The sequence below is a fragment of the Cupressus sempervirens genome, chromosome 3 (genome assembly GCF_028749045.1).
Source record: "Cupressus sempervirens isolate cs-2001-9-10 chromosome 3, ASM2874904v1, whole genome shotgun sequence".
Lineage (NCBI taxonomy): Eukaryota > Viridiplantae > Streptophyta > Pinopsida > Cupressales > Cupressaceae > Cupressus > Cupressus sempervirens.
In genome coordinates, this window is record NC_143120.1 from 1,011,076,404 (window position 1) to 1,011,220,582 (window position 144,179).

At 34.7% G+C, this 144,179-nt stretch overlaps 1 protein-coding gene across 1 annotated transcript; it reads left to right on the plus strand.

The window, feature by feature from the left end:
• The first annotated feature begins 44,456 nt into the window (after window positions 1-44,456).
• LOC149570160 (uncharacterized) lies at window positions 44,457-89,109 on the plus strand. Its single transcript, XM_089822821.1, has 2 exons — window positions 44,457-44,871; window positions 88,666-89,109. Exons 1-2 carry the CDS (start codon window positions 44,527-44,529, stop codon window positions 89,014-89,016), a joined length of 696 nt encoding a protein of 231 aa, XP_089678947.1. The 5' UTR covers window positions 44,457-44,526; the 3' UTR covers window positions 89,017-89,109.
• The last annotated feature ends 55,070 nt before the right edge of the window (window positions 89,110-144,179 follow it).

Here is a 144,179-nt window from a genome sequence, read left to right on the forward strand (position 1 = left end):
GGATGTTGAAATGGACCAGCCAAATCACTGTAAACTAACTCTAGTATCTATGAAGCTCTCCATGCCTTACTTTTGTCAAACTTTTCCTTAGGATTCTTACCAAGAATGCAACCTTGGCAAACACCTCCTGAGAATTGAACCGAAGGCAACCCTGTGACCATGCTCTGCTGGTTGAGCTGATGCAAATAGCAAAAGTTAAGATGGCCAAATTGCTCATGCCATAATTTACTCACATCATTAGAGTGAGTGAGCAAAATAGATGAAGGAGGATCAAGAACAAAGTGACAAAATAGATAGAGTCGTGACTGATGATCTGCTCTCCCAACTGCAACTACAGAATCACTATGCAACTCACATATCTCCACTAAATCAGGAGTGAACTCAACCTTCTTCCCTGAACTTGTGTGAGTGATCTGGTATATTGATAGGAGATTAGTTGATAATGAGGGTACACAGAGAACATCATGGAATGTTCCATCCCCCACATCAACAGACCCTTTCCCACACACCTCAACAGGAGTGTCATCACCCATCAAAATAGAAGGCATAGTACATGGCTCCAAGGATGCAAGTTCTTCCTTAGATGAAGCCATGTGGTGCGAAGCACCCAAATCAAGAACCCAAGTGGATGGTGAGGAAGCAACTGCAACAAGAGCCTTTCCCTTTCCTTTCCCCTTGTTGTTTTCTTTTGCCTTGTTAGACCCTTCATTAGAACTTTGTTTGATAGACTCAAGAACACTAATATTATTCTTCTCAAGAATGTACGTCAAGGGATCAATTTGTTTCTTCAAAAATGTATGTTCATCATGACTGGGTCCTTTACAATAGGCGCATTTAACCTTTTCTTTCTTAGGCTTATCGCTCTTAGAGGATGAGGTATCAATAGTTGCTTTTGAAGCAATTGGTATTTGATCCTTCTTTTCCTCACTATTATTTTGTTTCTAATCCTTACTATTGTTGTTACTACTTTTTCCTTTTTGTTCTTTTGTGCCTTGGTTGGCAACTAAGGCATGTGACTTAGAGGACTTAAGAGTGCCCATCTAGATTAGCTTGTCTTGTTCTCGAGTGAGATTGATAGCAAAATCATCTAGAGATGGCATGGTGAATTGAGTACCAAGTGCACCCTTAGTAGCATAGAAGGTAGAGACAAACACAAAATATTTTGAACTTATCTTAGAGAGAATACTAAGAATTAGTTGTTCATCTTTCTTTTCAATTCTACATTGTTTTAACTGCAGCCTTAGTGATTTTAATTTGGTGAAGAAATCTTGGATTGTGTTGAAATTGCCTAGACTTAAACTAATTATTTCATTTTCCAATATATGACCCCTCATTGAATCTTGTGTGCTAAATAGTGTTTCTAGCTTTGTTCATATTTCATTTGGTGTATCCAAAGATTCAATGTGAAATAGCAAGTCAGGAGAAAAAGACAAACACAGTGTTCCATATGCCTCATCACATTTGTTAAACCACTTAGCCTTATCTTCATCTTTATCAGGTTCAGTTTCAATTCCCATAGTTATCCTATTTAATCCAGCTTTCCTTAAGTGAATTGATATGCGTGATTTCCACTCAAAGCAATTGTATGGAGTTAGGATGGGCATATTTGTTTGATCCATGTTGAAGAAATGCTAAAAAGAAGAGAACCTAGCCATGACAATGCCCCCCCACCTTTTTGCTCAATCAAAGAACCCCCCCCCCCCCCCCCCCCAAAAAAAAAAAAAAAGAAATATGATTTGGCACTTTATTTTAGTGTGTTTACAACTACCACTAGAAAGAAATACTTAGTGGTCTTGATTTCAATGCATTACAAACCTTCATGAAGAGCATATGCTGAAAGTGAAACTTAGGCACAATAATCAAGGAAACAAATAGCACCACTATGATCTACTCAAAAAATATGCACTTTCAAAAAAGAATCACCTTGATACGAGGTCGTATGAGAAAGTTATGATCCTCCGAAGTTTCCAAAACAAGAACTGTGCACAGTCACGATCGAGAATCTACAATTTCTGAAGAATTTATGCATGAAAATCAAAAAACAACTCTACTAGTGGATAGAGCACAAAAAAATAGCCAAGGTCATAATAAGAATCATCAAAATTGGATTTCGTATGAGCAAGAATGAGACATTTGAAAACTGCATTCAAATATGCGACTGCCAATGTAGAGGGGTATGGTTGTAGCTTTCTGTGCTTGATTCTACAAAATATATAGCTTGCATGCAAAAACTAAAAGATACCTAGATAGTTTTTATGTGCTGCAAACAAAACCTAGAAAGCATTTTTTTTGTTGATGTACAGAAGATGTTGCTATAGTGTAAATCAAACGCCTTTAATAGTAAAAAAATGGCTCTAAAAATTAAGAAACGACCCCAACAACCAAAATATGACTTGCAAATGTTGGATTAGCTTCCTAAGTCCATCAATGGCATGCTAGAACCTACAATATTGATCGAAAACTCCAAATATGCACGTTGGTTGTCAGATTTGAGATTGAAACCCCAGAGAAAAACCGTTTTTGTCAAAACTTTTATGATTCTCAAGATCATCCAAAGATGCAAGAGAAGAGCATACTTCATTTTTCAAAAAACTACAATAAAATTTATTAGCCCCCCCCCCCCCCCCCCCCCGCCCCCCCAAATATCTCAAATAAGGAAATTAAAATCTACTCTTGCACATAGAAAAGCTCTGATACCATGTTAGAATCTGAAAAGATTAATAACCCAGAGAACTAGTGCAAAGAATAAATTTCTAAACTATGAATGCAAATGATACAAAATCAAAATAGCAACACACAGTTAGTCTCCAAGAGAGTAATGCAAATGCTAGAAGCAAAATAACATTAAGAGGATGCAAAAACAAGAGATGCAAATACAAGCTAGGTAGCATGCTTATATAGGCTAGGAAGAGGGAGGAGGTGGCAACACCAACCAATGAGGAGCAACCATCTATCGAACCAAAGATAGAAAAGTATCTTCCCAAGATAGCTAATGGATGCTCACATGTAGGAAGGTGACACCTCACAACCATTCACCTAATAAGACATGCTTTATTAACCTAAGCGAGATTATTAAAAGTGTAGGAAAAACCTAGCAATATAGGAAAAATAAAAAACTACACTAACACCTTTTACATTCAAGGAGTTCAAGTATTCAAGTTTTTCAAGCATTCAAGAAAGGAGATTTCTATCTAGAATTGAAGAATCCTTTTTTATAATTTGATCGTCAAGATCTAGCTTATTTTTGGTCATTAAGGGAGGAGATCTAAATTTAAATATTCATTATCTTTTTCATTGATGCACTTCTATATCTTTGGCACCATGATGGGATTATGGTAGATCCATTGTAAAGAGTGGAGATGTCCTACATTCCTAATTCAAGATCTCCATTACACTTACATTCATACAAACAAGGTGAATCCTAACATTTATCTTTTACATTTGCATTTCTCAATTACAGTTAATTCCTTAACCTAGGGCTTGACCAAGGAAATCCCTCATCAAACCCAAATCCCCAAACCTTTCTTTTTGTGTTGATTTGTAGGTTGGGAGCGAAAAGGATTACTGGTCTAGAACCTACAATTCACAAGATTTTTGGAGTCATTAGTTGCAGGTCATCAGACTACGTCAACCTAGTTATAAGATGTCTTCCCAAGTCAACCTAACCCTTCAATCTCAGATTTTGGGGAAATTTTTGGATTTTTTTCATTCTATCATTTTATTTTAATATTAGTGGACCTATATTCAGATACAGTTCAGATTAGTGAGTTTTGGAGAAAAATACATCTTCCTCTAGAAATTTAAAGGTGAGTCTTTCATATTTAATCTCCTTTCATATCCTTACGCTAGATTTGCATCTTGATTGGGCTAATTATTTTAATATAACATCTAGATTTATATTATTTAAGAAATTAGTTCAATTCCACATTCACATTATCCTATTAAGGACCTATGAGAATATATTTCCTTGTATTGCATTCCTCTTTATAATTCAAATTTAGTAATAGCTCCCTTATTCCTTTGGGTCTTAACTAATCTAATTTGGATCATAAGTGAAATTATACTTATAAATTTCCCTCTTTATCTCAAGCACATATTTGAATGGCTTAGTGATCCTGCAACGTGCAAGTCTACATCTTATTTAGAGTGCTTCCATTTTACCACTAAATAGGGTCAACCTAGTATAATGTATAATTTGTTTTGGGCTGACCTTATGTAATAAATATATAAATAATAATTGGTCAAGGGTTTGGGCTAAATGTCTAGAATCTTCTCATATGGTGGAAAATTGTCTATATAAGGAAGCCCCATAGTGTTATTTAGGGCAGGTCTGGGTGGTAGTTTGTGGCTCTATCTTGGAGAATATTATAAAGAAAGAACTCATGTGGCTCTAAATATTGTATTTCTAAAAATCTATAATTTCATACTTGTAGAGATAATAAGATGCCCATTGTATGCGCTTCCAAAAATTAGGTTATTTCTCTATTTTTGTTGTGTATTTTTGGTAGTAAAGGAAGTGCCCTTCATATATTGGTATCAGAGAAGGAGTTCCTGAGTGTATAGATAGATCACCGACTATCAGGTAGTTTGTATTGGGACCATGGTTTGGGTTGAGTGTGTAGGCAGATCACTGACTATGAGGCAATTTGCACTAGTACAGTGGTTTGGCTAAGTGTATAGGCATATCATCTTTGTGAAGCAATTTGTACTTAGAAAATTTGTGAAATTGTCCATGAAGGGAACATAGTGGAAGAGTCAAAGGTGTGACACTTGAAGGTTTTAGAGCCCTTTAAAAACAACTACAAGCATTGCAAGAATAGTTGAATAGAGGGATGAAATTTATCATAAAAGATGAAAGTGGGGATGAAAGAGAAGAAGGAAATGTTGATCAAGAAGAAGAAGAGGGAGTTTTGAACCCAAATGAATAAAGGTTGTTTAGGGCCATCTTCAAGACTGGGAAAAGACCTAAGTTTGAGGTTCCCATATTTTAAATAAATCTTAACCCAAAGGAATTGATCATTTGGATCAATGAATTAAAATTATATTTTGAGTATAAAGATATCGAGGATCCTGATAGGATCAAGTTTGTAAGGGCCAAACTGAAGGGTCATGCAAAGATTTGGTGGCAGAAGATTCAATTGGAACAAAATAAAAGAGGGAAGGAGAAAATAACAAGATGAGATCAAGAGATAGATAAATTGAAGTGATAAATCACTTATATTGATTATAAACTTGATTTGTTGAAGAGAATGCAAGGGTTGAAGCAAGTGGGGAGATCTATTAAGGAGTATACACAAGAGTTCTACCAAGTTCTCACTAGAATAGGCCATGCAAAAGTTAACAAGGAGAAAGTTGTATGTTATCTTAATGGGTTGAGGCGATGCATTGGGGAGGAGCCAAGTCTAGTCTAAATGAACATTATTGAAGATGCATACCAATTTTCCCTAAGAGTAGAGGAAAAGATGAAAATGAAGTTTGAGAGAAAGCAAAGTGAAAGAGATCATGGTGGACAATCTTATGGAGGGAAAAATGGAGATCATAAGAAGAAGGACGAGGCTAGTAGTAGCACTCAAAACTAGAGGGGAAACAATTTCAATCATTTCTATGATCAAAATAATAGAGATCAGAGAGGAAAAGGAAGAGGGAAAGGATCAAGAAGAGGAGGCTTGTGCAAAACATGTTTTTACTATGGAGAAGAAGGTCACAGAGCACTTGAATGTCCTCAATGACAAGGAATAGTAAATCAATAGTAGTATTGGTAAATCACCATTCTAGATTGTAGATGGAAATAATCCCAGAAATGCTTCTGAGTTGAGTAAGTTTTATAAAGGAAAGATAAGTAGTATTGAAGCTAAGGATTTTTTCAACATGTAAAGAACATCAATGAGGAGGTGAGAAAGCATATTACCAAGATGAATACATAATACATGGCTAAGGAAAATGAGAAAAGGAAGCATAAGGAATTTCAAGTTGGAGATGAAGTCATTGTTTATTTTAGGAAGGAGAGATTTCTAGTAGGTACATATAACAAGTTGAAAATGAAGAAGTTTGGACCATGCAAGATATTGAAGAAACATGATTCAGGAAACGCCTATGAAGTAGAGTTGATTGTTAAACTAAATATTTCACTAGTATATAATATTTTAGATCTGATAGAGTATCATGAAGGAGGTATTTCAAATGAGGTCATAGAGGCACAATGGAGTATTTTGACAACTACTTCAGTTACAAAGGAGATTGGGGAGATATTGGACAGTCATGTTGGCAAAAGCACAAGGAACAAAACCTATGAAGAATATTTGGTCAAATAGAAAGGAAGACCAGTAGCAAATTTTCCATGGTTGAAAAGGGAGGAGATTGACCATCTTGGTTTTCCTTTGAGCACCTAAGACATGACAAGATCATTTCTCAAATTACCTCGGGTGTCTGATGCAGAAGCATCGTGGGTATAAGGGCAATCTTCCATTACCTAAAAAATTATTTATGTTTATGTCCTTTCAATAAGGGATATTTCTATGCAAAGTTACTATTTGTGGAAATTTACTATTTTTAGTAAGTGGGTCATACAAGCACAAAATTTTTCTAATATCACAGGTGGAGGTTCATCTTAGTTATTTCAATCTGCTAGAGGAGCTAGATTGTCATACCATATGTATTGTATAAGTTTTTGAGTTTTTTGGGTACAAAACCTTTGAGCTCAAGTTTGAAGGCCTAAATGGCTCCAAAATGAGGTCAAACCTTAGTTAATGGACACCTGCACAATCAACGATTGTAGACTAAGAGTTGTCATTTTCAAAAATTACTTATAGTTAAAAATTGGAGCTCACATGCAAAAGTTGTGGTCTCCGGTAGTTCGGCCACCTAAAAGTATAATTCATAATTTATTTTGGGCCAACCTTATGCAATAAATATGAAAATAATAATTGGTCAAGGGTTTGGGATAAATGTCTAGAACCTCCTGAGCAATGAAAAATTACCTATATAAGGAAGGCATGTAGTGTTGTCTAGGGAAGTTATCGGTGGTAGTTAGTGGCCCCATCTTGGAGAATATTGTAAAGAAAGCATCGACATGGGTCTAGACGTTATATTTTTGAAAATATGTAATTCCATACTTGTGGAGATAATAAGAAGCCCCATTTTTTATTCTTACAAAAATTATGTTATTTTAATATTTATGTTGTGTGTTTGTGGTATTGAGGAGAGCACCCTTCATCAATATGTGAAAGGTTCCTAGTGTGTGCAAAATTTCCTATATAAGGAAGGCTTGTAGTATTGTCTAGGGCAATTATCAATGGTATTTAGTGGCTCTATCTTGGAGAATATTGTAAAGAAAGCATTGATGTGGCTATGAATGTTGTATTTGTGAAAATATGTAATTCCATATTTGTGGAGATAATAAGAAACCAATTTTTTGTTCTAGCAAAAGTTATCTTATTTCTCTATTTATGTTGTGTGTTTGTGGCATTGAGGAGAACATCCTTCATGAATATGTGAAAGGTTTTGAAAGAGATAAAATAAGATTTGAGAGTGAAAATATTTGTGTCAATAGAGGAATTTTCTTTGGAGGATATAGATGTTATAGATGAGTGCAAAGGTTCATTATTCATTAAAGAACTTGATGAAAAGTAATTTTTCATGAGGAAGAGGGTTTTGACAAGTCAATATTTGATCAAGGACTGAAAGAGGACAATGTGTTATTGGATAAGAGATTGAGAAGATTTAAGTGATATTCATGATGATAGTAGATGTATCTAATCAACATAAGGATGTAAAAAATGTAGTGATGGGAAAAGAATAAAATATTACAGTAATAGAGGTCAAGGAAGATGTGTTTGTAGTGCTGTCCAATATGAAGAGCCTAAATATGATGAAGATGAGAAGATTGTAGTAGTAACAGATCATAAGGTAAATCTTGATGAGTTTATTTTTCCTTTCTTAAATGTAGGAGAAGACACAGTTCCATAATTTTTTGTGACAATTGGTTGGGTGCATATAGAACATGTGGAGGGGATTTCCATGCATTCATTGAGCATAATGTATCTTAGTTATGAAACTTAGAAGGCTATTGAAGAACCATGTGTGAAACTAATGAATTGGTTAAAGATTTTTTATGAGATCAAGGCTTATGAGAAAAAGGAGAAGGCAAGGTATGCTATTTTTAAGTTCTTTCTCTAAAATTGAATTAACAAAACTATATATTTAGAAACAACTCATGAAGTTTGGAATACATTAGGAAGTTCTTTTGAAGGAGTCAATATGGTTGAACAAGCTTAGTTATAATATACTAAGTCTAATATGAATGCTTATAAATGGAAGAAGATGATACTATAACAAGTTGTTAATAGAAGATAGATGGTGTTGTGAATGAGATTAAAGTCTTGGTGGTGATTTGAAATAAAATGGCCTTTTGCAAAAGGTGTTATGAAGTCTTATTAAACCCTTTAGTTCTAGGTTTTTTCTATAAAGAAACTCAAAATTTTAATGTGTATACCAAACAATAGATGTAAGGCACCTTATTTTCTTTTGAGATAAGTGAATTTCCCATAATACTAGTGCAAGGATATAAACAACATTTAAAAGGCTTTTTATGTTACATAATATGCTAATATTTCTAATGATGAATGTGACTATGAATAAGATGATGAATTATTATTATTATTGTTTGTTAAGGAATAATCTTTCTATGTTAACCCTAAAAAAATTGTGAAGGGGACATTCTTTAGGAAGTATTAAAATTGTAGATATTGTGGCTTTTTCTTTTCATGTTAGAAATAACAAGGATGAATGAATTATTGACAAAAAAAATTCAAATCAAATGAATGGTAAAAAAGTAGATTTGTGGAGATTTAAATGAATGATAGATGTGTTATTATATTTGGAGATGATAAAATTGCTAAGATAGTTGGAATAGGTTCAACTAGTTTTGATGCCAAGCATAACACTGACAATGCTTACTATGTTGAAGGCTCAAAGTATAATCTTTTGAGTGTTGGAAAACTATGTGGGAATTTTTTAGGATGATTGTTGTGGGATTAAGAAAAAAATTTAAAATGTGATTGTTGTTAGAAAGAAGACAGATGTAAATGTTTATTAGCTAAAGATTGCTGGTGGATATATATATATATATATATATATTGATGCTTTATATTAATGAGAGTTGGTTATGACATAAAATAATGTGTCACATTAATTTTGATAATTTGATAAGGATAGTTCAATTTAATTTGTGAGAGGCACGTTGAAGATTAAAGATCCTACGAATAATGTTAGCAAAGAATGTCTAATTGGAGGGGTTCACCCCATACTGCAACGGTAAGTTGCAAGCCCATGTTTATATGATCTTGAGTTTGATTCCTTCCCCTACTATTAAAAATAGTGGTTTCATCTCATGCTAGAATGAGTGCCACACTATGCATAGCCATGATAGATCATTCATAACCTGTGGTTATTTGTGCCCATAATGTTCGATGTTGATGATTGGTGGTTGGTTTTCCCCTGTCACTAAGGTTGTCATGTCTTTCTTGTTCCTAGTTGTCTAGAGTGGTTGGTTCCTCCTTTGACATGTGTTTGTCATGAGATGGAATTGGTTAGTCATCCCTTTCCCATGAACCAAGCCCTTGGTCTATCAACCACTTCTACAACATGCTTCAAGTTTCTTCTAGAAACACCTTGTACCTCGAGAGCAGTTGTTCATCATCTGGAAAGATAGAGTGGAGTGATAAGGTGTTGGGGCAATAAGGAGGTGGAGTGATAAGGAATTTTATTCGAGGGATAAGAAGATGAAATTTTTTTGGTTGTTGTTGGACTATGATTGGTTGTTTAATAGGTCCATATCTTGAGCTAGCTAATCTTAAGGAATGCTTGTTCATGCAGTCAGATTCTAGATATATAATAATAGGTGTTAATTCCTAACTACTATAATAAAAATGTATGCATGTATGATCCACCTATGGGACAAGAACCCACAAATGTGTTCCCACTAGTTAAAAGCTACAGTCAAAAGCGATTACTAATTAAAAAAACAAAAAGAATGCCTAATTGGGGGGGGGGGGGGGGGGGGGGGAAGGAGAACTTTAAATGTTTAAAGAGTAGTCTTCTACTACATTGTTTCAATTAGTGAGTACTAATATTTGTGGTCCAACTATTTTCTATTAGGTCACCTCTCTTTGGAAATTTTTTGGATAGTTCTTATTTTTGTCTTGCTTCCCCTATTTTCATTTTGTAGGGTTAGGGCTTCTTGTAGTTAGTATTAGTCTATATTTTTTCAACCTATGTAGATGAGTGTTTGGCTCTTCAAGCTATCTAGATTATAACTCTAGTTTGTACAGAATGTACATGTTCATATAGTAATACAAACATTTTATATTACATTATGTCTATTTTATATCTTCTTGGTATAAATCAAGGACTTGTTTCTCCTAAGAAAAACTCATTAATCTTGCTCTTTTTTCTATCCATTAAAGAGTTTCATTCTAACTATAATTTCCAATGGAAAAGTAGTTAGAAAGATAAATGTCTGGTGATTTGGAATAAGCTTAAATTCAATCGTATTCAAAGTATTATTACAAGTTTGAAAGAGGTAGCATAACCAATTATCATACAAATTTAGGATTAATTTAGACCAAAGAAAATTTCACTAAAACAATAAATTACATACTCTGATTAAGATGTAAACTAGTTAGTATCTTAAAAATTGGAAAGATGATCATATAAAATTAACAAGAAAAAGATACACACTAGTAAACATTCAAGGCCGCAACTAGGAAATTAAAAATAGAAAAATCCTCTAATGATATATTTCCCCCAAATCCTACTACATTCAAGTTCAAAAATTAGAAAAGAAAAGCAAATTTTGATATTGCTATTAGAAAAGTAAAGCAAACTAAAAAGGAGTGTTGAAGCTAGTAATTTAATTAAAGATTATAGATTGAAATTCAAAATAGATTGTATCAAATTATTTCAGAATTGTATTGAGAATGATACTATATATTCTCAGACTTAACTCGAAACCCAAAAAGATGCCAAATCCTATTTGTAAAAACTATTAGTACTAATAAGTATTTTCTCTTTTAACTCAACAAGATGGTTAATAGCAACCCTTTCCTCTAATTAAATTTCATAGTAATTTGAAATCCTCTTAACTCATGAGAGGAGTCTATGGCTCCTCATCTTCCATAGATTCTTTAGAATCTAAGACAAGAAGCTCCAACATATCAAGGGTCAAGAGTTTATTAGTCTTCCATGTATCCAAATGATCTTCCTTTAGGTACTCATCCATCCAGTCGAGTCTAGATGCGGGCTGGACATGAAAATAAATTAGTAGGAAAGTAACCAATTAATGAGTGTGACAGTGTCCAATGTTGATACCAACAGATAGAGGGGAGCCAGTTGTCAACTATCTGAGGGTAGACCATAATGACAAGATCAAGAGATGTACATATCATTTTGAATATTGACAAAAACCTTATCAATTTTTCCTAGATACTCAACCTTAAAGAGGCATTTGTAGACAATTCTTAGACTAGACTTGTTGGATTTGGATAGGTTGACCATGGCTATGAACATTGAAGGAATATTACTGGGAACTCCTTACCACTTAGTATTATTTATGAATTCCTTTCCCAAAATTTGATAACTAACCCTTAAAGAGATGTGGGCTGGAAATGGGATCATCATAGGCCATTTGGGGAACCAATCCCTGTAACTTTATGACAATGTTCATGTTCAAAGTGCTACTATTACTTAGTCTCATCTATAAAAATCCCAACTAGTAAAAGCATGTCAATACCATGAACAATGGAAGCCTAAAAATTCAAGTTGGCAAATGTCAAAATAAATAACAACCAACGATAATTAGGGCATACATTTGCAAAGAAGGAAGATGAAAGCATGAAAATATTTGAATTCCCCTAGGAAATCCCTCAAATTCTAGATCTTTGATTTGTAATTAGTATTTCCATCTTCCTTCACTACTCCCTATCTTCCCACCACTTTTTTGAATGTTTTTATTCTTCTGGGATCTATTAAGATAGATCAAGTCAATATTTTAGTTTAAGCTTAGTCAGGAAATTCAAACACAATATACCTAGAGAATCTATTTAGGAAAGAATGTAATAAATCTCTCATGGCCTCTAACCTCAAAGATAGATTCTAGAAACTTTCAAGAGTTATTATACTAATCTTTATCTAACAATTTTTTTGAGTATTGAATGATTACTAGCTTGTAGAAAATAAAGAGAGAAGGAGATCATTACGAATCGCTCCAGTAAATACCATTACAACAATGATAGATGTAGAAGGGAGAAGACAGAACAACCTAAAACCTAATGAATTCCTAAAAGACAACAAAAGAAGGAACACCCTTTTAAATTCAATAGAAAAGTTCTACTGAATTATCTCCCATCAATCATATATGACAATAATGTAATAAATGTAATATTAAAAGATGTCCCTTTAAATTTATAAATTTATAAATTGTATAGGACCAATGTCCGGAGCAAGACTAGAAGTTTTCTTCTCCATTCTTTCTTACTAGTGCCTGTTTTAACGGAGATTGATGTAAAAAGTAGGAATTATAATTGATTTACTTGGCCTTAGCCTATTACCAATAAAAATAATAATCATGGTCCAACTATAATAAGAATCAACTAGGTGATAGGTAATATATTCTTGTAATCAATTATTACTTTGCAATGGCATGGGTTACTTTCTTGAAAGAAAAAATATAAACTCTAGACTTATTTTAAGATATCCAAGGCTATGGTTGAGAATAAGATATATAGAAGAATAAAATTTTAAAGCTTTAATAGAGGGGGGAATTTATTTTTTAAGAGTTCAAAAGTTTTCATGAGAATCATGGGATAAGTAAGCACTTTTATGCTCCTAGAATGCCATAGCAGAATGACGTGGCTCAAAGAAAGAACAATGTTTTTTAGGAAGACACTACAAAAATGATAAAAGAAAAAAGTATACTATAAAACTAATGGAAAGAAGCAATACAAATATAATATACATACTTGACATAAGTTCATATCAGTAGAAACTTTAGAAATACATCATACAAGTTATGGTATGGAAGTACCCATTCTATGAAATATTCAACTATTTTGAAGTAGGTGTTATATTAAAAGAGATGAAGAAAATCTACATAATATAATACAAAAGATGATGAAGGCATATCCCTTGGCTACTCTACAATAACAAAAGCTTACATATCCTACAACAAGAGATTGAGAAGAATACTAGAAAGAACACATGTGAAGGTTGATGAAGACACTCCAATGATACGAAAATATAAACTAGATAAGATTTGAATGAGTCAATCAACAAAAAAAAACACAAGAAGACATAAGAAAAATGGTGTAGAATGATACACAAGATACTATAGAAATTGCTCCTAAAATACTTAGGAATGTGCAAAAGAATCAATCATCTAATATTATTAGCAAAGGTAAGAATAGAGGTGTCATCACAAGAAGTAAAGCTACTCAAGGATAGGTTAACACATGCTTAATTTTAGAAATATACCCTAATATTTTGAAAGAAGCTTGTGGTAATTATAATTGGATGAAATCTATGAAATAAAAAATAGATTAGATCAAGAAGAAATAGACTTGGAACCTAGTCCTAGGATTGGCTGATAAGAATGCAATTGAAATGAAATGGGCATTCTAAACCAAATTAGATGGAGATGAACACATTATGAGTAAGGAAAAAATTGTATGTAAAAGTTATACATTGGTGAAATGAATTGATTTTTATGAGACATGCACTCATATAGAAATAGTGGCTTGCCAATCAAAATGTTGTTTGTGTTAACATATAAGAACTTCAAGGTTTATTATATGGATGTAAAATATACAATCCTAAACAAAGAGCTAAAAGAAGAAGTGTGCACAAAAAAAATTAAAAGGGTTCAAGTTATCAAATGATTTGAATATGGTCTACAAATTGAAGAAGAGACTATGTGGAATGACGCAAAGATTTAAAGAAGGTACAATTGATAGTGATCATTATTTTAAGGTTAAGGATTTATATCTTGATTGTAGTTTGTATGGGGATGATATAATCTTTGGAGAAAATGATAGCATGTACAAGAATTTTGATGATGATATGAAAGAAGAGTTTAAAATGTTTATGATCAGGGAAACAATTTTCTTTCTTAGTTTGCAAGCCAATCTGAAAAGTGAAGGTATCATTGCCTCATAATAAAAGCATGTGAAATAAATGTTGAGGAAGTTTCAAATAGAAAATGTTAAACTTATATGTAATGGTCACTAGTTGTAAGTTAAGTAAATATGTTGAATCTCCTAAGGATGATGGAAAAAAAATATAGACCAATGATTGGAGGATTATACCTAACTATTACTACACCAAGTATTATTCATATTGTTGGTTTTGTAGCTAGATTTTAATAAGATCCTAGAGAAATACATTGTTCTACCGTGAAAATGATTTTTAGATATTTGAAAGGCACAAAATACTTTGGACATGTTATCCGAGAAAATTTGTCTTTATCTTGGCTACTTATGATTATTGACATTTTAGTCAAGTTTGTCTATTAGTGACACACACACTTAATCAAACCACCAACAGCTACTGAGCTTACTGTACAATTAACCATGTTAACCAAGTAATTCGGGCTCTATCAAGTTCTACGGTTGCTATTGAGTACTAGGAATAGTATTTAATCTACATTGAATAAATACTAGCAAGTTGGTGATTATCAATGTAAATTGAGTTTCTTAGTGCAAACTGAGTTATTCAATGGTTACTACATTCATAGTTTTAGTGATGTGAATCTAGTGTTGACCGAGCTACACAGTGTCAACCAAGTGATTCAGTTTATATTGAGCTCGTAGTGATAGTGTTGACTAAGCTATGTAGTATGAACCAAGTGATTTAGTTTATATGCTAAGTTTCACAATGTTCACTGAGTCACCAGTGTAGACCAAGTTCAAACTACTTGGAAGTGATTAGTATGAGCTGAGCTTCTTCATATACCAAGTGCATGATGATGCCAAGCATTGACAATAGTTACCGAGCATCAGAAGCTCGCCGAGTTTGTCTCCAGAACTTGAGTACCTACAGTTGGGCCAAATTTGGGTATTTTGGTGAAACTTGTATTATAGTTGACTCTACTGATTTGTAAATTAGATTGGTATATATGTAATACATCCAAAAGAGGAATCAATCATCGAAGTATAAAAGTATAGAAGTGCAAAGCAGAAGGCTACAATAGTATAAGGAGCAGCAATGATTTATCTATCATAGCAAGGTGATCATTACACTTCAAAGAAATCTCATTAATCAAAACAAGTTGCAGATAAGAGATTAACCACTAGTTCATCCTAACAGGTGGAATAGTTAAATCCTTTCACAAGGTAGACTTAACAATCTTTTGTAAATCTCTTTACTGAGTGCATACTTCATTGTATGTTTGTAAATCCTTTTGCAAGGTGGACCTAGCAGTCCTTATTGCTCCTAATAGGGCAAATCATCAGAAGTGATCATTATAAGCCTTAACAGGCCAACTTTATATTGCAGTACTAAAGCTTGTGGGTATCATCCCCACCCCAATTTTACTTTATATTTGGTAGGTTTTTGGGTCACCATATTGTGTGTCAGAGTGTTATGAATGTTTTTAATGCTTTTAGGTTTTTTATGCATGCAATTAGATCAGAACATTCATAAAGGATTAATTATTGAATTAAGATTGAGTTTTAAAAGTTATTGATTCACCCCTCCCCTATTAGTAACTTAGCCTATCATATATTTCCAACAATTGGTATCAGAGCTTTGTGGTTCTCAGAGAAATTTTTTAACAATTTGAGCAAAGATCAAAGGCTATGGAGGTATTCAAACTTGATAAGGCTATTGACAATGAAAAGCTATATTTGGAATTGGCTATTGGGCAACTCAAGAAGGCAAAGGAGCAACTCTGTCTATCCTTGAAAAGGAGAAAAGATCTTGCATTACAAATGAATGACCAACTCTACATTCAAGAAATAATTAAAGACATCCATTAGAAAGTAATTCAGATGAAGCTAATGAGGCAATCAAAGAACTATTAGAAAATAATGGTACACTTCAAGAAGAAGTAAGAAAGCTGAAAAGAGAACAAGAAATTCAGTCAGTAAGATTGTGTGAAGTCATGGAAGAGAAAAATAAGATAAAAGAAGAGTTAGAAGGAAAGAATAATGAAATTTGACATCTATCCCTGCAGCAGGCAGACTTCATTGATCAGCTTACCACTACAAATGAAGAAATCATGAATCTGAGATCAGAGAATGAAAGATTGTAGAACGATCTAAACACTGAAAGGAAAACCAATGAGAGGATGATGAAATTTATGGTAGACATGAATCAGTTGAATGATCGAATCCAATATAGACAAAAGGGAAAAGCAAGAATTGGATATACAAAAGAAGGTGAATCATCCAAGCAAAGAGCTCAAAAGAATCAAAGACCTACTTGCAGTCACTGTGGTAAGGTAGGTCATACATCAAACAAATGTTGGAGCAATGGTAAATCTAAATTCAATGGAAAATGTTACAATTGCAATATGCATGGTCATGGAGCCAATGAATGTAAGGAGAAACCTAAATTTGAGGGCAAATGTCACAAATGTAAGAAGCATGGGCACAAATCTTTAGAATGTAAAACTAAGATATTGAATCCAGTAGAACAGATTATAAAAGCTATATTTGGTTGGGACCACAACACATGGTGTACATGTCATTACTATGGAAAATTTGGACACATTGGAATAAATTGTGTAAAACATCACATGAGAACAAGAGACACCACTAGAAGATGTTTCATTTGTACAAAACTTGGTCATCTTGCCAAGAACTATATCGATACTAGAAGAATTGAAGATGAAAAGAAAGCCAAGGCTAATAACATCAGAAAGTAGATGAGACAACAATGGATTCCAAAGACTTCTAAGAATTCTAGTCCAAAAAATGAAGCAAATGTCACTCAAGAATTGGGTGACTCAAGTATTTCTACTTGATCTCCCACAAGGATAACTGGAACTAAGATTCTAAAGTAGACATCCTACATCAGTTCTAGTTAGTAGAAAAGAAAGATCCATATCATCATTCAAGATGCAAAGGGATCACCAAGTGTCTGAAGGAATTATGAACATTACCGAGACAGGTCGAGTTGCAAGACTCTACTGAGCAAGGTCGAGAGTAACTAAGTTGTTATGTGGACACTGAGTCATGAATGTTCCTATCGAGCATTTAATTCAAGCCAGGTGGAAGATAGACTATCATCAACCAAGCAATCATACCAAGCATTTATGGCGATTGAAAGATGAAATTTGTTAAAAAGAGCAAAATCAAATTCATTTATCATCATGAATTTTCAAGAGCTATTATGAAGAGCAATCTCTGTGCATTCGAGTGATGGCATCGTCCAGTAGAAAGACAAAGAAAGGGTATGAGATGTTAGTCTAAGGAGTCGAATGGAAAGCACCTGATTTCAAGCTTAGTCCTATTGTTGCAGAAACCCTTGATTCCACTGAAGTACAATATCAAATTCCATCCAAGGTACTTCTGATAAATGATATTTTCTCACATTTTTGATGTTCTATCCAAGACATAGGAACCCTAGAAATGGATGAAACTTTGGAGAAACTATTTGTGAATAGTGTGTTAAAACTCAAACATCAATACCTTGAAGTGAAGGGTTTGACACAGATTCCACACATGCCCTCAGATATTTAGATAAAATGGATAAGGTTTATCCTCAACCATGTGCAATATGGGCAATTATGGTTGGAACAACCTATTTTGATAACAAAGAAAATGATTCATCAAATCATAGGGCTTCCAATGTTGACAAAGGAAAAAATCACCAAAACCCTAAGTCAGGTGGAACTAGATAAGAAAACTCTTGCCAAATGGGACGAAAGAGGTATGAAGATCATTTGTGTTACTAATATTGAGCTGAAATTTAGAATACATATAATTGCATATAAGATCTATAGATCCAATCAACTTGATAGTGTATCATGTGAAGCTGTGGATCTCACTTTCAAAGTGCTCAAGAACAACATGTCATTTGACCTTGCCGAGTTGATGTTGAACTAGTTCAAAAAAAATATGGAAAACATGAGGACATCAAAGAATAACCCTTGTAAGTTTGGTTCACTCTTAACCTACTTATTTTTCTTTGTGCAAAAGTTTTTCCTATCAAAAGGTACAATTGTATGGAGAATAGATGTAGTTATTCTTTATCAAATCAATGAGTATATAGTAGAAAAGGGAGAAAACTATGTCAGTATCATGGGCAACTATTTTGATGAATTTAAAGACAAGATGAATAATAGATTCAGGATACCAAAGAAACTTGTAGAAGACTACAAGGATGATATTTGTTTTATGGCGAATTGTGACAAAGTGTATAAACAAGCAGTCAAACCAAGAATTGTATGGGTCAAGCCTCTAGGTTATGAGGTTAATATAGATGACACCAGGGATAATATTGAAGCATTGATAAATGATTTTGTTGAAATTAAGGCTGCATATTTTGGAACATATGAGGAAGCCAAAGCCATAATTGAATTAGAAATAAAACTTTCTCAAGATATCAACAAAGGTAAGAAGAGGATAGCAAAATTGAAACAAACCATCTCTACTCTTCTATTGACAGTGTAGTGTCTACCCCTAGTTCACATTTTTGTTATTGTTGCCAAACTCTTTTAGGTCAGTTTTATGCTTGATGTTTAGTAGCATTATCTTGAGATTATTAGATATTGTTTTACATTCAGTTGATTAAATGATGAGATTAGTTAGTACTCTATATTTCATGTATGCATGATGATTATTTAGTAATTTCAGTTATTGATGATGATTAGTTAGATGGTTTATTATCCTATGTGTTTTCTTATGAATACTTACCCCATACTTGCATGTGTATGGTGTGCATGTTTTTTTCCTTTATGTATGGCATTTCTGATGTCTTTAAGGAAGGGAGTCATAGTCACCTGCTAGTCGGGATCCACACGATGCACCACTTCTTGCCATTGCCTTTTGAGCTTAGAATATTGTGTTTGTACATGCATAGATTTTATGCAGGTTGCAAGTACCGAGTATCAACTTCCCTAAATTGTCAGGATGAGCGTACCCTATTGCATTATCTCAATGGTAAGAGAGGGGAGATAAACTTTCAAGTCCAAATTCTAAACCCTTAAGCCATTTGTCCTAATTGATAATTAGGACAAGTATCCGAGTTGAGTACCCTCTAAATGCGTTGAATGACGTTAATTCCAATATTTTGATTTTGTATTTGTTCTTCTATGATGGGTTTTCGTATGTTGTTTTAAGAGTCCTTGATGATTTTCTATTAATTAAGTCTAATTAAGAGATTAAATTAATGATTTAATTTAATGGAAAATTATTATGATATTTTAATATTTAATTATATTTAATTAATTAATTAATTAATTATTTAAAAAGAATTAAATTGGAAGATAAAAGTTATAGTATAAATTTTAGAACGTGATAATATTTATTTAATTTAATAATAATATATTTAGAGTTCATTTTAAAATAAATGCTAAATATTATTATTATTTAAGTTAATAAATATTTTATCAATTAATTTTCGAAAATGAATTTAAAAAGTGAAAAACATATTAATTTAATTAAAAGTTTTAAGATCACATGATTTATGCATGAGATTAAAATATAAGAAATTAATTAAAAAGATAAAACCAGTGAACTTAATAAAGATATTTTAATTTGCATAAAGTGTGCATGAGATTAAATTTAATAAATTAATTAAAAGTGGAGTCAAGTAGAAATTAAATAAAGTAATTTATTAATTCATTTAACTTGCATGAGAAAAGATTAAGAAAAGTTAATTATGAGTTAAAGGTTGTGAGCAAGGAGTTCTCCCGGGTGAACGCACAATTAGTGCCTCGATTTAAAGAGAGAACTCTTTATCACAATTAGGGGGTTCATTTTTTAGAGGGAGCAATTTTGGGGAGCAAAGTTGGAGAGCAAAATTTTGGAAGAGGAAGGAATTTTCGAAAAAAGGGAAAGTTCTATGAGGAGGGATTTCTCTTCAATTTTTGGGTGGTTGCGTATTAACATTAGGTTCAGGTGGGGTCTTGTGTTTTGATCACTAATTATTACGCAAATTTTCCTTCCTTGTCTTCTTCGTGCCTGTGGAATGTGAATTTGAATTTCTCTGTAATGAATACTTAAACATTTCAATATTGTAAATTGTTAAATGTGAAAGGTTGAAAATAAAAAGAAAATTTTATATTAGAAATTTGTGTGGTTGAACTTATTTTTCCTATTAGACTAATATTGTAATATATATATATATATATATATATATATATATATATATATATATATATATATATATATATATATATATATTTATTTATTTATTTATTTATTTTTTTTTTTTTTTTTTTTTAATTTTTTTTTTGTGGGGGCGCGGGCCTTTAAATAAACATTGTAAGTTTTTTTTTTTTTTTAAGTTTTGTTATAATTTTTATTTTTTATTAATATTTTAATAAAAGTTTTAAGTTATATTAAATTTATTTATTAATATATATTAATTAATGTTAATTGTATTATATGTTATTTAATGTATATTAAATGCCATTTAATATATATTAAATATTAAAAAAAAATTAATTTATGAAATTTCAATAAATAGTTTTAGAAATTATATTAAACTAATAAGTTGTTTAGTAATAATTTAAATTATATATTTAAATAAAAAATTATTATTAATGATTTAATTGACGTAAATTTCAATAATGTTTAATTAAGTTATAATTAATTTATTATTAAAATGATTTGGGAACTTAGATTGCGAATTATATATCTTATTAATTAATTTAATTTAATTTGATTTAATTAAGATTAATTAATAAGGGAAGTTATTTAATTAAGTTTAAAACTTATTAAATTATTATAATACTAATTTTAATAAAAATGTAGATTATTATATTTAGAGATCAACAAGTATTATTAATAATTTAATTATTACCCTTGGATCGTTTAGGACTTTGACTTGAAATCAATTAGGAGTAATTGTGTGTTTCATTTAGACATAGGAACGAGATAATTTGTATGGGTAAACTATGGGTTTTATCTGTTTAAATCATATGTTCAACTGGAAATGGAAACCTCACGTTAACTCAATAAACCTTGTTGTTTAACTCAAAACTTTGTGTTTTCAAAATCAAACGAAACTGTGAGACTATTATGTTTTTCTATATGTTGTCTATGCTTTGGGGGTTTGGGGTTTGTCCTAGAGGGTTGACTAGTTTGGGTTGTTACCAGAGGCTCAAGGGTTGTGAGATTGTGATGTTATGTTGTTTGATCTCGATCTTTTTAAAACCCAACCATGGTAATGTGATGGTATGCTCTATGATATGGTTGTATTTATTGTTGTTATTGCTTTCTAGTCTTCTTGTGTGAAGCTGGGGTGTATGTTTATGGGATACTTGACTTAACCATTTTTAAGTCATCGATCAGTTATATTTGATTTGCTTTTCAGTCGCTTTGAGAGGGCTCAGATGTTTTGGATGATTTGTTCTTGATGATGTCATATTGTGACATGTTTGACTTGACCATTTTGGAGTCTTCGATCAGTATTATTTTGGGATGCTTTCTGGTTGCTTGTTGAGAACCAATGGACATTGTGGGATACTTTCTAGTTGCTCATTGGAGAACTGATGGATATTGTGATTTATCATTTGATGCTATTCAATTTCTCGTGAAGAATTGATGTGATTATTATGATTATCTTTATGATGCTTTCCAGTCGCTTGTATAGGACTGAGGTGATTTTTATATGATTATGGATTTGTGATTTTATGAGCCTAGGGTAGGTTATCTACTTGTACTGTCGAGAAGTGGCTTGCAATGGGGGTCGGGGCCCTAAGTGGTTGCCAGGTAACTCATTGTAAGTTGTTTTAATAAGTGAAAACATTACACTAAATGAGAGTAAAATGAACCTAATAAGATAATTGTATGTTCTCGTCCATGCCTTGAGTGCTAGTACAGACTAGGATGGGAGTAGAGAGAATGCTTGGCTGCAACCTTGCATTCCATAGTATGCCTTGTTAGTATGAGAGGATACTAGTGGCCACGTAAAAATTAGTAGGGACCCTGGAGTCCTAAGCTAACTGCCAAGGTAACTTCTACATGATTCATGCGATGACACTTGCCTGCTTAAAGAGTAGGTTTTCTACATGTCTTGTGTGCCTCTGGGAATTAGATAGCATTCTTTATTAGGACCTTTGAGTTAGATTACTTGTAGGATTTCCTAGACTTAGAGAGTATTTGTGATATGTGATTTGATATCTTATTTGGGACTTGAGACTATCTCCTCAGCGTGGTGGGAGTGGACCATTTAGGTTCCACATAGTCGGGTGGTAGTGCTTTTTACTCTTACCATTGAGATCTGTCCATAGTCACCGTGGCTAGAGCTTATTGGGATGCTTGTTTATCATGACTAGGTGATGTTATTTACCAATGCATTTCCTCATATTGATGATTAGCATGTGATAGGTGATGTTATCTGCTTGTAGGATCATCTTATGTTGTATTCTTGTATGTTAGATTTCCTTATGCTTATGTTGTAGTATGTTTAGGAGTGACGTCTCTATTACTATAATACCAATATCTTATCGATGACTTGGGATGTTACGCATGGGGGATAGCTAGGGCCCATGATGGTCTAATGATGCTATTGATGGTTGGGAGGAATTGCCCACTTAGTTAGTTATGTTGTATGATGGATAGTTGTATTTCATGTTGGATGCTTACATCTGTTATGATGGATGGATGTATCATGTGCGGTGGATGGTTTCATTTATTTTACTATAGTTTGTATCATGGATTCATGGAGGATTATGTATCTTTATTTCCATTTCTACATGTGTATCTTCTTTTAGCCTTTCATACCTTGTGACATTTACAGTGGATGATTGAGCATTTCGAATTAATTTGCCAAGAGACATTAAGAACAAATGTATAATATGGACTTTGGACTTTTCATTATTCTTTCATATGGTTGTGGTAGTTCTTAGACTTAGTATTAGATTAGATTTAAATGTAATTCAATGTCATGGTATCCTTAAGGAATGTAACCCGTTATCTATGTTTTTAATTGATTGTATGTTATTGCTTCTACTACTATGTGTTTGTTATCTTTCTTACTTCAAAAAAAAATGTTGACAAACTTAGTAAAACTTTAGGTCATTTCTTTTGGGTCACTTGGTGGGGCATTATAGACAAAAGGTAAAGGAGATGACATAGAAGAGGATGAAGTAGAAGATGAAGAAAAATTAGAAGAAGAAGAGCCAGTCAAGAAGAAAGGTAAGGTTATTATAACTAAACCTGCCAAGTCATCTACTACAGTGTTTACAAAGAGAGCATCTAGAAAGAAACTTGGTAAAGAAGGAGGAGATGTTATTTTCGAACGACCTCCACCCACATTCCAAGAGAAATTGAAAGAAATTGATTGTGGAGCCAGCATGGATAACTTTAAATCATCGATATACAAAACCAGAACAACAAAAGAAAAGAAACAAGTTGAAGACATGGTTATGTCTAAAATAGGAAAATGGAAATATTCACCAGATCAACTTGTACAATAGATTCCCAATGAATTGATGGAGAAAATCAAGCCAAGATGGGAACTGTAGAACCAGAATCAATGTGCAAAGAACATTAACAAATAAAGTAAACATTCACAAACCAAAAACTAAATTCACATATATGCTTAGACAAAGAAAGAGAACAAGAAGTGCAAACCTCACAAGAGAAAACACTCCATGCTTTCTTGATTCTGTAGATGTGTCCTTTTGCTGTGGATGTATGCTCAAGATGCTCAAAAGCTGCTTCAATGGAGATGGGTAATGGCAAATTGGTAGCTTTGTGAGCTCTCAATTTGGCATTATAAGGGTAATATTGATGGCTTTGGTTCTCAAAATAGCATGGTAACTTTAGCTCAAAGATTGTTGATGAAATGGCTTGGGATGGGATTCAATTTATAGGCTAAGGGGTAGAGGGATGGAGGGCTTAGATGCAAGGATGGATGAAGGCTTAAGGAGGGCTAAGATGCACTCAAAGGGGAGCACATGGATTGTGCTTGTTTAGCACCAATGGGAAGGTGACACTTGTCACAAGGAGGATGAGTGTGAGAGGGTAGGGTAAAGGGTTGGTTAAAGTCATGATGAGTGGGGTTGAGTATGTAAGAGGGATGTAAGAGGAATGAGTGTGGAAGAGGGAAGAGTGTGGAAGATGGGTGTAAGAGTCATGAGTGGGCTTGTAAGAGTCTTTATGTTTTGTAAGAGCACTCATGACTTAGTGGTTGGGTTTTTTTGAGGGGAGACTTTGGTTTGGATTAGGAAAGTCTTAAACTTGTTTTAAGGAATGTGACAACATTAGGGGGTGGATTAGGCTTGGGTTTAGGATTAGATTAGGGATGTTAGAGATGTGCAAGTGGATGGCATTAATGAGGGTGGGTGAGTTAGTGGCTAAGCTTGGTTAGTATGGGTGGATGGGGTGGATTAGGCTAAATGGAGGATTAGAGATAGGTTAGGGGTTTTTGAATTTGAGGATTTCATTTATCAAATAGATTTATTTAATAAATGGGGATTTTTGGAATTAGATAGAAGAATAGGATTTAATTGATAAATAATAGATTATTTGATTTATCAATTAGGACTATAGATGATTAATTAAATTAATCAACTAGGGGATGACAAAGGATTAATTAAATAGAAATTTAATTAATAATGCCTTTTTAGATAACTAAATAGGATTACTAAAATAGTGTAATCAAATTTAGGTGTCTACAGGAACATGCAAAGAAAACAGCATCAAACATATATGAGAAGACCCTAAGGCAACTCATGTCGAGCTTGAGTGACAAAGAAGTGAAAGAATCCATCAAGCAAAATGAAGAGAAACTCACCTTGAAGTTTAACACTTGCCTAATATTGATCAATGACATTGAATATGTGGTAAGGAATGCCACTAACACATGCAAGAATATTTTCAATCTTCATAAGTAGAGTAATTTTTTAGTTCATGTCAATGACAAGGATGATGATGAAGAAGAGGACAAGGAAGAGGACAAAGATGATGATGAAGAAACCAATGATGAGAATAAAGATGATGAGGAACAAGAACAAGAAGCTACCAAGGAGAATCTCCCTGAGATTTTGAGCATTGAGGAGACCAAACCTAAGAAGATTGCAACAACAATTATAGCCTCACTTCATCACTTTTTGAGCAAAGCTTCAAAGCCATCTAGCTTAGAGAAAGCTACTATCGAGTTGGTTGTATCACACATTGCAAATGCAAGCACTCGACCAATCTTTGCACCTATTCAGCTTAGTACTTCATTAACTGAAGTGACCAGTACTTCATCTACCGAGCAATCAGTGATTCCTCCCTCATTAATTTTGGTCACTCAAAATCAAGGTATTCCTTCAATAAGTGTTATATCTACTTTTACTGCCAGTCCTTCTATTTCCACCATTTTTTCTATTCCAAGCATGCAAATAATAAGTACTAGGGTAGTTAAGACCAAGCCTCAACTAAGTACAAAAGTTTCAAGCAAAGGCAAAGACAAGGAAGAAGACATTGATCTTGATGAGGATATAGTTATCCTAAATTGGGATATCTCTAATATAAATCTTGATCAAATGCATATAATAAGAGAACTTCTACAAAAGAAAGCTAAGTAACAAAGGCTTAAAGAAGAAAGGAATAGAGAATTTTAAGTGCTTGAAGATACAAAGAATATTCTTGCAGAAGCACTCAGCACTGAGGTTGACACTTCTCAACCTATTTTGGCATAGCTAGTAGAAGTGGTCCAAAAATTCAATGAAGATTTGAATGGACAAGAGAAATTGTTGCAAAGAGCAGAGAAGAAATTTGAAAATAAGTATTAGAGATTATTGCACAAAAGAATGCCATATACCAAGTAGACTTGTCTACTATTCTAAGCTCACTAGAAACCTTTGCCAACAATGTAACTTTTCTATTCGATAAACTCTATGATACATCCATCTTCACTCAGGAAATAAAAGATAAAATCTCCATGATTGACAAAGATCTAAAGACAAGTGCACATTAGTTGTCACTTGACCCGAGTTACATCTCTGCTCACTATACAAAGATCAGATTTCTAACTGATATGCAAAAAGAATTGCTAAGAGAAGAAGCTAAGATAAGAGCTACACTTGTAGATTTACAAGGTATGATTCTCCCAAACAAAGATGCATTACAGAAACATATTGCACATGCTAAAATGCTCATCCATGATAACAACTTCTCCATTGCTGATCGCATGATAGAATTATTAGTAGAAGTGCATATTGCATTGCATACAAGTAAGGTGTTGCAAGAAAACTAGGACAAGATAATGTCATTGATTCTAAAGGCACATTCTAATTTCTTGTCACAGTTTGAAATAACCATTTAAAATACACCTTTGACATTTATGTCAAATGGGGGGAGAAGTGTTGGAAATGATTGAAAAGCTCATGAATGAAGAGTAATGGAATTGGTAAAGAATGTTTTCAATCATTGTTTTGTCATTGATGCCAAACTTGCTACTTGCAGTAATGACAATTGCTTTAGTGATCCAAATAGTATAAGTTGGTTGATTGACAAGGAGGTGGCAATCAATAAGATATAACTAGAGTACCTAGACAAAGGTTGAAGTTATGATGTTGTAATGAAGTGTAAGGATTAGCTAAGCCATTGATGAAATAGTGTATTGATGACATACTCTAAGACACAGAGGATAGACACACCAAGACATATCAAAGATGTAAGGTTTAGCTAAGTCATTTGTATAGCCTAACTAAGTTCATAAGAGAGTGTCGAGCAAGCTAGTTAGTGTTGAACAGATTCTTAGTTGAAGCTGAGAAAGTTCACCTTTAGAGTGTGCCAAGTGATCTTCAAGTGCCGAGTAAATATCAAGTGCGAGCGAAGATCATATGCCGAGCAGAATACAGGAGCTGAGTAATACAGAGGGTGTCAAGCATCAGTAAACCAATAGATGTTGAGCAGAATACAAGAGCTGAGTAATACAGAGGGTGTCGAGCATTAGTAAACCAATAGTGCCAAGGTGTTGCATTATTTTGAAAATCAAAGATTTGCCAGATCTAAGCTGACATGGTAGTTATCTAGAATTATGTGAACCAAATAGAAGATAAGAATGATGAACTGGTGGCACAGAACACTATGTAAACTATTTTTGGCAAATACAATTGGATTCTAAACAAAGTTTCTAGATAAGAGCAAAATATGGGATAGATACATTGTATATTACCTAATCTATTGGAACCCTAAAGTTGGAAAGGGAGAATTGAGCGGGAAAGGTATTCCAGATTTCTATTTAAGGAATCATAAGGTCACGAAGCAAAGTGTGGTGTGGTGGTCAAGCATGAAATTATGAAATGTTGAAGAAAGTGATAAGGTGGAAAAGAGCACAGATACTCTACTTTGATAGGTGACCATAGATATGATTGCATTGGTGTTATGAGTAAGAAGACTCAAGATGACAAAGCTTGAGATGACAAGCTTTTAGAGCTACAACGATTAAAGCCAAGCAAAGGATTGAACTGAAGTGTGATCTGTAATCTGCAAGATATGTTATAAGTTGTATAAGATCAAAAGTCATTATTGTTACTCTCTAGCAATTGTAATAGTTAAGATAAACCCTATGGACTTAGGTTGGTTTAATAGCCATGTTGTAAATCCTTTAGTAGGGTGACATTCCAAGTGAATGTTCCAAAGTCCTTTAACCAAGACCATTCCTAACAATATGGAGAAATCCTCTAACAAGGTCACATTTTACAATGTGTTGTAGCCTTTAACGGGGCAGGCCTTTAATAGGGCAGACCATCAGAAGTGGTTGAAATCAATTGCGCAGTTATTTTGTGGGTATCATCCCCACCCTAGTTTTACCTTCTTATTCTTGGAGGGTTTCAGGGTTATCAAATTCTTAGTGTTATGGTGTGATGCATGTCTACTTTTCATAGTTGTTTAAATGTTCAAATTACATGCATGATAGTTTTAGTTATGTGCTATTGAGGATTGAGAGAAAAAGTGGCATTGGACCTTGAATAAATGATTCACCCCCCCTCTCAATTATTCTAAAGAATTATAACAAGAAGATGTAATATATAATGATACAATAAAAGGGGAGAAGATGAGAAGATGTATATAATGTCTATTGAATATATATGTATGGGGGAGCATTATTTAGATAATTATCTCTTACAAAAGAAATTTTGAAAAATCTCAAAAATAGAGTATGTTACCAAGTTACAGACACAAGATAAAGACTAAAGATTTTTTTTTAATCTTTTTGAGAATTCAATTTTGATTGATAATAATTTTTGTCACTAATGCCAAAGGGGGAGATTTTTGACATTTTAGTCAAGTTTGTTTATTAGTGACACACACAGTTAATCAGATAGCCAATAGTTACCGAGCTTATTGTATAGTTAACCATGTTAACCAAGTAATTTAGGCTCTACTTAGTTCTACAGTTGCTACTGAGTACCAAGAATAATATTCAATTTGCGCTGGGAAAATACTACCAAGTTGGTGATTATCAGTGAAAACTGAGTTTCTTAGTGCAAACTGAGTTATTTAGTGTTTACCGAGTTCATAGTTTCAGTGATGTGAATCGAGTGTTGACCAAGCTACATAGTGTCAACTAGGTGATTCAGTTTATACCGAGCTCATAGTGATAGTGTTGACCGAGCTATGCAGTATGAACCAAGTGATTTAGTTTTTATGTCAAGTTTCATAGTGTTCACTAAGTCACTAGTGCAGACCAATTTCAGACTACTTGGAAGTGATTAGTAAGAGCTAAGATTCTATGTCTACTAAGTGCATGATGATGTCGAGTGCTGACAATGGTTGTCGAGTATTAGAACCTCATCGAGTTTGTCTTCAGAACCTGAGTTCCTACAATTGGGTTGACTTTGTATATTTTGGTAAAACTTGTATTATAGCCGACTCTACTAATTTTTAAATTGGATTGTTATATATGTAATACATCCAAAAGAGGAATCAATCATTGAAGTATAAAAGTATAGTAGTGCAAAGTAAAAGGCTACAACAATATAAGGAGCATCAAAGATTTATCTATCACAACAAGGTGATCATTACACTTAAAAGGAATTTTATTCAACAAATTAAGTTACAGATAAGAGATCAACCAGTGGTTCATCCTAATAGATGGAACAATTAAATCCTTTCAGAAGGTAGACTTAACAGTCTTTTGTAAATCTATTTACCGAGTGCATACTTCATTGTATGTTTGTAAATCCTTTTGCAAGGTGGACCCAGTAGTCCTTATTGCTCCTAACAGGGCAAATCATCAGAAGTGATCATTGTAAGCCTTAACAAGCCAACTTTATACTACAGTACTAAAGCTTGTGGGTATCATCCCCACCCCAATTTTACTTTCTATTTGGAAGGTTTTTGGGTCATTGTGTGTCAAAGTGTTATGAATGTTTTAATACTTTCAGTTTTTTCATGCATGCAATTAGATTAGAGCATTCATAAAGGATTAATTAGTGAATTAAGATTAAGTTTTAAAAGTTACTAATTCACTCCTCCCGTCTTAGTAACTTAGCCTATCATATATTTCCAACAATGACAACACAAATTAGGTCGAAAATGTGAATGATATGAAAAGTACAAGTGGGTATGCATTTTTTCTTAGACCCTAGTTAGTTTCTTGGTCATATAAGAAACACAATCAAGATTAAATATAATTTTCTACTAGTATATTTTTGTACTATTGAAGCTAAATATATTATTTCTTTTGATTAAGTAAAATGAGTTTTGAAGGGCCCCTAAAACCCTATACAAAAGAACTAAAGATTTACTACATTACAATCCATATATTAAAGCCTAACAAAGAAGAATAGGGCTAGCCAACAAACAAAAGACCAACCATGAAAGGACAACAAAAAATAGATAGAACCGCAAGACTCAAAACCAACAAACAAACACAAAGGAAAATAGGACCAGAGAGTGACCCTATCCCATATTCTTGAGGAGCTCCACAATCTACAACTCCAGTTGATCCATCTTCTTAGTTGCCTTCTTCATTTGCTTTATCTTGTGGATGCTAAAGTGGCCAAAGTTTTGGTGCTAGCCTTGGTTCTTTTTCCAAGCCCATATTGACTATCCACAAGACCCCCTTGATCATCTGAAACTTTGATAATGGCCTTGTCCCTCGTTGAGCTCTCAGGCTTTCTAATGAGAATGTTTAGGTATTCTTTTGACATCTTAAGAATATTAAAACTCTGAAACTCTGATAAGATATACCTCTCAAAGTATTCTCAATCTTAGCAACCTTGTTGTCCATCTCCAACACCTTGGCTTCAATCTTGTAAAATGTTTCCATATCAAATAAGGACCCCGCCACCATACCTTGCTTATCAACATTCACCGAGTCCTTTTGATTGCCATTTTTTCCTTGAAAGGCAGTCATCCTTCCATTAATGTCATTAATTTCATGGTAAAGCCATTTGATGGACCTAAAATTGTCCAAAATGTTATTCTTGGCATTTTTCAAAACATCTATCTTAGGATCTTTGTTGGAGTCGCTAAGAATCAACATGGAAGGATCAATCAACTCCCTAAGATCAATCTTGCCCATCTCCTCACCACCAACCATCAAGTCAATTTTCTTCCAAACAATACCCAACTACAATGTGTTCATATCTAGATTTTTCCACATAGTCTTTCTCATCCTAGGCGGAGTACCTTTTGCAGGGGAATAAACAAGGATATCACCTAAGGCTATATGAGATTTCTTCATAGGAGAGTCATTGATATCCAAATTATCCTTTCCCACTAGGGAATCATCCCTGTATTGGTCTTGAATGAGCTTTAGGGAAGAGTCATAAGCCCTCTTTTTGCCTTCACTACCTATAATCCTCTTTTTGTTTTTTCTTGAAAAATTTACTATGTTTCTTCTTGTTGGTTCCTCCCTCCTCATTATTAGTATCCATATCCTCCTCCTCCTTGTTATACTCTTTATAAGAGGAAATAACCACCTTAGCATGTCTTTTGGTCGAGAAACTCTTGGAATCTTTCCTAACATATCTCACAAGGGCTTTGGAAGAAGAACCCTTCCCCTTACCTATAGTATTGATGATATATAGGTCCTCTAGGTGTATTCAATCACTATCTTTAGTTTCCTAAAAGTCTTGTAATGATTCAAACTCCTCATCATCTTCCTCTGAAACACCCTCCTCCTCAATAAATTTTCCAATAAAATGATCCTTAATATACTCATAAATAAGTAGCATAAGGTCATTATGCAGGGGCAATTTAGTAAGCACCTTTATACCATTAATACTGGAATTAAAAGAAGTATACAGGCAGTAAGGAATAGAAATTTTAATTCCACACTTGAAGTGGTTTAGAAGAACAAAGTGGTAGGAACAAACATGAGTGAACCTGTCATCCAGGGTAATGTAATACACAATAGCACACAAGACAAATCTCTAGAGCTTTTTAATACACTTAGAATGGTAATAAGTTTTGCCATCTTTAATTAGGGATTCCCTTTTTCCTAGCACCTTCGAGAATTCCTCAATGGTGGTGTCCATAAGTTTCCTATCCATGTAGAATTTCATCCCCACAATGGAATAATTATCACCTTGGAAATGAGGTCCTCCATGATAATAACACTTCAACCACCCACATTTAAGGTTCCTTTAAACTAGCTTCTCAAAAACATATTCATAACTTTAGGATGATGCCCATGTAATCTCTCAATGAATGGAGTCAAGCTGCCCTTTTGGAAAATCTTCCACGCCTTAGTATGCCTTCTCCATTTATCACAATTTGGGGGCTCCCTTTTCCTATGTTGCCCACCTGTATTTCTTCTTTGTAACTCACTCACCAAGGGTCTCGCACAAAAAAGGAAAAGTTTAACACATACAACCAAGTGATGGTGAGTAGTAATAAAAACCAAGGTGCTCGAAAACACCCACAAAATGTGTAGCTAAAAGGTGAAATTATAACTACACCCTTCCTTACATTCTCGTAGGTACCTTGTAAGCATAAAACCATCCCATCTAATTACCAAATCATCGTAATCATTTATAAAGACCTCCTTGTCATTTATTAAATCACAATTAGTGCTCAACATGACCTCCCCAAGGAGAGCCACATCACCCTGCCAAATCATCTTTTGGTTGATCTTTGCTGCCACGTTAGCCACTAAGTCAACAGTCATATTAGACCCCTAATACACATGCAAAATGTGATATTTGTCCATAGTTCTTAGCAAATATAAGGTCTCTTTGATAATATTTTCAATTTTCCATGAGGGTTAAGATATCCCCTTCAAACAAATAATAATGTTATTTGAGTCTCCCTCCAACCAAAGTTTAGTGATGCCCATGTCTCTAGCTAACTTAGTAACTTGAAGGGAAGCCACCACCTCTACATAGTGGTTGTTCTACTTTTCCAAGGGAAGTACCACTGCAACTAGGCATTAGCCAAAGCTAAATATATTATTGTTGCATCATGTATGTACAAATATTATGGATGAAACCAACTTTGAAAGATATTGGGATACTATTTGATGATCTCATTACTACCTTATGTGTTAATACTAGCGCAATAAATATTTCAAACAATATGGTACTACATTTAAGGAAAAAAATACATATCAATTTGAAGTCACTTCTTGAGAGAAATTTTTCTGGGGAATGAGAAAACTTGAATAAGTACCTAAAAAGAACATATTTTTTATATCTTTACCAAGGAAATTTCCAAGGATACCTATCGAGTATTTGCAAGTTAAATCGGGGGTTATTGCTTGGCCTAAATTGGAGCTATATGTATATGGAGGTGTATTAATCTAGTTAGCCTTATAAATTTTCTTGAATTTGGACTAATGAAGGTGTCTTTCTTTTTAGGAGGAGTTGAGAGCAATTGTGAGTTGATATGTATGTCTCAAGGGGAGCTGAGAAAATTGGTTTTTGTATTTGGCCATTATTATTGATGCCAAAGGGGGAAAGTTAGTGATATTTGGAGGAGAATTTTGGAACGAGAGAGTGTTTCCATTGATGAAAAAGGAGAATATTTTTGCAGGTTTCAACATAATGAGCTGATGGTTGAGTTAGAATGGTTTTCATTGATGTCAACATGTTGTTGTTTTCATTTCTGAATATTTCTTGTGCATTAATGTTGAGATTTTTTATCCATAGAATCTTTGTATTTCAAATATTCTAATGACGTTTTGGTATATTGGTGTATAATATATGAAAAATTTAATTGATTTTTTTGTTCTTTAGATATCAAGTAAATGGAATCAGTGTTCATCTAAGGGTGGAGATAATTCATAGTGTTTCTTGCATAAAATGCACTTTCCATAGTTCTTTGCATGATGGATTTTTATGTTTTTGTTTTGGAATTGAGTTTCTAATGCCATTAGCTTCATTTAGTTCACTTGATTTTGAGTTTCAAACACATTGTTTTAAATTTTGGTTCTGTTCTTGCTATAGGTTTGGCCAACCTTGAGTACTTCCACTTTAATTAATTATCTTGGTGAATGTAAGATGGGATGTACCATGTCTGATGACATTTATTGTCCTGGTTAAGGAGTGTTATAGTCTCACTCCTTTCCACTGTAGGAATGGTTAATGTTAATCTAATTCAAATTGTGCTCAATTGAGATGCTTAGCTAATAGGGGAAGATTTTGTAAATGAAAGAATGGTGTAATTAAAGGATGGATATTGAAGAAAATGTGTGGCATGTATTTATAATTGTGTGAGTTCTATGCAAGTTTGTTTGTGTATGAGATGATGATGTGTGAAAGAGGATCCATCTCCTTATATGGATGAAGTGGTGTAAAGTGTTGTGTTGAGCATTGTGAACTTTCATGTGTTAGCTATCAAATGCAACGAGTCTTGTTTATCTACAGATCATTCAAATAATTTGTAGAAGTGCATTACTAATGGATCTATTCTCTTTTAGCCTTCTTCACTTAGGGAGTTAGCCTCTAAAAATGAGCCTTATATCTTTAGGAAGTGATTGTTTGGTAGCTAGTCTTTCTTTGTAAAAATCACCTTAATCAATGTCACCATAATAGGTACTCATATATATTTAATAATTAATGTTCTCTATTATTTTTATCTTAAGAGGTTTTTCTATGAAAATTTGTTGTTCTAAGTATATGGTGGTTTATATATTCTTTTATGTTTATATCTTTCTATTGTTAAAGAACTAAGGATAAGTTTTTGTGGATTTATTTTAAGAAAAGGTTTTGAAGGTTTTATTAACAATTGATTCACCTCTTCCACTTAGTTGTCATGTGCATTTAACAAATCATACATTGTGGGTATGTGAGTTATCCCATTTTGGTCAGCATGAGCCTAAAGTTCCATTGATTGGTTTTATCTCACATGTTCCTAGAGAGGATAGGATATCTAAGGAGAGGTTTAGTCACTTGAATCTATCCATGCTTAATTCATTCACCATGTTTCTTAAGACATATGGTGTTCTTCCTCCTCCATCCCCTACTTCTTTTAGATATTAATTCACTTCAACAAGTTGTTTGTTCCCTCCCACTTTCAATAGTGTTCCAAGATGAATATTTGTCCGATGTTGCAACAATTTTTAATACATCAAAAACTCTAGACATTTAAACATGAATGAGAATAATCTATAATGTTTGATGACAACTTCAACATTTCAACCATCCCTTACTTATTTCCTTTATAGGTTTTTCATTGAGTATCTTCACAATTGTTTGCATTTGCTTCATTTTAATATTTTGCATCTTGTGATTTAGACATATGAATAGTTGTGTAGTATTTCATGTCATACATCATGAGACTATTTCTTTTGACCCCTTTCATGAACCTTTGTTTCTTCCCAATGGAAGGAACATAGTTTTTTGCTCTAGGATCTCCATTAATGATCATCTCCAACCTTAAAACTTTAGCATTTAAGCTTCTCACTTATAGGGGGAATACATTGTCTCTTCATTTTCTCTCATTTAGGGGATCTTGACTATACTTATGTGACTAATTAAAAAGTTGGGCAGACATATTCAGTCCTTCGTTGTGGTCATGTGCACTCTTTTGTATTTCTTTGTCTCTCTTTTAGATAGAGGCTTTCTCCCACTAGGTTTTTCCTCTTTTCTTTGTTTATGATAATTGCATTAGTTTGTTCATGGGTACCTAATCAAACCTTGTTGTAGAGACTTATTTATGCTTGCATTTTGCAGTCATCATTAACTTTTTAGTTACTCCATAAGTTAATCTTAGAGGGGGGTGTTGGAGTAACTAGGAAAGTATTTAAGTTTTAGATAATTAGACCTTGGAATTAGTTTATTGACTTAAGCTGTGATTTAGAGTTTTTTTTTTAGTCTTTTATTAAATTAGGCTAATAATAGCTTAAATCATCTAATTCGTTATGACAGTGATACTTGATGTATGATATTCTAATATTGCATTAATGTTTATATCTAGGTTTCCATTTATCTTATCAGAAGAACTCATTTTATAATTTCTAATATATCTTTTTGTGCAATCAATACATAATTCTTAGGTTAAGTTAGGCAAATCACTTGATTTCTCTATGTGACAAGTTATTTTCTTACAAAGATCTCTTGGCTTGGGAGATTGAAATCACCAACTTCTATACTAGAAACTCTACAAGATACTTTAGATGGAGCCTTAATAGAGAGGGATTCTTTTAAAAAGTATATATAAGGATTATAAGTTGTGTGAATGACATTAGAGAAAAGAGGGATTTGCCATTCCAAAGTGAAGCTATGTTAGGGTTGAGAGGGATGATCTACAAACATCATAAGATGCACATATATAGAGAGGTCCAAACATACAATTTAAGAGACATTGAGATATGAGAGGGATTCAACATACAAGTTTGAGAGGAATGGAGTAGAAGTAGAGATGAAGGAATTTGTGTAACTAATATCAAGGAGTGGGTTGTTAATGTAGAACAATTATTGGTTAATAAGGACTAGGGAATTCATCTATGTTACAAGGATAGCAACTGGGATATATTGGGGTCAATAGGAGTATGTTAGTGAGCAGATTGTCCTGTGAAGAAATGCGTGCAAATATGACCCTGAATACCCAAGTGAGAGGACAAAATAACACCAACAGTTGGATAGGTTATCATGGATTGATAACCTTCCTCTAAATTTTTTATCGGGTACAACTCCCCGTATAAGATATTTAATGAATCAAATGTGGATGCTTTTACCAGAAAGCATAAAAGGACATCAAATATCTACTTGTAAATACAGCATAGATGCGGGAAAAATTAAAAAACTACAAGAAATTAAATGGTAAATGACACAAAGTCCATTCACCTTGACATGCTACAAAAGACGGAATCAAGAAACACATTATCCATCTTCTTGAGAAAGTGCAGAAATGAAGATATGAAGATATAACAACATATTTTAGAGAAAACCAAAGCGACACAAAGATCACACTTAGTGGAAAGTAGATTGCTTAAACTCAAAGTTTTGACAAACAATTAACTCTCAAGTCTCCCTCCTCTGAAAGCATAAAGATGCATTTGCTATTACAATCACTATTAAAGAAAGCTGTAACATATCAAAATTTTCCTATTGCTAACACACAGTTCAGAACAGGAAAATGAAAACTTATTCTACCCCCCCACGAATTCACCAGAAAATGAAATAAATTTGGGAAAACCTCTCCTCCCTGTTGTAGCACAAAGTCTCAGAGAAAAATGCCCTCATTTTACTATATTCACAGTTACCCAATCTTACTATCGCTCAAAGTCTCCTAGCAAAACTCAGAAAACTAAAACCCTTTTTTCATCTGCCCCCAACCCTTTTAATCTGTTCTTTTCTTGTAACTTTTCAACTTCATAACTGATTCTTGATATCCTTTTCTGCTTCTCGAGAAATCTTTTATCTTTTCTCCCTTGGTTTTCCTTGATAAAGTTTATTTTCATCAATAGTAATCTTTTTAAAGATTATTTTGATGACCCTTAAGTTTTGTAATATCTCCCTATAATCTTTTTCTCCTCATATTTTTATGTAAATTTGTGGCCCCTATGGTATACTCATGCTGACAAGTGGCATTTGCTGGTGATGAGGTTCTGTCATGATTTTGTAACTATTGTTGACAGTTTTGATAGTGCTCTACTTAGTCGGTTGTAACTCATGAACAATAAACAATTTCAAAGATCGCTCTTGTTAGATCGTGCATAGCTTGCCTCTTAAGAACATATCCAAAATTGAGCCAAATCTAACAGTGCAATTGGAAGTTATGGTCCCTGCATCGAGACCCAATTTTGTGATCTACATTCTATAGTTTTTATTGCTGAGCTAATAGAGGTGCAAACAGTGATGCATATCTCATGATTCTGGACACATTTTGGAAATCGCTCTAGTCAGAAGTTAGAAAACTAGGATTGCAAACACATATCCAAAATTGAGCTCGATCTAATGGTTAAATTGTGAGATATGACCCCTGAAATATGACTATTTTATGCCATCAGAGAATCCGAGATTTCTTCTGCTTGTATATGTTTATTCCATTTTAAGAATTCTATGAAATAAACAATGCTTCAAAGATCTAATGCAATTTCATCATGTGCCACTTGAGATTGATTAGGCCTTCCAAATGCTCTGGTCTCTTGGGTTCTGAACACCAATTCAATTCTCAGAATCCATTCTTTGAATGACCTCTGCAAATACTAGGATCAAGATTTGAAAAGTAAAATCACAACCAACTGCTTAATGTACATTTACCTTATGTTTGGACAAATGGGCCATGTATGGTTTTGAACACACATGTTTTTCTTAGCAATTCTAGCAGTGTCATGAGATAAATGCACATAAAAAATATGATCGATCATCAATGAGCTTCTCAATCCAATCTAAAGATAGCTTCTGCATGCCCCATAATGTATTGAGCCTGTCAACTTATCTTGAGCTAATATAGCATTATTCTTTCACAATGATAGATGTGAATAGCATTTACATATCCCTGAGTCCATATTTAAAAACATGTCTTGGGCTTGTTTTGGAAAACGGGAGCAAGGTAGTCTCAGAACCAAAGTGTGGATCATTGAACTAGAGGTTCATACCATAATCTTGCACATTCTAGGCATCGTCTTCTAGACATACCTATGATGTTACATAGAACCATTGACTTTACTTGAAATGCATAATGAACCCTTGAAAATGTTGAACTAACAAAATTTTAACTTGGATTATGAATCTGCAAGTTGAACCAATGAACCACCTTGTGCCTCTGAACCATTCTGAGTTAACAATTCTACATTTTCAAACCCATTTGAACAGTCGAACCACTTTGAACTATTTCAAACTTCAATTCGAAGTGGTTCAAACTCTACACTTGAAGTTTTAAAATTGTGTCCATATCAGGTGCTAACAGGGGCTCTAGTTGCAGGACTGATTTTGATACAAAATCAGAGAACTCCAGCAATCTCTGGGAGAAAACAATGCTTTGATCATTGGGCAAATAGAGTCAGCAAGAGAAGAAGATCAGGAGCTACTTGCAGAGAGGGCGGAGGGGAGTAGGGCAAAACCAACAAACCAAAACTCCTAAACTACCAGCAAGTACAAACCTTGCGCATTATTCCAACTACCACTACACACAACAAAAACTTATTTACAATATTTACAAAGGTAGGTAAAGAACCTACCATAAGAACTAGTAGAAAGAAGAAGTTATGCGAATCCATTTACTGGTTGAGAGAAATAGGAGCCTTTCTGAATCAGCAAATTGTACCTCAATAGAACAGCTCCAAACCATTGTTTGATGACGACCCTTTTAATGCCAAACTTTAGACTGACAGTGTGCATGCATACGCTGATCCAACATTCTTTTCCAAACAACCATAACTCATTAAAGTATTCACCTTCACTTGAGAATTGATCTCTCACATTGATAGAATTTGATTTCACCTCAATCTGAAAGACATGAAATGAAAAAGCCTCACTAAAAGATGATGTGCAATCCTCAGAAATATTTTCATGTAGATTCAATTATTGTGCATGGTTATGATCAATTTGCAACCATAATGATGCCTCCTTTAACATAGGATCAACTCTTGGATATATGTCTTCTTCATTTCTTTCAAGGAACCAACTATCATCAATCATGCCACAAATTCCATCCCTTTCCCTTCTCAGAGTGCCATCACATATCTCAGCATTACCCAAATCAGCAACATCATGCATATATGGATGGAAAGAAAAATTGCCAATAAATGCTTCATTTTGAAACTAATTTGAAAAAGTACCTGAAGTATCATCCAAGAAATAATCTAGCTTGAGTGATGACAAAAATGTACCTATGATTTCTTCTTCTTCATTGAGAATTGCATTCTTTAACACATCCGTCGAATCACTACTAGATTGAAGGTCAACTTCATATTTTTCTATCTCAACAAGAAATTCAAAAAAGGTGTCTTCATCTAGAGGTATCTTTGTCTCATCTCTATGAAAGAATGAATCACCATCAAAAGGACTATTTTGAGAGAGATCTTCTGCCTAAAGATATAACAAGAATTTGGCAATGATTTCTTCTTGTTGATCAAGTGATATTCCTCTCCATGCTTCAACTGGACAGTTTTAAAACTAAATACTAATTTCAGCATCTTCATAATGAGAAAGGAGCTCTTTTTCATGCACTTTTACCTTGTCATAGTTGCAAATTTCATCATCAGACTCAACCAATCTTTGCACGTGCTGATTATTAGTTTTCAAACATGAGGGACCAACTTCATTTTTCATGAAAATAGGAAATTCTTTCTCAAGCTGTATGTTATTTTGAATCCTTTCGTCAAGAAGATTTTTAAAAGAAAGATGATTAACATCAAAGGTGAAAGATTGAAAATCTGGAGGCAAGTTGTTTACTTTCTCACCAATAAGGATTTCTGAAATAAGAAGACTATCAATATTCCTGAAACTAAAACTTTCAAGAAGTGGGAAAAAGGACTTGAATGCACCTCCATTAAAATCAGCATTATGTATAAGATTTACTGCTACAACATTTTTAGAATGAAAAGATTCAAGAAAAGAATCTTTTTTCTACATTCTCATTCAAAGAACCAATACCCTCACAATCTTTTGTGACATTTAAAGGTTCATTTTCAGACAAGGCACCTAGAGAAAGTATCTCAAAAAAATCTTTAGGAAAAGAACAATCACCATGACCTTCTACTATACAAATTTCAGCATGAGATGAAGAAAGACCTTGAGACAAGATTTCACCATTATTGCTTACCTTTACTCCAGTATTGTTACGGTTATTCTCTTTTTGTAAAAATGGATCAGCATGATGCTAGAGTAACTCTGGCTAGATTTCTTCTTCACTAAAGATTGAATAGTTGCATGATATAAAATGAGATGAAATCATCGGGGCTTCCTCATTGCCAACATCCAATTCTTCTTCAAGCTGCTGGACTGTTCTCTTGTATATTTCCAAATATTTCAGTTTATGATACCTAGCACAGAGGTTTTTCCATAATAGCCAAGGTAGGTCATCATCTTCGATTGGTATATTGTTCAGGACACCTCAAGAAATGCTTTCTTTGAAGTTGTCGACAAACTCACGCAATACTTTATCATCTATTTGATAAAGTTTTGGGAGAGAAGGGTTTGGCCTTAATCTCCTCATAACTTTAATGGTTGGCATGGTCTTTGCAATAGAATCACCAATCTCCTACACATGAAGATAATCAAAAAAAATTGAGGAAACAAATGTTAATACCGATCTTCGTTTTCGAATCCCCAGTGGAGTTGCCAAAAATTTGTTAGTGAACAGATTGTCCTTTGAAGAAATGTGTGCAAATTTGACCCTGAATGCCCAAGCGAGAGGACAAACTAACACCAATAGTTGGATAGGTTATCATGGATTGATAACCTTCCTCTGAATTTTTTATCGGGTACAACTCCCCGTATAAGATATTCAGTGAATCAAATGTGGATGCTTTTACCAGAAAGCATAAAAGGACATCAAACATCTACTCATAAATACAACATAGATGCGGGAAAAACTAAACAACTACAAGAAATTAAATGGTAAATGACACAAAGTCCATTCACCTTGACATGCTAGAAAAGACGAAATCAAGAAACACATTATCCATCTTCTTGAGAAAGTGCAGAAATGAAGATATGAAGATATAACAACATATTTTAGAGAAAACCAAAGCGACACAAAGATCACACTTAGTGGAAAGTAGATTGCTTAAACTCAAAGTTTTGGCAAACAATTAACTCTCAAGTCTCCCTCCTCTGAAAGCATAAAGATGCATTTGCTATTACAATCACCATTAAAGAAAGCTGTAACATATCAAAATTCTCCTATTGCTAACACACAGTTTAGAACAGGAAAATGAAAACTTATTCTGCCCCCCCACAACTTCACAAGAAAATGAAATAAATTTGGGAAAACCTCTCCTCTCTGTTGTAGCACAAAGTCTCAGAGAAAATTGCCCTCCTTTTATTGTATTCACAGTTCCCCAGTCTTACTATCGCTCAAAGTCTCCTAGCAAAACTCAGAAAACTGGAAACCCTTTTTTCATCTGCCCTCGGCCCTTTTAATCTGTTCTTTTCTTGTAACTTTTCAACTTCATAACTGATTCTTGATATCTTTTTCTGCTTCCCGAGAAATCTTTTATCTTTTCTCCCTTGGTTTTACTTGATAAAGTTTATTTTCATCAATAGTAATCTTTTTCAAGATTATTTCGATGACCCTTAAGTTTTGCAATATCTCCCTATAATCTTTGTCTCCTCATATTTTTATGCAAATTCGTGGCCCCTATGGTATACTCATGCTGATAAGTGGCATTTGTTGGTGATGAGGTTCTGTCATGATTTTGTAACTGTTGTTGACAGTTTTGACAATGCTCTACTTAGTCGGCTATAACTCATGAACCATAAACAATTTCAAAGATCACTCTGGTCAGATCGTGCATAGCTTGCCTCTTAAGAACATATCCAAAATTGAGCCAAATCCAATGGTGCAATTGGAAGTTATGGCCCCCACATCGAGACCCAATTTTGTGATCTACATTCTGTAATTTTTATTGCTAAGCTGATAGAGGTGCAAACAGTAATGCATATCTCATGATTCTGGACACATTTTGGAAATTGCTTCAGTTAGAAGTTAGAAAACTAGGATTGAAAACACAAATCCAAAATTGAGCTCGATCGAACGGTTAAATTGTGAGATATGACCCCTAAAATATGACTATTTTTATGCCATCAAAGAATCCGAGATTTCTTCTGCTTGTATATGTTTATTCCATTTTAAGAATTTTATGAAATAAACAATGCTTCAAAGATCTAATGTAATCTCATCGTGTGCCACTTGAGATTGATCAGGCCTTCCAAATGCTCTGGTCTCTTGGGTTCTAAACACTAATTTAGTTCTCATAATCCATTCTTTGAATGACCTCTGCAAATACTAGGGTCAAGATTTGAAAAGTAAAATCACAACCAACTGCCTGATGCACTGTTACCTTGTGTTTGGACAAATGGGCCATGTGTGGTTTCAAACACATACATGTTTTTCTTAGCAATTCTAGTAGTGTCATGAGATAAATGCACATCAAAAATATGATCGATCACCAATGAGCTTCTCAATCCAATCTAAAGATAGCTTCTACATGCCCCATAATGTATTGAGCCTATCAACTTATCTTGAGTTGATACAACATTATTCTTTCATAATGATAGATGTGAATAGCATTTACATATCCCTGAGTCCATATTTAAAAACATGTCTCGGGCTTGTATTGGAAAACAGGAGCAAGGTAGTCTCAGAACCAAAGTGTGGATCATTGAACTCGAGGTTCATACCATAATCTTGCACATTCTAGGCATCATCTTCTAGACATACCTGTGATGTTACATAGAACCATTGACTTTACTTGAAATGTAGAATGAACCCTTGAAATTGCTGAACTAACAAAATTTTAACTTGGGTTATGAATCTGCAAGTTGAACTAGTGAACCACCTTATGCCTTTGAACCATTCTGAATTAACAATTCTGCATTTTCAAACCCATTTGAACAGTCAAACCACTTTGAACTACTTCAAACTTCAGTTCGAAGTGGTTCAAACTCTACAATTGAAGTTTTAAAATTGTGTCCATATCAAGTGCTAACAGAGTATAAGTGGATACTACAATAGTCAACATCAGGTGAACAAAGACAAAACACCTATATATAGGAGATACCATCCTATTCAAAGGAGAGCTTAAGAGGTAGCTTAAGGTGATCTAGAATGTGTTCAAGGAAATGTGCTTCCAAAACAAACTTAAATAACGATAAAGCAACCCCCAAAAATAAATCAAAGCAACAATTAACATAGGGAAAAGGAGGTTAGACCAATCCAATGTACCGCAAAATAAAGTATATCAACCTCTTTTTGTGCAAATTTTCCTTATATGTTTAATTTGGATGTGTGCTTATGATGTTGGCAACATAATGATGTTTACATGCAAAATGTGTGAGAGACATAAAATGGCCAAGGGTTTGATATATAGGTTAGATGATAAAAGAGGTGGTCAATTGAGATTTAATGATAGGTGTAAATTTTGGATGATGATTTGGGAATAAAAAGAATTACAAATTCATTTTCGGTTCTTGAAGAAGCAAACCCATATGCTTGATGTGATAGTAAGAGTTGAATACACTTTATTAAAGATTAAGTGTGTGCACATGCTTATTGGTGGATTCTTTGAAGATTAAAAAGGGGTTTAGAGTACATGTGGGACAATATGATAATGCGATATGTGAGGGTATACATTATAATAATTGAATTATTTATTTATTTAATTATTTTGATGAAGGGGGCTAAGAATAGGTAATTAACTAAAGGTAACTATTTACCTTGAGTTTGAACGTAAGAAAGAAATTAGATAGATATTGATTAAATAAAAAAATATTATTTAATTAATATTAGATAGGAAATTAAATGAAATAAGGCAAAATTGATGCATAATTGAACTTTGTGATGATGATTAATGGTGGAGAATGATATGGGAGTAAAAGAAAATAAAAATCAGGTACTTGAAGAAGCACAATCCATGTGTTTCATGTGATGGAATGAGTTGACCATATTTTAATTAAAGACTAAAAGTATAGACATACTTAGTGGAGGATTATGTGAAGATTAAAAAAATAATTAGTATACAAGTGAAAGTATAGAAAGAAGCCTAAAAAATTAAATTAAATAAATAAAATTATTTATGAATAGTTTATTTTATTTTTCAAATAAATAATTTAATAGAAATAATTATTAATCTTAAATTGAGACTTAGAAGATTAAGGAAAAAGGATTAATATTAATATTAATATGAAAACTAGATTCAGGAAAAGCTTAAAAAACAAAAGCGTATTTCTTCTTCGTAGAGATGCTTTTCCTTCGGGCAATTATATTCAATTAAACTACGACCATTCCTTACCTTTGGATGGACGAGAGAAAACGAAACGAAAAAACAACGACCCTTGCTTGTGGTTTTCTTGGGAAATTTCTGAAATCGGGAGGGTACAAGCTACACAAGACTTGGTTTGCCTTCAATTTTCATGTAAGCTCGCAGGAATTGATAGGCCAAGTTATTAATTTGATGGACGAAATAGGAGGACGTCGTAAGCAGGAAGGGATTCCAGACTGGGTAGAGGCAGTTGACAGGATACTGAATGTGTCTCCTCGCTATTTTAAAGCGCTCAAATCGGCATTAGTTCGCTTTCAATCCGATCGTGATGGAGATATCCCCTCTGCACGCTTGCTGCCTGCTTTACAATTCCTTGTAGAGGCAGGTGCTTCAACCACCGTATTTTCAGTCTCAATTACTTTAAATGATTTAATCAGTGCTTTTATTAAAAAAAGTATTTTCTCTTGTAAATTTATTCATTTCCTGTCATGTTTTTTCAAGTGGTCTTGTCCTTCTAACATGTTGTGTAAGGCAGTGGTCCCACTTGGGCTCTATTTTTGTGGAGCGGGTGGCTTCATGATAAATTTTTAGGGGTTGGAATCTTTTCCTACAAAATAGGAGCCCTGAATTTTTAGGGGTGAAAAAGGGGTGGGGCTGGATTTAGCCCCACCAGCTTAGGGAAGAATTCTGCCATTTGTCAACAACTTAAGCTTCATTTTTCCACTGAAATGAAATTCCCACCAAACAAATTTATGAATAAATTTAACTTTAATTTTAAAAATTCATGAGACAAACAACTTCCTTGAATTTAGGAGCTTTTTTTTTTTTGAAGCAGACTCACATATAAATCCATAGAACCGCTTCCCTTTTTAAATATCCCTAAAAAATCTCAGCTCCACCCGCTCTATTTTTAAGGAAGCGGGTGCCCATGAGATCCCAACCTAATTGGGCTTGTCTTTGAATTATGCTGTGCTGGTAGGTTGCCCTTTAAAAATTATCATTTTTAACAAGTTGGTGCTAGTTTAAATTGTATTTTTCAAGTGGTTTTGCCATAAATTTATGCTCGTATCAGTGTATAAGGTGTTTATCACAATAATTCTTGATAAGTAGGAGATATTTTTTTTTACAAGCAAGTCAAACTGTGATATTGTTATCAAGATTCAACTTTGTAGTTTTTTAGTCAAATTATTAACCTATATTTCATGAGTTGTGGTTTCAAGGGTCATGGTTCACACGAACCCATCTCTCATGATAATGAATGGAACATTTAACACTCATTGCATCTAGGTCATGCTTATATAGGTTCCAAGGAAGTCACCCATCCCAGTACTACTCCAGCTTGAGTGCACTTAACTATTATAATTCTTATTTACAAAAAGATTGAATGGATAAATGAATTTGAATGCTATTCAGTTCTTTAGATGATATGAATCCTAATTTTTCTGGAATATGTAAATGTTTTGTCGATGTAACACTCTGTAATGCTATTTTAATTCATTTTTAATTTTAAGCGAACCCTCTTGGGTAGTATGTTCGTTTATGTTTTGGAAAAAGTGGAAGCTGCAGCTTAAAATCACAAGAAATGGTCGCAATAACTAGATAGATAGGGCTCCTAATATTGAATTTGTTCAGGGGGATTCTGATTTTGAATGATAATAGCGGAAGTTGTTGACGGAGAAGCATAGAGCCAAAAGACATAATCAGCTGCAAATATCAAAGTTATCATTTTCTTATTTTCTATTGCGGAAGAAAGATATTGTGATAGCTTTTGAAATTTGCATAAACAGTATAGTTTGAAGTCATTGAGGACCCATTACAGAGTACAAGTTCTTGTCAAAGGCTTACGAGTAAGCTTATAATTATCTATTCTTAAAGACCACTTATTTACTAACAAGTATTTTGATTCTCAAGAGGAATATAATTGTGCTTTTCTCCCAGAACTCCATTCTTATTGATTGTCAATGGTCATACGAGTATGGTCTCTTCTTGATTCAATCTCTGAATGTTACATCATGCATACTTATAGAGAAGGCAATCGTTTAGCTGATTGTTTGGCTAATTTGGGTACCGACGCGGTTTATATTAGCTCTTTTCTTTCCCCACTTAACCTCCTTGATCTCCCCAACTTGGTTAATATTATGACAAAAGAATATGTTTAGAATAAGGCTGAGTCTTTATTTTTTATGTGATAGTAAACCATGACTTCTTTGTGATTTTGTATGTTTTTACTTTTATGGATCTCACTTGTTCTTTTGAGATATTATATGCAGGTCAGGGTCTTGGATTACACTTGCATCAAATGACTTTCTAATATCATGGTCTTAATTGAAGTTTTGGCTGTAGCTTAGGGATTGTAATCTCTGTGACATTTTTTGCTGGGCTCTGAGTCTTGTTTCTAGCACCAATCAATGAATTGTATTCATATGAGTTTTGGGCTCTTTGTAATTACTATATTCTCGATCTGAGAATCTCTAAGACAAGATTTATTAGTGTTGATAGATACTCTCTCTTGATGCAGTATTTCTTCTTCTTCATTCCTTTTTTGTATTAGGCAATATCCGGAGTTTTTCTTTTTTGGTTCTTTTCTTCGGGAGCTCTTTTGAACCAGTTATTATTAATATAAATATAATGTTTCGCCAAAAAAAAATGGTCATACAAGTCTTCAGAAAAATAATTGCTTTTCTTTTTTACTCGTTGGCATGCATCCAAGTATTTGAGTTGGGCTTGCAACAATGTGAAGATACTGAAAATTGTTGAGAGTGAAACTCAAAATTTCATATTTGAACTTAGACCTAGATGAACATCTGCTAGTCACATTCTTGTAGAAACAACAAGTTAGCTTCTCCTCAAGATCCTCATTGTGGTCCCATGCGATTTCAATTTGCTTGTTTGAGTGGATAACTTTGTAGGGTAGGGTGACACTCTATTCAGTCATAGCTTGTACGTCATAGCTAAATAAAAGTTGTGTTTCCCATGGATTTTTTTTATTTCAGCCTATTTGTCAACTCTCTTTACTGGTTCTACTTGGCCAAGCCTCGATATTGCTGGAATATTCAAAGGAAGGAGCTGAGATTAGATGGTAATTTTTCCCAATACTAAATTTTTTTACAGTATTTTTGTAGAGTGGTGCACTAGATCCATTGCTTGATTGGGCTAGGGTGTTGTTTTCTATGGTTGTCCAGTGTTGTCTTTTATGATAATCATGCAAGGTTTTATTAAACAATTTTTTCTTTCTCAAATTATACATATCAAATTTAATCAATGAATCATTGTACTGGCCTTCATTTAAATGTCAGTGAGACACTGCTACTATGTATATATGGTCCTAATGTGGACTGATATATAGCTGACGGGCAATAAAATTCTTCAAAATCAGATATATCCAATGTGTCATAGCAAAGGAAATATCCAACACCATAAGTAGTCATCATTGTCACAAAATTGGAGATACTTCATTATAGCTAGGGTCATTCTCTTTCTACATTTAGTGTACCAAGCTATATTTCAAGATAGTGGGAGAAATGCCAACTGGCTGAGTCCATTTCATATAATTTTTCATGAAAAGATCAATGAAATCTCTCATTTTCTCTACCTTCATCTTGAACAGGATAATCTTCCACCAAGCTTATGGGATGGGTCAATGTTCTTGAGACTATTCGATACCTGTTCTTATTATGGAAATTAAAAAATAATTAATAATGAAATATAGATGCTATGGATGTGGCTTTGAGTAATTTAGAAAGCCAATTCTCAAGATATTTAGATTGAGAGATGCCTTCGTGTTAGTCCTTTTCCTTGTAATTTCTCCCACACAGTCCCTTCAAGTAGTCCCTGTTGCCACAAATGGATTCCCTTTGTTCCCTCATGTGATATATTCTTGGAGTCCCAATTCTCCTTTTTGATCTGTGGGCTTTCCTCTTTTAATCCTAGATCATTATAGCAATCTGTGCCACTTGATGTTTGAGCTCTAGGTTTCATGGTGTCAATGAAGCCTTTCTTTTTGGCTTTTGATGCCTTGGTGTTACTCATTGCCCTTGTTTGTGATTTTGGCGAAGTCCCTAGCTCTATTCTCTAGAATATTTTAGTGTGAGTCCAACAAGTTGGGAATTGCTTTTCTTGTGATCATCTTGCTTGCATGGGCCTTGCTTCTCTCTTTTGATTGATCTTGCAACATCCAATATCCTTTTGTTGACTTCGGAACACGATGTCTTTTTGGATTATCCACTGTCCATCCAGCACTGCAAATCACCTCATTTGAAAGGCTATATTCACAGTGAACTTATCTTGCTTTGTCTCTTCTCTTTTTGGAGGTTTTTCTGACCTTCAACACATTGGCGTCCTTGGGGATTTCCAGCCTTTGATCTGTGGCAACCTTTGACATCCTTTCGGTTACTTGAAAACAAGGTGTTTTTGTTGATGGTCCATTGTTCATCCAATACTGCAAATAACCTCCCATGAAGGGCTATATTTATAAAGAGCATAACATGCTTTCTGTCTTCTCTTTTTGAAGACTTTTGTAATCTTCACCATGATGGTGTCCTTGGGGATGAGCTAGCCATTGATATATGGCAGCATCCAACGATATGGGTGTTGTCACGAAGGATTTCACCTAATGCTTAAGTGCGATACTCAGGAATGATCTTCAAGCCTGTAGGTATGCCTATGGTGAAGAACAATCTCTAGAGAAGGCTGACCTCCTTTCGGTATTCACCTAAACTATCTTTTGAATAGAAAAAAGATAGAAGGATGTACTTGCATGAAACTTATCTTTAAATGCCAATGCACCAAACTAAAACTGAGATCTGCAACCTACCAAAATCACAAAAATCTTTAGCAATACCATGAAACACTCACAACACAACTAGACAGGTGATGCATAAATATTTTCTATAAAGGGTTGAACCTAATGCTTGCATGGAGAAAAAAGTGGATTCCTTGACTACAAACTATCAAAATCAATTGCACAATTTTGGACCTACATCAACCATGTATATCCTTATAGAATTCTGATTGAACAAAACAAATTAAAGTAGATAAATCACAAAAACTCAACAAATCATCCAACCAAACATAATGCAAAAAGTATTGAGAAGGGAAGCCACTGCTATTTTTTTGAAAATCAAGAAGCCCCGCTGCTACAAAACCCTCCTCTTCTTGTTTTGCGCAAGAAGCCAAGAGGGAAAGAAATCTTAATGCAAACATGTGTAATTTTCTGATATAATACATTTGTATATTGTTTTGCACAAGAAGCCAAGAAGGAAAGAAATCTTAATGCAAACACGTGTAATTTTCTAATATAATACATTTGTATAAAATGATGTAATGTTCTTTTATCGTATTTTTTTCTTTTCAGTCAAAACACTTAATCTAAAACCTATCACGCTAAGTAATTGGTAAAAAAATGAAGTATTAATAAATGATCGAAGAGATCATTATAAAGAATATTACAAATGTTCAAGATAGAAAATTTCTAAGAAAAACTAAACAAAATCGTATAAATGATCTTATCTAACTAAATTACATTATATACAAAAGATGGCCATTAAAGTAATAAGATAACACTATTTTAATACCCTCCCTTAATGGTCAATCTGTCCACAACACCAAGTTGTCCCTTGAATTCAACAAACTCATCTAGACCAAGAGGATTGGTGAGAATGTCTGTAGTTTGATCCGCTGTTGGACCATATTGCAAGTGAACTGTCTTGTCTTTAACCAAATATCAAATGTAATGACAATGAACAACCATTTGTTTGGTTCTTTCATGGAAGACTTGGTTCTTGGCAAGTTTGAGAATTCCTTGATTATCAGAGAGCAAGGGAGTCGGACTTACTTGAGATAAATGCATATCCACAAGCATCTAACAAAGCCAAACTGCCTCACAAACTCCCCTAACAGCTCCTCGATACTCCGCTTTTGTGAAGGATAGTGAGACTGCATGTTGCTTCCTACCAGTTGAAGTGACTGCACTAGATCCCAAACTGAATACATATCCAGAAGTTGATGTCTTATCATCAATTGAACCTACACAATCTAAATCTGTGAATCCACTAAGCTTGAGATCATGACTCCTAGTGTAAAGAAGTCTACAATCAGAGGTGACCTTCACATAATGTAGTGCACGCTTCGCTGCTACCCAATGATCAACCTTGGGGGCTGTCATGAAGTGTGAAATGTAGCTCGCTGCAAAAATGTGATCTGGTGTTGTGGCAGTGGGATAGATGAGACTGCCCACTAGTTGCCTATAAGTGGTTTCATCTGTAAAGTTTTAGATCGTTTATTGGTGTAGACTTACAATCCTTATAATCTGAATTATAAGTATCTTGGAGTATCTTCAGTTTAGGTTCCAATGACTGTAACTCAGATCTGATTAATTTGTCTTTATATATATGAGTATAATATCCTTTGATTTTACTGATGCTGTTTATATATGTGCAGGTCTAAATAAACTGATATACGATTTCTTTTTTTATTGATTCATATCCAATTCAGAATTGCAAGCAATATATAAGTATGTATTGAGGCATGTGTACGTAGGGTTGTGACCCTATGTATCCATGCCCCAACACATACCTTTTGGAGGCACCGATCAATAATGATAACTGCAGTCTTTAATAATATTGGAGACGATTCATTAATCGGTTGTTCTCATCGACCGATATCACATCTATTCGATGCTCATACTCTTCATCGATATGAAGTCTCATTTGATTATATTAAGTTGAACGGTTAACAAAGCAATGTTATTATATATATATATATATATATATATATATATATGAGAGAACATGAATAGTTAAGGGATATATATACATATGCATATACATATACATATACATATATTTCCAAATATAAATCAAATATATTGCTTCAATTTCCATGAAGCTAATATACTTAACACTCCTCTTTAGCAAGAAGGGAATTGAAGGAACTATAAGACAAGGTTATACACCACTTAAGATGTCGTCAAATTATGGTGTTCGGAAAAATTCGGCCCGAATAACAAGGATAACACTTCAACACTTTTGGTGTTAGAAGATAGATCAACTAAAAATAAATTTGTCACCTTATAATAGTGATCTCACACAAGAAAGGTCGTCACCTTTCAAACAATCTAATCTATTCATAAATATATTAATTTACAAATGTAATTACAAATTTGTCATACCAAGTTTACCTTTGAAGTACACTATTTTCAACTTTGCAAGAGGTTTGGTGAACATATCACCAGTTTGCTCATTTGTATTGATATAAATCAGCTTGATGACTTTTCTGTCAACTATGTCTCTGATGTAATGATAAGGAGTCTCGATGTGCTTCGACTGATTGTGGAAAACTGGATTTGCAGAAAGCTTGATGCAGCTTTGGTTATTACAATGAATCACTATGGGACTTAGTTGGTTTCCAAAGAGTCCAAATAGTAACTTTCTCAGCCATAATGCTTTACGTGCTCCCATGGATGCTACTAGGTACTCAACTTTAGTGGAACTCAAGGTAACTGTTGGTTGTTTTCTACTAAACCAGGATATTGTTGCTGATCCAAGACTGAAGCAACATCCCGTAGTACTCTTGTGGTTTATAGAACAGTCAGCCCAATCAAAATCAATATAGCCTTCAAGTTTGATCTCTACATTTTTGTACTTAAAACCAAGACCAATATTGCCACATAGATATCTCGGAATATGTTTGACAGCCATCAAGTGAATCTTCTTTGGTTCACACATGAAATGACTTAAAACATTTGTAGCATAGAAGATATTAGGTCTAGAATTTACAAGATACGTAAGTGATCCAATGATTTGTCTGTAAAGAGTGGGATCAATAGCCTCAGAATTTGCAGCTTCTTCTTTTAGTTTGAGTAGATTTGTTTCTATTGGAGTTGTTACAGGTTTATTGTCCATCATTCCAAATCTAGTCAGAATGTCCTGAGTGTACTTCCGTTGATTTAGGAAAATATGATCTTTCTTTTGTCAGACTTCTAGGCCCAAGAAATAGTGTAGTAGGCCTAGATCCTTCAGTTCAAATTCAGCTATAAGGTCTTGTTTATATTTTTCAATCAAGTGATCATTTCCTGTTATCAAAAGATCATCAACATATAAAACAAGTGTTAACATTTCATCATTAGAAATTTTAAAGTAGATGTTAGGATCTGCTTCATTCTTTGAGTATCCTAGTTTGGTAAGATAGCTGTCTATCCTTTCATACCAAGCTCAAGGTGCTTGTTTGAGTCCATAAAGAGCTTTCTTTAGTTTACATACATATTTATTATTATCTTTTATAGCAAAACCTTCAGGTTGTTTGATATATACTACTTCATTTATGACACCATTCAAAAATGCGGTCTTAACATCCATATGATGTATCTTCCATCCTTTGGATGCTGCAATTGCAATAATAGTTCTTACGGAAGTGTAGCAAGCAACAAGAGCAAAAGTTTCTTCATAATCAATGCCTGCCTTCTGAGGAAAACCTTGAACAACAAACCTTGCTTTATGTTTTCAATATGGCCATTAGAAGCATATTTGATTTTATATAACCATTTTAACGAAATAGCTGATTTGTCTTTTGGTCTAGGTACTATATCCCAAACATCATTTTGTAATATGGACTGATATTCCTCAACCATAGCATCTTTCCAGGCTTGACATGTTAGGGCTTCTTCACCAGTTGATGGTTCAGATTTTGTAAGCTTAGTTACTAAAGTAGTATAACAAGATTTGTTCTTGGTTTTCTTGCTTTCCCTGGAAAATTCATTTGGCTCAACATTATTTTCTTCAATCATTTTCCTTGCCCACAATGGCCTTTTCTTGACTTTAGTGCTGGCTCTATTTCAGTATTGAGTAATGATTCATTCTTTTCTAATACGTTCTCCCTCTGAATTTTAGTTTGTAGATTTTCATCTAAGTCTGTGATGGGCTCATCTTAATACTTGTAGGTAGTTTTAAAGCAGTATTTTCTTCAAATGTGACATCTCTACTCACTTCAATTGATCTTTGTCCAGGTATATAGACTTTGTACCCTTTGGAGTTCTCACTGTACCCAACAAATATTCCTTTCTTCTTGGATGGTTCTAATTTGGTTCTTTTTTCTTTAGGTATGTGAATGTAAATAGGACAGCCAAATATTCTAAAATGACTTAAGTCAGGTTTAGTTCCTGAGAACACTTCTTCAGGAGTTATGTTTTCTAGTATTGAGTGTGGACATCTGTTTTGAATGTATACGGCTGTATTGGTGGTCCCTGACCAGAATGAGTAATGTAAATGTTGATCATGAAGCATGGCATTAATTGCTTCAACAATGGTTTTTTTTTTTTCTTTCTGATACTCTATTCTGTTGAGGATTATAAGGTATTGTATACTCCCTCTTAATCCCAACAGAGGTACAAAAAGCTTTGAAATTTTCAGAGGTATATTCTCCTCCATTGTCTGATCTTAGTGTTTTAATTCTTTTTGATGTTTGATTTTCTACTATTTCTTCGAATTCTTTAAATTTTGATAGAAACTCATTTGATTCTTTCACTTTTAAGAAGTAGATCCAAGTTTTCCTAGAGAAGTCATCAATGAATATTTTGTAGTAAGAGAAACCTCCTAGAGAAATTGTTGGCATAGGTCCACATAAGTCAGAGTGCACTAGTTCCAAAATTGATTTAGATTTGTGTTCACTCTAAGGAAAAGATTTTTTTATATTCTTTCCTAGAGCACATCCTTTAAAGTGCTTATATGTTTTGAGTTTAGGTTAGGTGGTAGTGGTGATTTTTTCTATATTAGGAAGTGAATTGATTCCAATATGTCCGAGCCTTCTATGCTGCACTTCATTAGAATTTGTCACTTCATGACTTAGAGCTTGCTTTTGAATGTTGTAAAGTTTATATAAGGTCTTGTCTTTTGATCCTATGGTGATAGCATTCTTGAGATTAGTGTTTTTAGGCCAGTACAATACTTTGTCTTCATTGAAAGTGACTTGAAACCCTTCATCAACAAGTTCAGAGATAGATACTAGATTTCTTTTTATGCCTAGTACGAAGAGAACATCTTTTAATTTTAGTGTGACCCCAGTTCTTAGTTGTATAGAACAGGTGCCTATTCCTCTTACTGGATATGTGGAGTTGTCTCCAATGATGACTCCTTCAGTGAGATAATTACCAAAAGTTTCAAACTTATCTTTGAATCGTATTATATGACGGGAAGCACCACTATCTATTATCCATACATTTTTGTTTGATTTCATCTCACTTGATAGAGCAAAATAAAATAACAATTTTTCATCCTTTTTAGTTACGGCTAAGGCAGCTAGGATTTTTTCCCTTTCTGGACAATTTCTGAAGGTATGTTTGAGTTTTTCACACTCATAACTTTTAACTTTGGAGAAATCATTTCTTTTGTAATTATTATTTCCTTTCCTCTTATCATTTCTCTTCCCTTTGAATTTCCTCTTCTTTCCTTGGTTGTGGGAGACTAAGAAAAGGGCTTGATTTTTTCCCTCTTGATTTGAAATGATCCCTCTCAAAATTAGTTTTGGTTCTTTTGATGTTCAATCATTTTTTTAGTTGATCAAAGGCTGGTATTGAGGGTCCGCTGACAACCTGAATGAATGCTTCCTTGTAATGTCCCCATTTTTTTCAGCATCAAAGTTTCATGGATTAGCCTATTATTGTGAACCTCGTACGCTAACTATTGTGGATAGAGGATCTTCTGAGGCAGCAGCTTGGCTTAAGAGGGTCTTATCTTTTCCAAAATTCAGTAAGCTACAGGTTGGTCTTCGTTTGGCTCAGAGTGGACTTCATTTGGGCTTAGTTTTGTGTACTTACTATTTGTGGTAAGCTGGGTGTTGATTGAGATGGACCCTTTCTATTTTTGGAAAGTGCATTTGGTCACATGGAGAAATAATAGGTATGACTCCTATTTCAGACGACATTTATTGATGAGTATTTTGGGAGTTATTATATTTTTAGTAGCCAAATTATTATTAAATAATTAAATGGTGTATTATAAAGTTATAATTTAACTTTATAATTTCACTAAGTTGAAGATTGAGTTATCATTGGAAAGAGCCATTTATTAATTAGTTAAAGCCAAGTGAGAGAATCTAATAGAAGCTTCTAATTAATGTTGTGTGGTGAAGCTTCTTAAGTGAAGTTACATTTTGGCACCAAAAGGGAATCTGGAGGTTATAAATACAAGTCCATTTGTTGAGAAAAGCATGCTTGGATATTTATTTGCTTTTGTTGCCTTTGTGGCTTTTTCTGATTTCTGTTATCGTGGCCCTTGCTGAAGTATAAGGGTTGAGTTTGAAATTCTCAGATTTTCTTGGCAATTGTGCTGAAGAATGCAATTGGCCAACATCTCCTACTGTAAACTTTGTGGCTAAGGAGAATAATCTTGAATATTATATTTCTTATTGATTATCTAGCTGAGGGTTTCTGTGAAGATTTGCTGAGAATTGCTCTGGATAGTATTCTAATCTGTTGCTGAGGTATAGCAGATTTCGAATATCTCCTACTGTATTTACTGTGTTTTGGAGTTTGGTTTGAAGTGTTGTCTGCATTCGAAGGGAATAGAATTGGCCCTTCATTTTTAAAGACTGCGAACTGGGGGAGCACGGAATTGATATTAAGGGACTGCCGAATTGCATTTGGAGGCAACATTCTGTGCATTTTAATTGTGTTGACTGAATTCTGAGCCGAATTCATCCATCAAGGAGATAGACAGCTTTATCATTGGATCTGCAATTTCATTGCCAGCCTTGTGGACACCTACCTCCAGTCACGTGAGCTCATTGAGGATTTGTGTTTTGTTTGCTGTTGCTGGGTGGCTGTACGTTGCGATTAAGGAGGCCGGCTTGCATATTTATTAGTTGTAATTCAAATTTGATGAGCAAGCAATCAGCATAGGGGCCGACAAGTGTATCCTTGAAGACTTGCGTTGATGTTTATATGCCTTGCAATTTGAGTTTGGGACCAGCAGCCAATCTCCATAGCTCATATCTGATGCTAGGTGGGCTGCATTGCCTAGTAGAAGGCTGGGTGTTGTGGAGGCCTCTCGTATACATTTCAGATCAGTATTTCAACAGTGGTTCAGTCTAAAAGCTTAGGGTGCCAGCATTGTGACTTATAGTGAAGGAATTCTATGCACACTGATCTGCCCAATTGCTCCATTACATATCAGGTTCTAATTATTTGTATGTTGATTTCCTTTGCATATGCACTCGAAAGAAATAAAGTGTTTTGGCTATTTAAATCGGTTGTGTTCAGTATTTCATTGAAGCAATCTATTATTATAAAATATTGTTCCAAAACTTTGAAAATTAAAAATACAAATACAAAGTTCCAAATGGTGCATCATCATTTCAGTCGGAAGTTAGCTGGGTTACTACATTCCCAAGATATAGGTAATCCTCTAAGTGCTATTATAGATAGTTCTTGATCTTCTACTTTGCTGCCAATGGAAGAAATATGATTCTTTATCTTGGAAATTTTTCCAAAGTAGGATGAAATTGACTCACCTTTATTCATTTTTGTATTCATTAGTGGATTTTTTAATGTAATTAATTTGCTAGAGTTGTTGATTTCAAATGTATCCTTAATTGTTTTGAATACTTCAAATGCCTTTTTGAGATTTGAAATGGATGGAAGAATATGATATTTTATCGAGTCAACAATGATTTCCTAGCTTTATTATTTTGTCTTTTCCAAGTGGCCTTTTCTGCCTCATCTTCAGGTATTGAAATGTCTGGTTCGATAAATGATTCTAGTTCTAATTCTTTTAGAATTGTTATAATTCGAATTTTTATGAGAAGTAAGTTTGCTGCTTCTTCCAGCCTGTCCTCTACTGTGACATTATTTGACATGTTTGTCAATGTTGTTTTGTAAGAATTTAATTTAGAAGTCTCTCTGCCAATTAGGGTCCGATACCATGTAAAGTTTTAGATCGTTTATTGGTGTAGACTTACAATCCTTATAATCTGAATTATAAGTATCTTGGACAATCTTCAGTTTAGGTTCTTATGACTGTAATTCAGATCCGATTAATTTGTCTTTATATATATGAGTACAATATCCTTTGATTTTACTGATGCTGTTTATATATGTGCAGGTCTGAATAAACTGATATACAATGTCCTTTTTTATTGATTGATATCCAATTCAGAATTGCAAGCAATATATAAGTATGTATTGAGGCATGTGTACGCAGGGTTGTGACCCTATGTATCCATTCCCCAACACATACCTTTTGGAGGCACCAATCAATAATGATAACCACAGTCTTTAATGCCAATAGGCATTCTACAATGGCAGAATGGGGGAGTGGGATGGTGTGAGCATGTTAATGTTAACTTTTATTCTTTCAGGTTAAATTTGACAACCATCTACATGTCGGAAGTTTAAATCTTATTATAAATAGAATATACTTTTAAAAACAATTTAATAAATACCACATAAAATATCCATTTAAATTATAATATTTGGAGATATAAATCATCCATTTTTTAAGAAATTAAAATAAAAAGATTAAGTTAGTAAAAAACTATATGAATAGATAAAAGAAATATAAATAATTTTAGCTGTAGTAAATTAAATTATAATTATTTTGTAGTGGATATCTATTGGCATTTCTTTACATAGATTTATTTAAGATATCTAAACTAGTTAATAATAGTGGAGACAATTCATTAATCGGCTGTTCTCATCGACCAATATCACATCTATTCTCTTTATCGATATAAAGTCTCATTTGATTATATTAAGTTGAACGGTTAACAAAGCAAGGTTATATATATATATATATGAATAATCAGATTTAATATAAATCAAATATATTGCTTTAATTTCCTTGAAGCTAATATACTTAACATCATCAATAGGAGAAGTAGACTTGGTCGACAACTTCAATCCTTTCTCCATAGGTGTGGAAGCAAGTTTACAATCCTACATAACAAACTTGTCAAGCAAGTTCTTGACATACTTCGACTGAGAAGTAAAGATGCTACCATTAGTTTGCCAAAACTCAACACCTAAAGTTTAAACAATAATGGAGAAGCCATAAATCGATCATACCAAAATCCTTGCACACATCTTGTTTATTGCAATTAAATGTGTTGAATTGCCAGTTATGATCAAGACATCCACATAGACAACAAGGAAGAGAATATCATGAGCAGAGCGTTTGATATGCAAATTATTGTCAAAAGGGCAATGCTGAAAACCATGAGAAACCAAGTACTGATCAATCTTGATTTACCACACTCAAGGGGCATGTTTGAGTCCATAGAGTGCTTACTTGAGTCAACATACATAGCGGTCTTTGCCGGTAACCTTGAAACTATGAAGCTGCATCTTGTAGACCTCTTCCTGCAACTCACCGTTGAGGAAGTCACTTTTAGGTACGTTCCATCCAAATTGAGTTGCAATGGTGAGAAGAAAACAAATTGTACTCATCTTGGTAATAGGAGCAAAAGTCTCCTCATTATCAATACCCTCCCACTGTGTGAACCCTCGAGCAATTAATCTGGCCTTGTATTCATTTAAGGTACACTGTGTGAACCCTCGAGCAACTAATTTGGCCTTGTATTCATTTAAGGTACCTTATGCATGATGCTTTACTTCATACACCCATTTGCAATTAATGTGCTTCTTTCCTAGAGGAAGATTAGAGAGAACCTAGGTGTTGTTCTTCATAAGACTGGTATTCCGCATCCATAGCCTATTCACATTTTGGTATTCCTTTTGCCTCTTTGAATGTCTGAGGCTCATAAATACTATGGAGGTTGACCATAAGAGCAAAGTTAGTTGTATTTGGTTGCTTGCCCTTATTTCTAGAAGATCTACCGTCAATGAGTTCATCTGTTCATGGTTTTAGCCCATCATTTTGGCTGGAGAGTAGATGTACAAATTATTGTACAAGGAAGAGAATATCATCAATAGAGCGTTTCACAAACAAATTATTGTCAAAAGGGCAATGCTGAAAACCATGAGAAACCAAGTGCTGATCAATCTTCATTTATCACACTCAAGGGGCATGTTTGAGTCCATAGAGTGCTTACTTGAGTCGACATACATGGATGTCTTTGCTGGTAACCTTGAAACTATGAAGTTGCATCTTGTAGGCCTCTCCCTGCAACTCATCATTGAGGAAGGCACTCTTGGGTACTTTCCATCCAAATTGAGTTGGAATGGTGAGAAGAAAACAAATTGTACTCATCTTGGTAGTAGGAGCAAAAGTCTCCTCATTATCAATACCCTCCTATTGTGTGAACCCTCGAGCAACTAATCTGGCCTTGAATTCATTTAAGGTACCTTATGCATGATGCTTGACCTTATACACCCATTTGCAATTAATGTTTCTTCCCTAGAGGAAGATTAGAGAGAACCCAGGTGTTCTTCATAAGATTGGTATTCCGCATCCATAGCCTGTTCCCATTTTGGAATCCCTTTTGCCTGTTTGAATGTCTAAGGCTCATAAATGCTATGAAGGTTGGCCACAAGAGCAAAGTTAATTGTATTTGGTTGCTTGCACTAAATCCAGGGTCCCTCAAGAGCATTTCCCTTAACATGTGTGGGACACCAATTAAGGAAATAGTCCACAATAAACACTACTTTTGCCCAATATTTCTTAGGAACATTTCTATGCTCCTGGGTAAAAGCACAAACCTGTGTCACCTTTTATAAAAAAACAGGATATCAAAATGCGACAGGTCAACAATAATGACAAAAAAAGTGGTATTTGTGTTTAGAATTTGAAGATGATGTAAACTGATGACATGTGTAGAATTGGATGAATTTTATGCCTATAATTTTATTTTATTTTTTGATCAGTAAGAGGCCAAAGCCAAAATTAATTATTTGTTGTAATTAATTATTATTATTATTTATTAAGTGCGATCACGAGTAGATTTGAACCCAAGACCTCTTCGATAAGAGGATCACAATTTACCATTGTGTTGTAGGCTTTTGCCTTTATGCCTATAATTTTTAATTTGAGTAATAATTTATTCATTTTATTTTATATTGAAGTCCCTTTTTTAACTGTAAAAAATATAGGGTGTAGTTCCTGTCAAACAAGTATATGCAAATCATCTTTTTTTGTTTTGATTTGAAAACATCTTATAGATGACATGTATAGCTAGGGAATAAAAAAAGAAATAATTATTTTTGATGTATAATTTCTTTGTTATAATTACTCAAGCTCGACCTTAATAGAATGCAATAGTTTTTTCCTCCCGTCAAAACTTCCCTATCAAATCGACACCTTGAAAAAAAAGTACGTATTCATGAAGAGGACTCTCTCCTCTAGAGATAAATATAATTTTAAATTTTTTTTGATATGTTTTACTATTTGTTTTCCTTTTTTGAGAGAGCATTTTCTGAAATGTTGAAATATCTTATAATATTTTGAAATTATAACATATTATAACTAATCAAAACACTATAAAATTTATATAATGATGATATTGAATCCAAGATCTACAAAAGGGTATTTTTAGTTTTTGAAAAAAATTGAGTTCTGATAGATAAATAAGATTTGACCAAAACAACTTTTGGTATCCTAAACTGTGATAGATTTGTGCTTTTACCCTCCTACATAGACCTAGCCAGTTTTGTAAAGATGCGGTTGCGATGCTCTACGACGTTGTTTTGTTGAGGGGTGTATGGTGTGGTTAACTAAGATTTTATTCCATGTGTATTACAGAAAGTGGAGAAAGCAATCTAACAAAACTCCCCCCTCCCCCATTATCAGACCTAAGAGATATAATAGAACAACCAAACCCTTTCTACTAAGGTTTTAAATTTCTGAAATACAGTAAACACGTCTAATTTTTGTTTAAGAAAGTACACCCACATTTTGCTAAGGAAAGCATCAAGAAAAAGTAATAAATATCTTGCACCCAGTAACAAGAGTATTCATTGGACCACATACATCAACATGGACCAATTGTAGTACCTTAGAGGCTCGCCATGAGTCACCACCCTTGAACAACGTCCTTTTATGCTTTCCAACCTAACGAGCTCTAAAAACTTGCTGATTCTAAGTTTAAATTTCAGGTAGGCCAAGTAGTAAATCATCTTGAACAAGCTAAGCAAGATAGTGAATGTTCGAGTGACCATATCATTGATGCCAAAGATAGTTGATAGAAGATGACCCTTTTGCAATGGCACGCTCAAGAGAATCACTAGTATCCATAAGTTTGTATAGACCATGATCCTCAATGCTAACATCTACAGTAGTGCATGTTGCATGATCAATAATCAAACACTTGTTTGTATTGAATACCACATCAAGCTTTGGAGAATATTACATGATCTAACTCACACAGAGTAGGATTAGTTCCATGCCAGGAACATAGTATACATTGAGGAAAATTAGATTCCTCCCACCAGACTATATTTGAACGTTGCCCTTGCCGACAACAATATACTCTTCACCTCCTCCAAATATAACTAAATTAGTAAATGGAGGAAAATTTGTAAACCAATCATGCCTTTGATTAAAATGTCGAGAAGCACCAAAATCTATGTACCAAGTAGAGAATTTCACATGGTCTGTGAGTCTTTTAGCCATGAAGGTGTAAAAGGCAGACTTTTTTTTGCTCTGTGTGCTCAGCAACATTGACTTTAGGCTGAGACCCTCCCTTCTTTCATTGTTTAGAAGCAAACCGATTGGGAGAATCCTTTAGCAAATGGCCATATTTGTGACAGTAGTTGCACTGCACCTTTTTCTTCCTTTTGAACCATCTTGAGACTGGTTGGAGCCCTTCTATTGGGATGATTGAGGATGTTGAGATTAACCTTTATCCTTGTGAAAGGATTTGGTTGAAGGAGGATGAGGTGGCATTGCTAGCAAACTGTTGTTTCAAACAATCCTGCTACAGAAGTTTGGTGCACAACTTTGAAAATTTCAAATCAACACTAGTGGAAGTAATGATGAGAGTCTCTATAAAGTGCTCATAAGATTTAGGTAGACTCTTTAAGGTGATGACTACCATATCTTCTTCCTCCATTTTCCAACCAAAAGCTCCAAGTTGATCTCTAATGTCCTTAATCTTTGTGAGATGCTCTTGTAAGGAGATGTGTTCATCCATCATGACGGAGAACAAATGGTTCTTTAGAAAAAACCTTGGACTCTTGTTGGATGTCTCATGCAACTCTTTTAGATGCTTCTACATGTTTGTTGTAGACTTGCCAGAAGGAATCTTAGGCAACTGATCATCTATAATAGAGAGCTTGAGTGGCATGACAACTTCTCAATTTTGGTCATCAAACTTATCCTAATCTGCTTGGACTGTGGTGGGACGAGTCTCTATGCTCAAAACAATTGTATGAACTATGAAGGCAATGATATTTAAAGATTACCAGCATGCTCTACTTCTAGGTGCTATAATTTTTGTTGTTGAATCTTTGACTGCCTTCCAACATTAAGTTGGTCAATGACTCCATCTTGCACATTTCCCAATGCATGGAAAATAAGCATTAGCACGAACTTTGAAACATGAATCGCAATAAAAAAATAGAAGCAAATGCAGGTACTATCTCCAAAGAATAATGAAGCATGACCGACATGGATTTTGAGAAAACTTTCTGGGTGACCCAAGAAATTCCAATGGAGATGTAGAAGAGATCTTGAAAAGCCCAGAAAGAATATGAAATCAAAATGAAATTCCAGTTGATATGGAAATTGAGGCACAAAAATGAAGGCACCCACAAAATTTTGATGTCAACCCAATTGAGATCTCGAAAAACCCATCATGAATCTAGTATAAGATTTTCAATCTGGCACAGAAAAAGATAGTTTTGAATAAAACCTAGCTGGCTGAAAAAAAAACTTCAAAAAATTGTAGACTAGCTATAAAAAATGGCGGATAATTCCAAAAAGGTCAAAGAGCTTTTGAACACAACTCGTAGCTGTTGTTTTTACTAGCGAATCTTGTTAGTATGTGCAAGGATGACCAAAAAATGGTCAAATGTTGTAGGATCTCGTCCCATTGTTTGCAGAAAAAACCCACTCTTTAGAATTTATAGTGAGTTGCAGACTAGAAACAATGCCCAACAATAAAGAAAGGAATGAAGCTTAGTTGCAGAGAAACATAGCGGCCAACAACAAGATAATGCCTAGAAAAAATGATGATTTAGAGGTGCAGCTAGTAGAGAAAGACTTAGAAGTTGCAGATTCAAGCAAAAAATGTTTGAGAGTGAGGATCTCTAGAAACACCTAGTAAAACCAACATCCAAAAAGCGACACATTTTCAGCCACAAAAACCCTAGTTGAGTTTCAAAGATTTCCTGCAAACAAATCCCAAAAAAGATTTTCAAAAAAATTTAGACAAAATTTCATTTAAGAATTATAATTTTTTCGAAAAAAGATTTTCCTCTAATACCATAATTAACAAATGATTGAAGAGATCATTATAAAGAATTTTACACATGTACAAAATAGAAAGTTTCTAATAAGAAACTGAAGATTGTAGAAACAATCTTATCTAACTAAATTTCAATATATACAAACGATAACCATTAAAGTAATAAAATAATAATATTCTAATAAAACCAAATGTGCACCTTAGATATTAGTTGCAAATACATAACCAGCTCTACTTGATTGAGTTGATAATGAAAATTAGGTAACTATGGGTTGTTATAATATTGCCTTAGTTGCTTGTTACTAGGACCAACTCCACAACAAGCTTTGCTTTATTTTGTCCTTTCTCCTTTTTGGGAATTTTCGCACTTCATTGTATGATTATATCCTTCCAGTTTTGCTTGTATTTGATGTTCAAATTAATTTGACGATTTGGAACTATTTGGTCTTACCTTTGCTAAATAAAGCTGGATCTCTTTTTGAAGATCTTTACATGGGAATCTGCCTTCCCACCTAGTGACATCAGCATATATCTTCTCTTGCCAAGCTTAATTGATCCCTTGATCTGGTGAGATTAGTTTGATGTGGCTCTTTCCACTCCATGTTTGGCACGTCACTCTAATAGACATTAATTGTAACCACCATCAAAAATCTAATCTATACAAATAAGATTTTTCATCATTCTTGGATATTGCAAGCTATATTAGCTTGAGTCTTATAGATGGCATATGGCCGTTATGGGTTTCTAGCTAAGTAGCCAAATCGGGTACGGGTACGTGGGTACGAAACACTGATACGGCAGATTTCTTTTAGGTGTTGGGTACAGGTACGGGTATGTCCACATATATATACAAAAAATTTAAAAATCTATATATATATATATAATATGTATGTGTGCTGCTAGAAAACATACCAATATCAGAAACAAATTAAATTAGAATTCAAATACCAACACATGCTAGCAGCTAGACAAAACCATTATAAATTTCAGATTTTGAAACAGAAGTATTTAATTTGAAATTCAGTTTTCAATATCAAAAAATATCGAGCTAGTGTCATGAAATATAGTTATTGTTTGCAATAGAAATAATCAGCTCACTAATCAGAACCATATGGGTCATCATCAATAGCAAGATTGTCACCAACATTGACATTAGATGATTGAATCCCACTAGTACATGCATGAAAAATATGCTGGCTACTTAAATCCTCCATTGTTAAAGTTGGTGCACCAATAGGAAGATCCAAGTCAGTAGACTCCGGTTCTACATCCCATAATTTTGCTGCCCCTTCCTTGTACTCATCATATTTGTGAGTAAGAAGGCGCAAGATTGAATGCACGTAGACTAAATCCTCAGCTTTGCTTGATGCCAACCAATTGCGTTTCACTAAATGGATGAAGGAGTATGTACTCCAATTTTGTTCAGCTGAAGATGAACTAGCAACCTAATGAAGCAAAGGAAGATCTCATTGGAGTCTCTAAAAGTGAAGTAAATCAAATGAGTTTGTTAATTTCAAAATGACAACCAGAATTAGAGTTTATACAAATTCATAAACTTACCTGTGATAGAACTTTGACTGCCAGAATTTGGAGGTTTGGTGATTTGTGGCCATTGAGGAACCACCAAGAGTGAGCATCCTTCCTATACTTGTCACGAACAACAACAAGACTATGACTAGTGGATGCTACAAAATCAGCAAATTCACTTGTAACTAGATCCTCCATTTCAATATCAGGGAAGAGTTTAGCAATAGCTTTCCTAAACCCTTCACCTACTTTTGCATCAAAATATGGTGGCACCCTTGTTGGCAAAGCAAGAATCTCTTCACTATAATATTTGGGACTCAATGAGAAGGCAAGAAGATGGAGTGGGGTGGTCATTATGTTCCATCGCTCAATACATATTAATCGCACCTACTTGAAGAAGGTTTCTTTAGGGTCTTGCTCTTTTGCATTTATGATAGATCTCATATTCTCAATCATTGAGTCTATTCCATCATAAACCTCCCCCAAGCATGGCTAATCCGTGTCAGTAAACCGTATCATACTTAGGATGGGCTCTGTGAAACTAAGAAGGTATTCTGCACAACTCCACCAAGTTTCATCCAAAATCCTTCTCCTGATATCAGTTGCCTTCTCACTATTGGACTGCCTCCATGTGTTCCATTGGTGTCTAATCACCATACTAGAAAGTGCCTCTCGAACTTTCACAAGCCGTCTCAAGACAATTTTATTTGATGAGTCTCAAGACAATTGTATTTGATGAGACTCTAGTCTCAGCAACCTATTTGAAAATTAAAAAAAAGCAAGTAATTAAAAATAAAGAATATGTACATATATAAATTTGCTGAAATAAATAAGATAATAAGTTATAACTAATGTAAAACATAAAAATGTAGTATTCGAATTTTGGATTACCTTCAATAGCTCCAGCTGCGAGAATGATCTAAAAATAGCTTGGGAGAAGTGGTGGTTCATTATGAACATTTGGATATCTTGAGCTTCATCATAAACTTGTTTGATCCAAGCTATTTTAGTTCCCAACTTTTGTAGCATGAGGTTGAGCGAATGCACAGCACAAAGTGTCCAAAATATACGTGGGAATTGTGTGTCAACTAACATACCAGCTGCTCTACAGTTCTTTGCATTGTCTGTTACAACTTGGACAACATTTTGAGGGCCTACTTCATTAATGCATTTTATGAGAATGTTAGCAATGAATTGTGCATCCTTTACTTGGCTCTCACAATCAACAACTTTTAGAAACATTGCCCCTTTAGGGGATGTTGCAATCATATTAATTAGGGGTCTATTTTTTGCATCCTTCCACCCATCAGAAATAATGGACAGCCCGATTTCTTTCCATGAGGCTTTAAGAGGAGCCAATGAGGTTTTTATATGCTTGACCTCCTTTGTCAATAAAGTGGTACGAACCTTCTCATAACTTGGGCCTGTGTACCCCTTTGGAGCTTCATTTATTTTTCTTATCATGTCTTGCCAATAGGGTGATCTAACAACATTGAATGATAAATCTTTTGCATAGAGGCACTTAGCAATTGCTTCATTGGCAATATCTCTAACATCATTATTAAATGCCATCTCCAATGGTCCTCTTGCTCTCTTCAGATTACTAATCTCATCTTCATTTCCCCTCATAAATGTATGGCTTTCTACAACAATATCAAGAGCAACACTAGGTGTATGGCTTTGACATGATGAAGCATGTGACTTTCGTGAGCCCCTTCCTTTGGTCTTAAGTAATGGATGCCCAGACCTACTTTCAATCATTGTATCTGCTTCCTCTTGTTCCTTAATATATGCTGCTATTTTAGAAACCGGTATAGGTACCTTATCTTTTTCTGGACAAGCTTTGATTCCTGTTCCAAGAATCTCACACAAATGCCCTTTCACTTGGCTATACGAGCTTGTATATTGCACATCACATCCGGGACATATCCAAATACATGTCCCTCCACCAGGAACATGCTCTAATACGTTCACATGCCTCCATAATGGTGAAGCCGGGTCAATAGTAAATGCAAGAGTAGTGCCTGCCATGTTAAATTTGAATAGCTGCTAACACCCTGCAATTCAAACAAAAACAACTTTTACAATAGATAATTTAATTTCAATAGTAAAATAATAAAACTTGAAAGAAAAAATATTTAATAAACTTATGTAGTATTTACTAATACTAAAATAGTTAAATAAATAAAATCTAAACTTTACATTAAAAACAAGAGACGCAATGCGTCATGGTTCCTGCCTAACGCATAATGGTTGTAGAGGTGTAGATGAGTGAGAATCTAAATTAACATTATGAATGCATTAATTTTTGCCTAGAAATGCACTTGTGATCTGATAGGATTGCTCATATTTTGTTGTTAAATTCTCATCCTGAAAATGCACTTGTGATATGATAGGATGGCTCATATTTTGTTGTTAAGTTCTCGTGCTATATTATTATATCTTTGGGCATTTAAGCCCAAGAATAAGATGCCAAAGTTCCCAATATGGCACTAAGTACTTAATATCATACTATGATCAATACATATGCTTTAGACAAATTTGCACCTTTTAAGTTGACAACTTAAATTATGTGCAATGAGGAAAGATATCCATACCAATATTTGAATTATAGAACTTGAAGAAGTGATGAAGCATTTGAAGTATCACATTATATGTCTAAGCATACTATGCATGCTACTAGACAACCATAAATACTTGGAATAACTCCTCCAACTATGTATTGTTCTCATCTTGATTATCAAATGGAACTCACACTATTTTTAATCATTAGCACTGGACAAAAACTAGGATAGAGATATAGATAGAGATAAATAATAGTATACAACAATAACAACATAAACATATATGCAGAGGAAAAAATGATAGATAATATAGAGGAGGAAGAGGAAGAGAGAAAATAGTAAGAGTGATACCAACATAAGTTGTGTGTGTGAGAGAGAGAATTAAATATAATTATTTTTCTTAATAAAAAAAAAAGTCAAAATAAAATCATGGTTATAATAAAGAATTAAAATATATTATATTTTGATTAATAAAACTAAGAATTTAATTTTTATATTAAAACTCACATTTCTATAAGAAAAAATGAAATATATTGAAATATAAAAATATTTTATAAGTAAAACTAATTGTTTAATTTTACACAATTAGAGAAGGTTTACTATTTAATGTTTTGTATTTCCAAATTTTTAATTAACTTAAGTAATTTTTAATTGTGAAATAATATCTATATAATTTAATATGTACATTTATAAATAATAAATAGATGTAATACACATAAATTTGATGTTGATGAATAAATATGATGTAATAAATAAGAAATAAAATATAACTATTTAATTTTAATACATAGTTTATAAAAACCTAATAATAATTTAAATATCTTTTAGAATTGAATTATTTCTATTTTGTGGTTATTTCTTTAGTTTTTTTTTTGATATAAAATATAATTATTAATTTAATATTAAAATATATATTTAAGTTTTAAATGTATTTAAACTAAATGATAAATTGTTTAAATAAAAAATACTATAATTTAAAAATTGTAACACTTATCAATTATACATATTACAAACACTATTATAAAATATAATTAAAAAATAATATTGATTAATTTATTTTTATAGAAGTAAAATAATAGTAATAATTTAACCACTTTTATTAAAAAAGCAAAGTTTTAAAAAAATTAGAAATTCAAATACAAAGATATAACATATTGAAATTATGTTAAAAAGACATATTTATTAGTTATATATATATATAGAAGCATAATTTAAACTTATGCATTACATGAAGTTTTAGGAACAAGTTATATCAAATCGTCAAAAATAAACATCAATGTAAAATTAATAATAAATATATTTAAAATAAGAAATTAAAAATATTTAATAGATTGTGATGATTAATATTGATTAGACATGTTGTGTGAGGTGGAAGATAAAATGATTTGAAAAAATAAAATTTTATCAACTTGTCACAAATGTGAAAAAGATAAAGTTATAATTAATACATTCATTAATGCAAGATGAAGTTGTTAGAAAATATTTGTATTTTTTGTTGAAGAAAATTAATTTTCTCCCCCGCCAAAAAAAATATGGACCAATAGAATGGATGAAAAATATGATTTATAAAATACTGAAAAATTAGAAAAAGATATAAACATTTGAAATCTCATATAATCTTTTAAATTCTTGGATTTGATTGGTTAGTGTTAATGTCATATTTGGAATGACATGAATGCATAAGTATTCCTACCTTGGCTGGAACTAATAAATATAAAATCTAATTATCTAAGTAATTTGTATATATAAAAAATTAATATGAATATCCAAAACATAACCATATTAATATCTTATAATATGAATAAGTTATATATATATATATATATATATATATATATATATATATGATTATTTCAATGTGTTTATAAACTTGTATATAATTATATACACATATTTTATAAATACACTAACCTTATCATATTTATAATATGATAAATATATAATTTTATAAACATATATTATATATACAACTATATATATTAATATAAACATAACTAATTAAAATAACCTCTAAAAATGAAATAATAATATTCATATCTACATTGAAACTTTGGTAGTAAAAAAACCCAAAAACAATATTGAATGGTCGACAATGAAGTTGGAAAAACCTTAGTCGTAGCTGTGTAGATGGTGGTCACGTGGATAGATGGTGGTCGTGTGGATAATGGAGGCCGTTTGCTACAAACACAGGTTGCAAATGCAAGAGAGCTGCAAACACTGGAGGCCGTCTGTTGCAAACACGCTCGGCAAACACAAACAAACGCAGGAGAAAGCAATGAAAATGCGGCCACGTGAAGTGAAGATAAGAAAGAAAAACCCACACCACATCAAGTTCAAACAAGATATTTTAGGCAAAGTTGCATGGATACGGATACAGATTACAGCCATTTTTAAGACCCCCAATATGGATACGGCTGGACACAATATTAATAAATAACACATATACATATATTTAACATAGTTCTCTAAGTTATTATAGGAAATTTTCATTACTTCAAAAGTAATATTGACAGATAAATGCTACATAAATATTTAGAAGTTAATTTAACGCTTTACAATATGTTAACATAGTAGAGTTGCATTAGAAGATAACCCAAAAACGGGTTGCTGAAATAGAAAAACATTTCATTTGTCTTTCTCATTCGGTGGAGGTTTTGTTTATAATATTTTAAAAAAAAAAATTGCTTTAATATAGTTTTTTTTACATTAAAGGGAAGATCTACGTCAAATCTTAAAAACAGAAAACAAATCCCACAGTATTTGGTACGGTTCGAAAATCAAGTTTATTAGGCAGACATGGGTACAATATTCAACGTGTATCTGGGCAATATTGGATACATTTCCAAGTTGGATACGGGGATACGTGCGCCCGAGGAGGGACAAAGGAGTTTCCGGCAACTCTGATTTTAGGGTTGTATCCACGGTCAAAGTCAAGGGGGTGATAGGAGTCGACTTGGAGTTGATGTGGAATCACCACGTCAACACACGAATCGCACAGAAACGAAACGAAAATGGTTGAACCGTTGCAACTTTGAAAAATCAATTCCTATGCGTGCCCACAATCGATTCCCCTTGGTTTTTGATTCTGATTCGACTCGTACTTGGAAACGATGGGTTGGAGGGAGTGATTTGGCTACCTAGGGTTCTAGTGATTGTAGCCAAGTTCTCGACTGCCTCCAAGAGCCTTTCCTTTGCCCTTGATTTGGTATCAATTAAAGATCATCTGACAAATGGTGTACATCTTCCAATATTGTCAATTCTTTTCCTCTAATCCTCCTTTGTTGGTAAATCATCACAAGCTTATTTGGTTGCAAATGCCAAAGGAATCCTTTAGTTGTATAACTATGGGTTTAGTTTTAATGTAAATATCTTTTGACTCTTGTAAGAGATAGTTGATTGATCTTGGATCTTTCAGCTTTTGAGTAATAGAATTGCACTTTTTGACTTTTGCTTCTCATAACTCATCTCAAAGGTTGCTGCTTGGTTTGAGTTCATGAATGTGTTTGTGTTTGTTTGCCTGTACCCCCTGAATGAAAGTGAATTATATATGTATTTGAAAATTTGGGTGCCCGCTGGTCATATATGCAAATTAATGTCATTTTGTGTGCATGTTGGTTTGCATAAAGTAAGTTGAGTTAGCTCAACCACAAGCATTCACATTTATGGATGGGAATTGGTTGAGTGTGTAAGAGAGCTGATTTGTTGCCTCATTTCAGCACATTCACTGACTGTTTTATTCTATTTCTATTACACGCACCATCCTATCTTTTTCCCTTTGCCATTCGTTAGCAAATGTTGGATTAGTTTATTTCTGAATCTCTTAAGAGTAGTTTTTTAGCTATGGTCAAACAGCAGAATATAAAACTGAAGCTGGCCTTTTCCAAAAGTCCTTGTACAAATTTGTGAATAACAATAGATGTGCAAGTCCCCATGTTGTTGGAGCTTCTTATATTAATACCTAAAAATCCACAAGTGCATCTTTGCTGGATTTGGTTATTGATGGTCATAGATTACAAGGTTTTCATGAGAGAATTAAGGATTCATGCTTGTCTACAAGCATTTAGGACATTGGTCTCTCTCCTTTTCAAGATAGCTTTTCCCCAACATTCATTATAGAAGTTCCATTGCCAGTAGTTCTTCTAGCATGCTTAGTGGGACTTGACTCAATCTTCCCATCAGTTCTAACGTTTGAAGTTATCTGTGCAATCTTACATATATGTACTTTAATTGACTGCTCTTTTTGGTTTTGGTGAAAATCCAAAGGGCCTTTTCTTTTATAAGATACTTGTATTCACCCGGTGACTCGATCTCTGGATTTTGGTTTTCTTGCAGACCATTTGCACATGTATGAGACATATTCTTACCAGGGCTAAGGTGTGGGAAAATTTCCCAGTGGCTTCTCACTCGATCAATTTCCTCCCCCACTCCAGAAGAGAATCATCAAACAGTTGCCTTCTCTAAATCATTGTGCCATTGTTCCTTTGTTGCTAGCAATGGCTATGTTGAGGAATGAACTGTTATGTCCTCTTCAAAAAAGTCAAGTAGCAGATCAAAGTCCATTCCATTTCTCTTGAGTACTCATATCTAATAATTTCTACCTCCTTTAAGCAGGGGTTTTTTTTCTTTGAATCTTTGTATGTGACTTTTTTGTTGGGGTCTTGAACTTGGCCCTCTTGACATACCTTTCTGCCAAATTCAAATCCTCTCTTTTCCCTTATCAGAGTTTTGAGATTTTCCCCATTGACATGCTTCTTTGTATCTCCCCAAAATTCTAGGTCTCCTGTTTTTTGTTTTTTTCAATGGCTCATTTTGTAAGTCATGGCTCTTTGAAGGTTGGTTTTTCAGCTTAACACTTTCAACATTTTATAAGGTTGATTTGACTACACTATGTTTCATTCAATGCATCAGTTGGAGTCAATGACCCTTGGATCATAATGGATTCTCAGTCATTGTTCTGGGGGAGAACTTTGTTTTCACTGCAGATCCTCTTCTTATCTTTGGTTGGATGTGTGGCAGTATTCTTTTGATTATTTACTTCCAAAAACCCTACCAGACATCACCCAGAGTCCTATCCTATGTAGAGTGATGGACTAAGGATGAAAACCTTCAGTCGTGTAACAAACTGGAGGATAGAAACCCTTTGGTTCATTCATTTAGAGGACAGAAGTCCTTTGATGACTTAGCATTGACAACTTCTGCAAAACATGAGGGAGGATTCCATAGCTTTAGATTCAATCTGTAGAGTGGAAGAAGTATCAAAAGGCTGTTGTAAGAATTTTCAGTTCTTTGTTTATGTTATCGTTGTTATTGCAGCCTCAACTCTTGCAGCAGCATGATTGTTTCCATGGCTATTGTTGTTTATTGGAATGCTATTGCAAACTCCATTATTGAGACAAATACTCTGCAAATGTTTTCTCTTTAACTTGTGAATCTGGCTTAATAATATCTCTATAAACCTGTCAAGAATTGGGATTTTTGTCATACTGGGTTCGATGTTAAAAGCTTAGGGCAAACCGTTAAGGCTTATCAGGGTTAAATAGAAATTTCTGGTTCTTCTGAGCCTGATAAAACAATCATAGCCCTAAATATTATTAACCTAAAATGACCCTAAGACTATTGCAGTTTATCAGAACAAAAGATTCTACTAGCCTGTACATTACTCCACGATTTATGATTCTTCACAATAGAAAGGTCACATACTTAAGATGGGAACAGAGAAATCAGAGGCTGAAGGTCACAACATCGAGAGTTTGAATATAGAAGAAAATGCTATAGCTGAAAAGGGTAAGGGGAAAATGAAAATGATCGATGAAGAAAAGGTGTAGTTCTTATATAATACTTTTTGAAGTCTAAATCAAGGCCAATGGGATTCAAATGAACTAATTAGCAAACTGGTTGAATATTAAAGCATAGGAAAATCCCGAAGGGAGGGAAAATTCCACTGCAAATTGTAGAACAAAAGGTGACACCCTCTGGAAGTAATTAAACCTCATATTTTTATAGGAAGAATAAGCTGAAACTTCCCCTCATCCCTTAGGAAGAACCTATTGAGGAAGGAGTGGACAGATTAAGGAACAAATCTTTGAATCAATTTGAAGTTGTGAGAGTAGCCTTATCTTTTGACAAATATGCCAATATGGTAAGGAGAAGTTCCCTCTACAAGAAGGGATTGGAGAATAACAGAGAGTAGAACAGAAGTTGAAAAATAAATTGAACTTTGTTTCTGTATCTAACTCTGATGGTAGTGACAAGTGTTTTCTCAAGTTTGATTGAATAAATTAAAAATTTTCTTCACCATTAACCCCATGAAGGAAAATGATGAAATCTAGTTTGCCTCTATCATTAAGGTGTGGCGTATGGTTGGTGGTACTTTGGCCACATCACTCAAGGGCTTGATCAATTATCAATGTTCGAGGAGTTCCAATAAGAATACTTGATGGATTCAAGATTAAAAATGAAGAGGAATAGTTTAGAGATCTCTCCAAGATTAAACAATTGATCCCAACTAATGCCTATGTGGCCAAGTTCCAGCCAATTGTTGTGACAGTGACAGATATTTCAGAAAAAGAAATCATATTTCCGTTGGACTGTTTAAAACTCTCAAAGATCTTGTTAGATCTTTTGCACTAGTTACTTTGTATTAGGCCATCAAGGGAGTGCTGATTCTAGAGCCATTTGTGATGAAAAGTAATTTTTCTTATCATTCCAAGAGGCCCACAACTGGGCAGCATAAAGGAAACCTCTGCTAAAAGGAATTGCATACACACGTTCCTGCTCCTCCAGTTAACCCAAAGAAACTAGATTAGATAAGATAAATTTATTAATGTCCAACAGATGACCACAATGGGTCAAAGGGATTGCAGTGAGAACCCTTGGTTTCAGGTCCCCAAAGAAGAAAACAAGAAACAATAACAAAAACAAAAATAAAAGAGAAACCGAGGCAACAATCAAAAGGGAGAGGAGGAGGACCCAACAAGGGAACCCCAAAGCATCTCAGAGAACATCCTGAATGCCCTGGTCACTCTGATCAACTGTGAAGAATGCTGAAATAGAAGGGTAAGCCATGGCGGCTTTGGACAGCTTCCTACAAGTCTGAAGGACACTAGAAATAAACTGAGGACAACAAAGCTATGTTATTCTTGAAAGAGCCTTGGGACCCTAGTCCTAGGTGTCTTGGAAATGGTGAAGTACACTACATTGAGGTAGTATCAAACAAGGAATCTAATTCAGATGAGCTCAAGGAATATATGAGCTTAGAAGACCATGATATTGAGGGAGAAGGAAATGAAGAAGGGAATGAGAGTACATTTGCTGCTCTTTTAGGAGCACCCAAATGCCACCCCTTTAGAGTATGGGTTTTGGTTGGACAACAAATTTCAGTAATTATAGACAACAGAACAACTTACATTTCCATTGAGGAAGAATTGATGGCCAAAAAAAGACTGAAGGTTGAAGATTTTAAGGGCTTCAATGTGATTTTGGCAGATAAATTCACTTTTCCTTGTACCAAGGTAATTCATCAACTCCACCTATCCCTAGGAGAACATAAGGTCTGATATTTTTTAATGTTGTTGGCATGGGAGAAATATACATGGTATTTGGTGTGCAATGGTTGCGTCATTAGGTGAATTTGCTCAAATTATTTATTCATGGAACTCAAGTTAAGATCAAATGTGAAATATATTCTTTAAGAGATATGTAATGGCACCTCCAGGTCAGTCACAACAAAACAACTTGAGAGAGCTTTTCGTAGAGGCCAAGTGGTCGGGGAAGGAATGGTTTCATCATTGATGATATTCAAAGTTTTTGAACAAGCACAGTATCATATTTAATGAGTTTCTATTACACAAGTAATTGTTAAAATAATGAATGATCAAATGATCATTTATAGAGATTCAAAAGACAATGTTTCTATAAACAATTGTAAAATAGAAAGTATCTAATATTTACACAACTTACAATATTGACCATTAAATAAGAAAGAATAAAGATATTATGAAGTTATTATTCTAATAGCTTCCATTAATGGTCAATCTATCAACTACACCAAGTTGCCCCCTAAATTTTACAAACTTGTCTGGGCTCAAAGACTTGGTGAGAATATTTGTTGTTTGATTTGCAGTGGGAACATACAGCAACTAAATTGATCTGTCTTCAATCGGCTGCCAAGTGAAATGACAATGAAGATCAACATGCTTGGTTCTCTCATGGAAGACTAGATTCTTAACTAGTTTGAGCACCTCTCAATTGTTACAATAAACGGAATAGGATCTGTTTGAGACATCTTGATGTATAAAACCATCCTATGAAGCGAAACTGCCTCACAAGCTGCCTTAAGTGTTCCCTGATACTCAACTTCTGTCAGCTAAAGAGCCACTACCTATTGCTTCTTGGTAGTCCATGTGACACCACAAGATCCTAAACTGGAAAAATACCTAGATGCCGATTTTCTGTCATCAATGGAACCTCCTCAATCTAAGTCTATAAAACCAATAATTCTAGGATCGTGACTTCTACCATACAAAAGACCAAAATCAAAAGTGCCCTTTACATAATGCAACACATGCCTCATTGACACCTAATAATCAGCCTTGGGAGTTGCCATGAAGCTTGAAATGTAGCTCACTGCAAAACAAAGATCAAACCTAATGGCAATAAGGTAGATGAGACCGCTTGCCAATGCTTGAATTCTAATTCATTTACCACAAGTGAAAATGATTTGGCTATTATCTTTATCCCTTTCTCCATAAGGGTGGATGCAGATTTACAATCTTTCATCAAAATCTTGTCTAGCAGATGGAAGAAATACTTAGATAAGAAGGTACTACCTTCAATTTGCCAAACTTCAACACCTAAACAATAATGCAGAAGTCCCAAGTTTGTCATGTCAAAGGATAGACGCAAACTGTGTTTGATCGGATTGATTAAAAGTTGTGAAGTTTTCACACCATCGCCCCAAAACTTTGGGGACCCCCTTTTTTTCGATCGCCTTGGCAATAAATAATTTTTTGAAGTTGTCCAAAAAATTTTTGATTTTAGAAAATTTTATGTCTTGGACACTTTCAAGCCAGGAGGGAGGAGGTTAAATTTATTTTTCACTCGGTTTTAAGCTTGATTTTTCAGAATGACTAGTTTTATCCTTAGGCCGAACAAGTTTCAAAGAACAACACTTGGCAAGATAAAATTGTGAATTTTGTACGTAGATGATTTTTTTTTTAAAAATTTGGATATAATTGTATAAACTTGAGTAATTTTCAAAAAATCAAATTTTTGTTAGATTTGTTTTTTTTTGGAAAATCTTTATTTTTTTTTCGGTGAAGAAAATTAATTTTGTGATGGTGAAATCAAATTGCAAAATCGATTTTAGATTCTAGTGAAATGATTTATTTCTATTTAAAAATTAAAATTGCATAGCAAAATCGATTTAGATTAAATTGCAAAAATTGGCATTAAATGGATTAAATCTGCCTTGAAGATTTTAAAATATTTAAAGAAATTAGTAATTTAAAATTGAAAAAATCAATTTCGGCTTGCTAAATCTGATTTTTAATGATATATTAATTACTAAATCGTCATTAAATGAAAATATTTAGCATCTCCAAGGCTTTATTTATTTTGTTTTTGCAATTTTGGTTTAACCGGCAATTTAAAAATACAACTTTAATTGTGGCAAAATTAATTTTTAGCTTATCATTTAATCCAGGCCAGAATTGTGCATTAATTAATGTTTTTTTTTTTCCCTCCTAAGTGCAAGTCGGCCAGCTAGAGAAGGCAAGTGAATTGGGTATAAGAGGGATCTCCTTCCCCTTACCTCCTCATTCATTCCATCCTCCTCTTCCATGCTTGGGCGAATCTTGAGGAAGGCAGCGATTTTTCGTAAGGAAGGTGATTTTTTCTAGATTTTGGCATTCTTGCAAAGGTGGATTTCCATTGTTGGCAATCTGATTTTTTTCCATGAAGACTGCATTTCTGCCCTAGGCAACTTCTTGTGGCAAATCAGAATTTCTTGCCCTAAGGCAATTTTTGTGGAGCCAAAATTTGTGGAAGACAAAATTCTGATTTTCTAGAGGGGCTGCAATTTTCTCCTAGAGATTGGACGATTTTGATGGTGAAGAAAACAAGTGATAAAGCCTATTTTTTTGGCACATACATGGGCAATTCAAGTGGACAAAATTCTAATTTTTTCAGCTAGGGCATCAATATTTGCAAGGGGCTTGAAATTCTTAGGTCTGATCCGAAATTCAAAAGAAGATCTGGCCATTGGTAAAGGTAAATTCAATTCATTTAGAGTTGAAAGTGGTCCTTAAGCGGATTTTGCTCTTTTGTTCTTGTCTAGTTTTGTTTCTCTCAGTTCTTCTTGCATTCATCATCCACCACTCCATCATCTCATCCTACATTGAAGATTGGAGATTGATAGGGGTAGAATCCATGATAGGACATTTGAAGAGGCAGAAATAAGCTAGACCACCCTAGGAATGAAGTTGGGAGATATAAGTGTAGTCCATCCTAAGGCACGAAGAGGTAGAAATAAGTGTGTTAGTCCCATCCTAGGTTGAAGATTGGAGATTGATAAGTGTAGTGATAGGACTTGGCAAAGCAGAAATAAGTGTAGAATCCATCGATAGAAAGAAGGTTGGAGATCGATAAGGGTAGTCCATATCACTTAGAATGAAGGGGTAGAAATAAGTGTTTAGGATGGTAAATGTTAGTGCAAGCAAGAACCCTAAGGGAACAAATACTAAGAAAGACAAATAGAATATGATGCCCAAAACAACTTTCTTCTCGAAAATGAGGCGAATAACCGATACCAATGTTGGTATAGTAAATATGATACAGGTAAAGGACAGTGTAAAGGAAGGACAATCCCCCATGGCAAAGAAGATATACAGAAGTGGGATTGTACATGCCACAACTTTTCCTCCTACCTTGCCTTGTCCAGAATTGGTTATGGAGTGCGCATCCAAGTTTGATCTGATAAGTAAATCCATCATTTTTGATGAAGGGCAGAGGGTGTTGGCCAACATTGGCGGATAGGCAATCGAAGAAGCATTTAACATTCCCCAATACAAGAGCGTGACAGTGGTGATGCAGGTAGCCAAGAAATTTCAGGATAACCAAGAAGCTTATTTCATGCATCTAAAATAGGATTGGCTACACGAGGGAAAGAAAGGAGTAACCAGATGATCGAGGCTCACAGTGGCAAATTTCAAATCAGAATATGGAGATCTCATTGTGCTTCTCAGCCAAATCATGGGCCTAGCTCAAGGTATGCAATTTGAAAACTAGATGTACTTCTTTACGATGAAATTGAAAGAGGAAAAAGAAGATTTGATTGGGCTAGGATTATAAGCGAGAATCTAGAGTTGCAACTTAGAACTGTACAACACCAAAAACAATTCTACATGAGATCTTATCTGTTCTATCTAATTGCGAGATTGTATGAAAATCTAGGACTTAAGGCCTTAGGAGTAATTGGCAATGGGTTGGGGCAATGTTTGGTGCATGAATGCTATCCACAACTTCATTTGCACAACAACAAAGACTATAAGATGTTTTGTGATGTCTTTGCCATGAAGACGGTAAGGATATTGCAAGGGACACCTGCTAAGAGAATCTCAATGGAAGTAGAAGTAAAAGTCAAGAAGTATGGGAGTTGGTTCATCCAATTTCCACAATTCACTTATATTAGAGTAGCAGGAAGCACAATATGTCCCAAGAGATTTCCAAGGTACCCACCCGACAAGGTAGTTTTGATGGAATTGGCTAGGCAACTTGAGCATTATGACAAAATGATGAAACTCAGAGGTGAGAGAAGCATTACCTTGTCATTTGGAATTGGCAATGATAGTTGTCCCAATCCTGTGGCCTTTGTAGTTGCAGAGAAAGAATTAGAATGGTATCATCTGGCATGGTATAGAGCAAGGCAAGGATTTGATCCTAATGATCTTATCAAGGCATCTCACAGAGATACATTTAAACAGGTTCCTACCATAGAGGATTTCTGGGCCAATGCATGGGATGACTTTCACATGAGAAAGCTAGCTTTCTCAAGATTGTCAGTGAACATGATGAGGGCAATCAGATGGAGAGGCCTTGATATTCCCGATCAACTAGAGGATGATGAAAATGTGTTGAGAGAAGATTATAATACAGTAGAGGGAATAGAGTTGAATCCAGTGGATTGGAATGATCATCAGGATCCTTCCTTGGAGGTAGTTACAAGGGCAGTGGATTTGCACACCGAGTCCTGGTACAATGGGAAGTTGAGGAAATTACAAAGTCAAGGGTAAACCTTACTTATGAGAAGGTGAAGCCAAAAGAAGGTCCAATGGAATCGATTGGACAGGGGTGAAGGAGGTAGCCAACAAAAAGGAATAGTTAGAAGTAAGAAGAGAGGTTTGGAGATTAAAAAGGGTAAAGAACATTAGGAACCTCCAGCAAAGAGGCAGAATGCAGTGCCATCAAGGGAAAGTATAATTGAGGCTAGAGGTCAAGAGGATAACACAAGTGAACAAGGGACTGCGGTAGAGGTGAGCTCTGATTCAGAATCAAGTGGTTACATTGATAGCATTGAGTACTCTCCTCTCTTAGAGAATCAACATGGAGACGACATGGTAGTTACTAGTGGAGAAGATGGGCCAATTGATATTGAGGAAGTAAGCCAGGCGCCTGTGACCGTTGGTGATGATGGGCTAATTGAACCAAATCCAGATTTGGGAAGATGCACGACACCACTATGGTTAAGACAAATGCTTATGCCAAGAGGTGAGGTAGTGACGGTCCAAACAGTTGAGGACATCCAAGGATTAGTAGAAAAGGGTGATAGCGAGAACCAGAGACAAATTGCAAAAACAATGACAAAGGTGATTACTAGCGACAGTGATGGGCACTGAAAGGTTCAGATTGCTATACCAATGGTTAACAAGGCAGTGGATGGAATTGTAGCTCAGGAATACGAGATAGTAGAGCATAACTTGGGAAGAAACACGAATGACATGGAATGTGAAGAGATCCAGGAGGGCATAGTTTCAATTAGAGAAAGGTTGAGGAAGGCAAATGAAAAGATCATAAAGTTGGAGGCTGAGAACAAGTATTGGAGAGATTGCCAACCTATCCAATAGTTGCACTAGACAGCCCTTCCTCAAGACAGCGGGAGCAACATGGAAGAGATATTGGCTTAGCTGCGTGAAGTCAAGGATTGGATCCATGATACGATCCAAGATGGGCGAAATTCCTTGCCTTCCTTTATCTCGACATTCAAGTCATTGTTGGCTATTAGAGATAAATTCAAAATATTTGAAGGTGAATGGAAGGATTTCCTTCCAAAAGGATTTAGCTATTCCCAGACTACACACATTCATTGAGCTCCCAGAGAAATATTTGGAAAGGGCCAAGTTGATTGATGAAGGAGGATTGAGTACAGTGGAGTCTTGGTTTGTTGCCTTGACTATCAGATTGAGAATACTTGAAGAGGTATAGAGTGAGATTGCACAACACAGCCCAGGTGTTTACACTTCCATTTCAACCATGATGAGCGACGTTGTGGCTATGCTTGATTTTGAAGATATCAAAAAGGAGAACATCAACAAGACAGATTTCGGATCGAGATTGGATGAGTTGGGGAAGGTTGCCATCAAGAAGAAACTTTTGGGCATCCTTGTCTCTCTGAATGCCTTTATCGGATATGTAGAAGAGTATGAGAAGGACCATGAGAAGACACTGCAAGCAACAAGCAACATGATGAATTCAGCTGAGCTCAAGATGAAACACACACCTTGTCCTCCCATGAAGGAAGTCAACGACAAGCTAGCCAAGTTCATTACTTTGGCTAAAAAGATGAAAGAAAAGGGTAGAACTATATTAGAAGATCATTTGATTTAAGCCTAAGTGGCAATTTGTCTTATTGGATAGGACAAGTATCTAATTCTGATTGGCCACCATTTTGGTGCCTTCTCATTGGTTGCTCATTTTTCACTTTTTTCATTGGTCCATTGATGAGGTGGCATCTTCTCATTGGTCGATGGGGTGGCAACCCTAATTAGGGTTTGTAGGATTCAATTTGGATCGTTAGTTTTGCCTCTATCTCTATCGTCGATTGTACATTTTGGCCTCTATATAAGGCCATTTTCTCTCATTTGTAAAGGGTCGGAGAAAATTGTTACATAAGATAATGCCAAAATTGCTCCTTTTTATCATTGTTGTGACTTGCATGGTGATTAAGAACATTTGGTATTGTTACATGGTTTCTACTTCCACTAGTTAGAATAAGATTTTCATTTTAAAGTTGCTAAAATAGATTTCATTTCAAGTTGCTAAGTAAGATTAACAGTAGATGGATAGTTGCATGGTAGCATTAGTGGATGTTTGATAGGGATCAATACCTAGGCCACTAGCATCCTAGCGGCTTGTTCGAAGCCTTGTGTGGTAAACTAGTTTATTTTCCTTTGAATCATTGCATCTATGGAGGTGGAGCCGTTAGTTAACTTTCATTAGATTCGATTCCCTTCCATTTGCTAATCTTTCCATTCATAGGAGGAGTAGTATAGCAAGTAGTTAGGAGTCAGAGTTTTGAAAAAGAAAGTTAGAAAGGCGTAAGTCGTAAGAACATTCACCCTCCATCACCATCACCTTCTCCATCAACATCATTTGACATTCACACCGAATCACCATCACCATCATTCCACCAAAGACCAAGTTATCTTCGAATGAATAACGTAAGCCTGCCTACGTGATTACCAACAAATCACATTGATTTACTGAGGTAGTATCCACAGGTGTAAGGAACATTGGAGTTATTGCTTATGTCTTCATAAGTATTAACTTTTCAAGAGAGGAATTGTGTGTTTGATACTTCATATCAAGTATTCAATTGCTAATATGTTATGTAGTGGTACAAAAACTAACATCAACAAAAGTCTTATACTACTAGTGATAATTAGGTCATCAACATAGACAACAAGAAGAGAATATCATCACCGGTGTTGTTGACATACAGATTAGAATTAAATGGACTTCTATGAAAACCATTATTTGAAAGGTACTTATCAATTTTGATATGCGAAGCCTGAGGAGCTTGTTTAAAGCCACAAAGCAGCGTTACCCAATTATGCATCTCCAGCCTAAAACCCTCCATCCCTATACCATAAACATTCTAGGGACTTTGGGAATTTATTGGGGAGATGCCCGTATGTCTTGGGACAGTTGGCGATGCCTAGAAAGTCCTTGGGACGGATGGGCATCCCCAATTAGATAGACAACATCAACACTTAAAAAAATATTTTTCTTCTATAAAACTCTCTTTTTTAATTTTAAAGTGGGCCACTCTTTCCAAGATCATCCTAACATGCTTATTACTGTTTTTTAGTTAATTCCTACTATTTGGGGTCATCTGATTATTTTTTGACAACATTCCATTAAGAACCATGAGATTAAGAATGTTGTTACAGTCATGTTACACACTCAAAATCATATAGCAGACTGTTTGCAAGGGGTTGGGAAAGTCTGAAAAGTGCATTGCAGACCTAGCTTGTGCATTTTGATGTCATTTACTGGCAATACAACAATGTTGGGTTGGGTTTTGGGTTGATTTGAGCCTATTCTGCAAGATATGGTGAATATTGGAGGTTGCATCAAGGTACCATTACTATAATAATCGTATATCATGATCGGGAACTGTATAGCAGACCTTTTTGTGTTAATATCAGTCCACTCATAATGAGTTGGAGGTGTAGTTATAGATGTAGTGTCAGAATTAAATGATAGTAGTGTGTTTAATTTGGAAAGTGAGTTGTTGTTCTAGTTGCTATTGACAATGAAATTAAAATGAATATTGAATTATGGCTTATTTCAAATTTTTATGTTATTAACATTACATGCACATTGGCGATTATTCTGAATTATGAATGCATATTGAGCATTGAATTTGACTATTGAAATATTGTATGTTAAGGTCCTATGATGTTTAAATGGCATTCTTTATCCATGTTTTCATATGAATGTAATGTATGCATGCAAAATTCGCTATATATTTTTATATTTTCTCTATATTTATATAGTCATCCCCTTGTCACCCCCAAACTTGGCAAAAACAATTGTTGTCTTGGAAACTCGTCCCTCTCGTGTAATGTCCCCACTGTCAGGGTTAGCTCGGGACAAGTAATACCTGCAAAATAAATGTCGGAACAAAATGATAACTAGTCTAACTATAATTTTTTGCTCTCTATTCTAACCCCAAAACTTTTCTTTTTGGAAGGGACATTCCCTATCAAGGCCTTATCACATATATATATGTCAACTCATTAGAATATTTTGGCACTCATGTAGCCATTCATATGAGGTTATACTAATCTCTCACATTGGCACTATTAGCCATTCATACAAGGATTGTACTAACCTCCCGCACTAGCATTATGAGATTCCATGTATCCCATCTTAGACATTCTTGTAGAGACGAACCCAAACTCTACACTGGCACATAGCCATCCATATAGAGATGAGTGCAGTCCCTACATTGGCACTATGGGAATTTGATAATTATTTCTTTAAATTCAGTTAATGAGTTAATGAGAAAATATCAATTTAAAATAATTATTAAATTGCACTACTTAAGTTAATACATATTTTCAATCTAAAGAAAACTTTATATAGCATACCTTATACACATACCTTTATGATGCCTTACCATCTTTTAGAGTTGTCTTGCTTCTCAAGTTAAAAATATGCCAAAGATATGGAATTTCATTTCTTTTGTTGTATTATTCTATTTTCTCCTTTTTTTTCTTATTCAATGGTGATCTATAAATCTTGTTTTATTTTTCATCTATTTCCTTATGAAAACTCAGAACCCTTCACAATCGTAATTCTTTAAAAAATTCACAATACTTCATAAATGCACCCTTTTGAAGAGTCACAATCAACCCATTAATAATTTCACAGTACAAAATTATTGTTGGCAGTGGGTCAACGTCTCTCGCAGGATTTGTGACATGGCTTAACCGCCTCTCATGGTTCTATAAGACTATTGGTTGTATCAGGCATTGATAGGTCGACCTTTTGGTGCAATGGCAACCCTGGCCTTTCTAACAATTGGTATTAGAGTTTGGTCACATATTTGAATCTCGTAGGCCACAACGAGTGATGCTGGGAGGGGGATTGTTGGCAGTGGGCCGTCGTCTCTTGCAGGATTCGCAACATGGCTTAACTGCCTCCTATGGTTGTATAAGACTATTGGTTGTATCGGACATTGATAGGTCGATCTTTTGGTGCAACGACGACCTTAGCCTTTCTAACAATTGTTAGAATATATAGTCCACCAATATAGCTGGGGGGGGGGGGGGGGGGTGAATTAGTTATCCAACTATTATCACAATTATCAACCTTATTAAACCTTAACCATATGAGTAATATAATCAGCAACCATAACAAGATACTCATATGCAATAACACTAGATATGTTAACTAAGGAAATCCTTGATCAGAGGGAAAACCTCAATGGGGATGATACCCACAAGATGATGTACTAATATAAATATTCCTTGTTAGAGGATGGACTCTGTTAGGAGTCTATGAAATATATCAGTACCTGTTAGGAGTTGTAGAAGGCAGATGGACCCATTGTCCAAACAGCTTCAGGGGCAAGACCAATGAACCCACTGTCCAAATGATCTTTGTATAATTCCTTGCAAAGTAATAGAATTGAACTGTACTTGTACTTCCTCTTCCTCTGCCCTGTCAACTGGACTTCTGCTCCCCCTGATCTCGATACCAGATCACCAACTTCACATCCAATAATCCCTTGGATCGCTTACTCGCATTTACCAAGCACTTTGCTCTTGTTCGCACACTTCACACTTGATTCACATCGAAATCACACTTTACAACCAAGGAAAATACTTTCCTTTATACCAAGTCCTCAAAACAATGCCTTGAGTCGGCTTTGAGGCTTTCCCAATTAATTATAATAGGACCGTTTAAGATAATCAAGTATTTCACAATTACACAACATTGTCAGCTCACAGTCTTTACAACTTCTCACATGTGGGACTCTAGACCTTGTGCACTCGCTGATGTCATCATCAAACTATCCTCTATCACTGTCTAACTTTGCATATCCTGATTCTATCTCTGTTAGGAGATACAATCCAAACAGTGACTGTTTTTTAGGTACTCTATCTATGTACTGCTTTCTGTAAATCATGTATATCTTCCGCATTTATTCAACTTATTCGATGCGCTCTTAATATTGACATAAGGACACAATGTAGAACATGTCCATAACCGTGCGTCACCAAAACATTGAACCTTTGTCCGTACAACCACGATCTTTGTCTACTACTCTAATAGTCTTCACATAATCCATACTATATTGTCATCAATGATAAACACAGTCATGAATGCAGCATGTCAACTGTGCTAAATGCTCTCCAATGCTTAGTGTACTCCCCAAAGGAATACCATCAGCATTCGTGCTAACACTTTTAGAGCTGTCTTGCTTCTCAAGTTAAAAATATGCCAAAGATATGAAGTTTTATTTATTTTGTTATATTATTATATTTTCTCCTTCTGATACGATTCTCCGTTTTTTCTTATTCAATAGTGATTTATAAATCTTGTTTTATTTTTCATCTATGTCCTTCCAAAAACTCAGAACCCTTCATAATCGCAATTCTTTCAAAAATTCACAATACTTCATAAATGCACCCTTTTTGAAGTGACAACCAAACCATTAGTATTTTTACTGTAAAAAATGATGGAACTATTTTATCGTTGGAGTAGATTATAAATACTATAGTTGAGTTTGTTATAGCTGATGTGAACAAGGTCTCTTAAGCCAATCAAATCCTGGGGTGTGATAAGAGCCCTGTATGTCAAAGAAGCAATATCAGATATATTTAAGATTATATAATTTTTGAAAATGGCGAGGATGAAAGCTATTGAGAAGAGTAAGAAGTTGGCATAGTTTCATAAAGCACGGGAATGACACCACTAGGATGTTATATAGAACTGGTTTTCCTGGTGCATGCTTTTTAGTGACAGAAGAAGTGAATCGGAACAACTATCGATGCACTGGATATAACAGAATCCAAAGATACAGAGATCAAGTGATAAATGCTGAACACGTAATTTAAAAGGTTGTGTCAAAGCTTTTTAAAGGGAAAAATGATATCTACAGACAAAATTAAAATTCCTTGACTTATCATTCTTTCCAGTGTTTTTGTAATAACTAATACTCTGATGCTATGGGATAGAATGTGGGCGTTTTAAGCAATACAGTAAGTATCATTCCATATAGTGGTCAAGACTGCAAATAATGATAAGAAGATAATTTCATGTCTTTTGTAGATGATACTTATTATCAGTCACGAGAAACCCCATTATAGATGAGACGTGGGTGCTACATAATAATTTAAGGGGTTAATCTGTCAAGGGCTCATAACAACTGTTGACTTGTGAGCAGATGATTAAGTGCAATTTTTCACATTTGGAAACATAGAGCCCGTTATCAGTAGAGTGTTCTCGGGAACTTAAAATATTATATTAGGCATTTACAAGAATTAGTTCAAGATACAGCTTATTTTCTAGTAACAAATCAAGCATCTTTACATTCTTCATTTTTATATTTGCAATCACTGTAAGTTCCTTGAATAGAGGCGATTTGCCTTATTTAAGGAACTTTCAGGGATTGCAAATATAAAAACAAAGAATAGAGGATGCTTAATTTATTCCTGAAAAATTAGCAGTATCTTGAATTAATTCCTGTCGAAACCTGAATTCTGTAATGGATACTTTTCTTCTCTCTTCTACAACGTGAATGACAAATAATTACCATATTAAGGGTACACAGTTATGTCAAATACCATGATACTCCTCTACCAGCTTGAAGTCGAGTTCTCCAAAAGCTAGAAAGCACTTGGATGCAATTTGTTTACCACTTTTGCTTTATAAGAAAATACTCTTTAATAAAAGAGTGTGAACATTTCAATTTTTGGGCCATAGATTACAATTCTTCTCAAATTGATCTTAAAGATAATTTGACTTGAATATTTCTTGTGTTGGGCTTTGCTCATCAATGGGAGATGATACATGACATTTCAGCTTGTGTGCTAATGATTTTGTTTTCCAAGGTTTCTATTATATTTATTCAAGTAGTTAACTTCCAGACACATCAAACTTCAAAGCGTGCAACATGCAATTTACTGCCTGTGTCAATGCTTTTGCAAAATGAAATGGTCGATGAACTCATTAAGGTATGATTCCTGGGGCATTGTTGGTGTTCCTTCCGAGTCAACATGCTTACAAGGTCCCAAAATGCACAAGTGGAAAGGAAACATGGGTTCTTTTCCATCAGGAATACAGGTATACCATATTGCACTTTTAACTCTTACAAACTGGACAAGGGACAGGCTGGGCTAGATCTTCAACTGGTCTTTTACAATAGCTGTAATTTGTTGAATCAACTTGCTTAATCGATGTACAATTTAGGGTTTAGTTGATTCTTGTTTAGGAGATCTTTGAAATTTCATTTTTCGCTGCTTTCAACTTTGTACATTATTGTGTTGATTAAGAAGTTGGAATTATTTTATTGTATCCCAGAAAAGATGGATTTTTTTGTTGAAGTAGTTTTTATGTGCATGCAGAGATGCTGCCACAGTTTAAATGAAGTGTTTTGCAGAATTTTGAGCAGTGGTCATTCTTTAATCACATATAATATTCTTGTTATGGTTTGTATTTGCAGAGAATAGCAAATGAGCTGGATACAAAGACAGGGAAATTGTGCCTTAGGCCTGTTTCTCAGGATGATATTGATGCACTGTTTCGAAGTGATCCGACACTGAACATTGAACAGCCTATTGATATACAGCAGTTTGATGAGATAGCTAGAAAACTCTTGAAACGTATAGCAATAGATAGGAGTAAGAGGCTGGGTCTTTTCATGCTGGGAGGGATTATGGCTGTCCACTTTGTCAAAGGTACTGTACATAAGATCCCTTTTATAGGGCCTCCTGTTGGCATCATTATAAATATGTTCATGCCAACAATTGTTGTAGGTCCTGCTGTTGGTATTGCAGGAGCTATGCATTTGTAATCTTGTCAATAATGACTATACATGGCTAACAAAATCAAAATATTATGTTTATATGAAGCTTTTGAATTCTATATTTATGTTTTTTATCGCCTATATCAGAAGAAGACCCATGCCTGAGTTGAATTGATGGTGAGCTTCATTTTTTCCCTCAGTTCGACTTATTAGTCATTTAGCAACTCAAGAAAGAATATTTGGTTCCCTATCTCTGTCGAGGTTGTGTTGCATACCTAGACTTCATTGGTACATGCTTTTTAAGTAGTGGACTATTTGTATGTGTCTGTCTGTCAGGAATGTACGCAGTGCATATTTTTGAAAGAATGCTTCTCGACATGTTCATGTAACGAGCAAGCTCAGCAACAATTAGCCACAGAAAAATGAAATATATGAGAAAGAATGGAAAAGGAGCATCTGGAGCTGCACAAGTGTGCATTCTAAAAGGATTATTTCTAAGCAGAATGTGAAATATAATCTATTTTACAAGAGCTCTATAGCTAGCATTTTTATTGGGTTAGTAATGTTTTCAAAAATCAGGGAAGATGAAAAGATGTGGCATTACCTTTACCTTCAAATTTCATTTTGAGTTCTTAAAAAGGTTGAGGTGAGTGATTTTGATTTAAAATCTTATAAATTCTATATGAAAAGAATACAAAATGAAAAGCTAACCTTTCTAGCAAAACAATAAATAAAAAATTCAAACCACTATTGTGTAGAATGCCCAAGAAACACTACGTTGATTCTCTAGACAAATGTATACTGGCAGAGGATCACGAGAGCAACAGAAGCAGAAATGCAAGATGGTAGAAACAAAACATAGAAGGTAGGAAGAATGGCTTCAAAGGAAAATTATTTGTGAGTTAGCCTGCAATATTCAGATCTCTAGGAATAGCTTAACAAATATGCTACTTCAAGCTTTCACTCGTCCCAGTGATGAGTAATGGAAAATAGATAGCTTCAGAAGATTGTCAAATGTGGACAGAAAGTTAGTAGAGAGTGAGAGATACTGCAAGCATAGATACCAAAATGAGTGCAATACATACGGTAAGTTTTTACTAAAAAATTTGCAATCAATTTAGCGGCCTTATGTGGAAGGATGATATAATACCTTAAATTTAACAACATAATGCAATATTAAAAATAAAAGAAATTAACTGGAATTGCTTGAATAATGGAAGTTTCGACATATATATATTCTTGCCTCTTGTTATTTATTTGTTTCGATTTCCCATATGCACTGCCTATTTGTAAGTCAATGCCCATGTTCGCTATGAAAAATATAATTAGAAATAATTGATGTGTATTATTTATAAACTAAATTAATTGTGAACTTGGTTGGTTGAAAGAAATATAAAAGAAGCTAGGCATGTTTTGGAGTAGATTGGAAAGGGAAAAAAAATTGTTTGGTTTAGAAATAAAAATATAGAAGGGAAAAAACAAGGAGGCTAGAGCAGGCCAAATATAAACGTGGTTACCTTGGTACATGGACTAGAATTGATTGGTGTAGGGAGCAAAAGTAAACAATATTGATATATAATATGTATACAATAAAAGTTTTGCTTAGGATAAGATAAGATAAATTTATTAATGTCCAACAGAAGACCAACGAGGGTCTAAGGGATTGGAAATAGTACAAAAAAAAAACGTCAGTAGGGGGAAGCACCAAACGGTGTCTGCAGAAAGAACGTGAAAGCAAAACAACAAAAGAACTAAGAAAATGAATAACAACTAAGAACTCTTCGAAGGCGAGAAGTAGTCTAGAATGGAAAGGTGGACATTAGAGCAATCAGGTACTTTGGAAGGTTGCCTCTGAGATCTACTAGAGGGACGCTGCTGAGTGTGATCTCTGCAGGGTCTCACAAATTTGGTGTGAACCGAGATAGTGTAGAGATGTCGCTTCAATCCTTAGGCAAGAATTGTAGGATTGGAGAAAGAGGTGATGAGCTGCGTAGGGGTCGATGTCAAGCAAAGATGGAGTTGTATAGTGTGCTCGCAAAGCTGCATGGTCTCCAAAAGGTAGAGTGCAAGGTAGTGCTGGTCAACATATCTAAAAAATGAGGGAAGAGATTGACATTCTTTGAACAAACAATAGAATCTCCCTCGAATCTCATAGTAAATGGGACAATGAAAAATAAAGTAAGATTCGGTCTCAACCTCCTCGAGGTGACAAAGCCTACAAATCTTGTACTCCCTGTTGATCTAGTGATCAATTTGAATATGTAGCCAGTGAGTTCCCACTCTAAAAGATCCCAAGGAGATACAAAGAGCGTGAGTCCAATGACGAGTGAGGTACCAGGGGCGTAAGATGATCCTGTCATGGATATCAAAGAAGTGCTCAGTATAGAAGGCCATACACAGATGGAGCCCACCTGGGGGATTCCTCCAGGTCATGATAACATATTGTCTATAGATGTCAAGTCTAACATGCTCATTCAACTCCCACTGAGGTGGAAGAAGATGGGCTAGAGTGTCCAGAGAAAACTGAAAGGGGGGGAAGAAGATCCAAACTAATACCAATCGAGCCCAAGAGGGTAGAGACCTGTGTGTACCAGCAATAAGACTTGTGACCAGAGTCCAAATCCACAACATCCATAGAGGAATAGTAAGCCAAGTAGGAATATCTGTGACGACCATAGGAGGAATCAACAAAGCTTTGGAGCCAGTGAAGAAGCCAAACTAAATCAAAGATGGTCCCAATCTGAAAGGGTGAGCACCAAACTCTGCCAGAACGATGTTGTGCAGTGTGGACCGGTGACATTTGATAATGTGGCGAAGGAAAAGAGTTTGGACTCTCTTAACAGAGGCCTAGTCAGACTCCAAGAGGGAGGGGATCCAAATAGTAGAGCCATAGAGGATAGTCGGCTTGACGAGGGAGTCAAGAAGTCATGGTGTTCTAGAAGTGGTGTCAAAAGCACTGTCGCTCAAGAATAGTAAGGGAGTCGAGCCCCTTGTTGACTCTGGGCTACATGGCTGGTCTTAGGCTGAATTGAGGTCCAGAAAACTTAACCCCCAAGTAAGTATATGAAGATGCAATCTCAATCTCAGTACCTTGGAAGTAAAAATGGAGGTGTGATGTCCTCAAACAATTGAATACCATAACCTGAGTCTTGCCCAAATTTACAACTAGCTCACGTGAGTCACAGAAAGAGGCCAAGCCATCAACGACCTGTTGAAGACCATCGGGGGGAGATGGTAGGAGAATCACATCATCAACAAATAGGAGAATAGAGATCAACACCTGATGTAAATAACAACCATTGCTAGGGAGTGAGCAATCACAGAGAAATGCCTCAAGCTTGTCGATGTAGATGCCAAAGAGAGTGGGGGAGAGAGGGCAGCCCTATTTCACCCCAATAGTGCTCTAAATAGGGTCAGAGAAGCCCTATGGAGTCCTAAATCTGCCCACAATGCACTCGTATAACCTCATAATAGTTGTAAGGAGAATCTTTGAGATATCGGTGTCCCTAAGACGCTAAAAGAGAGCCGTCTGAGGAATAGAGTTGAAGGCTTTGCAAAAGTCAACAAAACAACATTAAACTTTCGCCAAGTGGTGGCGAGCCTCCTCAATGATGGCGCATAAGGTCAAAATGTGATCAGTGGTTTGAAAATTTGTACGAAACCCAACCTGACCTCTAACCTGACAATGTCGTTGATCGAGCTCTCTGGACAGGATACCGTTCAACACAGTCACATAGAGTTTGGCAAAGGTATGCCCGACCATGATGGTCCTGTAGTTCCCAAGGTCGGAAGCTAGCCCAAATTTATGGATCAGATAGATAATATGCCATGACCAAGAGTCAAGAAAGCTGACACAAACCACTCAATTAAAGGGCACTGTATGAAAGGGACCCAGGACAGAGATATCCAACTTGAAGAAGTCAACTTGGAATCCTTCCTCTTCTGGAGTTCTGCTACTATTCATAACTCTAACTGCCTCACTAATGTGGGAAAAGGAGAAGAGGTGACAACGGGTGGGGGAGAGAATGAGATGGAGGGGGCTGGCCAGGAATATCATAGAGGGTGGAGGTGTGGGAGGCAAGGGAGTAAAGGTCCAAAGTGGGGGGGGGGGGGTGGTGTGAACATGGTGCGCCAAAAGAGCTTTGGAGATTGGAAGAATGTGGCACAAAGAGATCTACACTGTAGCAAAGTGAATTTCAGTTTCTTATGGTGAAGAAAGTGGTGGTAGTTGAGCCTCAACTGAGAGGAGGAAGAAGTGGGTGGAGTAGAGTGAAGCATGTGGTGAAAGGATTTGTAGTCCTCATCGAACCACTGGTTTGTGGGGCAAGATCTGTGAGTGGGACGAGGGGTGAGCAAGGAGGTGCAATGGGGAATGGAGAGAAGGGAAGAGCCCCACAAGGCAGAGACAAGTGAGTGGAACATGGAGGTGACGTCCCCAAAGTTGAAGAAGGGATCCTGGGGGAGAAGTCGTTTGAGGTGATGGATGAAGAGGTTTGCATCACCATCGGTGAAGTGAAAAGAAGTTCAAGCGTGGGGGGGAGGGGGGGGGGAGAGGGGGGAGGCCACTAGAAGATGAGGGGCAAGAAGAAGCAGATAAGCAAAGGAGAGGAGGTTTTAGGGCTCCTCGACAGGTGATGCTAAGGAGGGCATGATCAGCCAGAGGAAGGCGATAGATGGTAAAGCGAAAAATGAGAGGGATGAAGGAGGCAGTGGAGAGAATATAGTCCACAATGCTAGCACCACCACCATGTGGCCAACAAGTGAGGAGTTCGGAGCTAGGAAAGTAGAGAGCCCATTCAAGATCACTAAGTCTGATGACTCACAAAGCTGTAGCAAATTTTGGCCCATACCTAGTGAAGGGCCCTTGACAATCCTTGGAGAGGCAATGTAGACCCACATAACCGAGGTCATAAGCAGTCAGTCGTACACATGGGATTAGATCTACGATCATGGAGAGGAGGCTGTAGGTCTCTGGTCCACGCGTTAAAGTCTCCCAAAATGATGATGTTCCCCATGGAAGAGAATCTGGAAATGTGATCAAGAAGGTCTTCATAGGGGTCCCCACCCTCAGTGTTGTGAACTGCATAGTACGAAGATGTTGGCGAGAAGTAACAAACAATGATATAGGTATCTCTATAGAGCGAGGTCCCTCGATCAATGCAAATTCACATGAACTTGGCATAGCTGTCAAAGTGAACTAGGAAAATAATACTAAAAAGGTGGTCCTAAATAAGACAGGGGACCCTACCAGAACCTTTGACCCCACCAAAGCACCCAATGTCATCTCTAAAAGAGGAGAGCCACTGATAACCATAAATATTGGGAAGAGGATGCATGGGTCTCTCATGTGTCTCTATAATAAAAATAAGGTTGACAGAACCAATAACATTATTAAGTAAGTTGGGCATAGACCAGAGGATACCATTATCGTTCCAGCAATTGAGGTTCAAAGAGCCTGTGCTCAACTGTCACTAAGCATGTCATTTGGCCTTAGAGGCTGCCCTCAAACCCCAGCCTGTAGGAAAGCTGTCGCAAATTGCTGCTTTAAGATTTCTGATGATTGCATATTTACCCTCTTGTCTGGCTACCACAACGAGGACACGAGCTTGCTTGAGTTCCACCACCTGTGATCGGGTGAGGTCCTCATCCAGGTAGATCTTAGGGGAAAGAGAGAATAAATTTCTTTTTTCCCTAAGAGCCTGCAACCTGTCAGAGAGGGAGAGGAATCAAATGAAGAAAATGCCATCTGGGCCTAACCAACACTTGTCAAGAGTGATGTCTGAAATGTCCAATTGATCCTTGAGGAAAGAGTATCTAACAGTCGAGGGATCATCAATGGAGGAGAGGCCACGAACTTGTAGGTTTAGTTCATGGGTTTGACTAACCTGCTCATTGTCCATCTTCCCTTGTACTAACTTCTCAACATTTGAAAGGGGAGCCTTAGCCATAGAGCTGCATAAAGAAGCCCAAGACATCACCTTCAATTCAATCTCCATTAACAGTGAAGAATTCCTACCCACAATCTCTGATTATTTCTCTTTGATAGTGTCTAACTCTCTGAGCTGCATGGTAGCAGATTCCAGATTAGCCTTGAGATCTGTAGTTTCAGGGACTAGAGATTGCACAGTATCTCATAGAGTGTGGTTCTCGGATTCCAACAAAGCCAATTGTTCTGTGAGTTTAATGTAGAGTGAAGTTGACTAAGCAATAACACCTTGTAGGACAACATTAGCGGACTCCACTATAGTTGAGCGATCAATGAGCTGTTGGAGTGTAATTGGATCAGATAAGTGTGTCGTGGCTCACAAAGAAGAAAGGTACACCCACAAAAGGAACGTGCCCCTTGGAAACTCACAACATTACCACAGACCAGCCATTTTGTCAAACAATTTATAGACATCTAATCATTCCAAGAGTTTAGCATATCATGTGCCATGATTCCACAATAGATGTGTTGAATTCCACCAAATACCTCCACACAACAGTGAGGTCAAGTCAAGAGAATGACAACAAGCAAAAACTTTGAAACCAAATGTGATGCACAATCTGTCAAACAGTTGGCACCCAATAACTTGTTTGAAGATGTTGGCACCAAACCAGAAGTTGGTGATTTTATTGTGGTAGAGTCTCTTCACAAAAGATGTGGAAGGAGTGAGGAGTGGTGCAAAGCAACAACGATGGCTCCCGAGCAAATCACGACTAGGGCAAGCAGAGCACAACAGACAACAATGATTCCCGAGTGGCAGAAGTCACGATGGAAGAAGATAGCGGTGGCAAAGGGTAGCGGTCCACAGGCAGATGGCTCGTGAGTGGCAGCAGGAGGCTGCGGCAGCAGAACGCAACGGCGATAGAGGGCAGCTACTTGGTTCACAGGCTCACGAGCTCATCAACTCATTCTAAGTTCTACACCCAAACAAAGCCTAAGAAAGCTGCACCTTCACAATTTTGATTGTATTTGCAGCAATTAATACTCAACTCCTAAGCACAAAACCACCTCAAATCATAGATGGACTCTTGAAGATTCTATATTCATCACCACTACAGCTAGGAAGCATTAAATGCTAACATCTTTCTAAAGGGAGCAATATATCCTTGGGTTCCAAATGTTCAAACTTTCAATGTTTTTCCATAGTTGTGTAGAGAGCTAAGTGTGGACTTGTGTTTGAGCTCAGGATAGGAAAAGCTAAACATTTTTGTGTTTGTTCATTTCAATCGTTGTATTATTACCATTACGGTATTCTCTTGAGAATTGCTGGAGAGTCAATCATTGCTTTGTGCTATAAATTCATTTAACCATTTGCTACTTCATTACTGTTGTTCATGCCTAGATGAATGTTTATTGCAAAAAGACTTTGCACAATAGTAATTATAAGCCTACCAAAAGCTTTGTCAATTCTTATCGATGCATACAATTGCTCTTCTTTACTAATACCACTTCTATTAATAGCCTTCTTTGTTCGTTGTAAACAAGAACTGTATCATAGGATAGTTGAAACATAATCTACTGTTGCTTTTGATAACCAAAACATTGTCCTTAATTATGTCATTTCTCTTTGCTTATTAACCAAAACTTCACTTTAGCAACTATATTCTTGGTTACTCTTTGGTGGCTTGTATAATGCTGATCATTGCCTTGCTATAGTGTTTAGAAGGACATGGATGTTAATTACTCTAATGCAGGTCAGTGGACTTGCTAAACAATGATTGCTCTGTCATTGGTCTATGAAGTTATGCTTATGCTGAAAAATGTTCATTTACTACATACAATACCTCTGAAAAATAATCACTACTTAATGGGTTGTCTAATAGTGCATTAGTTTACACTCCAAGTGCTCAGTCTTTTTAGTGAAATTAGCCTTGTCCTCTTTCAAGTTTCTAACATCATAAATGGAGGCCTTGTTTCTTGCCAAAAAATAGGATTCCATTAGGGCCTTCCAACAAAATCACATCACCTTTTGGCCATTTTATGTTGCAAACATTTGAGCCGCTTCTTTTGGAAAATCGAGCAGAAAGATAACAAATTAACCTCTAAATTCTAGGATCCATGATTTACCAAACCGAACCTTTCTCTGCCATTTGTAATTATTCCTAAAGCTTCCATGGAAGTTGTATCAGGATGACAGGCAAGAAGCAGTTATATGCTTTAGCTGAAGACTGTTAGGTGTTCTCAGGGTTGTCGTTTCACGGGATGCCAATCCAAAGGATATAAGCTAGGTAGGACCCTGTTGGGGTATTTGTTAGTTTGTGGTGACTGATCAAGGAAGCGATGTACATACTTCATAAATTACATACTTAATAAATTCTTTGGGGTTTGAGGCAGTGCCCCAAATTTTTTTTTTGGGCCGTGGCCAACATATGGCTGACATGTTGTAACCCTAAAGTGACATAAAAATACCTGTATAAAAGGGCTTAGGGTTAGAGATTATTTTATTGTAGTGATGCGAAATTGGTTCTTGTGGTGGTATTGAGTTGTAAGGAATTACGGATTGTAATCAAGTTGTAATCATTGGATCATAATAATATTGGACTTGCTGTTTGGTGGGCGTAGCCCAGGGATTGAGTGAACCATGTTAAATCTTGGTGTCTTGTGTTCTTTTCTGTGTGCTCTATTATTTTTTGATATTGGTTATAATTGCATGTAATTGTTATTACTATTTGTGGTTTAATCCTAACAAGTGGTATCATAGCGAGGTTGTTTTTCAGTTATTCTCTATAGGAAAGTCTCACGGTTGAGTGGGAGCGATGGTAGACAAGAGTAAGTTGAGAGTTGATAGGTTTAATGGGTAGAACTCTCAATTATGGAAGATGCAAATGGAAGACTATCTTTATTAAAAGGATTTATGGAAGCCGTTGGAAGGCAAAACCAAGAATCAGGGATCTATGTCAAATGATGAATGGGATCTTTTAAATAGAAAGGCACTTGGAAGCATTCAATTATGTCTAGCACCATTAGTGGCATTCAATATGACAAAGGCAAAGACAACAAAAGAGTTGATGAAAACCCTAGTGACACTGTATGAAAAGCTCTCTGCTTCAAACAAGGTATTTCTCATGAAGTGTTTATCTAATATGAAAATGGCAGAAGGTGGATCTGTTGTAGATCCTTTAAATGAGTTTAATACTATTACTAGTCAGTTATTTTTGTGGGTATCAATTTTGAAGAAGAAATTAGGGCTCTCTTGATTTTGTGTTCTTTTCCTAAAAGCTGGAATGGTTTGGTAATGGCTGTAAGTATTATGTTCCTGGGTCTAGTACCCTAAAATATGATGATGTGATCGGTGTTGTTTTGAGTGAGGAAAATCATAGGAAATCCTTAGGTGGATCTACATCAAGAAGTGCTTTGAATGACCAAAGGATAGGTAGAACGATTAAAAGAGGAAGTAATTCTGGAAATCGTAGAAAATTAAGAGGAAAGTCAAAGGGGAGGAGGTCTCAATCGAGAGGACTAAACGACTGCTGGTACTGTGGGAAACTAGGTCATAAAAAGAAAGATTGTTGGAATCGAAATAAAAATGAAGGAGATAAACCATATGGAGACAAGGAGGCAAATGTGGTAAGTAACAAATTTGAAGAGGATGTTCTGCTTCTATCTCTAGAAAGTGTTGATGATTCATGGGTTTTAGATTTTGATGCTTCATTTCATGCTACACCTCATACATGTTATTTCATTGATTATGTCCAAGGGGATTTTGGACTTGTTTATTTGGGGGATGATGAACCCTGTCAAATTGTTGGAAAGGGAAAAATAAGCATTAAGTTGCAGAATGAGAATCATTGGCTACTACATGAGGTAAGACATGTTCCAAGGTTGACTAGGAATTTAATTTCAGCAGGGCAACTCGGTGATGAGGGTTTTTGTAATTGCTTTTAATGATAAAAATTGGAAGGTTTCAAAAGGTCCCTTGTAGTAGTAAAAGGTGTGAAAGTAGGCACCTTATATCGTTGTACAAGTCATATTGTTCCTTCTACTTAATTGTTTTTATAGAAAAAAGAATGTTAAAAAACAATTGCTGCAATTGACCAGGGAGAAATAATAGTTGTTGAAGATTCTGATACAACATTGTGGCACAACAGACTTGGGCACATGAGTGAGAAAGTTATGAAAGTACTTCATTCAAAGAAAGTTTTACCGGGTTTGAAATGTGTTAATATGGATTTTTGTGAAAGTTGTGTGTATGAAAAACAAAAGATAGTGAGTTTCATGAAGAATGGGAAGGAAAACAAAAAGGAGAAATTAGAGCTTGTGCATACCAATGTATGGGGATTGGCTCAGGTATCTTCCCTTGGAGGCTCTCATTATTATGTTACATTTATTAATGATGCAATGAGAAAGGTATGGGTTTATTTCCTTAGACAGAAATCTGATGTATTTCAAACTTTTAAAGAATGAAAATGCTTGGTTGAAAATGAGACTGGTAAGAAATTAAAATGTCTCAAATCTAATAATGGTGGTGAGTATTGCAATCATGAATTTGAAGATTATTGCTCCACTAAAGGTATTCATAGACAAAAAATTGTTCCAAGAACTCCACAGGAAAATGGAGTGGTTGAATGCATGAACAAGACTATAATGGAGCATGCAAGGAGCATGAGGTTGCATGCTGAGTTGCCCTTACAAATGTGGGTGGAGGCTATCAATCATGTTGTATATTTGATTAATAGAAGTCTCTCTACTCCTTTGGGCTATGGTATTCTAGAGGAAGCATGGACTGGTAAGAAGGTGAGTTATTCTTTTCTCAAAACCTTCGACTATGAAACATTTGCTCACATAGATTTTGAAAATAGAACTAAGTTGGAATCTAAGTCAAAGAAATGTTTATTTGTTGGATATGACATTAATAAATTTGGTTATAGGCTTTGGGATTTTGAAAATCATAAAATTGTAAGAATTAGGGATGTCATATTTAATGAGAAAGTGTTGTACAAAGATCTGTTGTAGCAACATGAGAAGAAAGAAGATGATTATGTAGTGCTAGATGATATTCCACAAGATGATGTTCCAACCATTCTTCATGATGTGCAACAACCGCAACAAAAAATACCACACACACCGATGAATATTAGATGGTCAACAAGGCAAATTAGATCTCCAGAAAAATTTTCTCCCTCTTTGTATTCAATTTTACTTACTAATGTTGGTGAACCCGAATGTTATGATGAAGTAGTGCAGGTGGATACTAAGATTTAGTGAGAGTCTACAATGAAAGATGAAATAGACTCTTTGCTAAAGAACAAGACATGAGTTTTATGCAAGTTGCCTACAGATAAAATATCTTTACAGAATAAGTGGGTTCATAGGTTGAAACAAAAGAAAGGTGGTAAGAAAAGATTTAAAGCCAGGTTAGTTGTAAAAGGATTTGCACAGAAAAATAGAATTGATTTTGATGAGATATTTTTTCCTGTTGTTAAAATGACTTCTATCCGTACTGTTTTAAGTCTTGTGGCTACTGAAGATTTGCATTTAGAGTAGCTTGATGTTAAAACAACCTTCTTTTATGGTGATTTGGATGAAAAAATATATAAGGCTCAGCCATAGGGATTTGTGGTCAAAGGTAAGGAGAACTTAGTGTGCAAATTGAAGAAAAGTTTATATGGCTTGAAGCAAGCACCTCGACAGTGGTATGTGAAATTTTGCAGTTTTATGCATGAGCATGGTTACAGTAGGTGTCATTTAGATCATTGTGTCTACTTTAAGAGGTTGGATGATGATAGCTACATTATTTTATGTTTACATGTTGATGATATGCTTGTAACTAAGTCTAACATGGATCACATTAAGGGGCAGGAATGCCAATTAGCACATGCATTTGCTATGAAGGATTTGGGGGCAATAAAACAAATCCTTGGTATGAAAATTTGTAGAGATAGGAAGAATAAGACATTGACGCTATCTTAGGTTGATAATGTTGAGAAGGTGTTGCAACATTTCTCTATGGAGAATGCTAAAGCTGTCAGCACACCTTTACCTAGTCATTTAAAGTTGACTAAGTAGATGTGTCCCAAGACACAAGAAGAAGAGGCTATGATGTCCAAGGTATCCTATGCTTCAGCAGTAGGAAGCTTGATGTATGCTATGGTATGTACAAGGCCATATATTGCACATGCAATGGGAGTCGTTAGCAGGTATATGAGTTATCCAGGAATTGAGCATTGAAATGTAGTCAAATGGATTCTCAGATGTTTGAGAGGAACATCCAATAAGTGTTTACACTCTAGGGGCTCTACTACTAATTTATAAGGCTATGTTGACTTAGATTTGGCTGAGGATATTGATACCAGGCGAAGTACTACATTTTATGTCTTTACTGTTGATGGGGCAGCCGTGAGCTAGGTTTCTAGGTTACAAAAGGCTAATGTTTTATCCACTACAAAGGCAGAGTATGTTGTTGCTACAGAGGTATTCAAGGAGATGATATGGCTTCAGTTCTTGGAAGAATTGGGACACCCTCAGAGGGATAATTATTTGTTTATAGATAGTCCGAGTGCCAATCATCTTGCAAAGAATTTCGCTCTGCATTCAAAGACCAAACACATATAGGGTCGGTACCATTTCATTCGATCAATTTTGGAGGATGGACACTTAAAGTTGGACAAAATACATACATATGACAATCCAACAGATATTTTGACAAAGGTAGTCACAAGGGAGAAGCTGAATTCCTCTTCAGCTTTGGTTGGTCTTCTAGGATGAACATGAATACAAGAACAACAGAGTCCAAGGGGGTTTGGTGCAATGGGAGACTCCTGGTGTAGCGGCATAGCTACAGGATCAGTCTCCAAGTAGGAGATTGTTGTATAGTTTGGAGTCTGATCAGTCTCCAAGTGGGAGATTGTTAGTTTGTGGTGACTGATAAGGGAAGTACTGTACATCATAAATTCTTTGGGGTTCGGAGCAATGGCCCGATTTTTTTTTTGGGTTGTGGCTGACGTTGTGGCCGACATATGGCCAACATGTTGTAACCCTAAATCGAGATAAAAATACCTGTATAAAAGGGCTTAGGGTTAGGGATTATTTTTATTGTAGTGATGCGAAATTGGTTCTTGTGGCGGTATTGAGCTGTAAGGGATTACGGATTATAATCAGGTTGTAATCACTGGATCATAATAATATTGGACTTTTTGTTTGGTGGAAGTAGCCCAAGGATTGGGTGAACCATGTTAAATCTTGGTGTCTTGTGTTTTTGTCTATGTGATCTATTATTTTATGATATTGGTTATATTTGCATGTAATTGTTATTTCTGTCCATGGTTTAATCCTAACAGTATTCCGTTGTAAATTGTAAAGGGTCTACTAAGATTCATCAAAATCAACATTTTTTACACACCCACTTCTCCCAAATATCCAAACTTTGAAATTGTAACTACAATGTACTTAAACATCAAAAATCCTCCATCTGTCATCTCTCATTATGCATAAAATTTCCCCGTCCATGTCCAAACTCTAGCCCTATATTTGTAGTACACAATTTTACAATCTATTTGATGCCCATTTGGGTCATGCAAGCCCATATTGACATCAGCCCCATTTTGATAGTTGAGGATAACATGATCTGAGATTAACAATCCTCCCTGCTTGTTTGCCCTATCAATCTCCAGTAGTATTGCTTACAAACTTCCATAAGCAATCAACAATCAACAATCAAAAAACTAATAAGTCCAATTTAGCGTTTGGGGAGTATTTTATCGTGCTTGCATAGCCAATAGGGTTCTCGGCTGCTTCTACATTTTTATATGCGTTCTTTCTCAAGTGAGAGATCAAAAAAAGCTTTGCCCAGGACTTGTACTCAAGAAATAAGAGTATAGAATTCAAAAAAATCCTTCCTTAGTTTCTCTCAAAGAAGCTTGCAAAGAGTGGGGATCTTCCCCTATCACAAACCATGTAATTCCTGGTAATTTGCTTCAACAAGTATACCATTTATATATGCCACAACTGAATAAACCAAGATGATAACAAATGGGTTGTGAAGAGAGTGGAAGTTGTATAAACACAGATAAGCCACGTTTAAAAGAGAGTGCAACGTGTGAAAGCACATGTAAGCCAAGTGCACAGGAAAAGGGGTTGGCTAATCTCTAAACAAAATGCACCAAAGACAAAAACAAGTCAAACATGATTGATTCTTTTTCAGATTCACTAAAACACAATGAAATTTTCTTAAAATTTTTGTTGCTTTCAATCACAAAATATACAGATCATGGAGATCAAATGATGATTTTTTTTAAAAAAATCATTCTGTTTTCATTTTTTTGAATTGTTATTTATGTCCATGGTTTAATCCTAACAGTATTCCTCTGTAAATTGTAAAGGGTCTACTAAGATTCATCAAAATCAACGTTTTTTACACACCCACTTCTCCCAAATATCCAAACTTTGAAATTGTACCTACAATATATTTAAATATAAAAAATCCTCCATCTATCATCTCTCATTATGCATAAAATTCCCCCGTCCATGTCCAAACTCTAGCCCTGTATTTGTAGTACGCAATTTTACAATTCAATTGATGCCCATTTGGGTCATGCAAGCCCATATTGGCATCAACCCCATTTTGACAGTTGAGGATAACATGATCTGAGATTAACAATCCTCCCCGCTTGTTTGCCCTATCAATCTCCAATAGTACTGCATACAAACCTCCATAAGCAATCAACAATCAACAATCAAAAAACTGATAAGTCCAATTTAAAATTTGGGGAGTATTCTATCGTGCTTCCATAGCCAATAGCGTTCTTGGTTGCTTCTACATTTTTATACACATTCTTCCTCAAGTGAGATCAAAAAAAGCTTTGCCTAGGGCTTGTACTCAAGAAATAAGAGTATAGGATTCAAAAAAATCCTTCCTTAGTTTTGCTTAAAGAAGCTTGCAAACAGTGGGGATCTTCCCCTATCACAAACCATGTAATTCTTGGTAATCTGCTTTAACAAGTATGCCATTTATATACGCCACAACTGAATAAACTGGATGATAACAAATGGGTTGTGAAGAGAGTGGAAGTTGTATAAACACAGATAAGCCAAGTTTAAAAGAGAGTGCAACGTGTGAAAGCACATGTAAGCCAAGTGCACAGGAAAAGGGGTTGGCTAATCTCTAAACAAAATGCACCAAAGACAAAAACAAGTCAAACATGATTGATTCTTTTTTAGATTCACTAAAACACATCGGAATTTTCTTAAAATTTTTGTTGCTTTCAATCACAAAATATACAGATCATGAAGATCAAATGATGAAATTTTTTTAAAAATTCATTCTGTTTTCATTTTTTTGAAATTTAGTCAATGGTGCAATTTGTAAGGATAGCCGCGTCCGTGAACACATGCCACTAGTCTAGCTGATAGGCTATTAATAGGGTGAAGCATAATAGAATCATCACGTCGTCCCTCATCCCCATAATGTTTAGCCTTCTGAAAGTTGAGGCTGGAATTTTATTTTTAGTGGACGGTAAATCAAAGTCAGAAAAAGGTGCATGTCAATGATGTTCAAGTCGAGAAATGGAGTCATGGCGTCAAAAATAAATTAGAAAGTGAAGAGTGTGGATAAAGATGGGGAGGCTTCCACAACGCTTGTACGATACATGTGAAATGGGGTGGACCAACATGTAGTGATGAGTGGCACATGCCATTTCACATTGGAGATGTGGTACTCTTTTATTCATATAAATGGTTGGAATTACAAATTATACAGAGGTGTACTTCAATTTTTTAGCCACAATGAACAATTGACTATAAAAATAAAATTAGTACATTGTATAGATATTTCACTCCATAGGAGGAATGAACACGAAAAAATCCCTCTATTGAGTAGGTATTGGTTAGAACAGAATTAGACTCTTAGTAATAGAATGCATCACATAGCTATAGTTTGGTTTTTTATTCTTATGGTTTACGAAATTAATTGTATTAAATTTTAGTCTTGTTTTCTTATTTTTTCATTTAGTTTTAATTTACAGGTTGTTAATAATATATCAAATTTGAACTTTCTATTATATAAGTTATTTTGTTTTGCGTAAAATTTATGGATAATTTTATTCCATTATTTGTAATATCTAAGAATAGAGTTATATTATCATTTTGCTTATGTGAATCTAAATTTACAATTAAAAAAAAATTATTTGTGGAATATAATTTGTATTAAATTACAAATTTAAATTTATGTGCATTTGAAAAATTACATATATCTATTTTCTATTCTACAATTAAAATATATATTGGCTTTCAAATTTGTTATTTTTAATAATATATATCATTTATTTTTAATTGTAGACTATTATATTACACATTTAGAATTGGATTATCACCAAAAATAGATATTATAAAAAATATTGTGGTACTTTAAAGAATTATTTGTAAGTATAAAGTAACTAGGTTATACATAAAAAAATTATCAAATAAGTTTGATATTTTGTATCCATGTATCATCCCAATGAAAAAAATGTGTTCAAAAAGAAGGGGAAGCATAGAAAGGAGAGGACGAGAAGGAAATGAGGAAGAGGAGAAGAATAAGACATAGTGAAACCTAAAGAAGAATGAGGACAATGAAGTCGAGAAGATAGAGAAGGAAAAGTAGATAAAGATGAAGAAAAGAAGCAAGAGGAGAAGAGGGGGAAGAAGAAGAAAATGAATTAGGAGGAGGAGAAAGAGAAGGAAAAGGAGGTGAGGGAGGGGGTCATAAGAAGAAGAAGAAAAGGAAACAGAGAAAACATGATAGAAAAAGAAAAAGAAGAGGACTAGAAGCAATAGGGAAAGAAGGTGAAACTGAAGAAGGAAGGAACTACAAAGAGGAAGAAGGGAAGAGGAGGAGGAGGAGAATAAAAATAAGTGTAACTAAAAGGAGGAGGAGAAAAAGAAATCAAGAAGATAGAGATGAAAAAGACCAAGAAGAAGAGGAAGAGGGAGAGGAGGAGAAGAAAAATATATATAATTGGAGGCACTTTTGGCAGCTTTGCATGATATATATAATTGGGTTGTCTTTTGTGTTTTTGATAATCTCTTGACTGCATGGTGCTGTGATAGAGATTAGGAGATGTGTGTGTGTGTGTGTGTGTGTGTGTGTGTGTGTGTGAGAGAGAGAGAGAGAGAGAGAGAGAGAGAGAGAGAGAGAGAGAGAGAGAGAGAGTTCATATGATTCGGTCAATATAAGTATTAGAGTTTAATTGATCAGTACATAGAAACTCATAATCAAAATCACCTAAAACCTTGCACTATTTGTTGCAAGTGTTAGTTCTATTAACTCAGCTAGAGCGACAAACATCTCTCTAGATAATTATGCTTGTTCATTTTTATATTATGAACATTTTGTGAATTTCTTAATAAGCTCCAAAAAGCTAATATTCCAAATTGTGTTGTTTACAATATCACTGAATTGGTCAGAAGAATGGCAAATATGAGGCAAAAATACTACTAGTTAAGGAAGAAGATATGTTGCTTTATTTCTTCTAAATATTGGCAATCAAACTGTTATTTTTTATTAAGGAAAATAGGATTTGAAAGGGCCCCAAAACCCCATTACAGAGTAACAACAGACCAAAGGAGAGAGGTCACCAACCAAAAAGGTGACCGAGGTGGCTACAAAGATAACACAGTACAGCTCAGCCACTACACCAGGTTTTGACCGAGCACCTGGAGCCCCATGGTTAAAAAAGATTAGCATTAAGTCCCTAACCATGAACCACAACAACAGAAAGCAGGGCAAGGACTCAAGATTTCCCTTTCGGTCCCACCTTTTGAGAATGTAAAGCCATGTCAAAAGCTGAGTTGGAGAACTTGACCTTTTTCTTTTTGATAGTAGTCCATCTGTTCTCCACCAAACTGGTAGCCTTCTGCCAAGCAAAGTCATCATCTACGTAGCCATCCCCCACAACCCTTGCAGCCCGAGGACACTGGAATGAGGCAAGAACATCCACAACAGAAGGAACCACAAGAGAGGAGCCCACAACCAAAGCGGGAACCAAAGGAGGGGACTCCACTGTTGGAGGATGGGGAATAAAAGATGGCACCACCAAAGGGGCATCAGCAATACCAGACGAGAATGCAACTGGGGCAACTACGTCACCAGTTGAATCAACCACCAAAGAAACCGAAGGCGAGCTAATATCCCCAACAGGTGAGGCCTTTTCAATCGTGTAGTGATCGTCTAAAACCCATTTCCACCAAGAGGGAGACTTCTTCGGTTTGGAAATATCAAAACAATAGTAAGCAGCAAGGTGTCCAATTTTGTGGCATTTCCAGCATCGAAAGGGGATGCCCTCATAGTCAAGCATTTGAATCCAAGATCCAAAAGAGGAAACCAGCTTAATCTTTTCGGGGAGTCCCTTGGAGATGTCAATCTCCACAAGAATGCGAGCATATGTCATCTGAAACACATTAGATGATGTTGTATCAACTAGTAAGAATTCCCCAAGGGCCATCCCCATAGCCTCAAGGACAGAATCCAACCAAAGGTGAAGGGGGAGATTCGGTAGCCTAACCCACAGTGGGATTTTATTGAAGGATTCAGTCAATGGGTCGAAATCCTGAAATTAGGGTTTGGCCATCAAGGGGAACTTCTCCCCCCATGAGAAACCTTAGCGCAAAATGACATTTCTGTCATCAGTAGAGGCAAACTTCATAGTGAAAAAACACCGAGCCACAGGGAAGATCTGGGGCTCATCCATAATGAGGGGTTCCCATTCACGGGAGATCCAGGCATGCAGGGCCAAAAAAGAGGGCCAAAAGCCCTTAAACCGGAAGATAGCAGCCATGGATGAGTAATCATCCATGAACGAGGCTATCTCATTAGAAATTTCATCCTCAAGATCCAAGCAAATAGGGATGCCAACAACAACAAGAACAACCTCCCGCACCCCCAAAGGTTTGACTGGGGCAATGTCGACCTCATACACTACAACATCAACTTATGAAATAGCCAACCTACCCCCTTCACAACGCGATAGAGAGGCCAACCCCATAGGATCAAAGCCACCAAAACTAGGCCCAATGGCAGCAGATGGGGAATGAACCCGAGCTAGGGCATCACAAAAATTCGTTGTAGGAGTCAACGCAGCAACAGGGGCCAACCCATCAGCCTACACACCCACAGGAGTGCCAAACCCAAGCATCGACTTGGACGTAGCAAGGACAGATATAGGCGCAACAGGAGAAGTGACGTGCAGAGGCACAGAGACGGGCATAGCAGAGGGCTCAAGAATCGCTGAAGAGGCGTCACACAGAATCAAACTGTTATGTTACAAATGATACTAGAGATGGTTTTATCAAACCTGATAGAAAATATATCATATAACAAAGCTATTTCAATTTCATGCTTTTAATTTTATTTATGATAATAAATGATATTGAATATTTTTAATTAGTTTACTTTTATTATAATTTTTTAAATTTTGTTCTTATTTTCATATTCATCATCTTGTACAAATTTAGCATTAGGAAGCTTAAAAATTTAATTAGATGTGTTCAATTCGTATTGTCTAAATATTAATTAAGTTTATTTTAGAAAGTATATATTGTATTTAAATTGGGGAAGTCATAATTATAAGATCTAATGTGATTCTTGAAAATAAAATAATATATAACATTTTAAATGTTTAAAATATGGAAATCTATTGAATAATCAAATGGAGAGAAGTTGAGATCATGATCATGATTTGGCATATTTTCTTCATTTCCATCATTCTCTTCTAAACCAAAAGTACCCTTCTCCATGACGAAATCCTCACCTCGTAATTCAAGTTACGTCTTCATTTATCAAAGAACTTGTGAGTTCCTCCCTAGCTTAATGTTCTCATCTATTTTTCATTGCTCACGACACCATCTTTGATTTCAAACTAACCTTGATACAACCAAAAAGGAACCTCCTCTCGTACCTTACCCACTATCCATTTCCCACTCTTTTATTGTATCATTTTTCCACGACCCTTTTGACCACAAGATTATTGGAAACTCGACTACTACACTGCACAACATAGAAAGAAGCCTTCATAGAATTCTAATTCAAAAAGTAACAAGCCTCCCGAATTTGAATGCCATATTTATACCACCACCATACTTATATACATTAATAACTTATTTTTAAATATAAATGCTTTTAGTTTTGGAAATTTTTTGAATTTTTTTAATATCTTTGACTTTTTAAAAAATATCATTCATATAAATGTTTAAATTTTAATTATAAATTTTAATAAAAATATAATTGTATAATGTAGTCTAAACTATTTCAACTACTATATTAATTCTACAGTACAATAACAATTATATAGATGAATATAAAATTATGTTTAATTTTTATATTTTATAATTATCACTAAAAATAAAGAAATATAAATATTCATCAATTTTTATAATTATTAGCATTTTTAATACAATACCTCTCTCTCCAATAGTTAAATTAAATATTATTTTTAAAAAAATCAAAAGATAAAAAAATAAGTTATATTTTTGTATATTTTGAAATTCTCTTTTAATAATTTGAGTTTTTTGAACCTTTGTTTGTTAAAAGAAATTATCAAATCTTTTTTGGAAAAGAATATGAAATTATGACTATTAGAACAATAAAAAAAAAAACATGACTTTTTCAATGATAGTTCTAGAAATTTCTTTTAGCAATTCCTCGAAGTTCCCAAGATCAAGCTGGTTGAACTCCCTATAATTTGCTAGCTTCTCTTCAGTTCACCTATTTAAATGGTTGTTATTCATTTTCATGCAATGCCAAATTTGAGGCATTTAAAATCATATAAGTGATAGTTCCATTCAACAATCATTTGTAGATTTTAAGTTCAATCGATCATGGGAACCCAGTTTTGATTTTGTATGGGGTTTTTAATTAGCCCCCTTTTCTCAAATCCTACTTTTCCTTAGATCAATAATCTAATAGTTCTATCTTGTTTTCTGTTCCACAAGTGGTCTTCCTGCAATTAGAAACCATCTGCAAAATGGACCATTGTAAGGTATAATATTCTTTAAAAAATTAATAAATAAATCATATTGTATTGAAAAAAATATAACATTTGAATCAAACCCACCTTTATTATATCTTTATGACTACTTTGCTATGTTCTAGAGCTTCTAAATATGTATAAACAAATAAAATACTCCAAAAGTGAACTCTTGCATCTATTCTTATCTATAAAAGCATTACGCTATTATTGTGTAAAGATTTCTTCATTGTTTTTAGATTATATTTCTTGTTTGATTGGCTTCAATTTTAAATGTGATGTGATTTTTCCATTGAACTAAAATTTATATACAAAACCCACTACATTAAAGGTAGGAACTTTGGCGCTTGCGCCCCTTGTTTTTTAAAAAGATATGTGAAGATTAAAGAAATAAAATGTGGTACAATAGAAGATAGCCATACAAAAAATGGAAACCCTTAAAAAATTACTAGATTTGAAATGCCTTCATATTGAAGTAGTGGAGTAGGAGAAGAAATCACTAAAATAGAGTGAATTTGTAGAGGTGTAGAGCATAACAAGATAAAATGTAATTTGACATATAACCAAATAGTATAAAGTGGTGGAAATGGTAAAATGAAGCATATACATGGGGTCAATATCAATTGGAATAATACATTGTAAATTGCATGAACTATTATGACTCTCATTTACATGAATTGTTCTCATTCTCCATGAAATTAACAACAAATACAAAGGAATAAATAGGATTGGAGAATAGAGACACAACAAATAAGACAACTAGAAATGGTTGTTATGAACATTAAAATATTACATAAAACTAGGATATATTGCATTTTATCCAAATAACCAAGAGGAGGGAAACACAAAAAGAGTAGGTACAATATATAGATTAATTACAAGAAAAACTATGAAAGACATTTAGAAGCAAAACAAATAAATATTAGGGAATAGTTTATGTACATGGAGAAAGAAAAAGAAACGTAATGCTTGACATCATCCACAAATTGTTGTAGGAATAACAAAAGGGAGGATTGTGGAAAACATATAGAAGTAGTATTTGTGTGTTAAAAAGTGTGACCACTTCTATAAACCATTCTATCCAAACTATCCGATGGAAATGGAGCCTTGAGTGGTGGCATTTAGCTCTCTATCTATAATGTGCAAGAGATCAAAAGATATGGATGGTGGTTTTCAAATAAACCTAAGGTAGGAGACCCTTACAAAGCACATCATACAATGAGAAATTCAAAGATAGCAAGCAATAAGGATGCAAGTATCCATGATCTTCAAAGATGAATATGCAATGTAAAGTAAACTAAATGATGCACAAGCAGGCAAGTAAAGAAAATCTAAACTAACAAGATGAAAGATTACTATCCATCCTAATTAGACCAGGTGAGCTAAGCTGATGAGTGGACAGTCAAGATTAAGACGCAAAAGCATGATCAATGATAGAGATAAAATATTGGTTGATCCATTTGCTCATGTCTTAAGAGGCAAAACAATGAGTGGTTGATAAAGAGGCAAAAGCTCTCTTGAAAAGTTAAAAGATTCCACTCGCCTTGAAAATTGCATATTTAAGTTGTAGACAATTTCTTTTTCTTTTTATTTTTAAATTAGAAAATGTTTTTTCATGTGCACTTAGAATAAATGGGTCTTTTATTTCATTAAAATGGAACAAGCTTTTTCAAGTAAGTAAACTTAGGATAAAGTGGTCAAACCATAGGATGAAAGTGAATAAATAATATTTTGATGATTTGATCAATGATTATTGATTAATTAATTATGAAAAATTAATTTAATGCATAGCAATGGTCTAGAACAGTTTAAAAATATTCAGAAAAAGGGGCTTATAGTTTACTAGACCAAAATTGGGTGATTACATTTGTTCCTCTTAAAGTTAGTGTGCTTGATAAGAGATTTGACTTCAAACCTAATCGAACAAAGTGTGGTGAGATAACGAACTCCAAACTTGATTGAACAACAATTCCCAAGGTTAATTTTGAACCCAACTAAATAAGAATCAAAGAGATAATCCTAAATACATAATTTGATGTGAAGTAATGAAACTAAACATTAGGACAAGGTTGATAAGACAATACTAGAATTGATGTGATGTGATAAGAACTGATATGTCCAAGAGTGTTTGTCCCAAGTGCATAAAAGTTTAAAGAATCCCAACTTGATGTGAAATGATGAAATTAATATTCCCCTAGTGATGATAGCATGTCATAATCAATTTGTAGCTTTGAAATCAAAATATATAGAGGAGATGAAAAATGAGATGAATCAAGATAAGGTATGGTTCAAGATGACTGATAAGTGTTTCAAAAAGCATAGAACCAAGTTTGACCACCAAGTAATGAGAATGAGCCCCAGTTTGACTAAGTTTGACCAAAAAGGAATGAAATTACAATTAGATTAAAGCAAGAAATGATAGATAGATGCACATCGATTTGATGATATTTGATTAGGTTTTTCCTCATTGGATGGAAAGAGTAAGCCTCAAGAAGTGGTCAATTGTGATGAAGAGAGAATTTAAATCATGATTTTGACTAGCAAGATCCCAGATTTCAATTGTTATCCTGAAAATGGATCCAATATGTTGAAATCAGGTTAGGGTGCAAATTTTGCAAAAGTTCAAGATAGTTGAAAATAATTTGAAAGTTTAGCATTTGGATAGATTAGATATGGTGGTAAGATGAACCCCTTTGATTGCAAGATAGGAGAAAAAGTGATGATGATTAGAAGACTAAGGGAAGATGAAAGAATGATCATGGGATGAATAAATATAGAGATGGAATGTAGTTGACTGCAAGAAGATGTGATGACCCAAGTTGTTTGATAAGAAGACTTGAGCTCACTCAATGCAAGATTCAGAGTCTAGCATGTAGTCCTAAAATGAAAAAATGCAAGTGTATGGTGCAAGGGTCTTTAGATAGGTCCTTGCTTTTATCATCAATCCTTATTAAGGGACAACACAAGATCATACAATCATCACTAGTGCAAGCACATCTATGAAGATATGAATATGATCTATATCAAATAGAATGTTAGAAACTAATGCATGCATCAAAAACATAAACATCAAGATGAACTAGGTTAAATTTCCAATTAATGTTGCAATATCATACTAGCATTGAGGCATAAATATTGAGATGACCATAAGCACGGTCTTGTAGGAACAAACATGATTTAATAGTCAAGGATGTAATTCCAACTCGCCCAAGTGCCTAAATGTATCAGGTACAGGTATATGTGGCATTCCAATCAAGAGGAGGCACTTATTATAGACACCATGTGTACTAGAATACATAGGGTCATCGAAATCACACCCACAGGCAAAAGACAAAGAAGATACATCCCATGCCAATAGTACTCTAGTCAAGTGACATCCTAGAGAGACTAAGGGTGAAACACAGTGAAAGTCATTAGTAATAGACAATATACAAAGAAAAAATCCTTAAGCATAGGTCAATCATATATGTTAATATTGGTTTATGTTTAGGGATAACTTTAGTGGCGAATATTTGCCAACAACGAATTTCACTTACTGAGGAATTTAAATTTGGCAAAAAATATTGTACTTTTAGGGTGGCCATGTCGCCTAGACTTTATGAAAATTGGGTCCCATGCTTAGGCCAATCGCCAATAATGATACATAATTATTTTTATTTTGGTGATGACTTCACCAATGTAATCTAATCTTTCCACATGATAAATTAAGTATTTTCACCTACAATTTTTGAGCAATGTCTTATTCGATGGTCACATTCACCAATCTATGGTAAAGATTTAAGTCAAGTTATATATGTAAAGTATGTAAACTTGACAAGTGTCTCTATTCAAGAGACTTTCGAAGGAAATTTTTATCCTTCTAATTTTTGGCCCAAAATATAATTTATTATGGACAAGTGTCATTATTCCAAAAAAATCTCTTAAACTTATTTTTCTTTTCCATATTAGCTTGAAATAAGATTTATACTGTTGATTTAGGATTATCTAACAATTATTGAAAAGGGTTATTGTATTTGGATGATATAAAATTATGGTTTCTAGGAATTTGTACTTTTGCTCACAATTTTTTGAAATAATTAAAGATTCTTAAGGCTTTTACAAAGTTTTCATACGATGGAAAAAAATTGCCAATAAAATATTAAAAAATCCTATTTTGAAAAAAAAACTATCAATACAAATTATTCTTTTCCCCTAAAACAATGTTGGATTCACCATATTTGTATACATTTCTCCAGGGGGGGTTTCTTAAAGTTATCCCTATTTAAGTTAGACTATTTGACAAGTGTTGAGAAATACTCGATGTCCAAACAGAGTAGTGTTGAGAAACATTGGCTAGGGTGCTCTTTTGAAATATCAGCGTGTCCTAGAGACCAAAGTTGTCACGACACATGCCCCCTAGACCTAGTCAAGGATCGGTTCTAGACCAAGGAGCAATGTATGTGGTGAAGGTTGACTAGTTCATAGCCAAAGCCAAGATTTGAAAGATGGGAGTGCAAAGATCACAAGTAGCACTTGTTTCAAGGTTTTCATCACTTAGGAAGATTTTTATTGTAAGGATTTTTTATAATTTTTATAATTTTTTAGGATCATATACTATGTACAAGAACTTTGGATGTACAGAATGTCAAGCGTAGAACTTCTTCAAGTGGAGAGTGTTGATAGGCTCAAGGAATTGTTCTTCCTCTAGTGTTGAGAGTTGATAAGCACCAGATTCAGAGGTAGTTGTGATGATATAAGGACCCAACCAATTAGATTCAAACTTTCTAATTTTTTCTTGATTATGTTGATTTTTAGGATTCTCTTCAAAACTAGATCACCAACCTTAAAAGCTCTATGATGTACCTTCTTATTGTAGCTCTATGAAATTATCTTCTGATAAACTCTCATATGATTGAACGTAGCTTGTCTTTGTTCATCTAGTAGCTCAAGTTATTAGAGGCATTATATTTTGTAGTTTTCATCTAGTACAAGACCTTATAGGAAGACTCTAAGTGAAGGTATTTCTACCTCAATAGGTAAGATGACTTCAGCCTCGTAGACAAGGGAAAATGGAGTAGCTCCCTTTAGTATGCAGATACTTGTTCTATAAGCCCATAAAACGAGATTAATCTAAATATGTCAATCTCTACCAAACTTATTGTTGGAAATCTAATAGGGAAAGTGAGATGCTGAGAGGGGGGTGAAACAAGATCTATAACTTCTATAACTTCTACTACTTCAAACATGAATCACATTCATACTTTATTCACCACACACCTCTGGCATAATCTTAACCATGCAACATCATATAAAAACATATAATAGCATATCTAGCATCTAATAACATAAATAACACATATAAGCAATAAATTAACACGTGACACTAGCTATGGTAATGTAGAAACCCTCAAAGGTGAAGGTAAAACTATGTTGGGGATGACACCCACATAATCTTCACTAGCGGCAATAAAGTGTGCATGTTAGGGCTACACAGTTTGATCACTTCTTATGATCTACCCTGTGAGGGCTCTATCTTGCTAAGAGCTTACAAGATTGTTAATTCTACCTTAATTAAATGATTTTACATCACGATAAAGTGAGTACTATGTTATGAGATTTACAAAAGTTCTGTTAGAACCACTCTGTTAAGAGAGTCACTTGATACATTGGTTAGAATGTAATTAGTACCATGATCCTTTGGTTTGCACTTTGATTGCCGATGATAGATCTTCTCTTTCCAATATACGATCACCTCAATGTGAGAGATACACTTTATCTCCTATCTACACTGCTCAGTCACCTTAGTCCTTTAACCTGTAATTCACCTTCAACTGTACAATCCTATCTCTTACAACTTCAACAACACAAAATTAGGTCTTAAACACTTCTCTTATAACTATCTGATGAAGCTTCTAGATCTTGATCAACAATTAGGATTCGTTCTTTTTTTTACTTGACCTTTTCCATTTTTCTAATCGGCTAATCCCATAACATAGGGATTGATGATCCACAAATACAGGCATAATTATCTCCATGATTGCCTTCTTGATCATATAAACACACTTCCAACTTGACAAAATGGTTTACATATGATTTTCTATCATTCCAAACTCAAATACAAAAAAATTGTGTTTCTCGGCTCATATAGCTTATGGCACCCAACTCTACTTGTTCTATCATGTTGTCCCTCGCTATGAAATAACTCAACTATAACTAAATCTTCCTTCTAGATTGCTCAGCATATGCTACCTTCTGAAAGTTGTTGTTGGACTTTTTCCCTTTGAAGACGGATACCTAATCTTTTATGTGTTGTCTCATGCTTTCTTCTTCTTTTATTGTGCTTGTTCTTTTGTGGACAATGTTTGGTGCTCTATTTATCCGCTAACTTCTTGGTTGTATGCTTCTAGTCCTATAGACCCAAGTTGTGGTCTTTTGTTGGACATTAATAAATTTATCTTATCTTATCTTTATCTTATGAATCACTCAGAAGCTGTTGAAATGCTTCACGATGCTTGTGCACTCGACAACTATATTTTCCTTGGCACCAAGTGAACTCACTTCTCTACTTATTACCCCAGCCTATATGATGACTTAGTCACAGTGATGACCAACCAAAATTTCCTGGTAAATAACTAAGTGTTTTGTACTAATAGACAAGTTTTCCTTTAGGGTCAACAATCTCCCCTTTGGCATTAGTGGGAAAAACACTTATCATTTTTAAAAAATCATACATAACAAAACTTCAAAATGGGAACTCTCCCTTTGGGTGTACTCCATACCTTAGCTTAGTAACTATATAAATGACTCTATTCCTTGGTATACAAAACTTTCTATTCTTGTGATCTCTAATCTTTGTACATTTCCCCCTTTTTTTTTATGGTTTCCTTCTCATAGCATGATGGGGACCATGAATTAGACTGTACTTAGTAAAAAATGGTTTATTTCATTGCAAGATGAGGTCCATTGTAGCATCCCAATTAGTCTTAAGTGTCTCAAGAATATTGTGTTCAATTTCTAATCTTGCATCTAGGTCAACCATATTGTCTGCAATGGATAAATTTTAATTATTTTGAATCAAATCCTTGGTAATTTGTACACGTCTTTGCATGACCTCCAAATGAGGTATCAACAAAGCTTGACTTGTGATGATTTGTGCCCTTATTTTTCTTACTTCCTGTATCAACTTGAATTTCTTGCCTTGTAAAAATCTCAATTTTGAAAAATTTATTGAGCTTGAACTTGCATCCAAGATCTGTGTGTCTTCACTCTACTACAAATCAACATCAATATTGTCCATTTGATCTCTTATTCTTTTGAAAATGATGGGATATAACATAACTTCATAAATAATGTATTTAAATTTTGGACTATCTTCTTAAAATCATTTGCAAGGGTAGAAAGTTTAACCTGTTTAATTGCAGTTTATGTTGCAACTTTCTCCATTACCTTATTCTCAAATTTTCTAGTTAACCTATACATAAGCTTTTCTCTTGTGTCTATATCAGTGTCATTTAAGTTTTCCACTATTTCAACTAACTATTCAATGGTTGGGGCCTATTCATTCTAGTTCTCAACATCAATGGTTTCCTTTCTTTTCTTTATCCTCTTACCCTTTGAGTCCAAGGTGTTGGAGCTCATCATTGTCATCTGTAGACCTTTTGTTTGTACACTTACACTTGTTCTATGTGTCTCCTCAGTCTATGTATGCTCCAAACTGTTGTTTGAACCTCATTAATAGTCACCTGTTGTTCAAGTGCATGCTCCTTTTCCTTCTCAACATTGGTAGTGAGGTCACTTGTGGAGCTCGGTTGTCTAGCTTCCTTTGCTACCTCAATCTGAGGTCCTGAGGAACTAGGTATTTCACTTGTAGTGGACTGATCCACTTGATCATTTTGGCTCTTTACATTCTTCTCCTCTTCAATATCCTCATTTGCATTTCCCTTATAGGCATCATTATACTGATATGTCACTTGGACAATTTTCTCTTCATTAGCTAGCACCATGTTGCTCGGCATGACTGTTACTTATATCTCCTTTTCTTTGTTCTTGATTGATTGTAATGACTCCAATAGTAGGAGTAATAGGTGTAGTTTCTACCTAGTTGTGTGGACTCATGTGCATCGATCTTTGGATAGTCATTTACTTGCACAATCATAGGATCGAGGTCCATTGACTTTTCATGAGTTGGCATCTGTACTGACTCATCCTGTACAGGATCTTCACTTTGTTCTCTCGACTTAGCTACAACATTTTCTTCACTCAACACATTTCTTTCCAGGCTCATTTCTAGTTCTTCATGAATTAACACTATTTATATTTTCCCTTCACTCAGTTGCACCAAATTGTGAAATATATCAACAAGGTTATATGGGTCATCATTAATATCTTCAATACTATCTAGTTCCACATGATCTTGTTCATCTTTTTTGCTTCTTCCTTTTGTTCATCCTTTAGAATTAGTCCATATATTTTCTTCCATGTCATTTTGCTTTCCTCTACTACATTTTCAAATTTTTTTTTCAATATTAGGAAAGCCCTCCTCTTAGTTACAAATCTATTGTCAAACTCTTTAATGGATTTTGAATTTTTTTTCTTATTTAACTTTGGCATGACTAGGGAAAGTGTGCCCTCTCTATCTTTCCTTTTAGTTGTCAATGTGTACTTCCATTTTCCATCTACTCTACCATAGAGATCATTGGCTATCATGTTCCCTAACTCTAATGGTGTATATTTGAAGTTTGTCATCATATCTAACAATGTTTCTTCCACTTTTTTCTTGTCCTCGTTACTCAATTTATAAAATGTAATAAATGAAATCTAAATAATCCTACAGTTCCCCTAGTATTTTGACATACCTCATCAATTTTTTGGGGATTTTTGTGTACATCAACTCTAAACTAGCTCGTATCCTTAGATTTTGTTCTTTTTTCATCATCATCCTTAGCAACCACAAGCCTTCTCCTTGATTTCTTCATTGGTTTCTCTTTCCTTGAGTTGGTCTTGTGACTTTCACTACTCCTTTCTTCTATGGCTCAGAAGCTATAGTAGTAGCTTCTTTATTTCTCTATTTGGTTATTCTTTGAGTTTCAAGGGTAGGCTTTGAATCCATTTTCTTGCCTTTACTAGTATGTGGCTCAGATAGAACTATATCTTTACCTTTGCCTTAGATCTCTTCTTCTTCATAACCTTCTTCTTCATCATTTCTTTCTTCTTTATGTCAGAGGTGTGTTGTGAATTAAGTATGAATGTGATTCATGTTTGAAGAAGTAGAAGTTCTATAGATCTCGATTCACCCCCCTCTCAACATATTAGTTTCCCTATTAGATTTCCAATTATTATTAAGTATAGAGGATGACACACCATAACAATAGATTTTGTAGTTCAGGATAAACATGGGCACCTATTTTCCAATAGAAAAAAAAAGTGTTATAATATCAACCTATTTCATGAAATATTCAGTAGCTATGATGATGAATTTGTGTCCTAAAAAATTGGGATGTATCTGACCTACTAGATCAAAGGCTTAGTACAAAAAATTCCAATTTGTGCTAGAGGGGTTGAGCTCCCTTCTTGGAGCATGTATCAAGTTGTCATGTATTTGACATTTATTATAGCATTGATCATGTATGAGAACATAAATTTTCATAGTAGGCTAGTAGGAACCAACTCTAAGTAGTTTTCAAGCTAGTGCAAGACCATTAGAGTGAGACCCACACACACCCTCGTAGACTTCAGCTAACACACGGTTGGATTCATCTCTCTCTAAGAATCTAAGAAGCATGTTGTCTAGACCCCTCCTAAATTGATGGTATGATGAGAGGCATTATAGATGAGTTGGCATTTTTTTGTTATAGGTTAGGTTATCAAACATAATTTAGTCATGCAAGTAGGAATAGGTCTTAGCACAGTAATAGGAATCATGACTAATAATGGTACAACTAACATGCTTATCAAGGGAGTTATAGGCAAGGAATCATAGCTCTTTCAACAAGAATTCATATCTAGATTCATGTTCCCACAACTACAAGATGGAAGCAAGTGTAGCCATAGCATCAACAACCTTTTCCTCAGCTCCAAGGATATGTTGAAATGCCACAAAGACAAAGTAGCTTTTGAGATCATCAACCATTTTTTTAGGGAAATCACTTTCTATCCTTAGTTTGATAGTCATCATTTTTTTGATTGTTGATAAGCTCAGAATTGCAAAAGATATGTAATTAAGTTATAATCCATTTAATGGCCAGTTTTATACCATTTGTCAAAGTCTCATATTCAAAAATGTTATTTGTACAAGAGATCAACAACTTGTATGCTTTAGGAATGGTATATCCTTGAGGTGTGACAAAAAAAACTCTAGCACCTAAAACATGTTGTCTATAGGATCTATCAAAGAATATCTTCCAGTTCTACTCAATTGTATGCATGATAGATGAATAAGGAAAGTCAATCTACATAGGCGCATTAACTTGTATAGAGAAATTTCCTAATTGATTAGCAATCACTTCTCCTTTTAATCGACATACTCAATGTTAAATTTGTAGAGAATCATCATCCATTTAGCTAATTAACCAGTGAGTGTAGATTATCTTAGTAGATACTTCAATGAATCAATCTTAGCCACTAGTTGTGTAGTATGTGCTAGCATGTGCTAGCATGTAATGTCTAATTTTTTGGGATGCAACCACTATCACAAGGCAAGTTTTTTCAATCTTGTTGTAATTGAACTCATAAGCTACTAGTGTTCAACCGATGTATTAGATAGCCCTTTCTTTTCCATTTTCATCTTGTTGTGCCAATAATGCCCCTAGAGATGTTGTAGCTGAAATGTAGAGTATAAAAGGCTTTCATGGAATAGGAGGCATCAAGATTGGTAGATTAGACAAGTACTCCTTAATATGATTCAAGATTTTCTCACATTCTTTATTCCACACACATTTAGCTCATTTATGTAATTTGTTATTGAATGGTTGTTCTCTATCACCAAGTTGAAAGATAAACCTCCTAATATAATGTAGATGTCCTTGAAGACTTCTCATTTGATTGATGTTTTGAGGAGGTCACATATCCATGATGGCTTGAACTTTTTCATGATCAACATTAATTTTGTTGGCATGTATGATGTATCCAAGTAACTTTCATGAGGTAATCCCAAATTCACACTTCTTAGGATTAATCCTAAGCTTAAATTGTTCCATGCAATCTAGATTTAACCCCAAGTCATCAAGATGTCTATTTTTTTTCTTAGACTTAGCCAAGGTATCATCTACATAATCTTCCATAGTTTTGTCATTATATCATGAACTATTGTGGTCATAGCTTGTTGATATGTAGCTCCAAAAATTTTAAGTCCAAATGGCATGAAACTCCAATAAAAGGTTCCTCATGCACATGTGAATTTTGAAGGTTGATTTATCTTGATCTTCAAGTGTTATATTGATTTGGTTATATCTCAAGAATTCATACATGAGATAGTACACTTCATAGCCCATAGTCATATTCACTATCATGTTGTTAGGAAGTAGAAAATCATCCTTAGGGCATGCTTTGTTTAGATCTTAGAAGTCAATGTAGATGCAAATGGATTTTTCATTTTAGGAACAAGTTCGATATTATAAATCCATTCAACATATTCAATAGCTTGTATAAATCCTGTATTAAGGAGCTTTTATAGTTCTTCTTTGACAAGGAGAGCTATGTGTGGATGTATTTTTCTTAGTTTCTACTTAACAGGTTTGACACAGGAGCTATGGATAGACGATGCATGATGAGATTAGTGTTAAGCCCTGATATGTTTGAATAAGTCCAAGTAAACTTTATCTTTTTTCTCCAAAAGTATTTCTTTGAATTATTTCTTCTCTTCCTCTAACAAAGAATAAGGGGTGATCCCACAATAATGGGTTCCACTTTTTGACCCATTTTGACACTAAAATGAATATTTTTGAAACAAACCTCACATTCGAGTGACTATATCTCTAAAACTATGAATAATTTCAAGATGACGTAAACTAGTGATTTCTAGTACTCTGTTCTTACTTTTTTACCATATTTTTGAATTTCAAAAAGTCAAATTTTTCTTCTCCTCCGAAAAGTGGTACATATGAAAAATCAATATTTTTAAAGAGTGACAGTCTGTTTGACACGCATAACTTTTTTTATAGAAATGATAATGAGGTAATTCTTTCAGTGTTGGATTTGTAACATCAATATCCAAAGGATGCATTTGGTTTGATTCAACTTGGTTAATTATTGTATAGTTTATGAATTTTTGAAGTGACATCAATCATAATTCAGACATATGTTCATTTTGACACAGATAACTTGAACTCAATTTATCATAAATCTAATTTTTTTAATAGAAAGCTATGTCAACAACCTATTTCCTAGATATTTTTGAAAAAAAAAATTGACCTAATTTACAAATTTTCTCGAAGTGTCGAAGTCAGTTGATGTTCAACCGTTAACAAACCTATAATGAGTTAAACTCATATTTGAAAGTCTTAATGAATATAATATGTATTATAATTATAGTCATTGGAAAGCTTGCTCCAAGCAACACAAATTAGCATTTTTTATTTTACAGTAGGAGATTATTCAATCTCAATTTTGGGGGTCAAAAGAGCCAATTTCATTTTTTTCTTCAGAAAATAGAACCAAAAATTTGTAAATTGGCATGTTCACATGAACACTATGTTCACGTGAACATATTAGACATGTTCAAATGAACATATGTTCGTGTGGACATACAAGAAAAATAATCCAGTGATCAAAAATTTAAGTTAATGTGTTCATGCGAACATGTAAAATAATTTGTGTTCGTACAAACATACAAAAAAAAGCAAATTTATCAAGATCTCAAATGGAAAAATGGAATTTTAATCAAAAAATTGCCATTAAAATACGTTCACATGAACATATTAATAAGGTATGTTCGTGCAAACATACCTTATTTAAACTCAATATGTTCGTGTGAACATATAATTGTTTATGTTCACACAAACATAGTTAGCACGTTTGTGCGAACATACATAAAATTCAATATGGGAATTTTTCATCATTTTGCAATTTCCTTCGTCCCCCAAAAGTGGTACCTAGTATTGTGGGTTCACCCTAAGATAAGTGGATAATGTGTAATACTTAATATGTCTCAATAATGATTGGTTGAGTAGGTTCTATCAAAACTAGTAAGCTTTCTTGAAAGTTGTTGGGAAAACTACCGAGTATTTCATCCATAGGTGTCTTAGAGAGGTTTTCACCCTTGGATACATTCTTTCTTTTTATATTTTTGGCTTTCACACCACCACAAAGTGGCTTTCACCATCAGATCCCCTATTCTTTTTATTTTATGACTAAGATACTTGATATCTAATTCTTGTCATTCTTGTAGTTGGTTCACTAGTGGAAGAGACTATGGGTTCAATACCATTCAGGTAGCAAGTGATCTCATAATCATTTTGAAAGGTTAATAGCTCAAGTTGTTGATTTTGTCAAGTCCATTCAATAAGGTCAAGGTGCATGAGTGAGATGGGTGTGGAAAGTATTGATATGATGGAAACCATCTCTAGTAACAAATAATTTAGAGCCTAAAAGGTTTTCTTCAAAGACACTCAAATTGATCAAACTCCTAGTGTGGTCAACATGGTCTATATATATATATATATATATATATATATATATATATATATGTATGTATGTATGTATGTATGTATGTATGTATGTATGTATGTATGTATGTATGTATGTATGTATGTATGTATGTAAATTTGACTCGTCAAGCATAGCAAGTGACCCATCATCTACTTTGAGTTGGGCAGTATAACTACGAATAACATCAACTCCCAACTTTGTAGGTTCAATTGAAAGAGAATCCCAGTCGTACCCATGTGAATCAGTACTATCTTTTCTTTCTATCAATTATGTATTGTTTCTCCTGATACGTGCCTTGCTAGGATCTTCAATGTTTGAATCATCATGCTAGCAAGAGGGAGACGCCTCCGCTTGATTGTTATGAATTTTTTGATCTTCTCCTCAAAGAAATGATATAGATGGGAAAAAAGCATCATCCTCTTGAGAGATGGTGTTAATGGGTTCAATTTTCCCTTTAGACTCTTCAATGTCATCAAGCTCTTTATCAAAAGTAGGTCCTTTATCAATGGCTGAAAATACCAAACCAAATTTATCTCTATACTTACACCCTTTCATGTAACTTGGTGGTTCAGAAAGAGAATATTTTCATTTAATCAAAGGTCTATGCTCATGATAAGCCATTTTAGCCAAGAATTCATAGCCATTCCCATATTTCTTAGGAGGGATTTCAGTGGTAAACATAATTTTTTTAGTATGTTCTTCTCGATATATCTCATCCTTAACCACTCTCTCTTCAGTCTCTTATTTCTTAGGTACTAAGGACTAGATAAATGTGTGATAGACAATTGCAGGTGATGAAGAGGGTTTCATTTCCATATAAGGTTGACCATAAGAGCATGGTGAAATAAGAAGTGATGTAATAAATTCCTACCAATATTCTTCCATCCTTGTATTTGTATATGAGAAAATATGATAGCAAGTAATACTAATCTATTCAACAACAAAAGCATTAACTAGCATAAAAATCATAACATATGAGATAGACAAAGTGAAACCCTCAAATGAGAATATGAGCCATGGAATGGCTTTCCCAATGAGGATGGTCACTTGATTTAGGGATGAGTCTATTATGTAGATTTGGGATATATGCTCAAGTTTCAAAATAGCTTCAATGGATTTGGGATTTTTGGTGTGGATAATGGCTTTGATATGGATTTGGCTTCTCAAAATGGCATTATGAGTTTACTTGATGGATTGTGATTTCAAAAGGGCATGGTAACTTTAGCTTAAGGATTTGTGATAAAATGGCTTGGGAGGGGATCTAATTTATAGGCCAAGGGCTTGAGGGATGGAGGGTTAAGATGCAAGGAGAGATGAAAGCTTTAGGGAGGGCTAGGATGTATTCAAAGGGGAGCACATGGATTGTGCTTGTTTAGCACCAATCAGGGAGTGACACATGTCACAGGGTCATTGGGTGGAGGAAAGGGAAAGGATGAGTCAACAAGGGAGGCTCAAGGCCTTAAATGGCCCTCATAATGGCTTGTAAGAGCTTTTAAGAGCATGTAAGAGCATTGAAGGCTTTGTGGTTGGGATATTTTGAGGGAGGAGACTTTGGTTTGGCTTAGGAAAGTCTTAAGCTTACTTAGGGAATGTGACAAGGTTAGCGGGTGGATTAGGCTTGGTTTAGGATTAGATTAAGGATGTTAGAGATGTGCAAGTGGATGACATTCATGAGGGTGGGTGAGTTAGTGGCTAAGCTAGGTTAGTATGGGTGGATGGGGTGGATTAGGCTAAATGGAGGATTTAGGATAGGTTAGGGGCTATTAGATTTGAGGGTTTTATTTATTAAAGTGATTTTAATAAATTTGGTATTTGGAATTAGATAGGAGAATAGGATTTAATTGATAAATGATGGGTTATTTGATTTATCAATTAGGACTATATATGATTAATTAAATTAATCAGCTAGGGGATGGCAAAGGATTAATTAAATAGGAATTTAATTAATGATGCCTTTAGAGATAGCTAAATAGAATTACCAAAGTGGTGTAATCAGATTTACGTGTCTACAATATTCAATCATTTCATATTCATTTCACATTTATTCTTCCATCCTTGTATTCAACAATTTCATCTTCATTTCACATTTAACAGGCATGTTTCTAGTCTCTTCAATTGCTCTATTATGTGGTACAAATTTCTCAATAGTAAGAGTATTGATTGACATAGTACTATCCCTAAGAATAGATACCTTGATGCCATTATGAGGAAAATTAATGCATTGATGATAGGTAGAGGGAACAACTAACAATACTTTATATGCAAGGGGTATCTAGAACTTGGAAGACAACATCTTTCTCAATAGGACCCACTAAAATAGGAAGAAAAACAAGACCTTTAGAATAGCTTTCCTCATCACATGCTTTGATAGTGATAATTCTCCTTAGATTAATAGTGAATTCTAAAAAGCCCAACTATTTGACTAGATTGCATGTGTATATGGTCAACTCTACACCTCCATCTATCAACAAGAGCTTGGCACAAGTTTTATGGATTTTGACCTTGGTATGTAAAGCTATATTTTGTGGATTCTTAAGAAATTTTTCATCTTCCTCAAAGAAGGTAATGTAATGGGGTGCAACAAGATGATTAACCATGGTCTAGAATTGATCAACATCAATATCTTTATGAACATTCTCTATGAGTAGTGCTTTATCTGATATCTCCTTATGAGTAGGGGAGAGTTTTGAAAACTCAAATATGGATATCTAAGAAGGGGTAGATTTCATTTGGTTCATTAATTTGTAGCTTGAATTGGTAGACGAGGACATTTTATTAGAACTTGAGGTCCCTGAGTGTTTAGATGTAGACTATTTAAAGATTGTCTATTTGGAGGAGTTAGGACCATTGAGTATAATATTTAGTTGAATATCAGTGACAATATTCAAGTACTCAATATGTTATTGGAAGTCAAATCCTTTGAGGATAATCATAGGTTATTATTTTTTATTATTCTTAGATTCAAATTCATAAGATCATGATCATGCATAAGGAAAATTAATGCCTCTAAGGATAATCTTAGGTGGTTCATCAATGTCTGAATCATAGTCTTCATTCCTCCCCTTAGACCTAATCATGTTTATGCTCTCATTAGGTGGCTTGAGAATGTGTTTGATATTGTTAATATCTATGTAGATGTAGTTGATCTTAGCATCTCCATTCTTCTTCTTAGAAATTTCCCCTTGTTCATACTTGGGTAGGGGTTCATTGAAATCCTCATGATCAACATTAGTCATGTGTCAATACATCCCAACTTTCTTATTGTGAATGAGATCTTGAATTATGTGTTTAAGTTTCATATAGCTTTCAATCTTATGACCCTTGTTCCTATGGTAATTTCAATAGTGATCATAATTCCACCACATATGTTTAACCTTAGCTTCATAAGGTTTTGACTTATCTGGAAATGTAATGATCTTGTTTGATGCCAAAGTCTTTAACACCACTTCAGGTGAGTCTATTAAAGGTGTAAAAGTGCATTTAGGTTTGGACATCCATGATTCTTTACCTTTGATAGATTCAATGGACTTGTTTGAGTTATTGTTTCTAGAAACCTCTTATTGTTTTATAGATAGAATACCACTAGTCAAATTGAAGATAGGCTCCTTAGATTTAGGTATGTCTAGTACACCATCATTTACAACATCTATGTTCTTGTTCCATGGTTGTGACTTACCTTTATCCTTTTCATTGTATTTTTTTTATAATTATTTTTATTAGACTTGTCCTTTTTCAAATGGAGTTCACCCTTCTCGACTAAAATGTCCTCAATGTGTGGGACACTTTCTATCATCATGTCAAATGTGGCAAAGAGTTACTACCTAAGATCATAGTACAAGTTGGTCACAAGGTTGTTGATAAAGATCAATATTTTCACTTTTGGGAATTCTCCTAGGATATCATGAATAAAGCTTCCTCTATCATTGAAGAAATGCAACAAAATATTCTCATTGGAATTTTTTGATGTTGCCTAATATTAGCACAGTGATTCTATGTTGAATGTTGTAGGAATAATCTTAGATTTAAATTATTGTGCTATTTTATCAAATGACTTGATTGGAGGGGAGATTTTGGTGAACTATTCCATAGCTTGTTACCAAATACTCCTTGGAAAAATCCTCATGAGATAAGTTGGTTCATGCAATAATTTTATACTTAGTTCAAAAAACTCCCTAATATGGTCACGAGGATCTCCAGTAAAATCATATTAGTTATACTTAGGAAATTTGACTTAACGAGAAAAAGAAGGCATATATAAGTCTTTGTCAAAAGGAAATGAGCATATAGAATCAAGTGAAAAAGATGGCTTAGGTTTATCTTGCTCCTTTTCCATGTGTAACATATCCTTTCTTATTTTTTCCTTTTGTTTCATTACAACCTCTAGGGTGATGGTTCCTCCTTTTGAATCAAGTTGTCAAAATTGAAATTGTGTAGAAATTCTACTTCTTGAGAGGCCATGTGCATGAAGTATTTGTATTTGTCTTGATCTAAGGTCAATTTCATCAGTTTTGTAAAAAATATCTTGTTGGAATTGTAGGATTTTCGCTTTAGTTATCTCTACATCTAAATCATTATCTTGTGAACCATGTGAAGCATGTTTAGTATGTTGTGAGCTTTGAGGTGAAAGTGAACCATTTCTAGAAGCTCCTTTAGTAAAGACTTGAGCCAAATTTTGTGCTTCTTCTTCCAAATAGGCTTGTTTCTCTCATTCTATATGACATAATCGTTCATCTACCATTCTAGCTAGGATTTTATGTATCCTTTTGTTACGATCTTCCTTAGGTAGTGTCAAAGAGACAATGTTTTTAGACCTAGGTGAAGAAGGGGATGGCTCACTAAAAGTAGTTGCGAATGGATTAAACCCCCAAAAATTTGACTCTTACCTAATTTACTTGCCAAAGTTTTTCTCAACTTTCTTTCCTTGGAAGATCTGATATCTAGTTGTAACCACCATGAAGGATAATCCAAGAATCCAATAGGGTGACTAGAATGGACTTGATTTTCAAACAAGGTAAAAAAATTTCCACTTGTCCAAAGTGATGATGTAAAAGTAAAGATAAATTTTCACAAGATGCCCAAGCTAAGGGTAGATGCCCAAGGTACGACACTTGTGAGCAAGCAAAGATAAGACAAAAGTATCTGAAAGAGATCATAAGAAAATATGGACTAGTGAAAAATCCACTAACCAAGTGTGTATTCAAGAAATTCAATGATATTATCATCTAAAAATAACCTCTATCTTGTTGGTATAGACCAAAAATTAGAAATACCAAGTATAGGTTGCAGTAGCCAACTAAGAACAAGTTTCAAGTGCAAGAGACTCAAAACATCAATCGTATGATAAACTTGGTGAACCAAGTGATAGAAGGACAAAAAAATAATAAATCTCTATAAGATAGGTGACTAGATTCTTGAAAATGATAATACTGGTTAACTAGTATGAGAAAGCACTAGAAGCCAAGCGATAATCTAGAAAGCTAGCAGGGAACATAGCTCAGTATCGTACGATAGATCTTAGTACAGTAGATCATTGAAGAATTTGAAAGTGTAAGATGCCCTAAATTTTGACCTAAAAGACTTAGTTTGACCCATTATTTTGATTATTTTAGTAATGTTTGATAGTTTGACAATTTTTAAGCTCAATAGCAATAGTAAGTTATTCAAAAAGCACTCATTCAAAGCAAGATTGTTACACAAGAAATATTCTTCAAAAAATATCACAAGGGACAAAGCAACCTTGCAAGACACAATTATATGTGAGGTCTCAAAAGGTTTAAGCCCTATATTCTCATCATGTGTATGTTCAATAGATTTTCTCGAGTCTAGCATAATTTAAAGACATCCCAAGCCATATCTACCTAACTGTCACAACTTGCATCAAAACCTTTTCCCACGACCTAGTACTCATTTACCTCACATGAACTAATATTAGTTTTTTTGTGGAATTTTTTTAACACATCCAAGGGAATGCATATGGTGACTAAAATATTGGGGCAATTTAGGTAGTGTACTTGGATCAATCCTTGCACAAAGATAATGATGTAGCTAAGATAGGGTGGCCTCTAACCTAAAGTTCTTAGCAAGGGCTCCATTCGTAGCATCCCCCTTGGTCTCAATATAGTATTAAGGCCTTGTGATCTCAAGAGTACTTAGATATGATGATCTTGCAAGCAAGATTAAAGCCTCAAGGACCCTAAGCAAAAATAAGCATACCCAACTAGTAATCCCACAAGGTGATGTAATGCTAGGGTAGTTTACTTATTTAGTCCTTAATTTCTCAAGGAATTTCTCAGGCTTTCTCTTAGCCTATTAGGGTTCCTTTTAAGTCCTAATCTCTAGAGTATCTCTAACCTATTCTCTAAATACTCACTACTTAGTTATACTAATGGCTTTAGTTCCTTCCTTCTCCAAATGTCTCTTCAAGCTAACTTGATGACTTCCTTCCTTAGTCTTTCTTGATCATTTTTATCAACCTTGTAGAGAGAGGGACTCTTTTTAATTAATGTCATGCTTCTCCTAGCCTCTTGAACAAAAATTTCACAAGTTTCCTTCAAATTCCTTACTCCTACTCCAAAACTGTCAAAAATAGGGCTACTAGAATTAGTCCTCCAACTTGAGTTTTTGGACTTCAATCCTAATTTTCTCTAAATAAAGTGACATAAAAACTATGGTTTTGAGTACCCTTTTTCAAAACGTAAAGGATTTAGTGGGTCTTGAGTTTTCAAGCTATCTATACACCTAAAAGAAACTTTTTTATGCCTATATTTAAGGGTTTCATAACATGTATGGTAGGGCTGACTAGGTTTTGATTATTCCCTCAACAAAAATTGTCATGAAGTCTTCTTCTTTGCAATACAGTGACATGACTCACCCATCCTCCTTCGAAAACACTTGGTTTTAAGTATTCCTCAAATTCAAACCTCAAATCATTCTTTTCTTTGATGTGATCACCTAACCAAGTATCAAAGACTTGCCTAGGGCATCACATTTAAATTTCTTAACACACTTTCTAGGGCCTCAAAAGCTATGTACACTATGTACATAGGCTCCACTCCCATTTTTGCTAAAACCATGAAGAAGTCATGGTAGGAACTCATGGGGAAGCCATTACTGCACAAAAAGTCAAAACCAGACCATCACACGGGGAGTTTACAAATGAATTTGACAACCTACTTAAATTAACACCTAAAAAATTACAACATGAATGAAAAAATACTATAATAATGTGAACAAAAAAGATCCAACACCAAGAAAAATGCTTCAATCCATTATTTTGTACAAGAAATCAAAAACTCTAAAAATTGTTAAAATTGAACTGGAAATCATGGATCCAATCTCAGAAAATTTCTTATTACGACTCCCACCCTTGGGATGTTTTTATTACATGGTTTTATAAGATCCCAATTAGGTTTTAGGAAGTTGGATTAACCATCAACCTTTTCTTGTAATTTACAACTTTTCATAAAATTGCACAACTTTGATAACTTTTTGCATCTTTGAGAAATTTTTCTTTCCTTTTCTTTGGAACTTCCAAACCTATCTACTTTGATCTATTAATGATTTCTAGGCATGATTTAGCCTTCATGACATCAATTTGCATGTTTTTCTTCCATTTTTTCTTTATTGACAACTTTTGCACAATTGTAGCACAATTGACATCTTTTTGACATATTTTCCTTTTCTTGCTCCAAATGACATGTTAGGAGCTCCAATCCATGAAATAGGATATAAAAAAATCATGGAGGATAAGATGGTTTACAAACTATACCTTCCTCATTCTTTCATGGTCCTAGACCCATGACCCCTAACACAAGCTACACTCACAAACACACCAAAACCACCTAGGAGGGAAACTTCACCTAGGAACAACTCAAACAAAGAGATGACCTTGAAGAGTTCAAAAATCACTCACACTCTTGACTTGGATAGATTTAGTACAAGCCAAAAATCCAAGTAGAAATCAAACTAAGAATGAGAGGGTTTGACTAGGTGCTCCTACACCACAATGTGGTCTCACTAGATGGACAAAATTATTATTTCCTCTAAGAGTTTGGTATCTACTAAAGGCTTCTTTATTATAGTGGGTCAGAATAGTTGAGTTCACTTGCTCCCAGTTGGTTCATTCCCACAAGATGCTTCCCTCAATGGAAATCCCTCTAAAGGATCTAAACACAAGTGGTTAATAAGTGAAGGTCTAGATTTATGGTTTTCCTCAAAGAGGGAAAGAGAATACTCTCCTACTCCAAAATATTCTCCCAAACACACCAAGAAATTTTCATTAAGGTCACTAAAGAACAACCTTCTCTTAACTCACTTTCTATGATCCAAACCAAAGGGTCTAGGTTTTTTATCATCTTAAAAAGACAAGTGCATACTTCCCTACCAATGGAAAGAACCTTGACTCATGAAGTTTTAAAGTGTTTAATAAAATGGGATCTACTAAAAAAAAACACAAAATTTATTTTTTCTTTTTCTTTTCATATGTAAGTTAAAGCATATAATATCAAAATAAAAGTACAATAAACTTGTAAAACCACTTAATTAGACCCAAAATGATGAACTAGGTCAACAAAACCCAAAATATACAAGTTATTGAAATTGTGCAATAAAATAGACTTCACTAGAACATTGTACAATGCACTTACAGAAGCCAAGAGATAAAACCCACACAAGCAACAGAATCTCCAAACTAAAATGATAAAATTATTTCAAGTGATAAAATTGCAAACATAGGGCAACAGACTATGGATTATAGTCAGGTGCTTGTAGACTAGAGATATATCATATGCAAAATAGAACTATGCCGTATGATGTTTTGAACAGAAGGAAAAAAATAGTATACTCACAACAAGGAAGTTCAAAAATGCAAGAAAATGGAGCTAGAAACTTGGTTCTCACACCACAGTGGGTGGCAAAAATGCATTTCAAAAATTTTGACCACTTCTATAAACCCTTCTATCCAAAGTATCCAATGAAAATGGAGTTTTAAATGGTGGATTATAGATCTCTATCTATGGTGTGAAAGAGATCAAAAGATATGGAGGATGGCTCTCAAATGAACCTAAGGTAGCAAACCCTTGAAAGGTGCAACATAGAAAGCAATGAGGATACAAGTATCCATGATCCTCAAAGATGAATATGTGATGTAAGGCTTTAGGTATCTTAAGGAGAAAACCCCAAGCTATCCTTGCTTAAGAGTTACACACAGAAGCTTACTCAAATAAGGAACAAGAGGCTATATGCAACAATTGGATAGGTGTAATTATTTAACTTCATATTTAAAGACAACAACATGCTTGGTTGTGAGGCCTTCTAGGTTATGACCTTATACAATATACAAAATACAAATCAAATTTAAAGGTCAAATCTAGATCTCCCATTCTCCAATCTCTCATCTCTTCCATATTTTTTTCCAACATCTAACCGAGCTTCTTATATAGCCATCTAATTCACAAGTTAGCTAGTTAGGAATTTAATTACATTATAGGTCCAGTCTTGGAAGAGTAAATAAAAACACAAGAAAAGGAAAATATAAGATCACACACTCTTAAGGATAGGTCCACACAAGAGTTAGGATTCATCCCCCAACTATGCAAGATGCCATGTTACCAAACAAAATTGTGCAAACCAAAATAGCATGCCTCGATGGGTGAAAACTGCAAGAAATTGAGACTGCAAATAATGACATAGAATTTAAGTAATATGAAATCTTAGAGTATGTTCACTTAGGAAAAGGATTTAGAATAGGTCCTCAACATGATATCAATTGTGCACAAGTAGAAACCAACAGTAGTATGACTACTTTGCAAATAGAAAACTAATATAAAAAACAAAGAATATTTTTGGTTGATGCAAGATCCGTCATTGATCCAAGATGCTCCTGTATCAAACACCTAGGGTAAAAATAGAATTAATGTCCACATGAGGACTCAAGAGTGTTCTGACCTAAATCATAAAGATCCAATTCAACCTATGATATACATGAACTGTCTTCAAGGGGTTTTCCTTTCCACTGAACAAGGTATTCCATGTAATCATTTCCTCTTGTACTTCATGTTCTGGTATTCAAGATTTTTTCAATGCCTTCCTCTTTCTTCCTTGGATAATCTGGATTACCAATCAACTCACTTTCAAGCTCATGGTACTCAAAGATATTAGAAATGTTGAATATGGGTGAAATATCCATATCTTCTGGAAATTGGAATTCAAAAGCATTTCCACTGTCATACTTTCTTAAAATTTTGCAAGGTCCAAACTTCTTCATCTTCGATTTTTTGTATGTTCCAACAAAAAATTTGTTTTTCTTTGAATGAACCATTACCTAATCACCTTCATTGAAATAAGGTATTTTTCTCTAATCAACTCAATGTTTATATACTTTATTGTTGTTTTTCTAGGTATCTCTTACACCATCATGCATATTCCTTTATGAAAATCACAAAATATTTAGCATCGATATTAATATTCTCTTCCTTGCTCTAGTCTCTCACTTTAGTAGTTCCTCTAGGGTGCAATCCTTTTATGATCTCAAAAGGTGTTTTCTTATCACTTATATTCATAGAGTTGTTGTATGCAAATTCAAGTTGTGTCAAGACCAATTTCTAATTTTTTGACTTACTTCCAACCAAGCATCTCAACAAGTTACCCAAGCTTCTATTTACAAATTCATTTTGTCCATCAGTTTGAGGGTGAAATATAGAACTAAACTTAAGCTTAGTATTCAACTTCTTCCAAAGTGTCTAGTGAACTTAGTATCTCTATTTGAAACAATTATCTTTGGAAATCCATGCAACCTCAATACCTCTTTGAGAAATAGTTATGTGAAATGTAATGCATCGAGTATTTTCTTGCAAGGTATAAAATGTGTCATTTTAGAAAAAATTTAGGCAATCTCAATACAAAATCCATGCTTATATCTTGCCATGGTCTGCTAGGAATAGGCAAAGGTGAATACAATCCCAATTCTAACTAGTTCCTTTATCTACTTGATAAACTACACAACTTCTCACAAATTTTTGAACATCCTTATGAATCTAAGGCCAATAGTATCTTCCAAAAATTGATGTCAATATCTTATCAATTCCAAAATGTCCAACAAGATGACCACTATGCTTCTTTTTTATGATGTTACTTTGCATAGATCCTTTAGGTATGCAAAGTTGAATTCCTTTGAACAACATGTCATCCTGAATGAAATAGTCAATCCCTTTATCTTGTTCAACTAACAAATGATACTTATAAGCTTTCCAAGATTCTGGAAAATTAGGGTCAATTTCATACAATGTCTTCAAATTACCAAAACCAAGCACTTCAAACTTTATTTATGTTAGAAAACTCCTTATTTTTCTCAAAGCATCGACAATTTTGTTTGATTGTCCACTTCTACGTTTCAACACAAAGGTTAAAATATACAAAAATTCCACCCACTTTATATGTCTCTGATTCAATTTGTTTTGACTTTCAATGAATCGTAAGGCTTTATGTTCTATATACAAGAAAAATTCCTTGGGCATCACATAATGTCTCTACTTCCTCAAAGCTTGAATAATAGCATAGAATTTATTATCATCAACTGAGTATTTCCTTCTAGCATCATTCAATTTCTTGCTAAAGAAAGCTACACTTGACTCAAAATAGCTCCTATTACATTCCCACTGGCATCGCAGTCTACTTGAAAAACCTTAGTGAGATCAAGAAAAGAAAGTGTAGGCAACTCTACAACCTTTTGTATTAATGCTTCAAAAATCTTATTTAATTGTCTCCTTGTGTCCACTTGAAATCCTTTTTATCTCCTCTCATAGTCTCTATCATAGCATTACATATCAAATTGAAATTTTTGATAAACTTTTTCTAAAAACTTACGAACCATGAAATGATCTAACTTCCCTAACTATCTTAGGTGTAGGCCATTCCAATATAGCTTTTACCTCTCATGATCCATCTTCAAACCTTCATCTAAAATCACAAAACCAAGCTATACTAGTTTCTCCTTCATAAAAGAACATTTCTTCAACTTAATCAATAACTTTTCCTCTTTCAACCTTCGTAACACTTGTCTGACATGCTCAAGAGGATCCTCTTTAGTCTTAATAAAAATTAATATTTCATCAAGGTATGCTATCACAAATTTTGCCAAAATTTTCCTCAAAACTTCATTTGTCAATCTCATGAAAGTGTTAGGTGCATTAGTCAAACCAAAAGGCATTACCAACCATCCATACAAGCCTTCATTAGTCTTAAAAGAAGTTTCCCATTCATCTCCTTCTCTGATTTTGATCTGATGATATCCAATTTTCAACTCAATTTTAGTAAAGTATATAGCTCCACCCAAACGTCAATCCATGATATCATCAATCCTAAGAAAAGGAAACCTATACTTTACTATGATCTTGTTTATAGCTCTAGAATCAATGCATATTCTCCATTCTCCATTCATCTTAGGTTCTAATATAGTAAGTATTGCACAAGGAATCAAACTTTCTCTTATAAACCTTTCACAAGCAATTCTTGCACTTGTCTATTTAATTCAACATTCTCTACAAGGGTTAGTCTACATCTTCGTAGGCTAGCTCTAGGTATCAAATCCATATAGTGACTAATACTTCTCACAAGAGGTAATCCATTAGGTACATCTTTAAAATAACATCTTGAAATTCATCAACAAAGCATTAATCTCAGGTGCATGCTCAAGTTTGTCTTTTTTTTCACTCTTCCTAGGAATCAAGGCAAGGCATATCATTTGTTCCTTCATATCTTTAACATATTGATTTCCATATACCAAACAAGCTCCTACTATAGTACAATGGTTCTCATCAAGTTTCTCAATCAAAGGTAACAATTTTTTTTCTTCCCATTTTCCCAAATAGTATATTGATTCAATCTACCATCATGCAATACTTGTCTATCATATTGCCAAGGTCTACCGAACAAATTGTAACAACAATCCATGGGCATAATATCACACAAGAATTTGTCATAGTAATTCCCAATTTTAAATTTTACAAGGCATTATTCACTTACTAGAAATTCATGCTCATCCTGAATTCAAAAAAAATTGTAAAGGTTCAGATGTTTCAACCTCTACAACTTCAACTTATTTACCAATTCCTCAAAAGGCGGATTGTCTAGACTACCACTGTCAATTATCTATTTGCAATAGTTTCCATCAATTTTATATTTGGTCTTCAATGGACTTATCCTCAAAATAGGTTCTTCATCTAATTTCTCATTCCATACAACCCTTCTTATCATTAGATTCTCACCATTCTTAGGTTCATTAGGTGTTTCAGTAACTTCTTTACAAGACAAAACATTTATGCCACTTCCTCCAATATTTTTACTAGAATTAGTATATTCAAAATATCTATGTCCTTCTTTACCACATTTTTAACAAGTACTTTAAAACTAAGATCTTTCATCCCTCTTACCATTATTACTATTCCTAAAGTAACTAGTATAGCTACCTCTCATGTAATTACCTCTTTTACCAGTATTACCATCTTTCCAATCAGACTTTCTTTTCTCTTGCACTTCATCTACTAATTTCTCCATAGGTTCTACCTCTGTTTCTTTGAAATCCACCACCTCTTCCTCTTTTTCTTTATTCATGTTTCTTCATCAATATTACTTCAGCTTTCAAAGCATACTAGTATGCTTCTTCCACATTGTCCATCTTAACATAGTTGATCTCATCTTGAATTGATGTCTGCAAACCATTCAAGTATCTAGCCACTTTCTCAGCTTCATCATCCACATGTCTAGATCTAATATCCAACTTGCATAATTCCTCAGCATATTCTTTCACACTCATGCCTTTTTGCCTCAAATTCTACATTTTCCTCAATAAGCTAATGTGGTAATGTGCAGGGAGAAACTTCTTCTTGATTCTTCCAATCATTTTTGCTCATTGTTGGTAAATAGATTTATTCTTTCAGATTATTAGTCTTTAATGCCCAATTTGAAACAATATTTGATCACAAATAGTTGGAAAGCTCCTTATGGATGTTTTAGCTCTCATCTGAATTGGTAGGTACAACTCCCTGAACTAGATTTGCAATGAATTCTATTTTCTTCCCAAACTACTTTGGGGTATGTTCTTAACTCGAGAATAGTAGAGGGATAATAGAGCTAGACCTAAATAAAATCCAACTCAGGAAAATAAAAACTTTTTAATACTGAAACAGATTTATGCATCCACACATCTTATGAATCCATAAATTCCATCCACATAATTGACTGATGCTGAACTAAGCTAATTCAAATATGAACTAAGACTAATAAATTGGGGATGTTAGAAATATTTCCTCTTCGAATGAACTATAATAATATTTATCACATTCAGTTGTTGCATCAAAATTGGGGAGGGAAAGCTCTATTTTCCCTTGTTTCAATTCAAATACAAGAGAAAATATGAACTAAATGCAATACGAACTGGAACATAAAATGATTGACATAAAATACCATTCAATTGTCTTTGCAACAAAAAGTACTTCACACCAAAAAAATTTATGACCTTTTATTAATCTTTTCAGTTCATACATATAGAGTTTTTGAGATGACCATTACAATGGAAGTTTAATCAGTTCATCTTCTGAGGGTGACAAATGGCAAGGTGCCAGTTTGTCATATTACAAAATTACAAAAGAAAACAAAAAGAGGGCATAACATGAATCATTTAGACTTCTTCCCCTTTTCTATTTTTTCTCTATGTGACTTGGCAGAAACCATTATTGGGATCAACTCCTCATGATTAGGTGTGTGTATATTGGTGAATCTCAAAAGCCATTTTGCATGTTCCTTTGCCAACTTTTTTACAACATTCACCTAATCTAGAAACTCCTTCATGGCCACATGTATCCATCCACTAAGCACCTGGAGTTCTATAGTTCTGTTATGGCTATTGGAATCCACTACAGACAAATTATCCAAAAAAGTAGAGAAGTTACTTTTCATCACTTCCACTCTAATGAGGTCTTTTCCTTGACCATTGGTTTGGGAGTCAGTGTGTAGTCCTCTCATCAGCTCAAATCCTCTATCTTGAGTCTTATTTATTTTACCCTCTATCTCCTTGAGCCCCTTCTCAACTTCTTGGATCATTTCTAGCTTGAATTGCATACTTTGGAACCATTCAAATAAAGGTTCATTCCCTTTCTTTAGAATCTTGGCTTTGACTCCTTCTTTTGCTTTCATCTGGATGATCATTTATAAAAGGGAGATGCATTCATCACACCTAACTCTTTCTTTGACCAGAGTATTAGTGTTAGATAATATGTTATCCTTTTCTGTCCAATTTGATCTATGAGAGAAACTCCTCCTTATTTGAGTCTCTCAATCCACTCTATACTGATCTGGCCATAGTGCCTATCTTCTTGGAGTTGGGAAATGAGAGCTTGCACTTCAGCTGCACTAGGAGTCTGAGTCATAGACATACCAGAAATAGTTGCTAGTGGAGTGACTAGCTGCCTAATAAACTTATTCAATTCTTCTATTTATGCTTTCATCTTGATCTTTGACAATCTGAGACTCACTAATTGTCCTTCTATCACTTCATTACTCAATCTCCACAAGCCAACCTTTGTATCATGTCTAGCTTCCCCGAGGTCAATAGAATGCAAAGTAAAATCATTAGGAGTCATATCCTCAATTATCCCTCCTTTGTTGGGCTTTGGTATCTCCATTGTCAAGTGTCTTATTTCTGGATCTTGCCTAAGTATGGACAGAGTCTTTTGCTTCTTGACCTTTACCAATGTAGTCTAAGAATGAACCACGAGGGATATAGTGTCTTTTGCAGAAACACTCTCATCCTTTCTTTTTCTTTTCCCTTCCAAAGTATCTTCTAGCCAAGAATTAGTTCCTATCACCTTGGAAGTTGTTCCAAGTGATTCAATGCTAAACATTTTCTTCTTCACTGGGGTTTTGGTTACAATAGTTGAAGAGAAAGGATTCTTTGAATCTTTAGAGATGAGTTTGGAAGAAGCCTAGCCCTTCTGCATTGTTGAAGTCTTTCTAGTCTCTTCATCTGATTTAGTGGACTCACTACTGCTACTTTTTCCATCTCCTAGCTCTACTATCTGTATGGGGGAATCACCTAGCCTCAAAAGTGAAGCACTTGCTGATGGCATGGGGCTATGATGAGGAGATGGGATTGGAGTGGTATGCAGAGAAGGAATGGGGTTAGTGTGTGGAGATGGAATGGGAGTAGCATGTGGGGAAGGTACTAGAGTAGGAGCACTATCCTTTGGTTCTTCCACTTTCTTCTCTTCAGTACCAATTTGGGTTCCTATAACTGGCAAGGAATCATCATGACATGTCTGGGCTATAGGGATATTCTTTTCTGGGGGTTGATTACCTCTACCTGCAGGTTGATTTGGTCCTTGCATGTAAGCTATGGTCACACCCAGTGTAGCACTCTGAGATGAAGTGGGAATTGCAGCTACTAGAGAAGCTTGAGTGGTTTTTCCCTTACTCTAGCTCTTCCTAGTTGTCCACTCAACCCATTTCCTAGTTCTCTTGATTATCCTAGCCATCATGATATCGAGATTCTCTTCCACATCCACATATGGCTCAGAACTGATAGGAATTCCCCTTAATTTAGTCAAATATGTAATGCTATACATATTTTTACCATCATCCTCCAATCCTTCTACATTGAGATCAATGCCATATGTCTTTATTTGTTCCACTATGAGCCTAGCAAAAACACAATCTCGACTCTCCAGCTCATCTCTGCAATCTATCCAATAATCCTCCAGAGTGGTGGCATGTTTGATCACACTCCTGATTTGAAGTAGCTCTCTTGCATATCCATTTGGGTCAAACATGGGCCTTAAAACCTCATATTCCTCCATTTTTTACTTTTTCTTGATGCCTTGAGCATGTTTTTGGTGTCAGATCGAGAGTCACAACTGTAAGCCCCAACCTTCATGGGGAATTCATATCCTTTCTTCCTTAAACTGGCACTCAGCACATTCACTTGGATAACTTGTCTCATGATCTCTATGAGCGTGATCATGTCACTTGGGTATCTAAGCAACTTTAGAGGGAATCTATTGAAGGCTACAAGATGCAAATACAAGAAGGATGAGAATTGAATAAAGTAGCTACCAAATTGACAAATGGCTGCCATTGCTTCTGGGCTAAACCTCCTCTCAAAGCATCCTTTTAGTTCCCTACAAATCCTCATTGTAAAGGGTTCATTAACTCTGACATACTTTGCATAACTATTCTGTAACTGCAAGCATGGATAAAATTCATAACTTTTTACATCATTAGGAAAATCCTCTATTCTAGGAAGGCCTGACCACAATTGTAGAGAAGCCAACATATAAATCAAGAAACAAGACATGTAGAAGGTATTATAGAACTTTGACACTGAGAGCTTTGGACAGATGTTCACTTACCTCATACACCCAGTCAACATAATGCGTGTCTGAACAGATGACTTGCACCAAAAAGAAATATTGTTCTACGAAATTAAATGCTTCTACCTCACCTTTCAACCGATGCAAAAGAAGTAGGATCTACATTATTTTGGGCTTGAGATCAGTGCCAAAAAGGGTCTTAGGAACCTTACTCTTAGGTCCTCATGGCTTTTGGAACCAAGACCTCATGATTTCCTTCCGCCACACCATCTTCTTCAAGGAGAACTCAGACATGGCTCCTCCCATGGTCAATTCAAAAAATTCTTCCCACTCTAGAATCCAGAGGCAATTAACTATAGTTTGTCAGTCAATTGAGATCAAAACTGTATGATCTGGCAACATAATTTGTTTAGTATCTAGATTGTAATGGTTATTGCATTCAATGATCAGCTTGGGGGCTTGCATTGCTACTGGAAACTAGGCTACTTCTACTAGCCCGCTTCCTTGGAGTTTCTCTGTTATTGGGTGGATTGGCTCTATCTTCAACCTTCTTTGGAAATCTTGCATGTTGAAGAAGTGGAGTAAAGTATCTATAACATTCTGCAATGTCGACGTAATCCCATTCAATCCATTGAAACCAGCGAATATTGTGGCCATCTTAATTGAGATAGAGATGAACTGTAAATCTTAAAATTGAAAATAGTACAGAGAGTGGACCTTTGCAACTGTAAGGATTCTGAAATCACTATTCAATTCAACAACATAATAGTTCAAATAAGAAAGTGGTAGTTTGAAAATCTATTATGTTCATCTCTATATAGAAATCCCAATCCACCTGTTAATCTTCAAGATCCATGCCACACGAGTGAATTAAAGGATAAATCTGTTAGATTAGTAAATGCGAGGGTTTCTAATAGATTTTTACATGTCATTTCACTATTCCCATTGGCCCAACGGTTACTTTCCTTTATTACAAACTTACTTTCCCATTTTCCACCAAGTTGCGAAGAATTAAGAACGGAGTATGTGGGGAAAAATCTACCTAGTCAGATTTTTCTCAAGATACCTTCCCAAATGTGATCAACTAGCATCCATTATCCTTTTTAAGCATTCTACAATTGATCAGTAGTGATTTTTTAATAGATGCAAAAAATCACTTTCTAGGGTTGAAAACCTGCTGAGGAGAAGGCAACTTCCGTTTCTCTGCCTTTGCTTTTATTTTCACTTAACCCTTTAATTCAATGTGTCTCTAAGCTTTGAAAAATCTAAAAATGGCTGCAAAAATGAAAAAGTAACCAACTTACTTTCTTTTCTCCATTAAAAATGCCTTTGTTAGAAAACTGATTTCACAAGTCAAAAACTTGTCATAGAGAAGCTACTTTAGATTTTTTCGCTAGCCACTATTCTAATCATTATGATGGATTCTGAGTGACTCCCAAGGTGGAATACTACAATGTAAGGAATATATATCCACAAAAAAACTCGTTTCTTCTTTATTTTAGCTTTTATACCTCATTTGTTGACCTCTACAAAAAATCACCTTCACAGTTCAAATTTCTGCCAAGGAGAAGCCAACGCTAGGTTTTTCGTAGACTTCATTTTTTAATGTGCAAACTATAATAAGTTGCAAGAAAGTTCATCCTTGGAAATGACTTTGTGAAGATCATTATATGACCCAAGAATCTCATCAGAATGATCCTATACTACCCACAAAACTCACAACAAGGGAAACCCACCCAGTTATGTAATGTGGGAGAAGAAGGAAGATGAAAACCCAATGGAGAGACTTTGCACTTGGAAAAAAGAAACAAAATTAGACATACCTAAAACCTAATTAAGATGCAAGACCATCTTGTACTTTTCATAATGGGTATAGGATGAAAAGTGGGGCAATAGTTGGCTCTGATTGGGGACTTGGATTGAGTAAACCCAAGCAAGGAACTCAAAATCTCTGGTTTCACAAAAGAAGGTAAAAAGGTGGCAATATAACAAAACACAACGAGACAAAGAACAGGAAAACAAAAGCAAAGGAAAAAGACTAACTAGGAAACACAAAAGGATATTAAACCTAACTATAATACAAATGTAGGGGTTACCTATTTTTAGTTAGCAATTTGATAAAGCTTCAAATCCTGACCATTATAGGTCAAGGGTAGTACTTTTCCATCTTCATATGCCAATTTGAAAGAACTATTTTCAAATGCCTGATGAATTTTGAATGGTCCTTTCCATAAAGTATCAAAATTCTTGTGCATTCCTTTTGGAGCGCTTTGCTTATTCCAGAGCAGTACACTATCTCCCACCATGAATTTTTGTTGTCTTGTTCTCTTATCAAATAGGTCCTTCACTCACATCTGGTGTTGTGTGATGTGATCAATGATTTCCTTCCTTTCTTCTTCAAGTTTTCTCAAGTACAAGATCCTCTTTTCTAAACCATCTTTAAAAGCATCATCGTCGATCATCATTCTTAGTTTATTTGTGACTAATTCAAAAGGTAAGGGAAGATTAGCTTCAGTTCTGTAAACCAATTTGAACAGAGATATGTCGATTACCCTTTTACGTGTCACTCTATCTACTAATAGTGCCTCATGAATCTTTTTATGCCAAGTCTTTTGATTATATGAAACCAATTTCTTAACGATATTCATCAAATTCTTATTACTTGACTCAGCTTGACCATTTCCTTGAGGAAAATAATTAGATGAATGACCCACGGTGATCCCATACTCAAAGAAAAAATCAATAATCTCAATTGAAGAAAAATAAGATGCATTATCCATCACTAGTTTAATGGGGACACCAAATCTGACCAATATGTTCTCCTTTATAAATTCGCACACCACTTTAGAAGTAGTTTTCTTACTAGCTTTAGCTTCTACCCATTTGGTGAAGTAGTCAGTTGCAATGATCACATATTGGTGACCAACACTGGATGTAGGACTAATTGGACCAATGAAGTCGAGACCCCATTGTTGAAAAGGTCCTTCGATGATAATAGGCCTGAGTGGCAGAGTAGCTAGTTGAGGGTGTCCAGAGAACATCTTGCACTTCTCACATTTTGCTACCCATGCATAGGCATCCTTAAACATCCCAGATCAATAATAACATTGCCTTAATATTTTAAAGGCTATGACTGAAGATGAGAAATGTTCTCTGCAAGCTTCATCATGAAATGTTCTTAACATTTTTTCCTATTGTTGTTTGTCTACACAGCTAAGGAAAGTGTCATCAATGGCTTACCATCCCAAATCACATACTTAGCTACTTTCAATTTAAGATCTCTTCTTTTTCTTGCATTTAGGCCTT

Bases quoted from the DNA above. Each gene is read 5' to 3' on its own strand.
- LOC149570160 (XM_089822821.1), top strand. From the start codon at position 44,527: ATGGACGAGAGAAAACGAAACGAAAAAACAACGACCCTTGCTTGTGGT. The intron at 44,872-88,665 runs GCAGGTGCTTCA...TTGTATTTGCAG, and splicing joins CTTTACAATTCCTTGTAGAG to AGAATAGCAAATGAGCTGGA.